The sequence below is a fragment of the Rhineura floridana genome, chromosome 16 (assembly GCF_030035675.1).
Source record: "Rhineura floridana isolate rRhiFlo1 chromosome 16, rRhiFlo1.hap2, whole genome shotgun sequence".
NCBI lineage: Eukaryota > Metazoa > Chordata > Lepidosauria > Squamata > Rhineuridae > Rhineura > Rhineura floridana.
This window is the reverse complement of record NC_084495.1, coordinates 17,123,940-17,268,118: the sequence shown is the minus strand read 5'-3', so window position 1 is coordinate 17,268,118 and position 144,179 is coordinate 17,123,940. Positions and strand designations below refer to the sequence as shown.

General features: G+C 41.3%; 1 protein-coding gene across 3 annotated transcripts; it reads left to right on the top strand.

Annotated features, from left to right (window-relative positions):
* Window positions 1-31,780: 31,780 nt before the first annotated feature.
* RPS6KA6 (ribosomal protein S6 kinase A6) lies at window positions 31,781-120,091 on the top strand. 3 transcript variants are annotated; one of them, XR_009759267.1, is made up of 23 exons: window positions 31,781-32,512; window positions 52,951-53,010; window positions 64,037-64,153; window positions 66,892-66,973; window positions 68,055-68,135; window positions 70,345-70,424; window positions 74,960-75,066; window positions 75,322-75,359; window positions 91,092-91,234; window positions 91,882-91,952; window positions 93,192-93,280; window positions 95,093-95,157; window positions 95,951-96,053; window positions 96,493-96,617; window positions 98,119-98,244; window positions 98,862-98,951; window positions 100,004-100,162; window positions 100,760-100,921; window positions 101,178-101,254; window positions 101,447-101,564; window positions 102,478-102,618; window positions 102,724-103,639; window positions 120,072-120,091. XR_009759267.1 is itself a non-coding variant. In XM_061598222.1 (22 exons), exons 1-22 carry the CDS (start codon window positions 32,333-32,335, stop codon window positions 102,847-102,849), a joined length of 2,340 nt encoding a protein of 779 aa, XP_061454206.1. In that variant the 5' UTR covers window positions 31,781-32,332; the 3' UTR covers window positions 102,850-110,499. The 3 variants fall into 3 exon arrangements, 1 of the variants encoding a protein (XP_061454206.1); XR_009759268.1 differs by lacking the exon at window positions 120,072-120,091 and adding an exon at window positions 111,625-112,877; XM_061598222.1 differs by lacking the exon at window positions 120,072-120,091 and having other exon boundaries at window positions 102,724-110,499.
* Window positions 120,092-144,179: the final 24,088 nt, after the last annotated feature.

Below are 144,179 nucleotides of genomic sequence, written 5' to 3'. Positions count from 1 at the left end.
TTTTAATATTGTTTATGCCTGCAAAAGTTGTGGGGTGCCCATACTGCTTCATTTTAAGTCACAGCATATCCCGAAACTGGTTCATTTTTGCCCTGCTTTTGTTGCACTATATCCCTTCCAGACAGCAATAATGTGGGAGTATTGAGGAAGCATCACAGGACAAACTAAAGCCGAATAAATCCACCACTACTGCACTAATTTTGTGTCAAGAACCTCTTGCAGAATTCATCCACATTAACCCACCAGTTTGGAGTGACAGGGAAAATGCACTAAAAAGTGTGGGATAAATTAGAGCTGATTTGGTGGATGAAGTGGCAGTGACCACACCATACTTGAATTCTTGATTTTAACAGAAGCAAAAGCTGAGAGTAGCCATATGCGCACCCTGGACTTCAGGAAAGCTGATTTTAATAAACTCAGAACAATTGTAAGTACCGTTCCATGGCAAGCGACCCTAATGAGAAACGGAGTCCAAGATGGGTGGGAGTTTCTAAAAAAGGAAATTCTAAAAGTGCAATGGCAAGCAATTCCAACAAGGAAAAAAGGGAGAAAACATCAGAAGAAGTCAATGTGGCTTCACAAAAAGCTTAGAGCTGACCTGAAAACAAAAAAGGACACAGATAGGAAGTGGAAAGAAGGCCAGGCCACAAAGGAAGAGTACAGACAGGTATCACGGAATTGCAGGGATGGTGTCAGGAAGGCTAAAGCTGAGAATGAACTGAGGTTAGCAAGGGATGCTAAAAGCAACAAAAAAGCTTTCTTCAGCTACGTCCATAGTAAAAGACAGAGAAAAGAAATGGAGGCACAGCTACTCAATGAGGATGGCAAAATTATAACAGATGACAAAGAAAAGGCAGAAGTGCTCAATTCCTACTTTGGCTCAGTCTTCTCCCAAAAAAGGGTTCTATGACCCTCCTGGGAAACATGAAGTGGAAGGGGCAGGATTGGAGCTTGAGATTGATAGACAAACTGTCAAGGAATACCTAATCACTTTGGACGAGTTCAAATCGGCAGGGCCCGATAAACTGCATCCTAGATTATTGAAGGAACTGGCTGAAGAACTCTCAGAACCGCTGTCTATTATCTTTGTAAAATCATGGAGGACTGGTGAAGTGCCTGATGACTGGAGGAGAGCTAATGTCCCTATCTTCAAAAAGGGCAAAAAGGAGGAACCAGGGAACTATAGACCAGTCAGCCTAACATCAATCCCTCGAAAAACTCAAGCAGATTATAAAGCAGTCAATGTGTAAGCACCTTGAAAACAATGCAGTGATTACTAGAAGCCAACATGGATTTATGAATAACTAATCCAGCCAAACTAATGTTATCTTGTTTTTTGACCGGGTAACTTCTCTTGTAGACTGTAGGAATGCTGTGGACATAATATATCTCGACTTCAGCAAAGCTTTTGACAAAGTGCCCCATGATATTTTGATTAGCTAGCTAGTTAAATGTGGGCTGGATGGAACAACTATCAGATGAATCCACAGTTGGCTCCAGAATTGTATTCAAAGAGTGCTTATCAATGGTTCCTCTCAAACTGGGCAGATGTAACGAGTGGGGTACCACAGGGTTCGGTCCTGGGCCCAGTGCTCTTCAACATTTTTATTAACAACTTGGATGAGGAGTCACAGAGCACGCTTATCAAATTTGCAGATGATACAAAATTGAGGGGCACTGCTAATACCATGGAAGACAGAAACAAAATTCAAAGGGACCTTGATAGGCTGGAGCATTGGGCTGAAAACAACAGAATGAAATTCAACAGGGATAAATGCAAAGTTCTACACTTAGGAAAAATAAACCAAATGCACTGTTATAAGATGGGGGATACTTGGTTCAGCAATACGACATGTGAGAAGGGTCTTAGAATTGTTGTTGATCACAAGCTGAATATGAGTCAACAGTGTGATGTAGCTGCAAAAAAGGCAAATGCTATTTTAGGCTGCATTAACAGAAGTATAGTTTCCAAATTTCTTGAAGTATTAGTTCCCCTCTATTCAGCACTGGTTAGGCCTCATCTTGAATACTACGTCCAGTTGTGGTCTCCACACTTCAAGAAGGATGCAGACAAACTAGAACAGGTTCAGAGGAGGGCAACAAGGATGATCAGGGGACTGGAAACAAAGCCCTATGAGGAGAGACTGTAAGAACTGGGCGTGTTTAGCTTGGGAAGAGAAGACTGAGGGGAGATATGATAGCACTCTTCAAGTACATGTAGGGTTGTCACACAGAGGAAGGGCAGGATCTCTTCTCAATCGTCCCAAAGTGCAGGACACGGAATAATGGGCTCAAGTTACAGGAAGCCAGATTTCAGCTGAACTTTAGGAAAAACCTCCTGGGGTTGGACTCAATGGTTTCATAGGCCCCTTGCAACTCTACTATTCTATGATTCTATGAAACACAGACATCCTTCAAAATTCACACTTCACTGAACTTTGTGATGCAGTTCTTCAACCAAGCAATGTCTAGAAAAATGCAGTATATTAGGCGAAAGTGCGTAAATTGAATAGATCAGTGGAAATCATACAGAATGCTTTATATTAGGGGAAATTGCTTGCAAAAACATACATTAGTCAGAATGGTTTATTAGGAGGAATTTGCACTAAAATACTGACAAATTTTCTTATTTCTTATTTATATTTATTTATTAGATTTATTAGTTGCCCATCTGGCTGGTTGTCCAGCCACTCTGGGCGACGTACAAAACAGAACATACAAAAACAGGTGTGTTTTTTTTTTTAAAAAAAGAGCCAGTTGCTGCAGCAATGTGAAGAACTGAATTTAAGTCTGGAAAAAATGAGAAACAAAGAGAACTAAAATGGACACATCTGTCTATCCTTACTTGAAATCCTTTTAACTGGGGATGTCTAGAATTGCACCTGTGACCTTTTGCATACAAAGCATTTGGTCTACGAGTGAGCTATGGCTCTGTCCCTAAACGAAGGAGATTGAGTAGCTAGCTGCTGAGTCATTGCTGGGAGCAGTTTGGATCCTGTGCCAGTACTCCCAGTATTGGACATGGGACTTCTGTCTCAAGGCTTTTTGTTTTTGCTTATTCTCACATGGACTCAGCTGTAGCTTGCAGGTCTTGGAGTAGGCATTTTCCAAGCTTCACTGGCTGATGCCCTCTTGCCATTTAGAGTTGCTTTCTAACCTCAGGACAAGTCAGCCAGTAGTCTGAAGAACATTGTTCTATTATTTTCTCTTTTGATTTAGATGTTTTAATTATTGTTAAATGAATTATAAACTATTCACATTATAAAATACTGGACTGGTTTGCAGAAAATCAAAAAGAAGCATAAAAATAAATACAAAATTTTGTTGTTATGTGCCTTCAAGTTGATCACGACCCATGGCGACCCCATGAATCAGCGACCTCCAAGAGCATCTGTCATGAACCACCCTGTTCAGATCTTGCAAGTTCAGGTCTGTGGCTTCCTTTATGGAATCAATCCATCTCTTGTTTGGCCTTCCTCTTTTTCTACTCTCTTCTGTTTTCCCCAGCATTATTGTCTTTTCTAGTGAATCATGTCTTCTCATGATGTTTTAAATAACAGTGCAACATCAGAAGATGGTCAGCCCACAATCAGGTCTTAAGGATGCATCTGAAAGAATAGATATTGGAGCATGCCTTATCTCAAAAGGTAATGAATTCCTCATTACAAGGGCCACCCCACTGAAAGCCCTGCTTCTGGCGGACATAAGGTAAACAGTAGGAGATCCTTGTACTGCCAGGAGGTCCTCTGCCGTGGGATATAATGGCTGGGCAGGAATGTAAGGGGAGAGGCAGTTTCTCAAGGAGCCTACCTGGCCCCAAGTTGTTTAGGGCTCTGTAAACAAGTAACAACACTTGGCCTAGAACAACAATGGCCTAGAAGCATATGGGCAGTCAGTGCAACTGCTTCAACAAAGATGTAATATGTTGATGTTGGTTAGCCTCAGACAGCAACCTTGCAGCAACATTTTACCTTAACGGTAGCTTCTGGGCCAAACCCAAGGGCAGCCCCACGTAGTGTGGGTGTAATGGTTAGGCTGCTGGACTGTAAACTGGGAGATTAGGTTTCAAATCCCCATCAACCATGAAGCTCACTGGATGACCTCAGGCCAGTCACCGTCTTTCAGCCTAACCTACCTCACGAGGTTGTTGTGAGGATAAAATGGGGATGGGAGAACCATCTACATCACCTTGAACCCCTTAGAGGAAAGGAGGGATATAAATGTAACAAATAAATAAATAAGGGTCGTAGCTCAACAGCAGAGTATCTGCTTTGCATGCAGAAGGTCTCAGCTTCAGTCCCCGGCATCTCAAGGTAGAACTGGGGGAGACCTCAGTCTGAAACTCTGAAGAGCCACTGCCAGTCAGTGTGGACAATACTGAGCCAGATGGACTAATGATGAGGTAGCTTCGTGTGTTCCTGTGATCCTATCTGTCCTTTTCCCACTAGCCAGCTGGGGTTGGGTGAAGAAAGGTGGGAGAGAGAATGGATAGCAGAAACAGCAAAGGAGTGACCCCACCCAGGTATAAGGCAGCCTCCTATCTTCCTAGAGGTCATTGCAGTAATCAGATCTTGAGGTTATCCATGCATGGACCACTTTGGCCAGACTATCCCTGTCCAGAAAGAGACTCAGCTGACAGAAGGTGCTCCTTGCAACTGAAGTCACTTGAGCCCCTAAGGACAAAGATGAATCAATGAGTCCCCGCCTCAACTATGAACCTGCACCTTCAAACGGGGTGTAAGTGGAACTCTGTGCACACTTACAAATGGCCTATTGGAATCTTATCAAAACAGCTGTATCCAGGCAGGGCTTGGTCCTTAAGTAAACTATGCATGCACTGCAAAGGTGATTCTCATCAATGTGCTACTGTGTATGCGTGGACATAGAATTATGTATGTCGCCCTGCTTTGCTGAGAACAATATTAGAAAAGTATGTTTATACCTATCTTCTGAACAGATTGTTCTGATGACATCTAGTTATTTTTGATGGTTGTATAAGGTTTCATTAAAAGTACTATTCAGGAAGAGGAAGAAAAGAATGGATCAGAGCTGAGATTAGCTTGTTATCAAAGTATGACTAAGATGTAAAGATTGATAGAAATTGCCAGGCTATTATTCTTGAAATAGAAATCTTGCAAGCCAAAAAAAGAAAAGAAAAGAAAAGCTTGACTAAAATTTTAACAACAGTTACTTGCTCTGGCAACCATTGAGGTGGATGGGAGTTGGTGGGGTCTAGATTGTAACAGCCATACAAGTATATATCAAGGACTTGTATAGTCCAACAATGGATCACCAAAAGTGACTAATACTAAAGATGGAGCGCAAAACAGAACAGGGCATGTTGTACAGTCTGATAACTCTCATTAAGTCTGCAGTTTGTTTAGGACAGTGGTTCTGAAATTACCTGCCACCAGGAAACACTTTCTACACTGACTTCTTCTGAACTACTTAGGTCCAGGATATCTTTATTATTATTATTATTATTATTATTATTATTATTATTATTATTATTATTATTATTATTATTATTATTATTATTAACTTTATTTATACCCCGCCGTTTTTCCAAATTGGAACTCACGGCCGCTTCCAGATAAAAAACAGATACAATTAAAACCTACCAAAGTTAAAAGCATATAATACATAAGTAAATAAATATAGACAGATATAATTAAAAAATGAACTCTAATTTAAAATAGCATTAAACTGTTTCTGATATTAAAAACTATACTCATAAAATCAGAATAATTAAAAAATAAGCAAGAGCAATATGACCTCCTTTTGGGCCTATCCTTAGCCGCCTTCGGAATCAAAGGCTTGCTGAAATAAGAAAGTTTTTACCTGTTGACGAAAGGACTGCAGGGAAGAGGCCATTCTTATCTCCTTAGGGGGGGAATTCCAAAGCCTAGGGGCAGCCACCGAGAAGGCCCTATCTCATATCCTCACCAGTTGTACTTGTGCGGATGAAGGTATTGAAAGAAGGGCCTCTCCTGAAGATCTCAGGGCCTGGGCAGGCACATAGAGGGCGATGCGGTCTGACAAATAGCCTTAAGGACAGCCTGAGCCCTTATATCCCATCCTGATCACTGAGATCCTCTGGAAGAGTGCTGTTAGTCTTCCCCTGTGTTGCAGAGGCTCAGCTGGCCTCAACTAGAGGTCAGGCATTTAGTGTTGCAGGTCCCAAGCTATGGAACACTTTTCTGGCAGAGATCCTGCAGGATCTTTGCTTTTGACTTTCAGGCATCTCTGGAAGACTTTTTTTGTGTGACTACAAGTCTATGCGTTAGTTTAAAATGTTTTTGAGTAGCCAGTCATTTGTAATTATTGTTCTGCATTGTTTTAAAATGTTTAAGTTGATGTGGTGTATAAATAAATAAATATCTGTCATGATACCTCTGCACATTACAGATTATTCTGGGAACATTATTGGGTGGACACCATTCATACAGGCTACTGTCCAAGCCTGCTGGGCCTCAACACCATCTCCAAATGGATGGAAAGTGTGCCTAGGATAGGGTTGCCAAGTCTCTGGTTTTTGCCCAGAGAATTGGGTTTTTGGGGTCCTCTCCAGGTCTCTGGGAGAGTCACCCCAATGTCCAGACTCTTAGCTTTTTTTTTTTTTAAGTAAGTTTCTAGGTGGTCTAGTTCAAGAGATATACACCAACATGTCAGCCCCACCCCACAATTTCTGTTTGAAGTCACCTGCTCTAATTCCCACACTTTCAGGTTTTTAGCCAATCAGTGAAGTCAGGGTTGTGATTGACAAGAAATTTTCTGACCTGCAGGCAATAGCTGGAACCCATTGTAAATCCTGAAAACAGTTTCCTTTTCCTGTTTGTCTGCACTTCAGAAGTTGAGTCAGTGTGTAACTTCCAGCAGCAGCAATATTGCCTTTCTACAATAATATACCAGGAAATCTAGAACTGAAGATTACAGCAGGATCTTGGTAGGCATATACAGTAAACAATTCAAGTTATTATGATTATAATAAAAGTGTACATGCAGGGTATTTTTAATTACTTGAAAAATAGCATATTATACATTTTATCTTTCAAATAATTTTTGAACAGAAATTTGAAGAAGTGTACTTGCTGCAGCTCATGATGCCATTGCAATATGTTATACTTTTCTAATTATAAGGAGTCAAACAAGTTTAAATTTTATTGGGCTGTTGAAGAGGGCAGTTTATTTGTCTAATTCATAGCCTGTTTTGAAAACCTTCCCAATATGAAGCTTTAATCCTATACTCACTTTTTCTGAGAGTAAGATTGCAATGCTAATCGCACATACCAGGGAGTAAATCCCATTGAATTCAGTAGGACTTACTTTTGAGTAGATATGGTTAGGATTGTGCTATAAATCAGTGGGACTTTTAAGTGAACATAGCAAAGGATTGTGTTGTAAATCTTCTCTCCCCCTCCAATCCTTTTTTTTTTCTAGGCAGGGCAGAATTAGAATTGATTACCTGCCCTTCACCCAAAGGTTCCTGCTTTTATTTTGTAGGAAACGAATACTGATTAAAAAAAAATGTTCTGCCATGACCAACTAGTTTTGACAATAAGCTATTATATAGGGCGTATGTCTTTTTACATCTCCAGTGTGTGTATATATGGAATCTTTCCAACAACACTGTGAGGTAGGGTTGGAAACCAAGGCAGCTGACAACAAGAAATAAATCCATTTAAAATCCAATAACCATAAACAAGTATAAAACGGTTGCAAAACAGCTTAAAGTGGCATGATTTTGAATTTTGGGTTAGGTGAGTGACGTTGCTTATCACTTGAGGGTGCAGTCCTGTGCACACTTCCCTGTTTGAGTAAGCCCCACTGAATACATTGGGACTTGCTTCTGAGTAAACATGCATAGGATTGCACTATAAATATCTTTACAGGTTGTGTAAATAATAAACATGTCTCGATATGTATCTGATTTCACACTATGGTTGTACATTATTATTTCCTCTACATCTTAAGTGTGCCTTTCTTGCTTGGGGAGGTCATGGTCCTCCTCTATTGTTTTTACCCTGAGGGGCAGATTAGGCTGAAAGATGGTGAGTAGCCCAGGGTCATCAAGTACACTTTGTAGCTGATCTCCATTTTAAAAAATAATTAAAATTATTTATATGCAGGCAAAGTTTATGAAGTAATGCAGATCCACATAATACATTTAAAGCACATCCAACTTGCATTTAAAGTGTATGACTTCCCCCAAAGAATCCCAGGAACTGTAGTTTCCCCCTCACAGTTATAGTTCCCAACACCCTAACAAACTGCAGTTCCCATGATTCTGTGGTGGGATTCCTGTGCTTCAAATGTATGTTGAATGTGCTTTAAATGCATGGTGTTGATCTGCCCAAGATATGTTGTGCATTCATTACTGAATTGCAAAGAGCAATTTAAAAATAATATTTTTTAAACGGGAAGGGTTGTAGCTCAGTGGTAGGGCACATGTTTTGCATGCAAAGGTCCAAAATCCAATCTCTGGAAAAGACTACATCCTGCACCCACTTTTACCTCTGGTTCTGCCCACCACTGAAGGGGAGGCGGACCTCAGGCTAAAAAATGTTCCCCAGCCCTGGTTTAGATAAACAATGAGCCTGAAGGAGAATCCACTGAGCATCCTTGCTAACAGCCACTGACATTTGAACTGGCGGTGACCGACCAGGAGAGAGACCTCGGGGTTGTGGTGGACAGCACGATGAAAATGTCGACCCAGTGTGCGGCAGCTGTGAAAAAGGCAAATTCCATGCTAGCGATAATTAGGAAAGGTATTGAAAATAAAACAGCCGATATCATAATGCCGTTGTATAAATCTATGGTGCGGCCGCATTTGGAATACTGTGTACAGTTCCGGTCGCCTCATCTCAGAAAGGATATTATAGAGTTGGAAAAGGTTCAGAAGAGGGCAACCAGAATGATCAAGGGGATGGAGCAACTCCCTTACGAGGAAAGGTTGCAGCATTTGGGGCTTTTTAGTTTAGAGAAAAGGCGGGTCAGAGGAGACATGATAGAAGTGTATAAAATTATGCATGGCATTGAGAAAGTGGATAGAGAAAAGTTCTTCTCCCTCTCTCATAATACTAGAACTCGTGGACATTCAAAGAAGCTGAATGTTGGAAGATTCAGGACAGACAAAAGGAAGTACTTCTTTACTCAGCGCATAGTTAAACTATGGAGATGCAGTAATGGCCACCAGCTTGGACGGCTTTAAAAGAAGATTAGACAAATTCATGGAGGACAGGGCTATCAATGGCTACTAGCCGTGATGGCTGTGCTCTGCCCTAGTCAGAGGCAGCATGCTTCTGAAAACCAGTTGCCGGAAGCCTCAGGAGGGGAGAGTGTTCTTGCACTTGGGTCCTGCTTGCGGGCTTCCCCCAGGCACCTGGTTGGCCACTGTGAGAACAGGATGCTGGACTAGATGGGCCACTGGCCTGATCCAGCAGGCTCTTCTTATGTTCTTATGTTCTTATTTCTATCCTCTGTTAACTTGATTATCTGTTACAGCAGGAAAGGGGAGCCTTAGGTCCAGAGACCAAATACAGCCCCCCAGGCCTCTTATTTGGCCCTTGGAATGCCCCCTAGATCACACCTTGCACTGGCCCTGCTACATGCTGTTCTTAAGTGCTTTTGCCTGACTTGAATGAGTCCTTGAACTGTGATAATGCCTATTAATGAACAGGGACAGCCTAACTTCTGTTGTCTATGCTCTGGTAACCTTTAGGTTAGATTACAGTAGGGCCCCGCTTCTCGGCGCCCCACTTTTTGGCATTCCGTTAATACGGTGCCAGCGGGGCGATCAGCTGGAGGGGGGCTGGAGCTCCCCGCACTCCAGCTGATCCCGCCGGAGGAGGGGAAGATTAGCTGTAGTGTGCTACAGCTGATCTTCTCCTCTTCTGGCACGATCAGACTCCCACTCGAGCTGATCATGCCCGAGGAGGGGAAGATCTGATCTTCTCCTCCTCTGGTGTGATCAGCGGGTTAGGTTCCAGACCCTCACGCTACAGCTGATCCGCTTTTCGGCGGTTTTCACTTTCCGTTGGGGGTCTGGAACCAACCTGCCGTATGAGTGGGGCCCTACTGTACTGCAATGTGTTATATGTGGGGCTGCCTTTGAAGAGAGTTTGGAAACTGCAGCTGGTGCAGAACTCAGCAACCAGATTGCTGACAGGGGCAACACAAGCGGAACACATAACACCAATTCTGACACAGCTGCACTGGCTACCAATTAGTTTCTGGGCCAAATTCAAAGTGCTGGTTTTGACCTATAAAGTCTGATGCGGCTCAGGGCCCCAAAACCTCAAGGACCGCCTCTCCCCACATGAACCAACCTGGATCCTGTGTTCATCATCTGAGGCCCTTCTCTGTGTGCCCCCTGCAACACAACAACAAGCCTTCTCAGTGGTGGCTCCCCATTTGTGGAATGCCCTCCCCAGGGAGGCATGCCTGGAGCTATCGCCCTCTGTTTTTAGGTGCCTGGTAAACAAAATTTGCAGTTTAATTTTCTGTTTGTTTTTAGTCAAGTAGGGAGGTGATGGATTTTGTTTTGATGTAGTCTGTGAGGATTTTAGGGCTGTTTTTGTATCTGTTTTTAATGTTGCAAGTTGCTTTGAGTTTCAATTTGAAAAAAGTGAATCATCATCATCATCAATAGCCTGCCTGGATGGAGAGAGGTGTTCAGAAACATCTGACTACTGTACAAATGCAAGAGTCACAGCCCTTGCCTTGCCCACTTTTGCCTATGGCCCTACCTACCACTGGCCAGCAATCCCTCCAGAGATTGACCTCAAGATGGCCTCTGCATGAAAAAGATTCCCCAGCCCTGCTTTGCATCCATAATAAAACTAACAAGTATCTGCTATCAAGGATTTAGTTAAACTTCATTTTTCTTTCTGGTTTTGTTTGCAAGATTTCTATTTAAGGAACAATAGTTTGCTGGTACTTACCACCCTTTTTGTCTTAGTCACACCATGATAACAATAATCTGAATATTTTTTTCCTATTTACTTGCCAGTTCATGCTTCACAATTCATGCAGCTAGTATTTTTGTTAAGGGTTTCCACTATGCATCACTTGAAGAACACCATCTCTTTTAAAGGAGACATATATGTTTGGAAATATGATGATGGACACACATCCAAGCTTCAGCGCCACAAGAAGTGCAGAGCTTCTTATAGGATCAGTGCAACATTCCACCAATCAGGAATTGTCATAAGAGGTTTCTTCTACTGTAGTGGATAGTTAAACTCTTGCCTTGCTACTGAGGCACAAACCTATATTTATTTATGCACTTAAAGTCATTTTTTCATCCTGCTCTTCAGCCAAAAAAGGATCCTAAAGTGGCTTACAAATTACAGTCCCTGCCATTAGGCTTACAATCAAAAATATATGACACAAAAGGAACATGGATTGGAAGGGAGAAGGAAACAAACAAACACAGGTTTAAGTTCTTCAAAGGAAAAATGATCCTCAGGATCACAGCAGCAGAAGAGCAAATTAAATTCTATGATCCTGTTGATTATAAGTTCCTTCAGCTAATGCACTTTCCACTTTAAAAACCTGTGCATTAGACACACAGATGCATTTAATGTCACATGTAGGTTGGCCCTAAAACCTAGAAAAGCCACTGCCAGTCAGTGACAATACGGTGCCAGATGGACCAAATGGTCCGAGGCCTCATTCTCACATTACATAAAACTATAGTTAAAATAAACTATGTTTTAGTGTAAAGGCACAGTGCGCTGGCACTTCACTCCCCCCCCACACACACACTCCTGCACTGCCAGGAAACAAAGCATGGACTGGCTTGTGTTGCATCTGAACCCAGAATCTTTGTTTCTTTGGAGAGAAACAAACCATAAGTCTACATTTGGACTAAGCCAGACCATGGTTTGTTTCTCTGCAGCACGGCAGCAGCAAGAAAGGAACAAAGCACATGTTTATTTAAACTGTGGTTTAGTGTGATGTTCAAATTAGGTCAACAAAAGGCAACTCCCTATGGTTCCAGTTCAGTTTTTCCAGAATGTGGAAAAAGCCCTGTCATTTCCTTCATAGGTCCTCTGGTTGGTTTGTTTTGGTATTATGTGAAAGAAAGGTGCTATATCCAACATATCTGCATATATGATACATTATGATACATCGTCATTTAATATTCTTTCCATTGCACAGAATCTCAGTGGATGACTTTTCAGTGGTGGCACCCTTGTTGTAGAATACCCTCTCCAGGGACATTAGACCTGTGGAAGCCTACTCATCTCCTTGTAAACCATCTTGTAGTCAGTAAATTGCTTTAAGAACGTTTTTGTTATTGTTTAAAAGTGGTATGTACAAATATTCTAAATGCTAGGCGCTCCCACCCTTGCTCACTTTGCTTACCCACCCACCTTGCCAAAATCACCGCTACCAACTCCTTAGAGCACTGTTCTTCAACCTTGGGTCCCCAGATATTGTTGGACTACAACTCCCCTTGGCAATTGTTAAGCTGGATGGGATTGATGGAAGTTGTAGACGAACAATGTCTGGGGACCAAAGGCTGAAGAACAGTGCCTTAGAGCTCATGAAAACCCATGTTGGGGAGGGGGACAAACGAGAAGGGCAGGGAGGATCTCAAAAGGCTTAAACTTTAGCCACTGTCACTGCCCAGGCCATCAGGATGGCAAAACGGTCTGGCAGGAGGAGTATCATGGGAAGAAGGAGAAGCAGCTGGCCTGAGGATCACTGGTGGTGGCTGCAGCAGCACATTACCAGGCCAGCTAGTCTCTGCTTCTGGCCACCTTTCTCCCTTTCTCCTCCTGCCACACTGTCTCTTCATCCTTACTGCCTGGTGAAGAAGTAAAGAATGCCCAAACTGGCTGGGGAGGAGGAAGGAAGCCAGTAGTAGTGCTGGCTGGCCTGGGGATCTGCATCCTTAAAGCAGGGGCCAGAGCTGGCAGGCTGAGGAACCAACAGAGTTGGGGGGTTGCTGCAGTCTGGCCTGGCTGTCCCTCTGTGACTTGCCTGGGCCTCTCATCCACCACTTCTTGTCACACTGCAGTCGCCAAGGAAACGACAGTGTGACAAAATTCTTACATTTTTATGTATTGAGGTTCATCAGGAAGTCCAGTGCCATCACTTGTGGGTTAAACAGAGATAAAGGATTTTTATTCTCCTCCGTGGCGCAGAGTGGTAAGCGGCAGTAACACAGCCCAAAGCTCTGCTCACGGCCGGAGTTCGATTCCAATGGAAGGAGGAAGTCGAATCTCCGGTAAAAGGGGTTGAGGTCCACTCAGCCTTCCATCCATCCGTGGTCGGTAAAATGAGTACGCGGCATATGCTGGGGAGTAAAGAAAGGGCGGGGAAGGAACTGGCAATCTCACCCCATATATACTGTCTGCCTAGTAAACATCGCAAGACGTAACCCTAAGAGTTGGAAACGACTCGCATTACAAGTGCAGGGACACCTTTACCTTTTACAGGTGTTAATTAGTTTACCAATGCAAGGGTATCTGTGCTCCCAATGACAGTTTCTTGTGAATGGTTTCCTGCCCGTTACAGGCAGTAACACAATCATGTTAGCAGTGTAGAGTAACTTATGATTAAAGGTGTACCTATTTAACATACTGTAATTTTTGCATCTCATTGCCATTTTATGTATCTCCTTTATGGACCTACTAACTAAGATTCCATTTCATGTATCTGTCAAAGTCAGCCCGAGTCCATGAAACCTATCCCATTAGTTTTTAAAGGTGCCAATCTTTGTTTCTGCCTGAGAGGGCCATTGTGAGGATTAACAGAGTGACCCTCTGTATGTTGCCAAGATCTCTTTGGAGGAAGGGCCGAAAACTAATATGATGTTATAACCCTGTTATATCTCTCCCCCTTAGAATCTGTTTTATATGCAAGAGAGTCTTGAGAGTTTTCTCACATTAATTTTTAATGATAACTGGAATATAGGAAAACTCCTATGCACATATTTAGCTTTACGTGAATGTTTAAGACTCACTCAGTTTTGTACGAGGCATAACCACAGGCACAAAACCTTTGTAAATGCTTTCTTGGAAAAGAACGCAATTCTGAAATGGAGCATTAATGAGAATTCTGGGTGCTTGGGTCTTATGACAGTAAATCAAAGCTAGAAGCTGGAATGTGAAGGAAATATTAAATGTCCATTAATGGGTGACATCACTGAAAAGCTGATGCACTGAAGAAATGTTGTCCAAGTAAGGAACTGATGAATCAGAAGGCAAGGTGGCTTGAATGTAGCCTTCATTATGAAAAAAAGACAGAAAGAAAGCAACTGAGGTAAATTATGTAAATATATGGAAGCTATATAATAATACCAGCTGGTAAAACCTGTATGTTTACTAGGGAGCTGCAATGAAAGCTTCTGCTGTTTCAGTGGTCCCCAATTTTTTTCCCCATGGACCACTTGAAAATTAGTGAGGGTCTTGGAGGACCACTTAATGTTTTTTTCTACCTGTTGTAGCAATTGTGCTAGAAGCTATATGATTCTTAATTGTATTTTATTGCTCCTTTTATTTCTTATATTGTATTACAATTTGCATTTGTTAGGTCCAAACCCAACACGCAAGTCGCCCTGTCAACCCCAACTCGCTTATTACACCCGGGAAGAGTGCGGAGTTGAGTGCAAATGAACCCACTATCAGAGATCAAGTAACACGAGACAAAAACCTTTGCAAAGGGGACCCAATACTTACAAGCCGAAGCAGGCCAGCATGGGAACCTCGTTTATTGGTGTTCTAGGGTTTATATAGGCTTACCCCGAAGTTTACAATATCGGGCTCACGTCATAAAACACAAAAGAAGCAAATGCTAAACATTATAGCTTTGGGGTATATGCAAGGAGGTGAAGGGGTACAGGGGGAAGGACAAAAGTGGAAACATCAAGACTATCTCTCAGACTCTGTGTCTACATACTTCGCAAGTTCTTGAGATAAGCGCTTTGCATGAACCGACAAAGAGAAGAGTAAAGGGGTGGCCGGCTGCAACCGGGCGCCCCATGAGTAGGAGACAGACATGAAAATTACTACGCTTGCATATCAAAGGGTTTCACAAGTGAAGGTCTGTGGGGCAGCGGAACAACTTATAACACTTCTATGCAAGGCACATTTATAACAATAAACAAGGTCATAGGCATGGATGTGATATAAGAAACACATAATAGTGAAGTTTCCAGCTCAAACCGGCTTTTATTATTCGAGCCACTGGAATGTAGGTAAGGGTCAGGTCACCAGGAAATAAACCTTTCTTGATATCAAAAGTCAGTCAGGGGTCACTTTGAATCTAATCTGGGCACTGTTCACATTTATATGGACAGGGTATAAAGCAAACTATAATGTTTAAGGCAATTCTTAAATTTTAACCCAACACATTCCATAGAATTCAGATTGTAATACAATAAAATACAATATAAGAAATACAAAGAAGCAATGAAAATACAATTAAAATCAATGTGAATTAATGTGGGCATGTCACGGACCAACTGCATGAAGCATGCAGGCCACTGGTGGTCCATGGGCCACAGTATGTAACCCCCTGAGCTAGTTAATTCAGAACACTCTTTCTTTCTTTCTTTCTTGATATGCAAAGTGGGTCTCCTGCTTCTGAAGCTCTCACTGTTTCACATCTCTTTGCCTGCCAATGGGATATTGTCCCTTTTCTGTCTAAGTTCCATGGAGCTTTCTCTCTCTCAGTGTTCCTTTCTTTGGACTAGCCTTTCCATAACACCCATTTTATTTATTTGAAAGATTTGTGAACCGCTTTCCATAACTCCCAGTTTATTTTCCTTCATCCAGCCCAGTGCTACATCCAGGCCCTGCACAGCGTCTCCTGGTTTACTGGTTAGGGAGGAACAGAGCTGAATGTCATCAGCATACCAATGGCTCCTTCCCTCAGATCTCCTAATGACCCCTCCCATTAGCTTAATGGATAGTGTTGGGGATAAAATATTGACCTGTAGCTAGGGGTGGAAAGATCAGTTTTCACATTTCTGCAGTAATTTGCATTTAAAAAAAAAATCCTCCTGGAAATTCTTCAGCATTTTTTTGCATGCATTTTTATTAATGTATACATTTTTGCAAGCAGTTTCTCCTAACATAATGCACTTTTGTTAGTTATTTTCACTAATATATTCATTGTAATGCAAGCTTCCTCCTAATATATGTATTTTTATAAACATTGGTTGGTTGAAGAAGTGCAAATTTCAAAGGATGTCTGTGTTTTGGTTCTTATACTGTTTCAGGATGTGCACATTTGATAGATTCAGCTTTACATGCAAACTGAACTGAATTTCTCCCCCATCCCTACCTGTAGCACTCCCTGCCCCCTCTTCCCATCTTTCATCTAGTCTCTAATTATCCCACGAGCTCATCTTTCCACTTCCTTCTGTCATCCTAGCTACTCAAAGTCTCAGCCTATTCAGCAAATCTTAAGGTTGGTCCTCCCTCTTAGAAGTGCCAATGACCAAAGTTAGACTGCAGTGACTATTAACTCTGGGGTACCTATTATCAATCAGGATTCTTGAATTTTGTTTGTCATCCCACATTGTCTTCTCCAGTGTATCTGTCCATGCCCTCCTGTCAACCACCGGTTAATAGCATGCAATCAGATCTCATTGTTCAGTTACACAAAGAAAAGTCAGTAACAAATCTACTGATTCAAAATAACATTTTGACACTGCAGAGATATCATTTGCTACCATGTTGATGCTTTGAGAGAGAGTGGTTCTAATTTAAATCTCAACAAGCACATTGTTAATAAAAATTGTTAATAAAAAAAGGTTGTTGAGAAGCAGAATAATCAGTCTTTCTAAAAAGCAGATATTTTTTTCCACTTTGGCTGATAGAAAACCAGTTCACAGAATAATAACATTTGGTCTGGGGAATCGTATGTATTTGCTATTATAATTAAGGTTATATAGTACAAGTGCACTTACGATTATTTCATATCGTAATGCGGCATCAAGTTACAAGGCAAATAGCGCTTGTGTTATAGGCTTGTTTTATAATGTGTTGTTGTTGTTGTTTTAACATTCCAAAGCAAACACAAGGACAACTGAGTATTTGTTCATGCACTCCAATCCCTGTCTAAATACAAGCAGGATTTGGAACATGCAAAGGAAAACCAGGATGTATAACCACATTCCAAAGTCCCTCCCTCACACTATTCTGCTTCTCATCTAAGGTAGAGGAACAGCTGCAGCACTAGGGGGACTGGAGAAGACCTGCCCTGGGAGTGAGTACATGAGCATCTGAGTGCTTGCTTGCTCACTCCTCTGGGTTGCTGTCTTTTGAGACAGCTGAAGTCCCTGGTAAGTGCTGCAAGGACTGGGACCCCTTGCCTGAGTCTGACTCCAGAGAAAGGCTGCAGTCAATCTTGCAGCCTCTTGTATCAGCTTCTGGCTGGGTCAGGGGGCATAAAAGCCCGGCTGCCCTTGGGCAGCAGGTCTGCTGCCAGCATCCCTTACCACTGAAGTGACAACACCAAAGGGGAGCACCAATGTAGGGGCAACACCAAAGGGGAGCACCCCTTGCGGATCCTCTTAGGGAGTCCTGAGGGAGAGGGCACCACCCTCTTCTATTTTTTTAAAACCAATCTGGAGGAGATTGGTAGTGGGGAGGGTGAGAGCCTGTGCAGTGAACTGAATGATAGGAGAAAGTTGCCAGATGCCTTCAGAGTGAGAGTCTGGAACTGGCAGAAGGCTGCCCTCCCTGGGTGTGAGTTGGGGAGGGCAGTAGATGTGCCCTGTGTGAAAAATATTGAGTGGGTCTGACTGTTCCCAATTTTCTCAGAGGCCTACTGGGATAACTGGTTCAAATAGGTTTTGTTGGTGGGCTCTTATTGGGTCCATATCAGGTATTTAGGAGGAGTCTTAGTAAGGAGGAACATGGGTGATGCCACCCCAATTTCAATGATCATGGGTAGAGGGAGGTATAACCACAGGGAGGTGGCGAACTACCATAGAAGATGGGGCAAGGCTATCTATGCCTTGTTCCTCACTCACATTGCTTTCATGGACAAGTTCCTCATTGCTCATATGCTGTGCTCGCTAGCCTGTGTGTGCTATTATTTAACGCCAGATTGGTACACAATAAGACCACACTCATCCATGATTTGATCATGGATGAAGGCGCCGATTTTGTGTGCATTACTGAGACCTGGGTGGGTGAGCTGGGAGGAGTTGATCTGACCCACCTTTGCCCACCTGGATACTCGGTGCAACACCAGCACAGGCTGCAGGGATGCGGGGGCGGAGTTGCTGTGTCTACAGAACTTCCATCTCTGTCACCAGGAAACCACTCTGTCTTGGAGCTGGCTGTGGAGGCCTGAACCTGATGTGGAGTCAAGGAGACAGTAAACTAGGGTTGCTGCTAGTGTACCGTCTACCCTGTTGCCCGGCAGCTTCTCTGACTGAGCTGGCTGACACCATCTCAGCTGTGGTATTGGAGGAGCCCGGAACGATAGTCCTGGGTGATTTCAATGTCCATGATGTGGCTGCCTCTAGCGTTCTGGCTCGGGACTTCATGGTCTCCATGATGACCATGGGGCTGTCTCAAGTTGTCACTGGCCCAAAGCATAGGGCAGGGCACACCCTTGACTTGGTTTTGCTCCAGATGGAGGAAGGGGTGGTCTGGAGATGGGGGTGGATGTCACCCCATTTTCATGGTCAGACCACTTCCTGATGAAGTTTAGACTTATGGCTCCGATCCTCCCCTGCAGGAGTGATGGACAGATTAAGATGGTCCACCCCGGAGACTAATGGAATCCATAGGATTCTTGAATGCCCTGGGGAAGTTCCCAGTAGACAGAGCAGATGACCTGTTGAAGCCCTTGTCATGCTGTGGAACAACTCGGTGCTTTGGGCTTTTGACACAGTTGCCCCCAAGCATTGTGGAGCCTGGTTTGCACCTTGGTACACCAGTGAGCTAAGGGCAATGAATGAAATGGACGATGGCTAGTTCCACTGAAAGTAATAAACCTGAGTTAGTTGTGTCTATTAAATTCAGTGGGTCTACTCTGAGTAGTACTGGCACTGAATACCACCCAAAGGTTTGTTTTAAGCTTACTACTTGTGGTTTGTTTTGGAGAAACAAACTATGAATGCTGATTCTGCTTGCTAGATGGTCTTCTGCACAAGTGATACTTGTGCCCCAGAGGCCCACAACCTGCATGTAAGAAAGTTTTGAATTTGAGGATTAGTTTTATTGCTACCTGCCAAAGGTTGCTGCAAATGCTAGCTTGTGTAGAGCTCTTTCTCCAGAATGCTTGTCCAAATTTCTAAGCTTCGGAAGAAGTCACCATATATTTTGCTAAAAAGACAAATCTTGCTATTCATTATATCGCTGCATGCATGCAGATTTCTCAACACCCATAATATGCAATTATCTTTTGGAATCATATAGCTGTGTTACAGTGTATTATGATTAGTTGAATAAAACATGTAGTTCTTCTCAACATTTTCAGATAAACAACGCTGCAACAGCCTGTAGGTTGTATCCAGATTTACAAATGTGATCACTGCCTTTGAACAAGAGAGAGAGAATCTTCTCCTGAACCATGTGGTGCACCAGATTGTTCCATCATTCTTGCCAATGTTACAAAAAGAAAAGGGAGGGGAGAGAATGACAGACCCAAGTCCCTTGTCATTTCTTCACTACTAGCTTTTTCTGCGATGCTCTAAAGTCAAAAGCAATTCCAAATGAAAGCAAAGATAACCCTCAAATGTTGCACTGAAAGAACCAGTCTTAAAGGACTATATTCCCTGAAATTCAGATGTGCACTTGTAAACAGGTGTTGTCAGGAAATCATAATTTCATCATTTTACAAATATACTCTAGTACCTTGACTCATATAGTTTCCATTTTGTTTTGCCTATAAAAGATAGCTAAGCAGAGACTTCACTTCAGAGAGCAAAATCCAAAGGGAGAACATTTCCCACCAAAATATCTTCACTGACATCCACTGACATGGATAAGGTAGTGGTTCACCCCACCCACTATTCAGATGCCCAAGACCTCTAGAACATGCTAATGTCCTATATCCACTGACTTTTAATCTAATCAAAGCCTCATAACACATCTACTGATTGGCTTCCTGGAAATGCAATATCCAAGAATATACCACACTCAACCATAAATCCAAGGAAAGCCATTCTCCTACAAACCCCTCCTCACTTGTTAAAATCAATTATCGTTCTTTTGTTCATGCCTGGGAAGTGCCCTCCCATGATCGTTCACCTTTCCCCCCCCCATGGTTTTAAGTACTCTTCTCCTCAGCTGCTCTCCTTTCCCCATCCAGTCCCTTTCCCCCCTCGGCACCAGTGACACATGGGGAGCAGGTCAGAGGAAGTGATGCCCTCTTGGTGGCAGTGGTAATGAACTCATGGGATGGGAATGGAACACAGCAAAGCAGCGAGGTCGGGGACCTCCAGGTTAGCAGCAGTGACTCTGCAGGTGTGTGGGTGGGCCACTACAATCAACCCGAAGCTCCCCCAACCTCACAGCTGCCGCTTGACCATCACCTTGGAACAGAGTGAGGCAGCAAAATTAGGGACCTCCAGGTTGGCAGCAGTGACCCTGCAGGTGTGTGGGCACCTGTGGGACCAATGCCATCAACCCAACGTTCCCCCGACCTTACAGATGCCATTTGACCACCACCTTGCCCTACAGCATCCTTGTCCTGATGAGAACAGCACCTCCACAGTGACACCACTGCCTCTGCCCCTCCCCCATAAGCCACTGCTGCCTTTCAGCTTCCCCCTTCCCAAGTTTGTGAGCTCCCGGCCATGTACCCTGGGATCATTGCCCCTTCTGCATTTACACTGAGTCTAAGTGGAAGGATAAGTAGCACTCCCCCCTTCTCTTCCTCTTTAACCTTATTTTCCTGCTTTATTCTCAGTCCTACTGCACGGTCCCTCTTCTTTCCCTCTTTTCATCCAGGCTGAAGCCAGACTGCACAGTCACACCACCAATTCACCCCACAAACCTGTAAATATCCCCCCATCTTTCTCCTTTCTGGGAGAGCCTCACAATTATCCAGTTCATTGCTAAAGCTTTATTTTCCGGGAATCTCTGACTTGTGGCTATTGTCCCGAGTACCTTATAAGGGCACTCATCTACCTAGACTAAACATTACCCACAATTGGCTCCTTTGTATTGTGGCTAATAGTACCAGGCTGCACCAGACTGACATTAGACAGTCCTCTGGTAGATTAAGGTCAGGGCTGCATTGTGAAGAATTTCCCCTAGTACTCCATTTGAGCTAGAAACACCAAGAAATTCATGTTCTGAAGGGCTTGTCCCTGGAAGAGAAGTAGTGTGCAGATATGTTGAGAGACATGTGTCCCAAGCAAGCATAGTAATGCAGGTGACCAGAAATCCCGTATGCTTCAAATGTCCTGATTTACCAGGAGCAGTCCCTATTTTCATATACCAGTCCTTGGTAAGATACTATTCCTATTTTACCTTTCACAGGGTTTTGAGGATGAAATTTTCACACATTTGGTTGTGTGCGAACATGTGCACTAGAGTAAACTAGCTTCACTTCCATCTCCCCCATGCCATAACCATTAAGAGTGCAATCCTATGCTTGTGTGTTTAGTAGTAATCCCCACTGAATTCAGCAATGTGCATAGGACTGCAGCCTAAGATACCAACAAAGTAAACATTTTCCAGAGTGTTACCTGCGTTAGTCTGTTGCAGCAAAACCAATAAAATCTTGTTGCACATAAGAAATTTGTTAGTCTTTAAAGGTGCCATAAGACTCTTGGTTGTTTTACTAGACATTTGTAGATTTGTTTTTTTAAAAAGGCAATTGTTGTGGTCTGTTTTCTGATACACCTGCTTCAGAAGCCAGTCTGGAGCTAGCTTCCCAATTGCATGGTAAAATCAATATGCAGATGACAGACAGCTCTATTTATTTTTCTCATCTAATGCCAATGGAACTGTTGAGGTGCCTGGAGGAGATAATGGACTGGATGAGAGCTAAAAAACCTGAAGCTCAATCCAGACACAACAGAAGTGCTCCTAGGCAGGATAGAGACAGACTCTGGAACAGGGATTCAACTTGTTCTGGATGTGATTGTACTCCCCTTGAAAAATTAGTCTTGCAGTTTGGAAGTGCTTCTGAATGCATCAAGACTGGATTACCACAATGTGCTCTACATGGAGCTACCATGGAAGTGCCTTTGGAAGCTATGGCTAGTCCACAGGGCAGCAGCAAGGACATTAGCAGGCACCCAGCCACAGGACAATGTTACACCTATCCTGCAACACCTTTACTGGCTGTCAATTTGCTTCAACACACAATTCAAATTGTTGGTGATTAACTTTAAAGCCCTAAATGAATTGGGCCCAAGATACCTGAGAGATCACTTCCTCCCATATCATACCACTCCCTAAGATCAAAAGGAGAGGCCCTTCTCTGTCTCCCAACAAGGTGCGTTGACGGCAGCAACAGATAGGACCTTTTTGGTGGCTGCACCAATATTGTGGAATACCTTACTTTCCCCCTTGTTAATAGCCCCCTCTCTGGCTGTCTTTTACTGGCAGGTAAATTCATTTTTAATACTGGCTGGCTTTTGTCTGCTAAGAATTATCTGTGAAGGTCATTTTTACCTTGGTATGGTTGCTTCTAAACAGATTTTTTAGTATTGTGTATTTTATATACTTTTATTGTCATATTCTTTGTGTTGAATGTATTTTTATTGTATTTTACTTCAAATTGTCATAAGCTGCCCTGTGTAGGGCATGGGCACTAAAAAGGCAAGATATAAATTTGTATATAAGAATATAAATAAATGCAGCAGGCTGAGAAGAGCCTGATGAAAGATATTTTCACCATTTAATCATATGAGCTTTAGTCAAGAAATTGATTAATCCATCAAATTAAACTTGCATAAGGGGAAAAATATATTTCTGATGCCAAACACATACTTCACACATGTGAGGCATAGCAGGCATAATCTCTGAAGGTGCATTCCTTCCTGTGTGAGAGAAATGGAGGAAGGTGTTGCTTGTCATGTTCAGGTTTTTTTAAGTGTCTATATTAAAATGATATATACTTGTATATTAGACTTATACCTACAATGATAATAATAATAGTTGTTGTTATTCATTATCATAATCCCACTCTTCCTCCCCAAGGAAGCCCAGAGTGGCAAACAACAAGTGATAAAATACTACAAACATCTTTAAAAAATCTTTAAAAACATTTGAATACAGTTGCAGACTGGGATAAAGGTATCTACTTAAAAGGCTTGTTAGAAGAGGAAAGTCCAGTAGGCACCAAAAAGACAAGAGATGGCACTTGTCTAATATTTAAGGGCAGTTAATTCCGAAGGGTAGATGCCACAATGCTAAAGGTCCATTTTCTATGTTGTTCATAACAGACCTCCGGATGTGATGGTATCTGCAGGAGGCCCTCATCTACAGAGCGCAGTGATTGACTGGGTATATAATGGGTGAGATGATCTTTCCAGGTACACAAAGAAACACACACACACCTTATATGTAATGTACATATATATGATGGATTGGAAGACATGATATATACTGTATTAAATTTTGGATTGCTGGTAACCATCTGGAATTTCTATGGTAGTTTATTCCTTTTATTAACTGTGTGTATATAATTTTTAGTTGATTAAAAGTACTTTTTCTCAATTAGCCTAACAAATTAATGTACTAAACACTGCTGCACTAAAATGTGGAGCTTTTGAGGGGAGGGGCAAGTAGGGAAATATGAACTGAGACAGTGATCCTTCGTGTTAGGAAAAGCACAGAAGTCCGTCTCTATTTTCAGCTTGGAAACATTTTGGAGGGTAGAAACAAGTCTTTTGCATCTGTCTCCAGACTGTCACTATTTTGTGGGAGGGATTCAAGAGCACATTGGAAATTTGGGTTTGCATAGTTAAAGTGGATTAAAGCACTCTGTAGTCCTACTGCAACAAATCCATTAAAAAAAAGACTTCTGCAGTTAGAAAAGTGACATGGAAATGCACTGAAAAGTGTGGAAGGAAGGAATGATTAACAAGAAGATGTGTAAGCAAATCAGGATGAATGTTCATTGTTGTATAACCACCCCATGAACAAATCAGAAGCAATGCTTAGTAAAGACAGGATATCACCTAACAACCATGTAAGCAGATCAGGATGAACATCGAATAAACAGGTCTGAAGAAGCTCTGTCTGTGTACTGTATAACATCACAAATATGGCCTTTTAAATGTTGTGCAAACTTGCCCTAAACAGTCTCTGCCCACCGGTCGACATTTCTAACTAGTCACCCGAGCATAACTTTTTAAGTTTATTGGGCACAGATTGTTTCAAAGAAATGGCATGGGAGGGAGGAAGAAATATTGCATCTCCTACACCTTTTAGCTCCTACGAAGAAGCCAAGCCAGATGCCCAAACAAGTGACTGCAGTGCCCGCTTCCTCTGTTACGATAACACAGGAAATGGTGGGAGAGAGAATTAATCATAGGAATGGTGCTAACATTTTGCTGAAGCAAAGCCATGCCTGAATCAAACCTGGGGATTTTCATCTTTGAGTCCTCATCATGTTACTTTGTGAAGTCATGATTGGGTGCACACATCTGTGGGAAACCTAACAAGACCACAATTTCTAGAGAAGGTGGATGCTCAGCAGAAATCTGAAAATCTGCAGAATGCACGTCTGGGAAACATGCACTTCTCTACATGGGTCACATTTTCACACATCCTAAGGCAAATTTGGCCTTGAATACAGTGCATCTTGTCTCAAGAAGAATACTTTCAAAGGATTGAGAAAAGGTTTTAGGAGGGCAATATAAAGGGTCTACAGTAGCAGACTTCAACCTTTTAATTTTTTTTAAAAAAATGTTAATGTTCCTCTCTCTGTGCTTTGTCTCCTTTCTCAAGGCATATGTACACTGCAACCAGACCTTCTCACTAGAAAACCTTGGGAAATGCAGTTTGGAAAAAGGATAGTGACAAAGCCATACTCAGAGCAGATGCATTGTAATCTATGGACTTCACTTAGTTCTGACATGTCCATTGATTTCAATGGGTCTGCTCAGAGTATGACTTAATCCAGCGCTGGGGAACCTTTTTCAGCTGGAGGGCCACATTCCGTTCTTGCAGCCTTCCACAGGCTTCTTGATGACTGCTCCCAGTGGCTTCATGTAGATATTAAATAGCATCAGGGATGAATAGTGCCCCGTTGAACCCTACAGCACAGGTGCCAGGGAGCTGAAGAGCACTTCCCTAATGCTACTCTTTGGATTCATCTGCAGAGCTAGGAAGGGAACCACAGTAACACAGTGCCTTCGATAGTTTCCCTGAACAGTCAGTCCAGGAAGATACCACCGTCAATAATAACAAAAGCTACTAAGATATTAAGAGTATGAGGGTTTATTGAGAGTATCCCTCTCTCAATAAAGATAATCCATTGGGGAAATCAAGGCTGATTCATCCCCAAAAACAAGCTTGAACCCAAATAATCCTGTTTCATCCAGGAACACTTGCAGTTGTTCCACTGAAACACTCTTCCCCAAAAAGCTAAGACACTAGGAGCAAGGGATGAAGGTAATCAGGATGAATGTGATAGCAAAAGGACGAAAAAACACTTTTATGGGGAAGACTGAAGAAAGAAGAGTAACCCAGGGCAGGGAAAGGTTGACAGCCTGCAAACATCTCAAAGGATGTCAGGACTGTTGTCTTCATTTGATAATGGGCTGGATAAGAGCAACAGAACTGAAGCTAAATCCTGACAAGATGGAGGCACTATGGGTCAGCAGTTCTCAGGACTGGAAGCTTGCTGTTCTTTTGGTTCTGGATGGGTTGGCAATCCCTCTGAAAAAGCAGGTGTGCCGTCTGGGGGTGCTCCTTGATCCAGCTATGTCACGTGGCAGAGTATCTTTTACCAGCTTAGGATTTGCTTGACTGTGGCCATTACTGGTTAGGAATAGCTTTGCTATGGTTATCCATGTTCTGGTAACCTTCCAGTTGTACTACCATAATGTATTATATGTGGGGCTGCCCTTGGAGACAAGTCAGAAATTTCAAAGCATTCAGTATTGGACTGCAAGAATTCTGTCCAGCATAGTTGGACCCGTATTATACCAATTCTGAAAAGAATTACTTTGTCTGTGTTTTCAATTTTGGCGACTATCCAAGGTGCTGGCGCTTACCTTTAATGTTCTCAATGGCCTGGAGCTCAAACATCTGATGGAGCACCTCCTCCCATATTGTATAGCTTGTGTATTAAAATATTCAGCTGTGGCCTTCTCTGAGTGCTGTCACTTGCTGACGTGCATTATGCTTGCATGAAGGAGAGGGTCTTTCTGTGGTGGCACCCTGACTTCGGAATACCCTCCCTAGAGACTCTCAACTGGCACTAACATTGCCATCTTTTGAGCACCTTCTCTGAGTGTTGTTATTGTACAGCATCCTGGGATCTGTTTGGATGAATGGTGGTTTAGAATTTTTAAAAGAAAGAAATGGGGCAGAAATGGTCTGCTCTATTCACTGCAGGTAGGAAATGTACGTAACAAAACTCCAGTGCCTCCCTTTTTAATAAGAAGGCAATTTGGGGGAGGATAGTTAAGTGGAGAAGCAGTGAGGGGAGGAAGGGAGGCATAACCTTTTCATAAGAATGTAAGAAGAGCCAGCATGTTGTTTTCACAGTGGCCAACCAGTTGCTCATGGGAAACCTGCAAGCAGGACCTGAGCACAAGAGCACTTTTCCCTCCTGCGGTTTCCAGCAACCAGTATTCAGAAGCATGCTGCCTTAATTATGGAGGCAGAGCATAGCCATCATGGCTAGTGTTAGTTTGGATGTGCATGGGCCCCAATTGGAACTCATTAACAGCTGGCACCCAGATAGTGTTGTCCTCAATGAATTTGTCTAATACTCTTTTAAAGCCATCTAAGTTGGTGGCCATCGCTTCATCTTGCAGGAGTGAATTGTATAGTTTAAACTATGTGCTGTGTGAAGAAGTACTTTCTTTTGTCTGTCCTGAATCTTCCAACATTCAGCTTCACTGGATGTCCACGGGTTCTAGTGTTGAGAGAGGGAGAAAAACTTTTCTATATCCACTGACTTTTTTGTACCCACTCACTTCTTCTCCAAACCACATCACCCTTTGAGCTGCTGCCTTCCCTTCCCATACCACTCTGGGGTTCTATACATGTGCTTGCAATGGTAAACATACAACAATAGACACTGGGGATGGAAATAGTGGGAGAATTTGGAGGATAGCAGTAGTGGGTAGCGGACGGGTTAAGTGTGCTCTCCCCACTTCTTCTCAGCCATAAAATACTTGCTCCCCAAGTGGATTTTAAATGTAATGATTTCATACTTTCTAATAAGGACTGTCTGGGGGTGCTGTATAATCTTTTCTTCAAGATATGCAAGAAAGTGTTAGAGGTACATCTGTTGAACACACTACAGAACAGTATTTTCTGAACGTTAGGTATACGTTCTGTATTAAATCTGCATAGACATCTCACTCTAACCCGCCCCGCCCCCAACATTTTCTCGATCAGGTTTCACAACAGGTAGGCATCATTTCTGCAGCTGTAGGATAGCTCTTAATATTGCTGTCTTTGCCAGTCTGTTAATACGCAAGGATTGGGATCTGTTTTCTGGTCAGTGGTGATACTTCTGTGATTACCCTTTGCATATATCAGTGCACATATGCATTGGGGAATCTAACTGCTACAACTCTCTGCTTTCTTATATGGGTGGAAACTGCATTATGGGTGCATACTGCATTTTCACGTGAATACTGGATTATTTTCTTGTACTTATTTGAGTGGAAGAATGCTGGCTTTTGTACTTTGGTTCCATGTCCATCCACTTTGCTAACGTATTCAGTGTTCTGAAAACCCCCACAAGATTTGTAGTATGTATGTGTTAAAAAGATGTGGCATTTTGGGTAGAGACATTTCCATTTGGAAACTGATTTCCAAAATTCATTAACCAAGTGTCATCTGTGGAAGCAGGGACTCATTCCACTTGCTCTACACTCTAAATCCTAAATAAGGATTTAGTTTTTCTTTTGATACAAAACTAATATACTGATTTATGCCAGGCAAAGACTGAAGGATCAAGTGGGTTATGAACACTACTCTGAACTACATTTCCATAAAGTTTCACAGTTCCATTTGTATAAAGAGAAGTAGTGAGGTTCAAGTCTCTTTGAATGGTACTTTCGCTAACCAGCCTTTCCCAACCTTTGGGTCCCCAGATGTTGCTGGACTACAATTCCCATAATTCCTGACCGTTGGCCATACAGGCTAGGGCTTATGGGAGTTGTAGTTCAGCAACATCTGGGGACCCAAAGGTTGGGAAAAGCTACTCTAACCAATCAGCACTTCCAAACTCCCATAGGTGGGAGTGAATATTCCCCTCCCCCCAAATTAGGAGATCAGCATACAGCCTAATCTGATATAGAAAAATGGAAATGGATTGCCTTCACGTCGATCCCAACTTATGACAACCCTATGAATAGGGTTTTTCTTGGTAAGCGGTATTCAGAGGCGGTTTGCCATTGCCTTCCTCTGAGGCAGAGAGGCAGTGACTGGCCCAAGGTCACCCAGTGAGCTTCATGGTTATGTGGGGATTCCAACCCTGGTCTCCCAGATCATAGTCCAGCACTCTAACCACTATACCACACTGGCTCTCTATCTGATATAGAACCATATTAAAATCCATCTAAGTGTGTAGCCATACCATATCATAGAAATATGAGTTGTCTGCTTGCCGACTCTTTAGCCTACCAACCGCCTACCCCAATGTGGAAATGATAACAGTAATATACACTACAGACATGTTCTAACAATAATAATCAGAATACATGTGGAATGATTTGAGCATTTAGGAAAAGCACTCTATAAATAACCCAACTTTCAAGAAGACTCTCTGCCTGCGCATATCTACAGTGCTGTGTAAAATTTGGCTTTTGATAAGTCACATTTCCTTGCAGGAGATGGTGGAGATATGGCATGAGATGGTGAAAACTTTACTTTGTGCATTGTGACAAGTACAGATCCTTACAGGATACACACCTTGCAGTCAATAGCCAAGTACATGGGCCTTAGAGTTGAAGAAAGGCACTCTGAACATTCTTAGAAGCAGTTCCTTATGTTTTACATGTTCTTAGAAACCTGAAATGGAAAAGAGCCCCCAGTCTGCACATATATTTTCATTCACCACTCCATTTCAGTGGTGTTAAGTCTTTGGTAACAAAATTTCCTAAGAAAAGTGACAGGAAAACTAAAAAGCCTCTAGAATTAATTCACACTGACCTTTGTGGGCCAATGAAAGTGCCATCTCAGGGTGGAAATTTATACATGCGGCGGTAACGCAGCCGAAAGCTCTGCTCACAGCCGGAGTTCGATTCCAACGGAAGGAGGAAGTTGAATCTCCGGTAAAAGGGGTCAAGGTCCACTCAGCCTTGCATACATCCGTGGTCAGTAAAATGAGTACCCGGCATATGCTGGGGGGTAAAGAAAGGCCGGGGAAGGAACTGGCAATCCCACCCCATATATATGGTCTGCCTAGCAAAACGTCGCAAGACGTCACCCTAAGAGTCGGAAACGACTCGCACTACAAGTGCGGGGACACCTTTACCTTTTTTACTCAAGATATACTACAATGTACCTACTAAGAGAGAAAAGTCAAGTACTTCAAAAATTGAATGACAATGTCAGAATTGTGTCCAACAAATTTGGCAGAAAGCCACAGATCATAAGATCTGACAATGGAGGAAAATATGTGTCCAGGAATATGCAAGACTTTCTCCGTGAGGAAGGCATAGAGCACAAGATTACAGTTGTCTGCAACCCAGAACAAAATGGGGTTACGGGACACATGAACTGGACTCTTGGACAGATGATTTGTTCCTTGTTGGAAGATGCACAGCAACCACAGAAGTCCTGGGGAGAAGCAGCAGTTACTGCCACCTACCTGCAGAACTGACTTCCTGCATCAGCAACCAACAAAACACCATTTGAACGATGGCATGATAGGACACCAAGTGTGTTTCACCTTCATGTATTTGGGTGCAAGGCCTTTGTGCACATCCCGAAACAAAAGAGGTCTAAACTTGACAACACTGCTACGGAAGTAATATTCACTGGAGTATACAGAGCTGTCCACTTCGATGAAGAAAAGCACGCACACTGACCAGAAGGGGTGCCACAGTAAACAGATGACAGCAAAATGGAAGAAGAAACAGAGATATTCTTCCACAACAGAAGGTATAACAATAATACACCTGCAGAGGAAGGTGAGGAATCTGAGCCAGAACAGGCAATAGAGCCAGAAGGGGCAGCCGAAACGCCAGTACCCAGATGCTCTGAACACACCAACAGAGGTGTACCACCAGAAAGACTTGCTTATCTCATGAGAAATGAACTTCCAAAGCAGAGATCTCGAAAGAGATTGTAGGCTACAAGAAGAAATTCAAGAAAAAAGCCAGATGCTAAAGGAAACATTGAGAGATATAAGACAAGCCATCAGAAAACGTCTATATATCAGTACTGTTACCAGGCCAGATGTGGTGGTAGCAACACTAAGAAAAAGCTCCAAAAAGAGTTGTGGAATAATGGCACTGACTATTCTGCAGAATAGTTTCCAATGGACATGAGGAGTGTCTCAGTTTGCACAAGATAAAACAGTGGGAGGTAAAATATATATTCTAGCAAAATTCTAGATGTGCTCTATGTTTTTAATTGACCATGCCCACCTTTCCTTAAGTGGAGTAGTTTAAGCATAGCAGGCTGAACACATGAATCTTGGGCAGGCCAAATTTGTTTTTTTCTAACAGCTAGAGTCATTGTTTAAGTAACAACATATTGTAATCAGTCTGATTTTACATCAAACTGCAGTTTCAGATTCAACTGTTAATGCAGCCAAAAGAGAAATAGAGCATGATCTCCAGTTTGAAACACAAAAGGCTGTCTTCACCATCATAGGACATTGACCAATAAAAAGGCTTTGAATAAAAATAAATTTGACACAGATTTTCATAATGAATAATGAGAGAAATATCATTTTCTAAGTTAGAATATCTGTAGAAACAGTAGTAACACAGAAAAGAAGCAAAGTAAGAAGAACACCTACAAAAATGTAATTCTCCATCTTTGGAGATGACGGGTGTTGCCACCACTCACCATATGCTCTGAGGCACGTTACCCAATTCTTCCAAGCTATGCAGAAAGTGGACTGGACTATGAAAGACCAAGCCAAATTGTGTATGCATTTTGACAAATTTGTAGGGCATTACAATATCTCAGAGAGGTCAGGTCTCCTGCTCCCCTGGTGCATTCACTATAGCTGCCCAATTTCCCTGCTTTTTAAAGTTTGATAGAAATATCTGTTGGCTATAGGTACATTCTTCCACCGCAAGGTTTTTTGCCTGTTAGTGAATAAAAGTATAAACCACTGAAAGTTCCGCACTGCAACCGATCGGATCTCCTGTGCGGCTGCGTCTTTGGCCCACTTCAAGACACCTCTCCGCTTTTACTAAGGCCGCAACCCAACCCTTTTCCGTCCGTCACATTTTTAACGGTTAGTTTAGTTCTTTCAAGCGCTTGGCCGCCTTCCCGCGTCCAAAGACTCCGCAGGAGCGTAAAACAACGGCGCGATCGCGGAAGCAAATTTTCGTCTCCCGGCTCTGAGCAGAGTTGTCCTTTTAGAGAAGGGGGAGGGGTGCGGCCTAACGTCATCGCCGCCAACGTCACCTGTCTCCGAGCTCACGCAATCGCTGACGCCACTCCCCCTCTCCCTCCTCCCCGGCGGGATTTTTGCAACTCCCCCTCCTGCGGGGGATTCTCCTACAGCCGGCCTGACATCACTACTCCCTCACACACAACAGTCCCCCCCCCGTCCCCATCACGCGCACACACCACGGCCGTTGTTGAGGGACTGCCCCCTCCTCTCTCCCTTTCCCCTCCCGCCATGTTAGGAGGAGAAGGGGAGGTCGGCGTAATACGGAGCCGCCCCCGCCTGTCGGGTAACAGCAGCAGCAGCAGCACCTCCTCCTCCTCGTCCATGGGCCAGGCGGGCACTGACTGGAAATGCTGGAAGCAATGAGCGAAGCCAGAGGAGCCCCGGAGGCTGCCGCTGACTAGGCGAAGGGCGGGCGAGCGAGGAAGCGCGGCGGCTGGCGGCTTCTCCTCATCTTCTGTCCTTCCCGTCCCCTCAGCGAGAGGGGAGGGGAAGAGCATGAACGGCTGCCCCGTCCCTGCCCGCCGCGGCGCCGCCTGGGCGAGAGCAAGGAGGAGAGAAGGAGGAGCGCGGCGACCGCCACCAGGACGGCGACGACGACGACGACAGCCGCCACAGAGCCATGGTGCCCTTCGCGCCGCCGGAGGGCGCGGAGGAGCTGCAGCCTGAGCCCGAAGCGGAGCCCTCCTCCTGCCCGCCGCCGCCTCCTCCTTTCGCCGCTGCCGCCGGCCTCATGGAGATCTCCGGAGGAGGAGGAGGAGGAAGCAGCGGCGGCGGCAGCAGCAGCAGCACGGGCGGCGAGGTGAGCGAGAGAGCGGACTCCCAGGTTTTTGGGTTTTCCGAGGGAAAGGTGGCGGGGAGAAGGAGGTGGGAAGTGAAGAACTTGAGGTGAAAGAGAATGACGTTTCGGAGGGAGGGAGGGCGAGGAGGCACGCGTGGGTGGGTGGTGGTGATGGGCTTTGAGGAAGATCAGAAAGTACCTCTTTCTTTCTTTCTTTCTTTCTTTCTGTCTCGTGGCTCCGTGGAAACAGGCTCCGGTGCGGTTTGAGAAGAAAGGAGTAGGGAGGGGATCCGTGAGAGGCAGGCGGAGTTCGTGACACTAACCCGCCATTCCCCCCCCCATTTCCACGCGACCTGCCTGCCGTCACCCTTTTTGACTTCGCCTGACCCTTCAACTCGCCATAGGCTTGCTGATTTGCTATCTCCTCCCCGTGAATCTTGTTTAAATACCCCATGAATTTTAATGCCCGGTTCATCTTAACCTAACCCTCCTCGTGATGCTTGCCTGAAAGTCTTCTTCACCCCCCCAAATTGCGCTGTCATTCTCTCCCACCTCCACCCCTCAACTGTTCCTGCCAACTTGACTGGCACATTTTCTCCTCCCCCAAATATACTTACTGCTAATTGCCTTTGCCCCTGAGAGGGAATGAGAATCTTGCCTTGTTTGTTTATCTAAGTCCATTGATAAGCCATCCTTAAGTAACAGAGCAGTGGACATCTTTCTTTCTTTTTTACGGATACCGGCAAATCCTTAAAAAAGGAAAGTAGTACCCTTGCTTCTTCACCCCCATCTTCTCTCTTCTCACTTCCCAAGTTCCAAGCCCCTGTACCTCAGTGGCACAGAATCCAGTGACACCCCAAAGTCCCTTTCCCCAGTTTCTACAATCACTTGATAAAAGGTCTTGGCTTCTCCTTTCATTCCATCCACCTACTACATCCCCAGGCCAGACAGTTTCTCCAATGTACTTTGTCCAGGTGGATTCTCCTCTAAGGCACACCCTGCCCACATCTGTTTATCTCCTGTCCTTACCTTGGCAGATTTGGCTCCATGTCCTAAATATGCCCAGTTCTGAACAGTTGCCATATGCTTACTTGCTTTATTTATTTATTTTATATCCTGTCCTTCCTCCCAGAAGGAGCCTGGGGCAGCAGATGCTTCCAGTCCATACTTAGGCATATCCCCATCCAAATCTTATTAGTATTAACTAATTAACCATACCCTGATAGCTGCCCCCCCCAAGGCACTGACTCTTGAGATCTTACATAACAAAGTCCTGACTCTTAGGATGGAGGCCTTCCCATCTCTTGGAACAGAAGTTTCTATCAAAAAGACATACCATCTGTGTTGCTGTAATGCTTGCCCCAACATAGAGCTTTTTAGTGAGTTCATTCATACCTACCTCCTTGGTCAGCAATAATTTATTCCTGCAATAAAGTGCCTCTTACTTTAGCTTTAAAACATTTTCTGCATGGTGGTACATCACTGAGCTAGTCCTGTTCATTTTTGTGCTTGTGCACCTAAGAAGATTACTCTTTATTTTGGTTTCATTGCTGGAGTAAAAAAAACATGGTTTGCAACTAGTATCCTAAATTCCAAAAAGTTCTGAATACTCTTTTCAGTTCCACAACTTTTGTTTAAACTTGAGTCCTCAAGAGAGCCAGCTGCTCTTTACCCTTGAGATGTCTCCTCTAACTAGCCCTAATGACCTACAAATTCCAGCCGTATTTCCTGTATCAGTTATACCGGAGTGATGCTAACATTCCATTTTAAAAATAAGAGGTGTGGTGGAGTCTGTCAGTTACTTGATTTGGGAACAGTCATAACGGATGTTCTGTAAAGCTTAAAAATAAAAGTAAGGGATTCCTGATTACCATCTCTGGATTCATCTGCTTCAAAATATAAAGTTGGTTTTGGTTTAGCCAATCCTGCTTTGCTACTACCAATAACCTCAAATAACATTTTATTTTGTTTATTTATTGTGCCCATATTAATAGAGCTCAAGATAGCGTACATGGAGGTGCCCAGATGGCCTCCCATTCAGGCACTGGCATCGTTTCAGCAAGGGTGCTGCATCATGCATTCTTAAGACATAGCCTTGAACCCACATGCTTCATTTAAAACATTTTAAAGCCCCCACTCCTTAAGTATCCCTTAAGGCTTCATGTTATGCTTAAAAGCCCTTCTTTCAATTGTTCCATTGTGTGCTCTGTATCTTTATAAGCCACCTTCACTTTGAGCCTTATTTGTCCTTAGAGGATCTGAGAACTTATGTGGTAACTGTTTCTAGGCCAAGGAGAAGCTGGCAAACCTCTTACCCTCTCAAGGGCTCATTTATTATGGAAAACAACTTGTACAAGGTTAGACTCTGCACAGTGGTGTTCAGGTGGATGGAACCTGATGAATTTTTTGTGTGTGTACATGCATGCCATCTATAAATTGGTATGCCCAGTTTCTATATTTTATGTTACCATTGCCAGAATGTTAGCAAATGCTGTTTAGTGTCAGGATCTTCTATATTCAACCTGTTGTTACAGCTTTTGTCAGAATGGCTTTTGCTCTGTTTTAGATGCTTAAATGTAGCACTCTGACTGACTTTTTCCCTGTCCCAGACGCCATCAGAAGTGTCATTAAACGTACTAGCATTAATTAGTGATAGTTTCAACAATGTCAGGATACTGCAAACAAATACTCAAGACGTTTCATGGTAAAAATATAAGCAACAAGTTCAATAGCTTTTCCAGTATTGGTCTGTTTTCTTGGCATCTTCTTAATCCTAAAATGGCTATTGCTGGAAATTGAGTGCATAGTATCAATTCAGAAAACTCACATTGTGCAATAATAATATCCTAGTATAGAGTGCTATAGAATATCAAAGCATTTATGCTGTGATAATATAAACAAGGTCAGTCTTTGTACAAGATCCCATGTTTCTACGGTTGGCAGAGGATTGCACATATGCCTTAAATGCCAATTTACATGCTATGTTAATGAAATATCTTGTCTCAATACTGTTTCGAAAACTAGTCAGACTAGTCTCTGGTTGTACTTCAAGTTTTTTCTCCTCCAGTATATTGGCTTTTAATGGCCCATTTCTATTAGAGAGACTCCTTCACTGTAAGAAATGATTGGAGTTTTTTATGTTGTAAATGCACAAGAGAGTTAAGTTCAAAATTTAGTACTCTGTTAGGTAGGAAGTTATAAACGCAGCCTGATTCTGTGCATGTTTACTTGGACATAAGTACAGTACTACAGAATGCAGTGGGACTTGACTCCAAAGTAACTGTGCATAGGATTGAAATCAGTGAGATTTAAGCAATCGTAACAGTGTGCAGAATTGTACCCTTAGTGCTTTATTCTCCTCTGTTTGTGTGTCCATAGAGTGCTGCTCCTAAGCACTGTAATTACTATGCAGTTCTCCATTATAGCTGTATGTACTTTGAAGTATTTCTGTGATTGAATACTTAATCATGGTCTATATGCCTTAGTAATTTAGGAAAATGCTATAATAAGATTACTTTATGGATTATCTAAATACAAACATTCAGTTACCTCTAGTGTGCTGAAGATTGGTGTTTATACTCAGAATTGTTAAAATATAACACAGCAGCACTGGTTGAAAAGCCAACCAACCAAAATCTTTAGTCTTATTCTAAAGAACCTGCGTGCAAGATAGCATGTTGTTAGTTTTTTGTTCAAATATTGCAGGGTTGCTTAACTCAATGTACATGCCACAGTTCTGGTAGTTGTTACTGTTTTCTAATGCTGCAATCCTATGCACATCTGAGAATAAACCCCACTGAACTCTATGGGACTGAGGACCAAATTACACATTACACTAAATGTGCAGAGGATCAGGTTGCCAAGCAGGCTGTTTGCTAGTTCCTCTGCTTCTAAGCAATGTCAGCAAGGCCTAAAAGCAAAACGGATGAAGCATCTGTGGGCAAAAGTGTTTTGCACTCCTGCCTCTCTGTTTTTTGGATAGTGTGCTGTACCCTGAAAGTAGAAAGAGGAGGTATAGCTGATGGGGGAGCTTTGCCATGGGAAAAGCAAGCTAAGATTGCATAGCTACCCTGAGCCTGCCTCAGTATCTATGCCTCACTAGTGAGATCTGTCTTCCACTTGAGGAACCATTTTTTTCATTGTTACTTTACCCGGAAGTCTTGTTGCATGCTAGTGCTTATACAAATCCTGTTTTCCCGGTGCCTCCTATCCCTCCACTCCAGCTGCAGTATCCTGCTGCTAGAAAGGCACCAACTTCTGAGTGCAAGAGGAACACTTATATTGAGTCGTTTTACATTGAAGCACCAGAAGTGTGGGGCTGCTGTGTATGCATCCTGAATTTTTATACTAAGTGTTAAAAAGTACTAGTCAATCATCTAAAAGAGTATTAGCTGCTTGAGACTCAAGGATTTAAATACAAGTTGAATTATTCTTAGGGATTTTTAGCTTTTGGTATTGAACTACTGTTGTAAATGTTCTGCATACTATCAAAAAAGACTGGGAATGTTTTGAAATTTAAAGTTGGTTTAAAAATAGTCACTGTAGGAAGGGGTTATTGGTCTGATTCCTAGTTTTTATGTTTAGTGGATTCACATATGATATGGAAGCAGATGAAGTCTTTTCTCACATCTATGATAAGACTGTGAACTCTCTGAAGTCACTTACAGTGTATTTGTTAATTTAGTACAAATTATGATTCACCTGTAACATTTTCAGTGCCCATTCTCGGGCACTGTTGGACAAGTAATGGAGTTTTGCAAGTAACATTACTGAAGACATCATCAAGAAGATGTTTATTGCACTAGCTACTGGCCTTGACAACTTTTAAAATAAACTCCAAAAATTCCCAATATAGACATACAATAGAGATAAGTAATACAATGACAAAAATACAGTATGATTATATAAGAACTTTTAACAGACTAGAATAAAACCCAATTTAACCTGAAATTAAACTAAGCACACTTTTAAAGCTCTCAGATGTGGCCTACTACACTAGTGTTTGGAGTTTCCTTGCTGCTAAAGCAGACAGAGCTGTTCTATGTGTTACAAATAAGTACAGATAATTTCTTAGAGTTGATTGAATTTTTCTCTTGGGTTATAATATAAAGGACATTTCAGTACATCAATTAGATTATCCACCTGCTTTAAATTACAGATACAAATATATTGGGAAACTGGTATCTTGCTGTGTCTGCTGTCTAACATGGCAGAAGGCATAATCTGTAACTGGAAAAAATTAGATTGTTGTAAAACTCCAGTTTGATCTTCATATAACTTGTCCCTTTGTTCTTTTTTGTCTAAGTGGGCCAAAATGGCAGATTATACTTCTGTTATAAATTTTGGATAATGCCACTGATTTCTCCTACTAGTTGAGAGAAGACACACATGTTTTACCAACAGTTCTTCCAACATCATGTACACAAGTTTATGAAATTTCAATAGTGCCACCTGTATCCTTACTCCAATTGAGGGCAAATCCATCTCTGCCCAAAGGACAGAGGCAGTGGGCACTGAAGACAATTCTAGTATGATTGTTAACTTAGCACACCTGAAACATTTTCAGTATCTGTTCTCAGACATCAGACGGTGGAGTTTTGCAAGTAGTTGCACATTTGGTATGTGGGTACTGTTACTGGAACTATTCTTCCAGTAATATTCTGGATATATATTTTGTGAGGGTAATGCTTTTTAAATGTAGAACTGATGTTATAGATTTGGTTTTAGAGCTTGTTTTAGTTTTGTAGATTATTAGGCTCAAACATTTCAAAATTTTAGATTCTTCTATTCTTTCTGAAAAATAGAATTATACATGGGAAATCGGTTCCTAACTCTTTGAAGTTTATGAGAAAATCAAATGCCAGATTAACACAGTGGCCTGAAATGAAATTATTCAGACAAAACAAAAGAGATGTTTAGTTAGGACAACGCTGTTGAATTTGGAGATAGCAAATATTGTCATGTATATGAATTGAACCTTGCTTTTTCTGTTGCTTTGCCAGCTCAATGCTTCTTTTTTGAGTGTTCACATTGTTGAATTGGTGAGAAAGAAGAGTACATCCTTAGATTATCAATTTGGTCCCAGAATTCATGGCTGAAATCTTTAAATTGCTTTTTTACCATTGTCTGTGTTTAGATTAATTTTGTAAAACCAGTTTTCATTTATCTAGGTTTCCAATTCACCAAATATAGAAAACAATTATGGCAAACATCTAAAAGCAGTTGTCCTTTCCAAAGAGTACTGTGTGTGCACAAGGGAGGGGGTTGGGAATTCAAACCTCCTATAATCATAGGTAGTGTCACATTCATGTCCAGTAGTAATTACTATATTTTTGGAAATTTACCTAGGTCGTGTAGTTTTAGAGTTCATCTGGCCTGTTTGCTGCTATGACACTTGAGGACTGAATTAAATAATTGTGGATAAATGAGGAAAGGTTCTTAAATGGAAATAAATTCTTGTTCATATTTATTTGCCTTCTCATTTTAAATAGTGACAGTAAGCACACTGATCAGGTATTGTGCATTGTCTACATTTTTTATCGGTTTTGACTGACGTCTCACATGTTGTATGCACATTTACCTGATTATTCAATGAGAAGTTGCGACTGAATGTGTGAAATGACCACTGAAAAGCATTACATTTAAGGTGATCTGAAAGATGTTTGATCTTGGGGTATTCATTCACACAATTGAGCTATCATCAGATGCTGCAAATGATTAAATGACAAGCGTGAATCATCTCAAAGCCTTTGTTTCATGTTGAGTCCAGCCTTCTATGTATTTTATGACTCAGATTTGTAGTACGGTATTTACAGCTGATGTTTATTTTCCAAATTATCATTACATTCACATTTTATTGTAATATTAATGCAAAATATTACTACATTTACAGTGTATTTCAGAGAAACAGTTATATCTAATGAAGGAGAAAAATGACACACTGCCTTGCCTACTTTAAATCCATATATGAAAAACATTAAATTGTCTAACATTTAGGGGTAGGAGTTGCAGAGCTTGGAAAAGTTACTTTTTTGAACTACAACTCCCATCAGCCCAATCCAGTGGCCATGCTGGCTGGGGCTGATGGGAGTTGTAGTTCAAAAAAGTAACTTTTCCAAGCTCTGATGTGGAGAAACTGCATTGGGAAAAAGGAGCAGCAGCGCTATAGCTGAGGGTGAATGCTAGGGTGAGCATTAGTTGCCCCTGTACAAGTAACAAAAGGCAAGCTTCACCCTCTTACTCTTTGTTTTGTTCTAGGTCTTGTCCAATTAAAGACAGCAAAAACATCCCTGAAAATGTTTTGCAGTTGATCCAGTCAAGGAAAGGGTGCGCTGCTTTGGCTGCTTACTTGTGTTGTTTGTTTTCTTCTCCCTTGGGTGTAAAAGACAGATGGACAATATTCAATTTATATATATTTTTTACTCTTCTAATAAAATTCCAGAGTAGTGGGAATTCTGTGGAATTAAGTTGAAAAGGGCAGCCGCCATATTTTACTTAAGTTTTTGAAAAACAAGTTTGATGAAGCCATAGTGGCATTCAGGTTCATACCATCATGGTTTGTACCTTAGTAACTGTTTCCAGGCAGTGTAGTTCTGTTGGATGCTCACTATTTGCTTCGTAATTCTAAGTGTTGGGCCTTGTCTGAATCTGCCTATAGATGGCAAGTTCTTCTGGCAATGTTAACTATTTTCCTTGGCTTGGAGTTGAACAGTTTAAATGGATCCACACCAGGCCTTAACAAAATAGGTTATGTACCTCACTGATTCCCAGTAGCAAAGTAGCGTAGATCTCATTCCGGAGCCGACTGAGAACATGTTCACAATCGGGCCTACCACATGGCAGTGGGGGCAGCAAAGAGATCCTACTTTGCTACCTCCATTGCATCCTCGAGGAGCTGTCTGACTGACTTGTTTTGTGTAGTCCGGAGGTTGGACAATCCTGACCAGGGGCAGACCTCTGGAGCACATGGTGTCCAGCTGTAACTAGCTGGCTAAATACTTCAAGGACAAAGTTGCTCGGCTCCGCAGTGATTTAGATACTGCTATTGTGGCAGTTCCAGCCAGGGTGTCCAGTGCAACATCTAACCAAGTATTGTGGGATTAGTTCCAGTTAATGTGGCCTCATGATGTGAACAAGATGCCTGCAGTGATGTGCCTGACCACCTGCTCATTAGATCCTGGTTTTTAAAGCTAGCCAGAGTGGGGTGACTGAATGGGTCACAGGTGTAGTAAATGCATCTTTGTGTGATGCCCACTACCCTTAAAGAGGTGGTGCTGCGTCCACTTCTTTAAAAGCCCACACTGAACCCAATGGAGTGTAACAACTATAGACCAGTCACTAACACCTTTTTTTTTGGCAAAGTTAGTGGAGAAGGTGGTTTTAGAACAATTACAGGTGTTCCTGGATGAGACATCTAGATCCATCCCAATCTGGATTCAGATCTGATTTCAGAACAGAATCAGCCTTGGTCGCCCTGATGGATGACCTTTATAGTGAGATACAGGGAAAGTGTGATCCTAGTACTTCTGCTTGATGTCTCCATGGCATTTGATACCACTGACCATGGACTTACTCAGTGGGATGGATATTGGAGACACTGTATTACGGTGGTTCCACTCTTACCTTCAGGGTTACACCCAGACAGTAACACTGGGTGAGTGTTCTTCAGCCCCCTGGCACTTGTGCTATGTGGTTCTGCACACTACTGTCCAGTGCTGTTCATCATCTATATGAAGTCATTGGGAGCAATCATTAGGAATTTTGGAGCAAGGTGTCAGCAATATTTATCTATAACATCTGCATAAAGAGAGGCTGTGAATGCTCTGGATCAGTGTCTGAGTGCTATAGTAGTGGACTGGATGAGAGCCAGTGAACTGTGCTTGAATCCTGGGAAGACGGAGGCTGTTTGGGTATGTGGCTCCCATGTCTGGGAGATAGGCAGTTTACCTGTTCTGGATGGTGTTGCACTCACTGTGAAGAACCAGGTCCGTAGCCCAGGGGTACTCCTGGATTCACCTTCCTGACTAAAGGCTGTGGTTGGGAGTGCATTTTGCTGCCTTTGTCTGGTTCGTCAGCTATGGCCGTTCCTGGCAGGAATAGTTTGGCATCTGTAGTCCATGCGTTGGTAACCTCAAGGCTGGATTACTGCAATGCACTCTTTGTGTGGCTGTTCTGGGCCCCGGTTTAGAAACTCTAGCTGGTGCAAAATGCGGTGGCCAGATTGCTGATGGGAGCACATGACTGACAACATGTGACACCACATTTAAAATATCTACACTGGCTGCCCATCCACTACTGAGCCAGGTTCAACATCCTTGGATTAATTTACAAAACCCTGAACAACTTAGGTCCAGGGTATCTTGGGGACTGCCTGAATCCTTATATCCCAGCTCGATCACTGAGATCATCTGCTGGAGCGTCTCTGGTCTTCCCCTGAGTTCACAAGGCTCATTTAACATCAACATGAAATCAAGCCATCAGTATCATCAGCCCAGTTCTCTGGAATATTATGCCAACAGAGATTCAGCAGGCACTTTGTGTTTTAACTTTTATGTACCTGCTGAAAACCTTTCTGTTTCACCAGGCTTATGCAGGCAATTAAGAAGATGCTTTTTTCACAACAATTGACCTTTGTTTTTATTGTATTTTTAACTGTTTTATTCTATATTTTTAAAAAATATGTCTTAAACTGCTTTGATGTTTTTAATGAAATAGCAGTATACAAATATTTTTATAAATAAATAAACAGCAGAATCCCGGCCTGTGCAGGATATGTGGAGGAAAGCATACAGGAAGAATATAATTGTCTCCTTTCAGCTCCTTACACAAAACTTCAAAAACCACTGATCTAAACTGCTGTAACAAAGATCCACAAATAGAAATCAATCTTCATAATGCTATGAATGGACTTGACAAAAGTTTTTAAAGTGATTTCTTTTATATCAATTATCTACCTTCTGAATATTAAACATTGTTTCTGCATAGAACCCTGTTTGACTCAAATCACAAATTATGCATGAAGAAAATTCTGTGCATTGCAATTTAAATTGCTGATTAGCAATTTTAAGAACAAGAAAGAAACATTTAGACTATTTAGAACACAAGTAGACAGAAGTGGGAGGGGCCATAGTGCAGTAATAAGTAATGTTTGTTTGTATACAGTCTGTTTTCATCCCTCATACCCTGTGTCTGAGAACCTGTAAAGCCACTGCTAGTCCAAGGTGGTGTTTGGCTGTTTGTATATCTGTTTAATAAGCTGAGATATGAACAGGCCTTTTGCGCACAGCCTCTTCTGTCCTTCCTTCATAATGTGCCTCAGTGAAATGTGGAAATTTCCAATTAATTACAGTTTTCCAGCACAGATGAATTGGAACTTTGATTGCCAGCTTGGAAACAAGCTACAACTCTGCAACCAGCAACCTATGGTTTCAGATCCTCACTTGTTGGGAAGCTGGTAATCGTAGTTTCCAATTTATCAGTCCTGGGATATTATGGTTAACTGGAGACTTCTGCATTTAATTGAAATGCACCATGAAAGGAAGAGAAGAAGCTATGCATACAGGCATACTTCTTCACATCTCTACTTTTTCAGATAAAATAGGATTGTCCAAACAATGGTCTGATTTGATGCATGGCGGCTTCATAAGCATACTGATGCTTGACAAGGGAGTCAAAAAGTGCTAAAGGAAGATAAGGAAATACCAGAGAAGCTGAATGAATTCTCTGCATCTGTCTTCACAATGGAATATATAGGGAAGATACCTCTTCCAGAAAGAAAGAGTTTGAGGAATTGCAGGAAATGATGACAAGAGTCAAGTTATTTATTATTATATTTATTTATTTATTGCATTTGTATACTGCCCCATAGCCGAAGCTCTCTGGGCGGTTTACAACAATTAAAAACATTAAAAACAAATATACAAATTTAAAAACACATTTTTTAAAAAGCAATTTAAAAACACACACTAAAATGCCTGGGAGAAGAGGAAAGTCTTGACCTGGCGCCGAAAAGATAACAGTGTTGGCACCAGGTGCACCTTGTCAGTAAGATTATTCCACAGTTTCAGGGCCGCCACTGAGAAGGCCCTGTCCCTTGTTGCAATCCTCCGAGCTTCCCTCGAAGTAGGCACCCTGAGGAGGGCCTTTGATATTGAGAGAAGCGTACGGGTGGGTTCGTGTCGGCAGAGGCGTTCCATCAGGTATTGTGGTCCTAAGCTGTGTAAGGCTTTATAGGTTAAAACCAGCGCCTTGAATTGAGCTCAGAAACATCCAGGCAGCCAATGCAAGCGGGGATTGTTCATCAGAATGCTTGGAACTGCCTTTTATGCATAGAGATGGTCCATTGACAGGTAGGGATGGAAGGATCTGTCAATTTCTGTTCTTTCTAACTTTCCCAGTCTTAAATTCAGCTCTCCACATTTCTGCAGCAATGTGCATATGTGAAAAAAAATCCTCATGAAAATTCATCAGCATTTTAGTGTGAATTTCTCCTACTAAATACGTTTTTGTACACAGTTTTGACGTATACGTTTTTGCAAGCCATTCCCCCTAATACGCATTTTTGTATGTTATATCCACACTTTTCCCTAATATATGCATTTTGGTAAACACTATTTGGGTGGAGGACCGCACTGCAAAGTTTGGAGAAGTGCAAATTTCAAAGGATGGCTGTGTTTTGTTTCAGAAAGTGCAAATTAAGCAGGTTCCTTTTAACATGAGAACTGAATTGAAGTTCTAGACATTTCTGACAAAATACAAATTGTCCTGCCCTACCCCATTGGAATCAGACTCAGAATCACTGATACGGTTTTCTCCATTATGTTTAATGTGAAATTTAACACTGGAGCCATTCATAGATCAGCTTACAGGTAGCATGGATCTCTGTGACATTACAAGAGATTACTAGGCATGGCTACTGAAGTGAAGACATTGTCTCAGCAACCTGATGTGCCCCCTGGGACCACTTAAATAGACTAAGAGTGGGCTCACTACTTGCATGGGAACTGTCTTGTCAGATCAGGACTGGACAAGCAACCTTGGGCTAGTGAGTGACTCAAGTCTGTTTGTACCTGTGCAACTGCTGGCATGTCCTTGGTGATGGGGGAGGAGACATATCAGCCAGTTCTTCCTCAGGCCCCTTCTCTGGTGTCACCACCTGTTCTTCCCTCCCTGGAGGTGTGGTGGGAAGAGGCACATCAGCTGGCCCTGTCAATTCAACAGTCTCCAGCAGCTTGGGGTCAGGCTGTCACTAACCAGACTATTAAAGTGTTCTCCTGTTCCAGCCCCCTCCCACTGGAGCTCTCCCCAGAATCCCAATCCTACTCCTCTTGCTCACTTTGCCAGGAATTCTCTATGTGGGCCCCTGACACAAACTGAGAAATTGCTGGGCCTGAATGGAATCTATTGGAGAGTTCTTAAAGAACTCGAATATGAAATTGCTGATCTGACAAAACTCAGTTTATTCCTTCTCTGCTTCTTGTCTCTTAATCAATTACTGATCCACAAGAGGACGTCTCCCCTTACTTTATGACTACTGAGCTTGTTCAAGTGAGATACTTTGTCAAAGGGTTTTTGACAGTGTAGGTAAACTATGCCATCTGGATCACTTCTATCTATACGCTTATGGTACTCTCAAAAAATAGACTAGTGAGCCAGGACTTACTGTTGCAAAAGCCATGCTGGTCGTGCTTCAGCAAGACATCTTCTTCTATGTGCGTGTTTTAAATTTTTTAAATTATGTTTTAAATTGTTTTTAAAAGATGTGTTTTTAAATTTGTATATTTGTTTTTAATGTTTTTAGTTACTGTAAACCGCCCAGAGAGCTTCAGCTATGGGGCAGTATATAAATACAATAAATGAATAAATAAATAAATTCTATATTTAACAATGTTTTCCACCAGTTTTCCCAGAACAGACATTAAGCTAACCAGCCTGTAGTTTCCAGGATCCCTTTCCCCAGATCCCTTTTTAAAAACTGGAGTTACATTGGTCACTTTCGAGTCCTCAGGTATGGCGGCTGCTCTTAGGGGGAAGTTACATATATCTCCTAATGGAGATATGTAGAAAGTGAAATCCTGAAAGGACCAGTATTGGGACCTCTGCTTTTTAACTTGTTCATAAATAATCTAGAGTTAGGAGTGAATAGTGAGGTAGTCAAGTCTGCTGAAGATACCAATTTGTCCATTCTGATTGAAACAAAAAAGGATTGTGAAGAGCTTCAAAAGGATCTCTCCAAACTGGGTAAACGGGCAGTAAAATGGCAAATGCAATGAAAGCCAAGTGCGAAGTAATTATATTAGGGCAAAATAAATAAAAATCTAAATTTCACGTATATGTTCATGGAGTCCGAACTGGCAGAAGATGTTGACAGTGTGTGGCAGCTGCATGCTAGGAATCATTAGGAAAGGGATTTAAAATAAAATTACCAATATCATAATGCCAGTATACAAATCTATGGTGCAACTTAGAATGCTATGTACAGTTCTGGCTGCCTCATCTCAGAAAGAAAACTGTGGAGATGGAAAATGTTCCAAAAAAGGTAACCAAAATGATAAAGGGAATTGAGCAACTCCCCTATGTGGAAAGGGTACAACATTTGGGGCTTTTTAGTTTAGAGAAAAGGCAAGGAAGAGGTGATGCAATATAAAATTATGGATGTTGTGAAAAAATGGATAGGTAGAAGCTTTTTCCCCTCATAATAATAAAAGCTAACGACATTCAGTGAAGCTGAAGTTGAATGTTGGAAGATTCAGGATAGACAAAAGAAAGTATTTCTTCGCACAGTACTTAGTTAAACTATGGAATTCACTACCACAAGAGGCAGTGATGGTCACCAATTTAAATGATATTACAGAGGATTATGGAGGCTATCAGTGGCTACTGGCCCTAATGGCTGTGCTCTGCCTCCACAATTGAAGGCAGTATGCTTTTGAATACCAGTTTCTGGAAATCACAGGAAGGGATATTGTTGTCTTCAGGTCCTGTTTGTGGGCTTACTGTAGGCATCTGGTTGGCCACTATGAGAACAGGGTGATGGACTAGATGGGCCATTGGCCCAGGACACTTCTTACGATTACATATTAGTTCAAGGTATTTATCATAATTTTTATGCTTGTACTTTATATAGCTGTGTACATATAAGTAGTCCCATTCAACTAGCCTTGCAAACAAGTGCACAAAAGTAATTTTTCCATACATCTGTCTCCAGTTTGCAGCTCTCTTGGGTATTGCAAATACACTAACTTTTCTCTATGGTTGTTAGCTAGCCAATCATAAGTGGTAGTAAACATGAAAACAACTGTTTGAAATTGTGGGTTACTGAATAAACTTAAGATGTATGAGCTTTATAGAACTGTACAACTGGTTTCATGAACCTAAAAAGGCTTTGGACTTGTGTTTCTCAAACAGCACCCTTTCCCCTACCCTCAACACATACACCATATGACAACCACTTTCAAAACTGATGAGACTTTCAAAAACAATTTGTGATATGCCATTGTAGTCTCCAGTTAAAAAAAGAGAAAGATTTGTTTAAAACCCCACTAGGCATGCCCAAGCTCTTGGTTTGTTGGATCCTGACCTATACATGTTATATGAATGTATATGTCAGTCCTATAAGTAGTCACTTGATTGATTATTTATAGTTAAATGGTCAGGAAAGGAAGTTTATCAAAAGTGGTGGTTTGTTAAGGGTACATGAAATAACTTACAATACAACCCTTTACATGTTTTGTTCAGAAGTCCTACTGTGTTTAACGAAGCTTAATCCCAAATAAATGTGCATAGGATTTCAGTTTAATGTGTATTTTTACATGTTTCCAGTTGCAATTTCAGTGTACCTAACAAGTTATCAGGGTGTTCTCCAAATTAATCTGGGGTACTTGGTCTATACGGAATGTAGTATAGTAGTGGTGCTATGTGCTTAGATGGAAAATTTCCCTCTTCATTTCATGGATAGATAACATAAACATAGCATTGGTATGCTGGATTATAGCTGTTTGTCCAAAATAAGTTTTTTAAAACTTGTTTGACCACAGGCAAAATAATTTTTTATAATTATTTGGTTCATATCTGTGTGTAAATCTACATTGGTAGTTCTATTGGGGAAAATGTTTTCAATTAATGTTGCAGAGCTCTGTCTTCCATGTTACTATTGGTTTTCACTAGCCCCTTGTCTTCCCATTGACAAGGATTTGCCTTAACTTTCCAGTTTGCTGGAACAGTATCTTTATTAAGAGCTAACGTATTAATGTTTTAGGGTCTCAGAACTAGCAACTGCAGATTATTTGTTGTGCCAGAACAAATTCAATGTATATAGGATAGATTGTTTTAAAAATTTTAAGAAGAATTTGGATAAGCTGCTACTACTATATATGGTGTGGATTGGGCTGTGTGCTGCAGAAAGTTATTTTATTTTAGGTAAATGATTGCTTTATGTGTGCACATAAATACAAAGACTTTTGAGATTTGCTGTTTTATTGATAGCAACCACTTAATTTGTTCTTTACTGCAATTGAATAGTGTTTCAAAAGCAAGCTTATGTTGGAAAGAAAAATCAAATGGTGGACTTGGTTTACAAGAGAACTGTGCTTTGTGTGTGTTGATTAGAATTTTTAAGTAATCTGAGAATGTAAGGTCACATTAAAGCAACCAGGCATTATAATATTAAAATGCAGTGAATACATGAAATTAGAAGTAGGAATTACTTTCTGATACCTTTGTAGGCATTCAAATCCGTTGGTGGTGATGTAGAGATAAAAGCATGCAACTTGCGGAGACCTGAGATTTAGGGTCAGCTAGATGTTGCAAGAAAAATGCATGGTTCTCAACACAGTCTTTTCTTTGTAATGCTGGGACACTTTTGCAAGGGAGAGTTCACAGGTGCAGGAGAGGCTAAGTGGTCCTCTCACTCACCAATCTTCCTTGGTAAGTCCACACCATCCCTGCATTCTCTGCTACCTCAGTAAAAGTGGTGGTATGGCCATACGTTTTCTGAGTTTGACCTTGGGCACCGTTTCACCAGATTGAAAATTAACAATGCTTCATACAAGACAATGCTTACTGTGTGACCTGAACAAAGTTATCTTTGTTATAGTACAAAACATTTTATGACATACTAAACTAAAAAAGGGAGAAGGGTCCAATGGACTATGCTGAAATCAGAATAATTATTAATAATAATTGAATTTATATCCCACCCCTCCTCCCGAAGGAGCCCAGGGCAGCAAACATAAACAAAACAATTTCACAAGAAAAAGAAAATCATACTAAAACAGTTAAAAACATTCAAAAGCACAATTAAAATATTTTAAAACACATTTAAAACATTGTAAAATCCAGTTAAAAATATTCTAAAACACAGCTTAAAAACATTAATTTTTCAGTGATCTTTTGGTTGCCAGGAACAGTCCCCTTCATCCATCAAATGCCTGGAATGTTTTCAAATTCAGATGTAGCTCACTGCGGAGGACATTCCGCAAATGGGGAGCCACTACTGAGAAGACCATGTCATGGGTCAGTGTCAGCTAGGCAGTGCTCTGTGGTGACACCACCAAAAAGGCTTCACCTGCCGATTGTAGGGTTTGAGATGGTTGATATTGGAGAAGGTGCTCTTTTAAGCAGATGCCAAACCATTTAGGACTTTATATTCTAGGACTAACACATTGAATTGAGCCTGGTAGCTCACTGGCAGCCATTGCCATGTTTTCAAGACCAAAGACACATGGCCCCATTAGGCTGAGCCCTCCTCCTTCTCCTCCCCCCACAGGGGTCTCCAGAGCCCTCCCCCTTTTGTAAGGATGACACTTAACAAAAATATGTATATGGGAAGAAAATAGGGGAGAATCATGTTTGCCATCTTCATTTCTTAGTATAATTTGTGGGGTGGTTGTAGTGGTGGGAGGGTAGAAAGGTTATGACCATGACTTGTTACTAAATTGGTTGGTAGTTAAGATAGCAAAATTGTCCTTACCAGGTTTTTCCAGTTTTTAATTAATACTATTCTACATGTTGGGGCAAGACCATATCCTTGATGGTAAAGTTCAGCTGTTAAATCAAACTTAGCAACTTGGTAGCAAGAGACAAAAGACTGGATATATACTGTAACCTAGCAGTGGCTCTTATTGTATGGAAGCAATTGTAATGAGTTAGATTGAATGGGTAACGGCTGTAGCTTGGTGGTAGAGCATCTGCTTTGCATACAGAAGGTCCCTGGTTCAATCCCTGGCATTTCCAGCTCAAGTTGGGAGATACCCTACCTGAAGCCCTGGAGCTCCTCTGCTAGTCAGTGTTGACAAATGAAAACCAATGATCTCACTCAGTATAAGGCAGTTTCCTATGTCCCAATGTGGTTTGGTGATGAGCCATCTAGCTGATTATCCAACCTTCAAGTAGGTGGTTCTATAACAAAATATGCATACATGACTGCTCCTTAACAGCGATGCTGTCATCACAGCAGGAAGCAGACTAAATGGACCATTGGCCTGATCCAGCAGGCTGTTCTTGTGTTCTCAACTATTTATTGCCTTGCTGAACTTCTAAAAGTTTTGCTAAGGCTAATTTTCCTTCCTGTAGTTTGAACCATAGAAGACATATGGACAGATAGTCTTTTATCTTTTTCTTTATGACCTTTGAAAACTATCAGTAGGGTGATCTGACTTTTCATCTTAAGGCAATTAGTCATTGATAAAAAAAATGACTTTCAAATCAGTTTCCAACTTTTATATTTCCTGAAGAGGAATCCGTATTAATTGGTGCTTTAATAAATAAACATACCAGTTTAACACTGAATAAAACATTTATACTACACAGGAGCATAGTCTAAAAAGGGGTTGTCACCCTTTTTGGACCAGGGGGCACATTTCAAATTTTTAGAGAGTGCTGAGGGTGCTGGCCAGAAAATGGCTGCCATGGGAACATGGCTTCACACAATATTAGAGAGATTAAGTCATTGCTGTTTCTTCCACCCCCTGGACAACTTCATGTTTACCATGGGAAGTCAGCTATGTCCTGCTGGTTTTGATTGTGGGGATGCAGCTATTAAAGGCAAAAGAGCTCTGTTTGCCTCAATCCCAATCCTTAACCAAAGCCAGGCTACAATCCTTTATCCACTGACCTGGGACTAAGCCCCATTAAACACAAAAAGACTTGCTTCTGAAGTAGACATTATACCATTGTACTGCAAGTTAACAATACAGTGAATTCTTAATGAGTGCTTGGATATCAGCTCCTACACAAGAGGAGACATGCCTAAGCCTATTTGCAAAGTTTTCATATTTTGCACTTGCCATCTGGGGAGGGGATTTTTAAAAACATTTATCTACACTTACTGTGTAATAGTATTTGCAGAAAACAACTTCTAGGGCAGTGGTTCTCAACCTTTTTTGCTCCATTCCCCCCTTTCACCATTGTTCAGAATATAATTCCCCCCTTCCCAAGATAGTCTCTCATAGCGTGTTGACGTTTTGCAAGTGACGGTGGTGTTTCTCATGAGAGAAAAATTTCTTAGTTTATATTATAACAGAATTTATATAATAACAATAAACTTTATTGAATGTCACAGATTAAATTAAAAACAAACGACAATTTTACAGATTGTACATAATCTACAGGACATCACACTTTGCTGAATAGTGGTCCCAATTCCCCCCCTGGAACCCTAAAATTCCCCCCCAGGGGGGAATTCCCCCCTTGTTGAGAACCCATGTTCTAGGGAGTACCTGATCTCAGATGAACCCACCACAGGAAAGATGCATCCTGGTTGCTAGGTAAAAAAGAAGAGCGAGCTACAGAGATTCCAAGGACCACATAAGCAGGAAAAGTGCACTAAAGGAAAGGGAGAAACAGCAATTTAGGACCTTAAGGATTCCTGTTGCCTGATGTCCAGACAATTCACTTATCAATCGCAGCACTGACTTTGCTCATTGGCTAAAAACACTGACGGGTGGGAACAGCCAGTCTGGCTTATTTCACAGAAACCACTTAGTAGTATACCTGTGCATTTTGCTTTGTAACATTCTTTTTAGGAATGCTAGTAAATGGAAAGTAAATTTCAAAGTAAATGGAAGTTCAGAGTCTGGGTTCCCTTCCTGGGGAATACCATTGAAGGCAGGTTCCTGGTTGATGATCCCTGCTCAAAGCAGATGTTAGCTTTCACCCTAACCCCACTGTTAGCGGAGACAGCCAGACATCAACTCCATCAGCATAAACTTAACTGATAAATATGAAATTGTGAAGGCAAGTATATATTAGGCCTAATACTTATCCCAAAGCTTGTTCCTCACATTGAATACTAAAAAATTGCAGCTGATTGAAATTTATTGTGATCAACAAGGCCAAATGTCTACATAATATATTATGAAAGTAATGGCTTGAGACTTGGTTACTCTCAGGACTACCTCCTTCTCTCCCATGAAGCTAACTAGATATTTTGATCGTCCTCAGAGGCCCTTCTCTAAGTTAAGTTTCACCACCATCTGAGGAGAGGCAAGTAATGATCAGAAACGGTTTTTTTTTTTACAGCAGTACACTGTTCCTGGGACTTTCTCTCCAGGGAGGTTTGCCTAGAATTTCTGGTTATTCAGCTTTGTGCCATTTGCACTGCGGAATCTACAGTGTGCATCTTTTTAGGGGAGCACTAGGCAGTTGTTTACTGTTTATGTTAATGAGGAAGGCTAGGCTTTCTGCCCTTCTGAGCACTTTTCTAGAAAGAGTATTGGAAAAAAACTGCTTAATATTAAATTTAGCATGGTAGTTGTAGCCTACCATATGGAGTAATTCCCTTTTGTTGGATACCTAAAATATACAGCTGTCAAAGCCTTCTATGGAATCCATAAGCCAGGGGTGGCCAATGTGTTGCCCTTCAGATGTTTTGGACTACAATTTCCAACATTCCTTGCCATTGCCTATGCTGGCTGATGTAGTCCAACAATATCTGGACGGCACCACATTGGCTACCCCTGCCAAACTGAGGAAATGGATGCAGTTGGATCTAAATCAATCAGGAGGGAATAATTATGGCAGTTGGGTTCTTGCTTTAAATATGCTAATACCTTACAATATTGAATAACACCACTATATAGGTTGACATTCCTTAGTTTCTTTCTTTAAGGTAAAATAAAAAGCCTGGTTTGTCCAATATATCCTGGGCGAGCATTTGTATGGTAGTGGTGTAGTTCAGCTACCTGTCTCCTCTCTTCCACGACATTTATAGTATAACCTATGTCCAGGGTACTGCACACAAACAGCTAGTCATGTGAGGGCCATTTCACTCAGTCTACCCCCCACCCCCATTTTTGTTTGTGTGTTGTTTTCGACAGAGAAAGATTGAAGGAGTTGGGCGTCAGCTTTCCAAATTCCTGTTTAATAAGGGATTATTGGATGGCCAATAAACTTATATTGGAAATATGCTGTGATTCTATTAATGTATTCTCATTAATCTCATTATTCGTTTTTTTCTGCAGCTGAATGGTATTAAAGCTGTGGATGAACCTATGGAGGAGGGAGAACCATATCCCTATAATGTAAGTATGTGTGTAAGTTCATAAAGATGGGAACTGCCATCAAAATAGTTTTAGATAGTTCTATATTTTCGTTGGCAGGCTTGATTTAGCAACCAAACTAGCAGTGAGAGGTAAAAGAAAAGCTATAGAAATCTACCCTACTTCTTCAGCAGGAAGCTTGAGATATTTTTCCTATTTGCCGAAGCTTATTCAGATAGGTGAAGAGTAAGCTGGCTTGAAATCGTTTGTATTTTCAAGATTTGCAGTACTGATAATGCAAATCAAGTAGCATTGTTATGAATTTCTATTCTGTGTGTGTTGGATTCATATCTGATGCTTGTTTAGGGTGGGGGGAAGCAGTATATTGGCAGTATTTGGCATGAATGTCATTTTGTTTCAGTCTCAGGATGTAACCACTGAGTATTATTGTTTTAAAATCTGTTATTGTTACTGAAAGCAGCCTTGGAAATAAATTCTCAAAATTTAGTAGTTCACAGAACTATATTTTGCCTGCCTGCCCGCCCACACAAGCCTGTTAGTCATTTGTGGCCTTAACGGGTGGGGAGGACTTGTTCTGCAAAGCTTCCCTGCCTGATCACTTGGAATAGAACCATTCTTACTTGCCACAAGCAATCCAGATGGTGGCTAGTTACAAGCCTGGTTGAAAGGAAAAAATGTTCTCTTAAAGCTCTTAAGCTCTTTTATCATAAAACACTGAACATTTCCTCATGTAGGCACAAATAGGTTAGAAAAGCTTTAGAATGCTACAACATTTTCTGATAGATTACTTTTGAGGAATACCAGGATAAAATAGTTCAAGTATGTTTTCATCAAATATTTTTGATTTTATAGAAATCTTGTCCAACAAAGAGATATGGCTGATGTTTTGGATTATATTTAATTTCCCCAAAGATGTTGTATGGTGTTGCTTTATTCTGATTTTTATTTAGCCCATAACCATATAATCCAGTTCTAATGACTTAAAAACTTCCAAACTTTTTTCTAATATAATTCAATACAGGCATTTTATTTTTGACACCACTTGTTGATTTCTAATATTTGATCTGAAAGCAAAGCTTCCTTGGTCCTTTGTGTTGCATTGTCCCTAACACCAGGACTGGCACCTTAGGCTGCAATCCAATACATGTCTACTCAGAAATAAGCTCCATTGGGTTCAATAGGATTTACTCTCACATAAGTGTGTATTGGATTGCAGCCTTAGTGATGTACTGTTGGGTCTCAACTTTGGATTTGTTGGCTTCAGAGTAAATACAAGCTCTTTGGGGCAGGGACCTTTCTTCTTTGGTTTATATTAGTGCTATATACAGTGCCTTGCAAAAGTAATCAGACCCCTGACCAATGCTCTTATATTACTGAATTACAAATGGTACATTGTAATTTTGTTCTGTATGATATTTTATTTTGAAACACTGAAACAAAATCAATTATTGTAAGGTGATGGTGGTTTTAAAATAAGATTATCATACAGAACGAAATTATAATGTACCATTTGTAATTCAGTAATATGAGAGCATTTCAAGGGTCTGATTACTTTTGCAAGGCACTGTATAGTGACTATATAAGCAATAGTCCATGGAATGTTTAGCCTGGGAGATACAGTGCTATCTTGGATGTTAGGCAAGCATGATTCTAAATATTGCAGTTTGAATGTATGTGCTTTTGTGATGTCAAAATATAAATGCTCCGTTTCCTAGAATAAAAGGTAGGTGACGACCTATCTATCTGTTAAGATCAGCCATTCTTAAAAAATCCTAATACGTGTATGTATTTTGTCAGACCTGGATTATATCTGGTCCTCAGCATCAAGTGTATATTTAACCTTCCCCAGCCTGGTATCCTTCCATCAACTCCAGCCAGTATGGTCAATGGTCGGGGAAGATGGTAATGATAGTTCAACAACATCTGAAGGTCACTAGTTGGGGAAAGCTGATTTAGAGGATGTTGAACTTTCACAGTTCCTCTAACATCTTCCAGTGCATCTTGTATTGTGGCACTTGTGGCGATGAAGCTCAGCTGATGTGATGGCATTAAATATTGTTTACAAACATTACAATTACTGAGGCAACACAGAATGCTTGCAGGACATACTTTGTGAAGGAAGGGAAAGTTGTTAGTTTGGCAGTCACTGAAACTTAGACAAAAGACAGATAAAGCTGTCTGTATCAGACTGAATATTGGAAAGAAATCCCATGAGATAGGGAATCTGTGAGACATGTCCTCAGTCCAGCTCTCAACATTAATAAAATGCAATGAATACATTAAAAGCCATAGTCTTAACATCATAACACCACTGGTACAGCTGGAATAGGAGCAGGCATGTTTTCTTTGCCTTCCTTCCTCTCTGTGTCTCTGGGATCATTCTCACAGGGGTACTTGGTGGGTGAGGAGGCAGTCTAGTGTTGTCTTTGCCTGCCTGTGGGAAGGATTGTGTATCAGAAACTGTGAAGTACTTTATAAATAAGCACTAGCATTTTGTTGCTTTGGGAAGCACATCCCTTATCCCAGCATGTGTTATCCATTAGGTTGGCCAGGAGAGTTTCTGTGCCAAGACCAGGCCTAAAATCACACTGAAATGAATCTAGACGATCTGTTTCATCCATTTGCTCAGGTACCTTGCTTAAGAAGGAGGTATCTGTGGATATTTCTTTTAGGAGCTGAAGGTTGATTAGAATCTTCAGAGTCCAAGGAGAGTTTCTTCATTAGTGATCTTGTAACAGTTTCCTTCAAATATGCTGATGACATCCAGCTCATATAGTTACTAAGCTTCCAAATACTGCTATCTTGGCCGTAAAGCAGTGCCCAGAAGCTATGCCTAGGTGGACAATGGCTAACAGATTGAAGCTGAATCCAGAGAAGTCAAAAGTGATGCTAGGCATTCCTATGATGTGTTTATGTCTTTTATGTATCACTTAATCTATCATTAGAGGAAGGCAGTGGTAAAAATGGAAATAGACTGCCTTCAAGTCGATCCTGACTTATGGCGACCCTATGAATAGGGATTTCATGGTAAGCGGTATTCAGAGGGGGTTTACCATTGTCTCCTTCGGAGGCTAGTCCTCCCCAGCTGGCTAGGGCCTGCTCAGCTTGCCACAGCTGCACAAGTCAGCCCCCTCCTTGTCCGCAACTGCCAGCTGGGGGGCAACTGGGCTCCTTGGGACTATGCAGCTTGCCCACGGCTGCACAGGTGGCAGGGGACGTAACCCCTGAGCCACTCACTGGGGGGGATCTTTAGCTGGCCCTTGACACCCAAGAGACACGAGAGGGGATTTGAACTCACAGACTCTGGACTCTCAGCCAGGCTCTCCTCCCCACTGTGCTATACCAACCACCTCTGAATACCTCTTACCATGAAAACCCTATGAATATATCCAAAAAGATTCATAGGGTCGCCATAAGTCATAATCAACTTGAAAGCACATAAACAATAATTACTAGCATTTCAAAGCGATGTACATAAAAATAAGCCATACAGAAAATAAAACAATAAAAAATTACAATGAAACTGAACACGACTTTAAAATGCCTGCTGGAACAAGAAAGTCATGTGCCTGAAGTTTATGGGGTTGTAATTTCCCCAATAGAACAGGTTTGGAGCCTGGAAGTTGTTTTTGATCCAGCTCTCGCTTTTGATAAGCACCTTGATGCTGCAGCTAAGAGTCTTTTGTAACAAAGTGCAGAAGAGATAGGAAAACTGAGGTGAAACCACATCATAGCATTGAAGAATGGCTCTATGATGGGGATGGGGAGGAGCAGGAGCCAAGTGACAGGGTAGTTAAAGGAAGTGGAACAGACCAGGCAGTGGGCTATAAATCAGGAACTTCTAACTTTTAGTGCCAGCACCCTGATGAAGCCAAGCAGGGTCATGTCTAATCAGTGCCTGGATGGGAGACCGCCTGGGAACCATATGTAAGCCTCCTTGGGTTCCTATCATGAAAAGAAAGGCGGGGTATAAATGTAATAAATAAATATTTTTAAATGGAAGTAGTATTATCTTCCTTGTCTAAACTAAGCTCTACAAATTCCTGAGATTTTATTTAACAAACAACAAAATACCACATGCAGTTACAGATTACATAACAATGATTACTTAAAGCAAGAGTGAGGTTGGTGTTTATGGATCAGAGGGCAGATAGATCAAGTTCTCCAAATAAGGAGGTGAAAAAGCTGGAGGACTTGTTCATAGTTTTGTTGCTCAACTGTGGCAGCTATGGTAGTTTGTGTCATCTGGTTTCTTGGCTTTAAAGTCAGGGTGGGGGTAGAAGAAGAAGCTAATAGTACTGTGGGACCGGCTTGACTACCTGCAGCTGAATTGCTGCAACATTCTGGACTGCACCCATCTGATCTTCATTTGTTCTGTAAGCATTCCAGATTGTGACATCGTAACTAAAGGGCTGCAGTAGAAAAACTGAAGGATTTTGACATCAGCAGATCAAATGTGTAGGTGGATGAAATGCAACTTGTGATACCAGAAAGGAAGCAAAAAGTTAATAGAAGTTTGAAGATCTGTAGCTCAAAGAGTGAAGGGTGCAGAAGACTACATCTGAAGCAAAAGTAAAGTGATTGAGAGCACTAATACAGTTGCTCAACACCTTTTTCCTCTCCCTGAGAATTATGTTGTTCTTCTGTCACTGCTGCCCACACTAAACAGCAGTTGATGTCCAAGTTCTTTTCAGTACCCTTATTGCTACTCAATATTTAGGATTCACTAGATCTAGTTTTTCGTATTAATGAATATACAGGGAAATATGATTAACAGCACATGGGGTCAGCCAGGACCCAGCGTGTTTGTATTTATTTTCGTTGTTGTTATGTGCCTTCAAGTAGATTTCGAATTATGGTGGCCCTATGAATCAGCGACCTCAAACAGCATCTATCATGAACCACCCTGTTCAGATCTTGTAAGTTCAGGTCTGTGGCTTCCTTTATGGAATCAATCCATCTCTTGTTTGATCTTCCCGTTTTTCTACTCCCTTCTGTTTTTCCCAGCATTATTGTCTTTTCTAGTGAATCATGTCTTCTCATGATGTGTCCAAAGTATGATAACCTCAGTTTCATCATTTTAGCTTCAAAATGTATATTGAATGCTTCCAGTCTGGGCCATTGTTTAGTTTTCAATATTTGTTGACAAATTTTTGTTAAAATTTGCACAGATTCAGTCTCAGTAGCTTGTGGCAACTCTATTGATATGCCATCTGTTCCTGGTGATTTGTTTCTTCCAAGTATTTTAAGAGCAGCTTTCAACTTACATTCTAAAATTTTGGTTCTTCATCATATGGTTCCTCTATGAATGAATCTGTCATCTTGCATCTCTTTTATATAGTTCTTCAGTGTATTCCATCCATCTTCCTTTTATTTTATCTCTGTCAGTCAGTGTGTTCTCCTGTTGATTATTCAACATGCTTTCCCTTTAATTTCTCTAATCTTTTGGAATCTTTTTGGCCTCTTGTTCTACCCTTTTTGTTGTCCTATTTCTATACAATAACTACTATAGTAGTTCTCTTTGTCCCTACATACTAGCTGTTGTATTATTGCATTTATGGTTCTGACCATGTTTCTTTCTCCTTTTGCTTTTGCTTTCCTTTTATCTTTAACCATTTTAAGAGTTTCATCAATCATCCATTGAGGTCTTTCTCTCTTTTTAACTAGAGGTCTTTTTGTATTGTTTCCTGATAATGTCTCTGACTTCACTCTATAGTTTTTCTGGTTCTCTATCAACTAAGTTTAAAGCGTCAAATCTGTTCCTTATTTGATCTTTGTATTCTTCTGGGATATTATTTAAATTATGATTGCTTTGCCGTTGTTCCTTAGCTTTACTCTGATTTTTGATATTACCAGTTCATGATCTGTACTGCAGTCTGCTCCTTGTCTTGTTTTCGCAGAAAGTATGGAACTTCTCCATCTGCTACCAATATAGCCAATTTGATTTCTATATTGTCCATTTGGTGATGTCCATCTTTTCGGTTGCTCAAAAAATGTGTTTGCAAGAAACAAATTATTGCCTTCACAAAATTCAATGTCTTTCTCCTGCTTCATTTCTATCTCCTAAGCCCCATATTCCCACAATTTCTAGTTCTTCTCTGTTCCCTGCTTTTGCATTCCAGTCCTCCATGATTATCAGAACATTCTGTTTTGGTGTGTAATCAATTTCTTCCTGTACTTCTGAGTAAAATCTCTCCAATTCCTCTTTTTCTGTGTTTGCTGTTGGAGCGTAGACTTGGATGATGGTTATGTTAATAGGTTTCCTGTTAAATCTCATTGGTATCACTCGCTCAGATCTTGCTTTGTAGCTCCTAATTGCTTTTGCTACATCACTTCTCACTATTAAAGCAACCCCATTTCTTTTTAATTTCTCATTTCCTATATAAAATACTTTGTAGTTGCCTGATTGAAAATGTCCCATTCCCGTCCATTTTAATTCACTCCCGCCAAGTATTGTAATGTTGATACGTTCCATTTCTTGCTTGACAATTTCTAACTTTCCCTGGTTCATGCTTCTTTCATTCCATGTTCCTATTGTGTACATCACAACTACGAACTCACCTTTTGCATCTGTGCACATCAGCCTCTGGGCTTCCTTTCAGCTTTGACCCAGTGGCCGTCATTAGTCACAATGCTACTCGTGCTTGTCCATTGTTCTTCTCCAGTAGCTCGCTGAGTGCCATCTGACCTGGGGGTCTCATCTTTCAGCACTGTCTCAAGTTGCATTTTGGATACTCTGTTCATAGGGTTTTCATGGTGAGAGGTATTCAGAGGTGGTTTACCATTGTCTTCCTCTGAGCCTGGATGCATCTTAGTCTGGTGTCTCAGCTTTGACCATTCCACCTCGGGTGCCCCTGCTAGGAGTCTGCCTAGACTCCTGACGGCATCGCTCTCAGCTTTTTTGACACATTCAGACCCCCTTACCACGTTAAGGTGTACATCCTAGAGGAGGCATTTATAATATAGCAGAATATTATATCATTTCTGCTGACCAACGTGTATGAAAAAAGTTTTTCTGTTAAATTCTTATTTAATGATCTTTGTCAAGTTCCACAGAAACCAATTGTGATGTCAGAGGATAGTGACAAGGTGGGAAATGGACATAAAAGCAAATGAATGACTAAAATATTTTTTCATGCATATGTTCAGATTTATTAAAATTTGAAAGCATTGTTGAATGTCGTGTGTGTGGCATCAGTAGCTATTAACGACTTCCTTAGGGCTGATTGGTATGACTTCTGTTTTTTCTGTCACTAGGCAACATGAAAGCTAGCATTTTTAACTGCTTTTTTCTTAAGAGAAGGATGCATTTTTAATATTCATGAGAACAGTACTTAGATGCCTTCTAATCTTATGCAAGAGAAAGAATGAGGTTCTGGTGTCAGCTTTTTTATACACTGTGAGTTTTGAGCTAGTGGTGTTTATATCTTTAATGCATGGTTGGAGGCAGCTGAGTACTTCAAAAACAAAGCAGATTTGCTGTTCCATATCTTAAATGCATCACAATGTGAAAATATAAGACATCTTGCGTTTATATTTCTCATCATGAGGAACCAGAGCATTCAGTACTTGCTAATGTGTCTAAAATGTTTTATGCATATTGCAGCGTTAACTTGCTTTCTGAGTTAATAATTGTCTATTGAAAGGCGGTCAACAAGTGTCTGGAAGTTTTATATATATTCATTCTTTATATGTTGCACTGGATATGTAGCTTCCACAGTTTCTTAATTTTATTTGGAGGCATGGCTAAACAAAATGGGGTTGTTGGTTGTTGTTTTTACTTTAATCTTTGTATTAACAAATTTTATTAAATAAAGACATACAAGAATAAACAAAACAATGGTAACATTTTAAAACCTTATTGGACATTTGTTTGTAACTTACTGACATTACAAAAGTTAATAAGGGATGTTCCATCCTTGTCTCTCTTATTCTGATATAACTTGTTTTAGCCATTACAGTATATTCCCATATTTTTACTTGCCATTCCTTCATTGTGGGTATGCTGACTAGCTTCCAGTATCTTGCACAAATTACTCTGGCTATTGTTGCCATATATATACAGATCTGTCTAACCTGAGGGGTATCTTGTCAGCACTGTATATTAGAAGACCTTTGTTAAGGATCTATTGTGAAGTATATTCCAAGTCTTTTCTACTTTTTAAAAATTCATTATTTTTGACTTGCATCTTTCCAACATTCCTCTTTTTTGCATAGTGACATTCCAGCTTTTAGGACTTTTATTTAGTTTGCTAATTGTCAGAGGGGTGATAAGCCATCCTGACACCAATTTAATACAACAGTTTTTAATGTTAATGAGAAGATATGGCTGTTTCCCCACACCCACGACATGTCTTTAACCCACCATAACATATAGGGTTCTATTTAACCAACTTTTACTCAGAGTAGACCATGACTAACTTAGATCCATTAATTTCAATGGGCCTACTCTGAGTAAAAGTTAGTTAATTACAACCAATAATCTTTAAACTTTTCTAACTTAACATTCATATTGTAGTAAGATTTTATAAAACTTGTGGAAGATTTTTTAATGTGTTTTGAAAAGGAGATTGCTCTCAAATGTAAATTTAGTCTCCAAGTGTCTAAATATACTCTGATTTGAAAACAGTCAAAAGATAGAGGATTAATACAACATAATTTATTCTTAATTTCATTATAAGGCAAAACTTTCTCATGTCAATTAACAAACAAATTCTAAGATGATGTTGTCTGTTATTAGTATGCTGCCAAAACTTCCTGTAGCTGCATGGGAGTGTTGCTGTTGTATTGCTTTGTTTTTATAGTATAATATATACATATATATAAATATTTTAACATTGTAAGTTGCCTGGAGACCTTCGTGTAACAAGTGACTAATAAATGTAAACAGTAATAATAATACTGTTGGGAACCTGTGCTGGATTGGAACTACAGTTACTATCCTCTTTCTCAATGAAATTTAGTACATCCATATTGTGTAGAGTTTGTGGGCCTTGCTATGAAATACACACCGTACAATTAGCTTAATCTGCACATGCTGTGAATATACAAACTTATCTGTTCTTGTTATTCTATATACCTGTGGATAAAGTATTTGGTGAGACCTGTTGATGGCATGAGCTGTAGCCAGCACCATGGGAGGGAAGGGAAGCAAGCAAACCTGCCAAACCAACCCCTCCTTTTTGTGAACTTCTCATCATTGCCACCAAATGGATATATTTGTTTTTCTCTAGCTCCTCTACTAAACAGCCCTTTAACCTTCTGAGCTTAACTTGGACCAACCTACTCATAAAACTTAGTAGAGTGGAATGGCACTTGGACATGGGTTGATTAACAAAAGCTCCAACCATTTTTTTAAAGCAAAAGGTTTTAGTAAGGCAACAGGTTAAATAGTATGATTTTTTTTAAAAAAAAAAACAACTTGTTACAGTTCAAGTAGTTACCATAAAAGTAAATAAGTAAATTAAAAAAAAAAAAGTCCAAGAGTTGCAGGAAAAGTCCTTTATAACAGAACTGTAGAAGACGGAATGGGGAGTGCCTTATGTTATAGGTTAATCCCAAGATACTTCTAAAAGGGTGGTTTTATATAGATCCTTTTATGAAAAAATGAAGTGCCTTCAAGTCGATCCTGACTTATGGTGATCCTATGAATAGGGTTTATATGGTAAGCAGTATTCAGAGGGGGTTTACCATTGCCTTCCTTGGAGGCTGAGAGGCAGTGACTGGCCCGAGGTCACCCAGTGCGCTTCATGGCTGTGTGGGGATTCGAACCCTGGTCTCCCAGGTTGTAGTCCAACACTCTAACCGCTATGCCACACTGGCTCTCTCAGCATCACCTAGTTATTTGTAAGTTAGCATTGACAAAATGGTTGTTATGCCTTATCCTAAGCAGTCACTTGCTGTTTGTAAACACAGAATGTATAATATTCTGAAAGTCTGATAATTTTCTAAAATGTTACATCAACAACTGTTTTTGTAGGTATCATATGAGCCAACAGTATAGCAGGGCAAATAGAAGTGAATGGCTGAATGTGCTAATATCCACTATGGCTCTCTAGGGGAAGGGCAGGAGAGAGATTGCCTTACCTTTCAGAACATATTAGGAGTTGGAGTTATCCTTTTTTCTCCCAAACTCTAAAAACTGTTTGACTGAGGATTGTACATGCATGCATTTCGTCATACTGCTTTGGAATATCCCTGGCAGCAGAACACATTGTGCAGATGCTTGAATCTTCCATAGGAGGAATAATAGTGTTGGCAAAAGGGACTTAAGTGTAGTGTGCTTCCCCACAGCCAGTATAAGGATTTGTTGGGCGGGATGACTTCAGGGAATCTATGACTATGTCTGTGAGAGATCTTGGGCAAGGGTACTATCATATGCAGGATTCCCTAAAAACAGGATCCTTTCAGCAGAAAGAGGAACAGTCTGCCACCAAAAGGATCATAGGGAACTGAATTATCCTCCCCCTCATGAATTTTCCCATTTTTCTTCACTTTTTTTGATCATTTGTGGTAACTCCACTTCTAATGTATTATTATGATGTGGGAGAGATAGCTCAATAGTAGAGCATATGCTTTTCATGGAGAAGGTTCCAGGTTCAATCTCTCACTTCTTTAAGTAGGTTTGGGAAATACTCATGGCTAAAATCCTGGAGAGCTTCTGCTAGTCGGAGTAGAAAGTACTGAGCCAGATAGACCAATCGTCTGACCCTGTATAGGACAGGTTCTTAGGTTTGTTTGTGTATACCCCGTGCTTCTAATTGTGTGTGTAGTGGAAAGGTTTATGGTATACAACTTGGCCTCAAGATTTCAAGAGGAGTGTGGGGTGTCCTGCCCCTGCCCAGCACATCAGTGCATTTTTATTACAAATGGTGGTTGTGTGTAGTTTTTAGACGTATATGCACCTGTATTTTTAACGCACTAACTGTAGGTTTGTTATACATAATAAATTATAAATAATTTGCCCGTTACAAATAGCAATGTATACAACGAGAACAGTGACGATTTTTATTTCAGTGGCTGTTACTATTCATTCTGTTTTGAACAGGATGAAGGAAGCGTGAAAGAGATACCTATTACCCACCACGTGAAAGAAGGATGTGAAAAAGCAGATCCTGCACAATTTGAATTACTTAAAGTCCTTGGTCAAGGATCATTTGGAAAGGTATGACAAAAATAGAGCTTTCTTCCCCTAAACATTGTATTGCATGTCCTAATTGATTTCTAGCTCGTTCATACATCTGAAGGCATACTTGATTTGTGTTGTGCTTGATGCGAGTGTAGTGATCTCTCTATGTCGGGCAGTTCCCAAACACTTAATACATTCTCCATCTCTTTCACAAGACATTTTACTTCTTTGAAACTGTTTTAGCCATTTTGATGAAAAACAGTACATTGTGCTTTTGGTGAAAGATGGAAAATACATATTTGATTTGTTGAGAGTAAATGATTAGCTAGCATAATTGAAAAACTATGAAAGTGTGCTTTAAACACATGTATGTTCATCTGCTGTACTACTATTCAAACGTTGAAATATGTGTTTTTGGAGGGAGTTTGTAGATTCTTCAACCCAGCTTAAAGATTGTTAATGCGTGTTTTATTTTTCATTAGCAGCTTCATATATTTTTCAATTCTACTCTTACACTGTATTACATGGAAAAGTAAAATGTGGATGGGGTAGAAATACGTTCATACGATATGAACATTTTATACTGATTTCTAAATTGGTGGACACCAGCAGAGACTGGTGGCTCTGATGTCAGTGGTGCAGTGAATCCGCCCCAGGTTTTAGTCTGAAATTTCAAGGAGTTATCCAAGGTGCTCAGCAGCTTGGACAGTTCCTTGGAAGTCTGGACAAACCTAGAGCAGATTCACTGTCCATTGACATCGGAGCCACCAGCCTCCACTGGTGGACACAGTAACTGTAACATTAGTTGCATAATATTGATAGGCCCGATGCAGAAGTTAACTTCTAACCATTGATAAAGTTCAGAAGTTTCCCTAATGCTCCTCTTTCCTTCTATCTCATCTTCTTATATGCCTTCCTTCCCACTCAGCTTTGAGTGTTAACCATGGTATAAAGTCACACACCAGTAGTTTCATTAATCACTGTAGATTCCAAATGGCAGCTTGCAGTTGTTAAAAGCTGGTTTATTTATTTGACTTGTTAGTCTCTTGTTACCCAAATATCTCCATACATATTAAAAACAAATATAAATGCATAATATTATAAAACCATACAACAGAACAAATAATCCTTATAACAACCACAGGAAGCTTGGGAACACACTAATACCAGAAAGCAATATTCTTTCGACGAGGTGCGCCTGGCGCCAACAGTTATCTTTTCGGCGCCAGGTCAAGGCTTTCCTCCCAGGCATTTTAGCATGTGTTTTTAAATTGTTGGGTTTTTTTAATTTTTAATTTTTTTTAAATTGTGTTTTTAAATTGTTTTTTGTGTTTTATTTGTATATTTGTTTTTATTGTTTTTAATTGCTGCAAACCGCCCAGAGAGCTTTGGCTATGGGGCAGTATATAAATGTAATAAATAAATAAAATAAATCATTTCAGTCTATATCAAATGCTTGGGAAAAAGCTAAGTCTTTACCTGACACTGAAAAGATGTCAATAAAGGTGCCAGGTGGATGTCACTAATTGGTTTTAGCTGAAATACCTGGACAGGGATAATGCTATATGCTATATCATGGTTAGCTTAAAAAATGAAAGGGAAGGGGTTGGGGAAAGAGCATATGAGCCTGAGGAATGTACCTAATCCCCAAAGCATAGCATGATTTGACATTATTAGCCTCTACATCAGTCAGAGTAAATAACTTAACAGTCATTTCTAATCTTGGGAAACTTTTGTATTTCTAAATTCCTGGAAAGAAGCCAAACTAACACATTTTACAGGCCTGCAAATTATTCAAGGAATAAGTAATACTTGAAAGCAAGTATTTTGTGTGGTTCTTTGTCAGTCCCCTTCTTCTTCTCTCAGAAAGGTAGTGATAGCTCACCCTTTATCTATCTATAATATTTTTGTAAGCCATTATGCTGTCACACAGCGTGTACGGCAGCATTGCATGTGGGCACGATGGAGGGATGTGGTGGGTGTGAGGCAAATGAGGTGAGGGTTTGAGGGAAGCAAGGATGACAGGTGAGCAAGGTAGATGGGGGTGGCATGAGGTGGGTGGGGTGGCGCAAATAAACAAGTTGGGTGAGCAAGCTGGTTGAAGCCTGGGTGAGTGGGTGCAGGGAGTGGGAGGCTGCTGTGCAGCCTAGGGGTATAGCCTAGGCATATGGCCTTGGCAGTGGGTGGGACACCAATGGGTGGCTTAGGTGTGCTGCATAGCGGCAATGTTTGTCCAGGGTGGCACAGGGCAGTGGCAGCACAGGATGATGGTGGTGGTGGAGGAACAAGCAACGCAAGGGGGTTGGTGAAGGGAGTGGGGTTGCCTTAGGGGGTGAGAATTCACAAGGGGAGTGGGGTTGACGGGTTGGGGGTTAGTGGGGGGCTGAGCGGGGGAGGGTTGGTGAGCGGAGCGAGCAGAGGGCCTGAGCCCCTCTAGTGTTTTGATATTTATGGGACACACAAAAGAGATATTGTAGCCCTTATCTTGTATAACTACACAGTCTTAATCGGTTCACACCATGGATGGATTATGGTTTTATTCCTATGGAATTCAGTTTGTGGCATTGGGACTAGAAAAAAGCCAGATCAACTAGAAATCAGAACGATTATTATTACATAGTATGTTATCCATCAAGTTGGTTAATTAGTGGTCCTGGGATTCTCCTTATCTACAGTGTTATTGTTCACTTGAAAACAAGTTTGGGTTTTGACTTCAGTGTTGTGGTATATTTAGTAATCACTTGTAAAATATTTAATCTCTCTTCTTTGGTTAGGTTTTCCTCGTGAGGAAAATTATTGGTCCTGATGCCGGACAGTTGTACGCAATGAAAGTTCTGAAGAAAGCTTCTTTGAAAGGTATGCTTCCTTTAAAAAAACAGTATATTGGCTAGATATACTTGCTTAATTGCTAAATTTAAGCATTTATAATTTAATAATTATCCCTATCCTAAAGATAATTAGATCTTCCATTGAAGGTAATGGTACTTAAATCCTAAATAAATGTTTTAGGACTGAAGTATCTTACTGCAGTCCCTCAAGGACATATATTCTTAAAGAATATCTTGAGTTTGGCTTATTGATTGCTGGAAAGTACGTGGCTTAATGATGGTGGACTTCTGTTTAACCCAGCTGCTTCCTTCATTTAAACCAGTGCTTGACTTCCAGAATGAAAAGTGCTTGAGTTTAATCCTGCCTGGCAATTGTTCCTTCTGATACAAAAACCTCTTTGCCTAGTTCACAAGTGTATAGGTACTGGCTGCATTTCCGTGTTGTGAAAAGGATTCTGCACATGCCAAGGGGCATTTATTCCAGGACTTATCCTTACCACTGAAAACAAGGTTGAAGACTACACACTGTTCACACTAAACCATGTCTTTAATTCTGTGGCTTTAAATAACCTATTTTTAAGAGCTTGTCCCAAAATTGGTTTAATAAAATATGGGCAATGAAGCTCCATTTAACTTATGGACTTGCAAATCTGGCTTCTCTAGATGTAATTTATTATACTTGCAAATCATACTACTGTAGTGAATTTCTTTTGAAATTTTGGTTGGGCTGTGCATGAGTGAATCTACGTGTTGAATACTTTTGTAGCCATAGCAGTTTTGTAGTTTTCCTAATAATGCTAATATTTGTGCAAACTGCTTTAGCTTCTCTATAGAATGTGAAAGTTTAACATTACTCCTCAAAAAGAAACCTGTGTTTCAAACAAGTTGATTTGTAATGAAGCCTATTAGTAGGCACTTCTTCTGAGTACGAGTTTCTCCTTTTTGTGTACTTTCTAGTTTCTTTGCCTCCTTCCTGTTTTTTTTTTTTAGTGATTATATAAACTTGGATATAACTAAACTGGGATTGTTGATGGTAAAAGTTTTCCTTCTGAGGCTGTTTTAAGTCAAATAGCTTGCTTAATATAAATAACTACTCTTTCTGTTTGCAGTTCGAGATAGAGTTCGTACAAAGATGGAGAGAGATATATTAGTAGAAGTAAATCATCCATTTATTGTCAAACTGCACTATGGTAAGTATTTTGGTTCTGTTGCCTACATGCTTGGTGCAGGTCTATCCAACAGAACACACTTCAGGAATCCCACTTCTAGAATTTGAACTGCATCTAATAAAACTGATAGAAAAATTAGACTTTAGATTACTCTGATTTTCACTTTATTATGATCCATAGCCCATTCAGTCAGACAGATGTAGTTGATTTCAGTGGATTTGTATTAACTTAAAAGTAGGAATTTTTCCTTAACTCATTATTTCTCAGAGTTCTAGTAGCTAAGGCTGGTGTTCCCACCCATCAAATTCAAATTAAAGAAACAGAAGTCTCCTGAAAGGCTTATCTTTTTGAACTCAAGAATTACCTATCCTCAAGAGGATCCAGCCCATGCTTCACATATGTTATTGATCAAAACGTTCTTCAAGATTGAAGTTAGGCTAGACCTGGATAGCGACTCATATGTAGCAATACAGTGGGCAGCCAACTCTGCAGATGGGTACTTTGGTCTCATGGGAGTCTTAATTTGATCTATATCTCACAATTCAAGCAGCCTGTGCATGTGTGTGTGTATTTCTTAAATAATATTTTGCTGGAATTAAGCTTTTATTCTGCTTTATATTACCAAGAAATGGTAACATAAAGAAAAATATACAGAGAGCCCCTTTGAAGCACTTTTGTTGTTGCTATGTGCCTTCAAGTCGATTACGACTTATGGCGACCTTATGAATCGGCAATCTCCAATAGCATCGTCATGAACCACCCTGTTCAGATTTTGTAAGTTCAGATCTGTGGCTTCCTTTATGGAATCAATCCATCTCTTGTTTGGCATTCCTCTTTTTCTACTCCCTTCTGTTTTTCCCAGCATTATTGTCTTTTCTAGTGAATCATGTCTTCGCATGATGTGTCCAAAGTATGTTAACCTCAGTTTCATCATTTTAGCTTCTAGTGATAGTTCTGGTTTAATTTGTTCTAACACCTAATTATTTGTGTTTTTCGCAGTCCATGGTATGTGCAAAGCTCTCCTCCAACACCACATTTCAAATGAGTTGATTTTTCTCTTATCCACTTGTTTCACTGTCCAACTTTCACATCCATACATAGAGATCGGGAATACCATGGTCTGAATGATCCTGACTTTAGTGTTCAGTGATACATCTTTGCATTTGAGGACCTTTTCTAGTTCTCTCATAGCTGCCTTCCCCAGTCCTAGCCTTCTAATTTCTTGACTATTGTTTCCATATTGGTTAATGACTGTGCCAAGGTATCACTAAGATAGAATATTGAACTAGCGATGGAGGAGAATTTTGTTCAGTCACATTTTTAGGTAAACTGATCTAATTTGTGCCTGCTGCAGTAATACACATCAGAACATAATTATCCTTCAGATTTCACACTTATTTGAATTTTGTGATATGGTACTGGCTTAGAGAATATGCCAAAATTCTTTAAAATGCATATTGTAGGATAAAGAACATTTAAAAATGTGTACATTGTGAGAAATATGTATTTAAATGCAAATTTAAATAAGCATTGTCGTATGGATTTTTGGGGGTGAATATGCAGACTGATATGAAAGCAGAATAGAATGGGCTTATGAATGAGTAAAACTGATGACGAATACATATGAAACAGACAGTGATCCATTGAGATCTTTGATGCACTATTCAGTTGTCTTAAAGTGGTGCTTGGAACTGGATCTGGAAATAACCATAGTTTTATAAGCAGCTACATTTAAAAGGACATTTTGCACCACTGATAATGTGTGACATGTTGGTAGCCTGTCACCACGGTCTTCTGCATCTGAGATCTTTGCTTCAACATGATCAAATTGTAGTGTTAATTGTGATCCTTCATGAAGCATATTTGTTACCTGTATTTGCCGAACTCAAACCAAGGTTTCTGCTTATGCAAATAAAAATACAAGCCTGTGATGAATTTCTTTAAAAGCTTAATTGTAAAATTAGATACCCAAATAAAGAAATCTTGAGTAGTTTTAGTTTGTAAATAGTTGTAAAGCAATAGCAGTTCTAGCTAAGCATGTGGTATGAATTTAGTGTTTTGACAAAGTAGTCTTCATAACATTTAAGATTATTCGTTTCTTTTGCTTGAATAGTTTTAATTTTGGAAATATACACATGCACTTGAATTAAAAAGTAATACTTAAATACCATGCATATATAAATTATCCATTGTCATATGAAAACTGATTAGTTTTTATCATTCAAATCAGCCTTTCAGACTGAAGGGAAGCTATATTTAATACTGGATTTTCTCAGGGGAGGAGATGTGTTCACAAGATTATCCAAAGAGGTATGTATTTACATAAATTTTAAAACAAAATAATCATTTAAATTGGGCAAAATGGATTACCTTGTTATACTATAATTTTACATTTTTATCCTATTCTTCCTCCAAGAAATACACTTTCGTCTTTCCTTTTATCCTTGCAATTACCATGTGAGGTAAATTAGGCTGAGAGATGGTGACTTGCTTATAGTCAACCAGTGAACTTTATAGCTGGAACAGGAACTTGAAATTGAGTCTCCATGATTCAGATCCCCACTCAGCCACAAAGCTCAATGGATGACCTTATACTATCTCTCAGCATAATGTACCTGGCAGATTTGATATGAGGATAATATAGAGTCAGCTAGTGTAATGGTTCGGGTGTTTGACTGTGTTCTGGGAGACAAGGATTCTAATCTTTCCTCAGCCATGAAGTTCACTGGGTGATCTTGGGCCAGTCACTGGCTCTCAGCCTAACCTACCTCACAGAGTTGTTGTGGGAATAAAATGGGGAGGATAAAGCCATGTATATCATGTATCCTCCAAGCTCCTTGGAGGAAAGGTGGAATATAAATAGTATTTGTATACCACCAGGAGCTCCTTGGAGAAAAGAAAGGCAGGATATATGTGTAGTAAATAAATACATGCCTGCTACACCGTACCGGATTCATGTAAAGAACTGTGTTACATTGTCTGTCTTTAGCGCTAAGGATGAATTGTATTCCAAATGCCAGTCTTCTAAATAAAGCATACTGTTAGGTCCAATATGCTAGTAAGTAAATTATACACTTCTCAATATGCTGGGAAGCATGGTTTTTTTTCCACTTTCAAGAAGCCTTTTATTTTGCTTCTTCTAACCTGGAGCTGAGTGCTTTGATAACTCCATTCAGCAGAGGTTGATAAAGAGAAATGTAGCTAGAGGAAATCATCAGCATCTCAAAGTACAGAAGCGAAAATATAAACAAGTGCCCACTTGTTTTTGTCTGTATTTTTAAAACTCATTTGAAAAGTGGGGCAGGTTCCTGATTAGGTCTGATGTGTGATGATATTGTGAGTGCTGAACAAACAAATGTTGGATTTAATGTGTTATGCAAAATGCCCAGCCTCATGTTCAGAAAATTCAAACGCTCTCATTAGTACCACACACAACACTCACTCTGCGGAGGTGTAGTTTTGTTTATTCATTTCATATTCCACTGTTCCTTTGAGAGCTCAAGGAGGTGTACATGGTCCTTGCCCCCAACCCACTTTATCCTCACAAGAACCCTGCAAGGTAGGTTAATCTGAGACTTGGTGAATACTGATGGTCAACTAGTGAGCTTCATGGCCAAGTGGGTATTTGAATACAGGTCTCACTAGTCCTAGGTCAGCCCACTAACTAATCATTGATGGCTAGTGCTAGATGGCTAGTGTAGGAGTTTGGAGTGATGAGATCATGTTGCTGCAGATGGATGCAGAGTCCTTTCCTTGTGCCCCCCAAGAAAAAATCTTGCTAAAAATGTGTTCTCTCAATGCCCTTATATCCTTCTTTGGAATCAGTTGCTCAAACCTCTTTCATTCACACTCTTTGTTACCTTGACCACGTGCTGTCAGTGTGGTCAGAGAGACATTAGCCCTGTAACACCAATGATTGCATATGTGCTGATCTTTGGGTGTTCTTCTCTACACTTGGGCCACAATCAGGCCATACATTTATTCCACTATTGTTCCACTTTAAACTGTTATGGATTCCCCCAAAGAATCATGGGAAGTGTAATTTGTGAAGGGTGCTGAGAGGACACTCCTATTCCCCTTACAGAGCTACAGAGGAGCTGACTGTTAAACAACCCAGGGAATTGTAACTCTGTGAGGAGAATAGGCAACCTTTACCACATTCCTTCAAAAACTACATTCCCAGGATTCTTTGGGGAAAGCCATGACTGTTTAAAGTGGAATAAATGTAGGGTGTGAATGTGGCCGTAGAAGGGCCTGACTGATTTCATTTCTTGTAGTTCTGATGAGATTAGGCACCTCAAGTTTTGACATGTATCTTCAACCAATTCTGTTTTGCAGTGTTGGAATATCAAGATTTGTAATAAAACTAACAATGATTGTTGCTTCTTTCCTGGTAGCAGAGCGTTCTTTTATGATTTTAAACATTTATATCTCACTCACCATACACAGCTGATTCATATTATACTGAGAGCATTAAAGGCTGGTACATTCTAAGAAAATAAACATAAGGGCAGTTTATAAAGAAAAGATACAAAGTTTATCCTTAGAAGCATTAAAGGCCTCTGATAAAAGAATATATATGAATACATGTCTGCACAGCATTACTTGATGTATAATGAATTTAGTACATGTATCATAAAGACATTCCTAACTTATTAAAAGTGTAAGTGACGGGACCTATTTAATGAGCAGATCAGAATCTCATGTAATGGGCGTGTTTTGCTTCAGGCTCCAAAATCCAATTTGTCAATACATTTATGGGGATCAACCAAAATGTCATGGAAGTGTGGTAAGCTTTTGAGTTCTCCAGAACTCTTCATCAGGTAAGATGTTACACAAAGCAAGGAGTGAGGGGGATGGCTAAAAATTTTAAAAGTACAAAAATGGGGCTGGTGCAGTAATCATGAGGTCAGCTTTTAGATTCAGTTCAAAGATTGTGAGTTCTGGAGAACTCAGAACCTTGCTACACTTCTGTGACATTTTGATTTGTCCCAATAAAGGTATTGTCCAACTATGGATTTTGAAGGGGTTTTTTCTTATGAACCAACACAGCTAATTTTGCTTTTTATATGCTGAAGCAGGGTTGATTTGATTTAAATCGCTTCTCTGAAGGACTCAATTTTAATTATTTAAATCACAGTTTAAATCACTAGTGAGGAAGATTCTATTTAATCATACTTCAATGTTGAAGTACATTATTGTTTACTATAACCTTAATTCGTATTCAGAGATATAGGTTTCATGAGAAGGTAGGTAGACTCTAAGTAATGATTATGAATTTTTCAGATTAATTTTCATCAAAAAATAGGATAATAATTTGGTCATTTTAGTACTAAAGCAGAATGAACTTGTGAAGTCATTCAAGAGATGAACCAGCTCCAACTGATATTTTTGTCATGATGTGCCAGAATCATCACCACCAAACAGGCTTTTAAATTGTACGAATAACAATTGTTTATTTCTTCTGGTTAGTTTTCTTCTTCAACAAACAACAACATTAACAAAACACGTACATGAATATTTGAATGGTTAACTATTTCAGTTTTTAGATAAATTTAAAGTTCTTTAAAAATACAATTTAGGCAATTTCAATCAAGTCAGCATGAGAAACTTAAAATATTGGATGCTATGATAATCATCTATGTCTTGTTCATTGTCTGGAAAAGAAATACAAGCTTTCCTGCTTTTTCAGTTACTAACTCATTTCTCAATTTAGAGTGAATTAATCCAAACGAAGAAAAAATTCTCTCTACTACTCTTAAGAGCTGGATTACCATTTCAGTGGTCTCCTCCTTGTTCAGATTTACTCCATCTCCCCAAATTCTCTATTCATTGACCTTCTATGTCTTTGCACTTAGAGAGAGGCAAAGCCGAGAGAAAGTGCACTTCGTGTACACCACCTGCAAAATAGGACTGACAAGGTTATCTCCCATCTCCATAAATGCTGTTAACAAATTTATAGAATATAATTAGAAGTTGTATAATTAGTATTCCTGATTATATCTTTGACCTAGGCTCTTTTTTCACTAATTGTTTTAAGAAAATTTTGAAATCTGATTTAAATTAAAAAATCCAATTTAAATTTAAAAAATTCTGATTTAAATAAAAAAAATCATTTTTTAAAAAAAATTGATTTTTATCAACCCTAAGCTGAAGGCTGTAATTCCAGTAGGACATTTTTGGGACGTATGCATAGCATTGTCCTGTAATTTGTTTCGTATATCAACTGAGAAATATACTTCCCATTTATAACTTTTCATTCATAAAATGGAAATGTATGTTCAAGTATTTGCTTTTCCTCAACAGAAGAGAAAATTAACATCCTGATTCTGCTTTGGATCTCACCCACCCCCCTCTATAAAGCTTTCTGTACTTCACATGTACTGTTTTGACACTTTCATTGTATCCCCTACTTAATTCCTAGTTGCAAAACATTTATGGTAAAATGGCTGTTTTTGAATGAAATATTTATTGGCTTTATACTAAGGAGTGTCTTCCTTTCACATAAAGGAAGTGGGTGTGCAGCTAGAGCACATGATCTGTTGGGGAGTTTAGTACAATTCTTCTCACCTTCTATCTATCTTAGTCATCTTTTGTCGGGTGAGGGGAAGCAAGCAGCAGGAGTGATTTGAATATCTGTTTCATTGGGAGCTTGATGGTAGCCTTCTCTAGAGTCTGCCTTTTCTGATGTTCTGTGTGGAGCCTGAGCTCCCAGCATCCTGTATTATGGGGAATGCACACACAATCTGCATCACAGATTTTTAAATTTTATGGGAGTTTATAGTAATCTTAGATATGCAGAAATTTAACAAGATCAGAATGTAAATCTATATAGTTCTTATTAGGTTATGTTTACAGAGGAAGATGTGAAATTCTACCTCGCAGAACTGGCCCTTGCTTTGGATCATCTGCACAGCTTGGGAATTGTATACAGGGACCTGAAGCCAGAAAAGTAAAGTAAAATGTATTTTATCCATTACTACAGTATTCTTGTTTAAAGATTGATTTGCCTTTTTCATAATAAAAATATAGGATCACATGAAAGTTTTAGCTTTTCTGTTTTATTGTTCTAATATATATTAAAATTGAGTATTGCATATTTGTTAAAAGAACATATAAATAGTTAATTATTATTTCAGTTACTTAATTAAATGTGTTATAAATTCTCCTGTTACGTGTATTGGTGAATGTGAATTTTAATTTTCAGCATTTTGCTTGATGAAGCAGGACATATCAAGTTAACAGGTAGGTGGAACTTACCAGTATAACTATTTTTAATATTTATATAAATATCCTAAATGTTATAGTATCAGATACCAATATGAGTTTTCTTTTGGTGTTTTTATGTGCAGTTCTAGTTTTGGGATTCATTCATTCTTAGACTTTTAGACTGACAAGTATTAGAGATTATTGTCCACCAGGAAGTTGTGCTCACTACCAGAAATGACTTCCTTCTAGCCAGTCTGTAATGTGTCGTGGCTTCCTCCAGTGTCCCAGCCAACCAGCCAGCCTGTTCTCATACATCATAGTGGTGAATATTAAGCATTTCAGGGAGACTTCTAATTACAGCAGAATACAATTCTGCACCAAGATATTTTAAGGAACCCACATTGGCTTCAATGTTAGCTTCTGTTCTGTGAATAGAACAGTTTTTCTGCCACCAAACTCTTGCCTCCCAAAAACCTTCTGATGATTGTTGGGAGACCCTCTGGATCAGAATGGCATAGGTATGTGTGTGGTTATAGCAAGAAAGGAATCTCTGAAAATGGGGACCTTCATGTATAAAAAGAAATAATTCAATGCATGTTTGCCCCAGAAGTAGGACTCTGCTTAGCGGAGCTTATTCCGAAGTATGTGTGCATAGGATTGCAGCCTCAAAAGTTATACATGCCTTAGTTTTGTATCAAGATATATGTGTCACAGTTGTTTGAGGGTAGAGATGAAAAAGGCCTCCCTTGTAGTTGGCCATGTCAGAAAGATAGCAAATACACAATACTGGCTTCTAGTATCTCCCAACTGGATCAAAGGTTACCAGACAAAGCCTATCAGCAGTTTATAAGAAGCAAGAAGGTTCAGTACACTCCTCTTATGAAGCATCTCCTATGTGCAGAAATGCACCTTGGATTTAAGTGTTGTATATGTCTAAAGTATTTAGAGGCACTATTCTCTAGGGCTGTAGATTGTCTAACATAAACATCTTCATACTATACATTTTGTGCGAGTAAAATTTTGTCTTTAAAAGCATTCCACTCATTCCAAAAGAGAAATGTTTCATAAGAGGTTTTCCATATGAGTCTGGTCCTCACAGCGGGTATTAGCTCCACCTATTGTGCGAAGGCAAGAATGTCTTTGAAGTCAAGACTAGGGGCGTCAGGCCCCTCCCACTCTCCAGTTCATTCTTGCCTTCGTACGAGCAAGTCAGATATTCTATAGCGTAGCTTAGCTAAGTTTCTGTGTTTTTTGTTGCTGTATTTGTCTGACAGAGTGTGAAAGGTCTTTGTTACTTGTGTGTTTACCGAGTGTTTCCCTTCCCTCTGTCTTGTATCTAACGTTGTCTTTAATTCCTGGGGAGGTTCTCCCTCACCCGGGCCGTTGATTACCAGCCTTTTGCCCAACGGCCGTCAGAGGCCTTTCGCCCAACGGCCGTCAGAGAGACCACGGCTGCATTCTCTCTATCCCCAGCGGGAGCTTGCGGCTGCAGCTCCCGGCGTTACTTTCCCGTACCTGGCCGTTTGAGTCGTTCCTGTCCCGGGCTCTCCCGCGGCTTCTCTCCTCACGGCAGTAATTTCTTTTGGAATATTCCCTGAGACCCTGCGGCTGCGGCTGTATTTCTGTGGTTTTTCCCCTGTTGGACTGTTTTGCGCCTCACTGCCTGGCAGTCTCGCACCGCAACGTTCCCTGCAGACGGCGGCTCCGGCTGCTCCCCCCTGCTTCTTCAGAGGCTGCGGTTTTTTCCCTTCTTTTCCTAGCCGTCCCCGTATTGTTTTCTGTGCCGCGTTCTAGCTTATCGGCCCTGCGGCTGCAGCACGAGCGGCCCTACCTCTGTCCGCCATTGCCTAAGCGCCATTTTTGAATTTATTTTCCCGCGCCTGCTCCGGGCGCCATTTTGTTTTTCCCTTTTCCCTCTCCTGTACTAACAATACAGGGCTGCCAGGGTTTGTTTTGTAGGTGTGGGGCAGTTAGGACCCTGTCAAATATACAAGGGTTCTGTTACCACGAGACCATTGCTGCTGCTACTATTTGACCTCTATAGTTCTGTGGCTGTATCTCAAGACTGTAACTGTGATCTGCGCTCCCTCTGCTTCCGTGGCTGTCTCTTCAGGCTGTGGCTGTGTTCTATACTGCTCCTGTGGCTGTGTACTGAGAACATTGATATTGTGCACAAATTGTGCTGAGTCTGTGAAAATCTGCACAAGCTGTTGAATCGTACATTCTGCCCCCTCTGTGGCCGTGTACCAAGCCTGAAGTCCATACTGTACATTCTGCCCCCTCTGTGGCCGTGTACCAAGCCTGAAGTCTATACTGTACATTCTGCCCCCTCTGTGGCCGTGTACCAAGCCTGAAATCCAGCCTACAATACTAACGCTGATACCATAGTGCATCCTGCCCCCTCTGTGGCCGTGCACTTAGCCATCTGCCAGTGTATCCTGTACCAAGCCTGAAATCCAGCCTACAATACTAACGCTGATACCATAGTGCATCCTGCCCCCTCTGTGGCCGTGCACTTAGCCATCTGCCAGTGTATCCTACCCCCTCTGTGGTCGTACACTGTGCCTGTTCGGGTCCCTACATCCTGCCCCCGCTGTGGCCGTGTACTGCACCCAAAGTCAATATAAGATGGCAGAACAGACAGGCATATCTCAGGCAGCCATGCCGCAACCTTCCAAGGCAACCAAGACTAAGCATGCTAAAGCGCTGGCTAAGACCAAACATCTCTCCAGCCATAGCAAACCAAAGCGTCCACGCTATGCTTCTGTGCCAACCCCCACCACAGCAGCTCAGGAACACATAAGAGATATATTTCATTCACCTGCTGCTTCCTCTGATGAGGAGGACTTTGCTGGCTTTCCTACCCAGCCTTCGCTTAACCAGCCACCCTCAATGTTGCCGCCCAGGGCTTATCCGGCTCAACCCATGGAGCCAGCTCCTCAGGCACAAACATCTGCTCCAACAGCTACTCAGCCTCAAACATCTGCTCCAACGGGGCTGCAGCTGTCCCATGATTTCCTTTCCCAACTTCAAGGCATGCTATCATTTTTCACCCAAATGCAGTCACCACCACAGGTCCCTGCCATACCTCAATGCACTATGGACCAACATGCATGTTATGAAGCACACCCCTCCTGTTCCCCAAATCCCTTTGATGTAGCCAGAGGCAGATGCATTGACGAAGCTTCGTATGGGGAGGGGTCACCCTTCACTGACCACGTTGAAGGAGATGACTGGAGCGATTATTCAGATCATGAGGAGGATACATCGTATCGCCTGTTTAATGCCTCAGACTTTCAGCCCCTGGCACGCAGGGTAGTTAACACCCTTGGTCTCCAAGCTGCGCCTTCAACATCTACCACCCCAGCTATCAAAGGGGCCAGGGTCCTCAAATCCCCTGCACCTACTGAGCACTACATCCCGGTGCCGGACCCCATTGCCAAACTGGCCTCTGAAGAATGGTCTCATCCATTCCAGACTCGCCGTTTCAAGAACGTGGCTGACAAGTTTTACTCCCTAGCTCCGGACTTTGCCACCAAGCTAGCCATCCCGGGCATAGACAAACCGATCGCTAGCCTAGTTTCACGATCTCTTTTGCCCAGGGAAGGAGAATCCCAACTAAAGGACGCTACTGAACGTCGACTAGACTTCGCCCTCCGCAAAAATCATGAGGCCACTGCTTTCTCCATGCGTGCCTCCGCATCAGCCTCCGTCTTCTCCAGAGCAGCTATGATGTGGCTAGATGATCTTCTAGAGGACACTAACCCGGATCCTGTCTCTCTCAGAAGGTCATTGATAAAGTTGCGTAAGACAGCGGCGTTTGTGGCTGATGCCACTTTGGATGCCACTCAACTGGGGGCACGAGCCATGACGGCTCAGATAGTTGCTAGACGGACCCTCTGGCTTCGCCACTGGCAAGCTGACTCCGCGGCCAGAATGAATCTGTCTAGGGCTCCTTACTCCGGATCTCTACTCTTCGGCGAGGAAGCTCTAAAGGCAGTGCTGGTTGATCCCAAAGACGCCCACAAACCGGTTTTGGCCACTGTCAAGAACATTGAACACAGGCCTTTCAGGCAATTTTCTCCCTTCCGCACTAACCAGCCCTTTCGAGGAACACGGCCAGGAGGACGAGGCCGCAACTTCAGATCATATGACCCCAATGCCTTCAGGGGATCCTGGAACCGGCGTTTCCAGGGCAGAGGTCAGTACCAAGGGCGCAGGGGTACCTCATCGTCCTCATATAGGGGAGGGCCTCGCCAACGCAAACAGTATTAACGCACCCCCGTTGGTGGCAGATTACTTAATTTTGGAGACCAGTGGCTGCGCCTCACTACGGTCTCTTGGATCAGGGAGCTTTTCCATTATGGCTATGCAATAGAGTTTTGGGTGACCCCACCAGACAGATTCCATCCGTCCCCTTGTCCAAGGGCACCAGCCAAGCACAGCATCATGCAGACAGCTATACACCACCTCTTGGACATAGCGGCAATAGAGCCAGTACCCACAACTGAGAGGTCGGAAGGGGTGTACTCCCTCCTATTTGCTGTGCCTAAACGAGATTTATCATGGAGGGCGGTATTGGACCTCAAGTTCGTCAACCGTTTTGTAACATATCACAGGTTCAAAATGGAATCACTCCACTCCATTACAGAGAGTCTGCATGAAGGAGACTTCCTGGCTTCTATCGATCTTAAGGAAGCGTATCTCCATTTGCCCATTTGCATAGCCCACAGAAAGTTTATTCGGTTTGCCTTTGGCCACCAGCACTTTCAATATAGAGCGATGCCGTTCGGCCTCTCCTCTGCCCCAAGAGTATTTACCAAAGTGCTACTCATCCTAGTGGCTTACCTCCGGATTCAAGGGGTTCATCTTTACCCATATTTGGATGATCTGTTAATACGGGCAAAATCTGAAGAGCTGGCTCATCATCATTTAACGATTACCCTCAATGTCTTGCAGGCCCACGGCTGGCTTGTCAACTTCGACAAAAGCCATCTCCAACCAACCCAATGCCTGCTACAACTAGGGGCGATGTTGGACACCCTGCAGGCAATGGTATTCCTGGCTCCAGATCGCATCACTGCCATCACAAACATTGCAAGGTCCCTGATGCAACAAACATCCGCAGACATCATGCTTCTAGCCAGGGCGCTCGGAATGTTCATATCTACCATCCATATTGTGCCATGGGCTCGAGCCCACACTCATCACCTTCAGTGGACTTTGCTGCCCTTTCAACAGGACATCGCCAGCTCCAACCATCGCAAAGTTCACTTGAGCCCCGTACTGCGCCTCTCCTTCCGCTGGTGGACGAGGGCCCAACACCTCTCCAAGGGCACGCCGTTCAGAGAACCCCGCAGAACTGTTGTAACCACAGATGCCAGCCTCATCGGCTGGGGAGCCCACTGCAACTCCCAGTACGTTCAGGGGGTTTGGTCCACCGCAGAGCAGACTCAAAGCATCAACTGGCTGGAGCTAAAGGCTGTACACTTAGCTCTACTTCATTTTCAGTCTCTGTTCCCTTTGGACCATGTTCTCATTCGAACAGACAACACGTGTGTAAAATCACATTTGAACAGACAGGGGGGCACCAGGTCTCGTCCTCTGCAGGACTTAGCCTCCCTCATCTTTGTCTGGGCAGAACAACATCTACAATCCTTGAAAGCAGAACATCTCAGAGGGATCTGGAATGTGACAGCAGACTGGCTCAGCAGACAACAGGTTTTTCCGGGAGAATGGAAACTTCATCCAGCCATTTTCCATCGCCTTCAGTGTCGGTTCGGCGCATTCTCCATCGACCTGTTTGCTTCCAGTCGCAATTGCCAGCTTCCCAGGTACTTTGCCTGATACCTGGACACAACAGCGGAAGCAGTGGATGCGCTATCAACTCCGTGGCCAGAAGGTCTTTTGTATGCCTTCCCTCCAATACCAATGTTAGCCAAAACCTTGAGGAAGGCGCGAAGCGAGAGGGCCCAGCTGGTCCTGATAGCACCATTTTGGCCACGCCGACCGTGGTTCTCGGACCTTCTTGCAATGTCAGTAATGGATCCTTGGACAATCCCAGTCAGGCCAGACATTCTATCAGTGTCCAGTATGGCACCAGGACCCCACTTGGCTCAACTTAACAGCGTGGCGTTTGAACGGGGACATTTGAGGTCAGCTGGCCTGTCTGATGCTGTTATTGATATTATCTTGGCCTCGAGAAGACCATCTACCACTCGGATTTATCAACATACTTGGATGGCTTTCTCCAAGTGGTGCCAGTCCCACCACCACAATCCATCCCAGGCCACCATGCAACAGGTACTACAATATCTCCATAATGGCTTCATGATGGGACTTAGACCCAACACCTTACGTCAACATGCCTCGACTCTGTCGTCGATTCTATCAGTTTCTTCTTCTAGTGCGACTATTTCCTCACATCCGTTCATCAAACGCTTTCTGAGGGGAGTCGCCCTACGATCTCCGGCTGTGGTCCATCGGTTTCCCTCATGGAGTTTGCCGAAGGTTTTGCAGGCTTTGCAACGCCCGCCGTTTGAACCCATCAGGACTGTGCCTCTACGTATGCTGTCCTTCAAGGTCTTGTTCCTGATCGCAGTCACATCTGCCAGACGCGTTTTGGAGTTGGGCGCATTGTCTTCTGCTCGTCATCTCTGCGTCTTCCATAAGGACTCTGTTGTACTGAAGACTGATCCTTCCTTCCGTCCCAAGGTTGATTCAGTTTTCCATTGCAACCAGGACATTGTTTTGCCTTCCTTTTGCCCGAATCCTAACCATCCTCTCGAGAAGGCTTGGCATTCGGAACTTCCGGGAAGGGTGACTTAGCCTGTGCCTGCTTTTGAGACGGGCTCCTGCCTCAAAAGAAGCTTATTCAGATATATCAGTCAGTTTTTTCTTTTTTTTTTGACTGATTAAACTTCTCCCGGGTAGGGAGAAACGAAGAGATTAACCTCAAAGCCTATTTTTGTTGGGACGACCAGATCTCATTAATTTATGGGACGAGGTCCAGCCGACGAAGGTGGGACGGATTTTTAACAGCAAGCTCTATCTGATAAAGCGAACGTTCACCTTATCTTCTAAGAGAGAACGCACTAACAGGCAAGCACCCTTCTTTCTATATTTTTCTTTTACTTGACTTAAATTGTTGCTGTTTAAAAGAGATTTGCCAGATTGATCAGTTTTTGACATCTCACTGGGGAGCCATAACTTCTCTCTGCTACGCACTAATTAATAGCTTATCTCTGTTTTTGTTGCAAAAAGCTGTCCTGGATTTGCATTCTAAAGATATACACAGAAGAGGGATTTCTATTCCAGATTTTTATTTTGAAAAATATTATACTGTTTTGAGACTACTCTCTTTTTGGTCTATTTTATTTTGACGAATCTGTTTCTTGACGATTGCCATTAATTGTTTCGATCCTGGGAACTGCATTTTGTTTACTTAACTATTGGAGAGATAAGGCTGTCTGCTCTGTTTATACTGTGATGTCACCAAGTTTGGAGTATTAACCCAATTGTTGCTGAAATAAGAAGTGGTTTTCCTATATTTTTCTTTTAAAATGGCAATTAAGAAAGTGGCTGAAAATCTGGAAATAACTATGTTTCAGAAAATAATGGATGAGATTGAGATAATGAAAATTGAATTGAGTAAAATGAAGCAGGAGATTAAAGATATAAGGGTCCCTGTGAGAGAGGTGACCCTGGAAGGGGTCCCTGTGAGAGAGGAGACCCCGGAGATTGGAACAGGGGTCCCTGTGAGAGAGGTGACCCCGGAGACTGGAATAGGGGTCCCTGTGAGAGAGGAGATCCCGGAGATTGGAACCAACGTGGAACAGGAACAAGATTTGGAGTCTATGGACTTTAGAAATAAAATCTATTGTTTGGAACTCAATGTTATCTCTGAAGAAATGAATGAAGATTCTAGAGATAAAGTTATCAATGGCATGGATAATCTTCTGGACTGGAATGATGTGATGGAGCCCAATATAGAGAAAATCTATGGAATTAACTGCAGCCATGTGACAATGGAAAAACTTTTAAGAGATGACCCAGTGTATTTTGAAAAAAAGAACAGAGATATGATTTTACAGCAGTATTTCAGCAACCTATTCAGAATGGATGGCAAGAAAATATTTGGGATAGAGGTAATCCCCATCAGACTCTTACTATATGACTATGGCTTTGACAGCAAGATTATTATGGAATACTGATAATGGAAGATTGGATATTGAAATTACTGGACTTAACAAGACTACTGAAGATGGAAGATGGAAAATGGAACTAATAGAGATAATAGAACAATGGCTACTGAAATTATTGAACCTAACAGATTCTGATGTGATGGATTAATTGAAATGTTTATTTTGACTATGGTTATGACAATAAGATTATCATAATTAGTAATGAGATGGATTAATCGATATGCTTATCTGGAAAAAAAAATTGATAGATATATTTCTTAAAGAATTGAAACCTCTCTTTGACTTTTTGTGGAAAGAATAAAGTAATGTTTATGAGATTTGATGATTAAGTAAGATAACTACTGGAGGAAAGTGATTTTATAATATGACTTAAGAGACAGGATTGTTATATATTATAGACTTATAACTGATTTGATCTTTGACAAATGGGAAGTCAATATTTTACTCTTTATTTTTTATTTTTGTTTTTTTTTTCTTTTTTTCTTTTTGTTTAACTATTTTTGATTTTGTTTTTTGTCTTTGAATGTTTTATGATTTTGTTTTGTATGTTTTATGAAAATCTGAATAAAAATTATTGAAAAAAAAAAAAAAAGAGAAGGCTTGGCATTCGTTGGATGTCCGGAGGGCTCTCAAGACCTACCTGTCCAGGACTCAGGATATCAGAAGAACTGAGTCTTTGTTTGTATCCTTTAATCCAAGGTCTATGGGGCAAAAAGTAGCTAACTCCACTTTATCCCGTTGGTTGCGGGCTTGAATTGCTTTAGCTTATGAATCCCTTAAGCTTCCTGTTCCAGCTAGTATAACCGCTCGTTCAACTAGGTCAGCGGCTACTACGGCTGCTTTTGCTACCAACGCTCCTGTTGCTGATATTTGTAGGTCTGCAGTCTGGTCTACCCCACACTTGTTTATAAGGCATTATAAAATTGATCGCTATGCCTCTGCTGACGTCTCTTTTGGCAGACGAGTGTTGCAACAGGTTCTTAATGAGGATTAACATGTGGGTGGTCCCTCCCTATATGGGCTGCTTTGGTACATCCCGCTGTGAGGACCGGACTCATATGGAAAATGGACCATTGGTCTCACCTGAAGGGTGATTTTCATATGAGTACAGTCCTCACGACCCTCCCAGTTGGAGGATGTATAGATATTTTACTAAGCTGTTATATATTACTGTTATGCTATTGTATTTAAAGTTACTAGTGAAGTCAAGACTTCTAGTTCTGTTATATCGCTATGTTAGAGTCATGTTATTACGCATGCTATTTTCCTGCTGGCAGGCCTGTTGGCCCTGTCCTTGTATTTTTAGATTTTTCTCTATAGACTCGCTACGAATGATCTGGAGAGTGGGAGGGGCCTGATGCCCCTAGTCTTGACTTCAAAGACATTCTTGCCTTCGCACGATAGGTGGAGCTAATACCCGCTGTGAGGACCGTACTCATATGAAAATCACCCTTCAGGTGAGACCAATGGTCCATTTTCCCCCAGTGTTCTTCAAAACTTTCATTTTTTTCTGTTGAAAAAAAGTAACAAATAGTCTGCAGCAGGGAGTAGGCTTCCCCCAAGTTTTGGATGAGTGGGGAGTCAGCGACTGTTACAGTCCCTGTTTGGTTGCCCTGTAAATAGTTTCCATTTACTTTATAACTCTTTTTAGACAACAATTTCTTATTTTTTGATCGGGTAACCTCCCTGGTAGACTGTGGGAATGCTGTGGATGTAATATATCTCGACTTCAGCAAAGCTTTTGACAAAGTGCCCCGTGATATTCTGATTAGCAAGCTAGCTCAATGTGGGCTGGATGGAACAACTATCAGGTGGATCCACAGTTGGTTCCAGAATCTTACTCAAACAGTGCTTATCAATGGTTCCTTCTCACAATGGGCGAAAGTAACGAGTGGGGTACCACAAGGCTCAGTCCTGGGCCCAGTGCTCTTCAACATTTTTATTAACAACTTGGATGAGGGAGGTACAGAGCATGCTTATCAAATTTGCAGATGATACAAAATTGGGGGACACAGCTGATACCATGGAAGACAGAAACAAAATTCAAAGGGACTTTGATAGGCTGGGGCATTGGGCTGAAAACAACAGACTGAAACTCAACAGGGATAAATGCAAAGTTCTACACTTAGGAAAAAGAAACCAAATGCAGAGTTATAAGATGGGGGATACTTGGCTTAGCAATACGACATGTGAGAAGGATCTTGGAATTGTTGTTGATCACAAGCTGAATATGAGCCAACAGTGTGATGTGGCTGCAAAAAAGGCAAATGCTATTTTAGGCTGCATTAACAGAAGTATAGTTTCCAAATTGCATGAAGTATTAGTTCCCCTCTATTCAGCACTGGTTAGGCCTCATCTTGAGTACTGTGTCCATTTCTGGTCTCCACACTTCAAGAAGGATACAGACAAATTGGAACAGGTTTAGAGGAGGGCAACAAGGATGATCGGGGGACTGGAAACAAAGTCCTATGAGGAGAGACTGAAAGAACTGGGCATGTTTAGCCTGGAGAAGAGAAGACTGAGGGGAGATATGATAGCACTCTTCAAGTACATGAAAGGTTGTCAGACAGAGAAGGGCGGGGATCTCAATCGTCCCAAAGTGCAGGAAATGGAATAATGGGCTCAAGTTGCAGGAAGCCAGATTTCAACTGAACACCAGGAAATACTTCCTAAGTGTTAGAGCCATACGACAATGGAACCAATTACCTTGAGAGGTAGTGGGCACTCCAACACTGGAGGCATTCAAGAGGCAGCTAGACAACCATCTGTGCGGAATGCTTTGATTTGGATTCCTGCATTGAGCAGGGGGTTGGCCTTGATGACCTTTTGGCCCTTTCCAACTCTACTATTCTATGATTCTATGAACAATTGTCTCCCAAAGGGGCTCACAACATTGAAAAAAGAGACGGTTCCTGGAAAAAGAGGAGTGGAGAGATCAGTTCTTCAAGGCCAGAACAGAGTACTGGCCTATAAGCATTTATTTTCATCCAGTTTGGGCCAGGTTGATCTTCACTTGCTGGTTTTCTTGCATGAATAGCAGTTGTTGGGCCTTGTTCTTTGGATGATCCAGAACTTCCTTTTCCCTTGCTTCTGCAGTCCTAAGGAACTGGCATTTGGAGTCAAGATTTCTTTCTGGCAGGTAAAGGGAATAATGCATTATTCTGCACACTACAGTTGTAATACAAAGAAATAAGCTAACAAAATTTGAAAATGGCATGTTAGCAAGGAGCCTTTAAATTCTCCTCTTCAGCTGTTTTATAAGGGGATAAAAACAACAAAGTAGGCACTTATGGGTGAGTTTTGTCAGCTTTTCACATAGCCACTGCAAACGAAATGAGAGACCAGGTCATTTTGTCAAGCTTGCTCAGCTTTCAGTGTAGCATTGTTAGCAAGATCAGTGAATCTTTGTAGAAGACAGCATTAAGGTGTGAAGTGTATTGTTCTAAAATGACACGAGCCAAAAAGGGTTCTTGTAGTACATTTTTAAAGGTTTAATTGAAGGGTTGAACATATGTTCACTTAATGTTCTCTCTCATCCACCCAAGTTGGGGTAAGATGTTTACTGAGAGATTTGGGGCAGTCTATCATAAATAACATCTCAATATAAATTATAAAGAACATTCCAGCTATGTCCTCCTAGGCACAAATTCATTGGATGAATAAGTAATTTATCAAGTGGGAAATTTGATATATGGTTCACAGACAGGAGTGCCTGGAACTATTATTTGACTCCCTCTGCACTAAAGACTTCAAGGTCATCACAAGCAGTTCTGAAGTGTATAAAGTGACTTCCAAGTCCAAAGAGGTGTTCCTACAGTTGAACTATTGCAGCCTTTCCCAACCTTTGAGTCCCCAGATGTTGCTGGACTACAGTTCCCATAATTCCTGACCTTTGGCTATGCTGACTGGGGCTGATGTGAGTTGTAGTCCAGCAACGTCTGGGAAAGGCTGAACTGTTAGACAAGATTTAGGGTTTGGCTCAATCAAAACCTCTGGAAATTCTTCAAAATAAATTCCTTACAGCTTTATTGTGGTTGCCAGTATTGGGACAGAAGTTGGGGAAATGCCTGTACAATTTCACATATTGTTTGGCTGTTTTCTGACCATTACCGTATATTCCGGCGTATAAGACGACTGGGCGTATAAGACGACCCCCCAACTTTTGACCCTGATCCCCGTTTAAAAAGCCAGCCTCCCTCTCCCCTTTCTTCCCTGTGTGGCCAGCACCCCCTCGCCCCATATCCCGCACCGACCTGTGGGTGGGGATGCGCTGCGCCCCGGCGCGGCCTTTGCCCACCAAGAAGTGGACGTCGCTGAGCACCTCGTTGTTGAAGAGGAAGGCGAAGCGCTCCTGCACCGTCGGCTTCGTCGCCTGCCAGTTGTAGGCCGGCTCCCGCGGCGCCAGCGGGCCGGAGGCAGAGGCGGCGGCGGAGGAGGCTGCAGGGGCAGCTGTCGGCAGCGGGTTCCCGCCTCTGCCGCCTCCCGCTGCTGCTGCTGCTGCTGCCGCCCGGTGGTTGTGCGTTAGCGGAGGTGCCGGCGCGGCCTGCAGCGGCGAGAGCAGCGAAAGCGGCCCGCCGTTGGCCGCCCGAGGAGGAGCAGCCGCCGCCACCGTGGCCCTGTCGCTTGCCTGAGCAGCCGCAGGCGGAGGAGCAGCAGCAGCGGCGGGAGGCGGCGCAGGCGAGGCCGCCACGGAGGAGAAGGACGCGGGGAGGCTGCTGCTGCTGCTGCTGCTGCTCCCCACCCCGGCCGCCATTTTGCGACGGAGGAGGAGGCGGAGGAGGCTGCGCAGGGTGCCGCCTTCGCCACAGTGGAGGAGGCGGAGATGGCGGGACGGAGGAGCAATGGGGATTCCCCTCAGGGGAGGGGACGCCGGGCCAGGCTGCGAGCAGGAGAAATACCGTATATTCCGGTGTATAAGACGACTGAGCGTATAAGACGACCCCCAACTTTTGAGAAGATTTTCCTGGGTTAAAAAGTCGTCTTATACGCCGGAATATACGGTATATATTAAGGAGGACAGAATTCCTAAGAAATATTTTTTGGGAACAGCTGAAATCTCAGAATTGAAAAAATCAGTATTTAACGGCAAACATTAGATACTTCAAGTCCTTAGATACTCTTAATCAGGCTTGGAAACATCTTCATCATCATAATATATTGTGGCAATTCATAACTCACCATTCTTATTTCCATCTTCTAAATATTCCTGTGGTTTTGAGAATTATGAGTTGACAGTTCTTTTTGTAAGGCATTTTTCTCACTGAAATTATTAAACCATGCTCCCTCAATATTTGGAGGGGTTTTATCATAAAATTCCTATAGAATAGCACCTTTGTATTTGTGATACCCTCATAGTAAAGGTAAAGGTGTCCCCACACTTATAGTGCGAGTCGTTTCCGACTCTTAGTGTGACGTCTTGCGATGTTTACAAGGCAGACCGTATATACTGGGTGGGATTGCCAGTTCCTTCCCCAGCCTTTCTTTACCCCCCAGCATATGCTGGGTACTCTTTTTACTGACCACAGATGGATGGAAGGCTGAGTGGACCTCGACCCCTTTTACCGGAGATTCGACTTCCTCCTTCCGTTGGAATCGAACTCCGGCTGTGAGCAGAGCTTTGGGCTGCGTTACCGCCGCTTACCACTCTGCACCACGGAAGATCATTACCCTCATAGTAGAAAACTTATTATTTACTGTATTGTTCATTATACTCTGAACCAAGGAAGAATTTTCAGCCTAATAAAAGCTACAATCAAATGTGTATAGCACAAGAAAAAATTGTGTCAGAGTATCCAGATTTGTAGTTGCTGCAAAACAACAACCATAGAAAAGTGTGTTGAAATTATCCCGATGAGCTGTAAATATGTTATATGAAGCATGACTCACTTCTTTATTTATAAACTTGAGGGGAAAGTATATTGAGTCTAATTTTCTGAATTTTGGAGATGCTATCCATAGCACTTCTAATCATTCTTGATAGTGTGGTGTTACTGTTTTTTTGATAACTAGAACTTGATGATATTATTTAGTAACTGGAACAATAAATGGTACATAATGCTTAACATTCTAAATGGCACATTCAGGAGCAACTGGGTGGATTTCCTTGCCAATTTCTCAGATGCCACATAATAGTTTACCTGCGCACCTTGATGAAATCTGTGTAGAACAGGTTTTGTGAAAGGATTACACAGGCTTTCTATTCCATGTGAATGCAAGCCTCAAATCTGTTTATGTGGTGACTAAGGAGCAGGTTGTGGCTTACATGAACAAGTTCTATAAGGATCTGTCATAGGGTAGTGTTTTTATTTTCATCATGTCAGTCTGGTGCTGAAGTACTTCTGTTCATTGTTCTCATCATCATTGGAAGATCAGGATGTCTGTGCTGACTTGCATACTACTTTCCTGTTCTTCCTTCTATCATATGCAAGTTCTTCCCCCCACCTCTGTTTAGTATTCACAGCCTAATCATAGTTCGTTCAAATCAAAATTGAAAACCTAACCAAAGCTGCAAATGTAAATTTGAAGCTAACCAATTTGGAGCACACATGCTCCAAATTCTATCCTCTCTCGGCTGGATTTTTTTTTATACCCTTGTATAAACCTGCAGACTGTGCTCCTGGACACTGGTGGAAACCATGTAAAGATCAAAACCATGATCTGAAAAAACTTTACAGATAACTGGATAGGACCCATGCCTGTAACCTATTCTTCCCTTGAAATTTTCATCACAGCAGTTGGTGGCAAGGTGTTTTTTAAACTAAACAGCAGCTAGTTTCTTTTGTCAATATGAGCTGCTGTAGGCATGTTTCTGCATAGCTTTTTTATATCATAGCTTTAATTCCTTTGGCTAAATTAAAACAGACTTTTCAGTTTGAGTCATGGTTAGCTTTGCCACCAATGAACATACTTTTGTCATTTCATTGTATTGCAAGAACTTGACAAGAGATTCCCTGTATGTAAAATGCCTTGGTATGAGAGCTGCTTATTTAATTACTAAACTATGCTTACCTTATATTCATTGTGTGCACTTATTTTGAGCAGCTTTTAAAATAAACATAAAAATAAATGTTCTGTTGTATGTACATATTACATTCAAGCTGCCAACATGGTGCTCTTTTAAAGTCCATCTTAAAAACAGTGTTGTATGTTATATGATATATAATAGGCCAAGGAGGAGATTATTAATTTTTACAGGGGTCCTTAAAGCTTAAGTACATATTTTTGTGGAACAGTATGGCAACTACTATGTATCTGTCATTTGGCCTTTAGGCCAATAATATAATATTAATTAATGTTGAGTACATAAAACCATTATAGTACAGGAGATTGTACAGTAAACCAATACAATGCTATCATGCAGTTTGCAAATATTTCAGTGAGGCTTGCACAGGAGAGTGTTATTTTCCTCTTTAATTTGAGAGTTCATGGATTAGCTGTAATGGATCCCATGGGCTACAGGATACTAGATGTACTTCTAAAGAACTTGCAATTCACGTTTTTAATGTTTTGTAACCACTATTGCACAATCCTTTTTTATGCGATTTATTTTGTAATATTGTTTTAGACTTTGGCCTCAGCAAAGAATCTGTGGATCAAGAGAAGAAAGCCTATTCTTTCTGTGGTACTGTAGAGTACATGGCGCCTGAAGTTGTAAACAGGCGAGGACACAACCAGAGTGCGGATTGGTGGTCATTTGGTGTTCTTATGGTACTGTATATTTCATTGTCTAATTTTACATGACATTCAGATGTGGTGCCAAAGAAATATGAATGCTGTGCACACGTTTTTGCGCATTATAATGCTCAGGGTAAAATCTCAGAAAGCTTTTTTTTAAAAAAAATCTTAAGTTTTGTGTGAATTCTGTAGTTATTATCTGCGTTCAGCTAAAAAACAAACGTTTAAAATACGTTGCAGCTGAAAACATAGCAACCGTGTTTTAACAATGAAAATTGTAATCCATTTTAGCTTAACAAGATGATTGAATAAAGAATATTACATCCCTTTGTGCTTTTTATTGTGGTAAAGAACTACTAAAACAAACTCACAGACTGATTTCAACCAAGGGGATTTCTTTGAATATACATTAAGTATCTCTGTATGTGTTGAAGATGAATAAACTATCAGTAGCAAACTAGTAGCCCTTCAAACGTATCAAAACTGATTAATATAAATTCCTTCTCTAGCTATTTTATTTATTATTTACTTGCTGCTTTTCTGCCATAATATGAATTCAGTTCTGCTTGACAATATATCATAATGAAGGCTCAAGAAATTCCCCCACCGCCCCCATTCGAAATTCTCACCATTTATAACTTGATTTTCTAAAGTTTGGTATTGGTTTGTTTATTTCCCAGTTTGAAATGCTTACTGGTACACTACCATTTCAAGGTAAAGACCGAAATGAAACTATGAATATGATACTCAAGTAAGTATTTTTTCTGTTCTCTATATTGAATTACTTTCTATGCTTCTGATTATTTTCAAGGTAGAAAATATAGCATGAATTATATGTCACTGATATCCTATAACCATCTGGTCAGTATTATGCCTGAGACTGTACCGGCTTACCACAGCCTTTCTGCATCCTGATTGAAAAGTGGGAAATATAAAGAGGAAAAAAAATGTTTTTTTACAGCCTAAATGATTAGAAAATGCATTGTATGTATGTACAAATTACAGTGAGAGTGTTTTCGTGTTGAAGATGCAGAGTGGATGGCATTTTCTTTAAATTTTAATGATTTCCAAGTCTCTGACTACTTATCTGTTTTTTAATAGAAAATCAGACTTAGAGGCAAATGGTTTTTATCAGGTGTGGTGAACATTTAGCCTCCAGATGTTGCTGAACTCAATTCCCATTAGCCTTAGCAAGCATGTCCAATGGCCAGAGATGATGAGTTTTGAAGGCCAGAAAAAAACACCAGAAAAATTCGGAGGGAGGGGGTGGATGTTTTTTCCCCAGGTTTTTTTTTTCAATCTTTCAAAAAACTATTTCCAGTTTTTTTCTGGGCCTTTGCATCTCTAGATGGGAGTTGTAGTTAAGCAATATTTGGAGGGCCAAAGATTTCTCATACCAGGTTTATAATCTTAAGAATTGAGTTGGTACTGCACTTGCCAGTAGCAGAGGTGCAGTATTTTATTGCAAACCATAGCGTTAAGCCAACGCTGCAGGAAACTTGCTCTGGGGTTGCTGGCAGGATTTTGTGCAAATGTTAAGATCACTGTGTTTGTTTCTTTTTTTAAAAAAAAAGTTTCTCGATAAAGTCAGATATGTTTCTTAGAAAAGTGATGGACACTTTTACTTGCAAGATTGTATTATTGGATTTTTGCCTCTGTCCAGCTGTGGTGAGTGCTTTCAGGACTTGGTTCTGAGAAGGGAGCGGGCATCTGTTATTGTGACTTGCTCAGTAACTCTACTTAAAAAGCCATCTCATGAAAGCATCATGAAGTGTAGTATTTCCAACAACTTTGGTTTGGAATATATTATGCAGGAAAATGTAATGCTCTCTAAGTTGCAATATAGACAATTGATGTCTTGAATATATGAAGCCCTTTTACATGCTGGTTTAATGTGCTCTTTTAGGCTAGTTGGCTTAAACCACACACTTTCTTGTTAAATTGAAGTGTATTGCAGAACTCACTGCCTGTTTGCTTTCTCCCTTTCTAGAGCAAAACTTGGCATGCCACAGTTCCTTAGTCCTGACGCTCAAAGTCTTCTGCGAATGTTGTTTAAAAGGAATCCTTCAAATAGGTTAGGTAAGTTTGTAATGCCTAGATCATAAGCAACTAAGATCTGCTTGCTTCAGAATTAATTTTAAATAAACAACTATTGGTCACCTTAGAGCTAAATCACAAAGGCAGATGTCTTAAAGATGCTTTCGAACCACATATTTCCATGAGTGTTAAATATTAAGTTCCCATTCAACAGCCTCACCTGCTGTTTCAGATTTATGGTCTGCCCTGGTCTATCCAAGGCTGATGCTATTTCCTCTGGAAAATGGATTGGGAGAGAAGGGGAAACAAGCAAACTCGTCTTCAAGTTCTTCGTTACAATCTGTCCTAATAATCAGCTAGATTTGAGAAGAGAAGAGCACCAGCTCCACCAGTGGAACGGCTCCTGCATTCCTCCTTTTCCTTTCTCTGCTACAGCTTGATGTAATGGCTGCTGTTAGATGATAGTTGACGGAGAGTGGAGCCTGGCTTCTTAGCACAGCAGATGGTGGCCTTGCATCCCTTCTCTTACCTCTTCTGATACAACCAAAATATAATGGCTGCTTGTGTTCAAGTTATAATGAATCGTACTTTATTTCATCAAAACAAGCCATCATTCATTAATGTAGCTCAGAAGTGGGAAACCTGTGGCCCTCCAGATGTTGTTGAACTACAACTCCCAGCATGCTGACTCGGGCTGAAGGGAGTTAAGAGTCTAACAACATATGGAGGGGCACAAGTTTCCCATCTTGATATAGTTCACATAGCTCTCGTTGTGGCTATAGTTGAAAGTCATGGTTTCTCACCAAAAAAAGCCTTTTGAGCCTGTATTGTTGCATGAAGTGCTAATAAAGTACTATGGTGACAAAGATAAAATTATGGTAGTCTGTTAAGTGTGACTGAGGTTGGTTTGTTCATGGTAGTGTTGTATGAGTGAGTACAATATCTGCTCTAAACATTCTCGATACTTTTTTTAAATTGTCATTTAAACTTGCCCTCTAAAATACGCTTGGTACATCTCAAGGTGAAAAAACCCATCAATTTTAGAATTGTGCTTCATTGCCTCAGACTTGCTCTTAAACCTGTAGACTCTGTGTATAGGCTAGGATCCAAAGAGTGCCCAAGTTTTGCGGCATCCCCACTAAGGGCACAATCCAATTACCTTTCCACTGGACTGGGGTGAGTTGGATGCTGCGTAGCGCTGGCTGTGCTGGCAGCAGCCCTCCACCATGGCGGAGATGTGGCTCCGCTAGGTACCTGCCAGGAGTCCGCTGGGGACAGACAGCCCGGTGGACAGAGGCCCATCGGAAGCTGGCAGAAGGCCTGAAAACGGGGCATTCCGGAGGCGTGGGGGGGGGCAAGAGCTGCAGGGGGGATTTAACACAAGATCCTCTCCCAGGTCCCAATCCACTATCAAACTCTGCTGGCCAAAAGGCTGGCAGAGTAAAATAATTTTTAAAATGCCCCATTGTGGCCTATGGGGAGCGCTTACACCCCAGGAGACCTGTTCACTGGAGCAGGCACTTCCCGATGGAGCCCGCGTTCAGCCAGGCCAGCAGCTCCTGAGCAGGAGGTGGATCCTGTGGAGCTTTCCGCCAGCCCCCCTTCTGCCAGCTCCCAGCAGTTGGATTACTCTGTAAATTGTGTTAGTTTTGAGCAGCAGACCACTATGTCACAAACTGCTTTTGAAAACCCTTCATTTTAAAACTGGTGTCCTATATATTGTGGATAAGATAAGGGATAAAGAGCTGCTGTTTGAGAAACTCAAACCCAAAACCTCTTTGAGTGCCCAAAATACTTTTCTTTATACTGTTTGATTTACAGTAATTTAGTACCTTTCATTTCCTATAATGACAGGAGCTGGTCCTGATGGGGTTGAAGAAATCAAGAGACATCCTTTCTTTTCAACCATTGATTGGAATGTGAGTACGCAAAAGAAGGCTGTATTGGAATATGGTTTGTCTAATGCCAGGAACGTAACACCTCACTTTTATAATGGTTACTTAAAAAAAAAAAAAAAGAATATCAGATAGTTAAAGCAATCAGCCTACATGTACTTCTGTTATCTGTTTACCTACATTTTCTATATATATATAAAAAAAAAATTAAGGGAGACAGAAGTTGAGATCTCACGTAATGCTAAACTTTCATTTAGATGCTACATGCACAAGCTGCAGTGCACTTGAGCAAAGCATCCCCTTCCTCCACCTGTGTGGCCATTAGTTATGAAGCTTGCTTGTTTTAGTAACCGAGTTTATTGTAAGACACGGTATTTGTTTGTATGACACAAACCAACATTCTTTGAAAACAAAATTATTCTCTGATTAAGTCATTCTCCCAGCTGTGCAGGAAGAGAAGAGGGAGTGACAAAGTGAGCAAGCCCAATGCTTCACTTGGGTTCACTACAACTTATGCATGTACTGCTATATTATGGCTTAGCATTAACGTGCAAATGCAGCCATTATGTGCAAGAAATGAGTTGGGTGATAGATAATCCTATTTTTCTTGTCCCTTTTTCCCTTAAGTGTGCCTGATAGGAAGGGGGAAAACATTGTTTTTGTAGCATTTTGGAAGTTTCTCAAATTCATAGTAGAAAATCAGGGGAAACCAATTTAAAGAGAAGCATCTACATGTTAATCCTTTAATGCACCTTTTGATGCTGGTTGTGTGTGTTTGTGTTCATGTAAAAATAATATTTTGCAATTTCGATTTCAGAAACTATACAGGAGAGAGATTCTGCCCCCATTTAAACCTGCTTCTGGGAGACCAGAAGACACATTTTGTTTTGATCCAGAATTCACAGCAAAAACACCAAAAGGTAAGGTGTAAAAACCCCAAAACATAACAGTGTAAAACTCTTCTCTCCCACACCCATTTATAGTATGAGTTCCAATTAAAAACAGGCAGTGGTGGAACGGATCTAATCTGCTGAAAAACAATAATCTGTTAATATATTTGGTACATTGGTCACACAGCAAACTATTTCTATCAATAATTCCCTTAAGATATTAACTTGTTCCCTTTTTTAGATGCTTTCTGATTTGCCCTTTCGAGATTAACTCTCCAAGTTAATTGTTTGAAAAACAAATCTCAAAAAGACCTAGTAGTTCTTTCTTCCTTCCTTGTACCTTTGTCATAGTTATTTTTTTCATAGTTTTCCCCCCAAAAGAGAAAATCTATATATCTGTAGTGAATAAAGTGTATTATTTTGTAGATGTATTATGGGCTGTCTAACGTAATGTAAATTTAACCATTAGATTCTCCAGGCGTTCCACCTAGTGCGAATGCACATCAGCTCTTCAAAGGTTTTAGCTTTGTCGCAACTACTGCCATTGAAGACCACAAAATCTCCCCTCTCAACAACATATTGCCAATAGTACAGGTAAACGATTATGGTTTTCTCCCACCCTGGGTCTTGCATGCACATTTAATTATTGAAACAACTAATTCCAAATGGTATAGTGATAAGAGTTGCAATAATTGCTTATTAAGAAAATGTTGCTTATATAAGATGCACCTTTCCTGTTTGCTGTGTTAAAGCATCAAATTCAGAAGTAGAGAGTCTCTATTCTGCAGGCCTAATTAATGCAGTCAGGCTTCAAAGAAGTTGCCTGATTGGCACTGAGAGTGAGCTCCTTTGAAATGATTGATTGATTGATTACATTTATATCCCACCTTTCCTACAAGGAGCTCAAGGTGGTGCATATGGTTCTCCTCCCTCTCCATTTTATACTCACAACAACCCTGTGAGGTAGGTTAGGCTGAGAGGCTGTGACTGGCCCAAGGTCACCCAGCAAGCTTCATGGTGGAGTGGGGATTTGAACCCTAGTCTCCCAGGTCCTAGTCCAGCACTCTGACCGCTACTTGCCACCCTGGGTTCCTGCTGGGAAGAAGGGTGGGATATAAATAAAATAATAATAATAAATAAATAAATAGATAAATATACCGTGCTGGCTCTTGCCACCTGACATCATGTGACTCACAGGTCAAAGTGAGATAGGGGATGGTAGGAAGGTGAGGTTCTGACCTGCTAGCTGGATCAAGTTCCCCACCCTGCCCTAGCAGGTTCAGGAGTAAACATTGTGGTTGAAACTTGTCAGTCTCAAAATTCTAGCTATTTTACACACTTTCCCTGCTGACCATTGTTGTTCCTGGAAGTGTAGGGTGGGAGCACATCTTATGTAGGATGTCTTCTCCCATCATACAGGAACATAGGAAGCTGCCTTGTACTGAGTCAGATCATTGGTCCATCTACAGTAGCTCAGTATTGTCTACACTTACTGGCAGCAGCTCTCCAAGGTTTCAGGCAGGATTCTTTCCCAGCCCTACCTGGGGATGCCAAGGATTGAACCTGGGACCTTCTCCATGCAAGGCAGTTGCTCTAACACTGAGCTAAGGCCTTTCCTAGATGCAGGTGCAGGTAATCAGGGTTTCAGTGCAGTGTTTATTTCACACTGTCTCACATATACAATCTGAAGTAGCATGTGTTCTCCCACTCCCTCCACCTCATTTCAGCAATGGCTGAAGTCTTTGGCTGAGTAACTGTATGAACTGACTGCAGAGAACCAGAGCTTGGGCTGACTTGTAGTTTTCTCTTGGCTGCCATGCGGGAGTTCCTACTTTGACTGGTCAAAACTTTCAGTAATGAAGTTGGACCAATAAAATGGTGGCCTTGTTTGGCCCAGCTCTGTGCCTGGGTGGTTCTCATTGCTCTCCTGTACGCCCACTCTGAACATGCTGCTGAAGCATCTAATTAACAGTTCAAAGTATATTTGGCATACTATGTTTAGGAACTGTTGAATCTTTTACTGGAGATTATAAAACTATTTTTAAGAACTGTGTATATTCATAATACAAAACTTTAAATGATTGTTTGCTTTTAGCAACTTCATGGGAACAGTGCACTATTCACAGATGCTTATGAACTTAAGGAGGACATTGGTGTTGGCTCGTACTCGGTGTGTAAGCGTTGCATCCACATAGCTTCAAATATGGAGTTTGCTGTGAAGGTATGTATGAAATTCCTTTCTTCCATAGATGCTACTAGTAAATATCTATGCACGTATTGGCACCTCCGGTAGAAGTTTCCAGCAGTGGAAAAGTTTTGGAACATAGTCACTAAAGAAATAAATATTATTACCAAACATAAGCTTGAGAGGAATCCTAGGCTGTGTCTTCTCTCTATGTTTGTAGGGGATGATTCTGAAATCCTCTTGAAAGAAGAACTGGTATTGTTTTATGCTGGTTGCTGCAAGGCTTATGTTATCTTAAGAACTGGAAAGATGTGACTGGTCTTAGTATAGACATTTGGTATAAACAAATCTTTTATTGTGATACCTGAAAAGCTGATATACCCTCAGTCAGCTGAGGGTAGTGCAGGGAATATTAAGGCCAGATCCGTCCCCCCCCCCCCAGTGTGGCAAGAATTCTTTTTTTTTCTTGTGAACAGACCAAATCTTACTCCATCTCAATATAACCTTATTTGGAAAAACATACTATGTACATGGACTTAACTGGACTACAAGTGCTGAAATGAAGTCTCTTAGAGACAATGCCCTTTCATTAATAGCTGAAATGTATTCCTGCAGACAGAAAGATAACTATGTTAATATTTGATTTTTTTCAGATAATTGACAAAAGTAAAAGAGATCCCTCTGAAGAAATTGAGATTCTGATGCGCTATGGACAGCACCCTAATATTATTACTTTAAAAGATGTAAGCATTCTAACTGGTTTCTGAAATAGCGTACTGTCTGTAAACATTGATGTAGTAAAACATGGTCTCCTGGTTCTCCACTAGAATACAGAAAACGCAACCCCTTTAATAACTGTCAGGAAAATATTAACTTTTTCAATGTGCCTCATTAAAAGGCCATCACCATAACCCAATATGATACTATGCTATGTATTCAACTAAACACATGGCCCTGCTGTGGCAGAAGCTATGCCCTTTTGCTAAACCCCACAATCATCCACAGATCCACACACAGAAATCTGTACACTTTCATGCATAAGGAACAGTGTAATCTCACCTGTGGTACTTGATAGTATGTTAATGGTGCCTGGAATTCATTTGTGCATGGTTTCAATCAGTTGTATGAACTTGCACATGTAGTGAAATGAAACAATGTGGCCTAAGTAAATGTCCATTTGAATCCTCGGGGATCACCATTTGGGATGTGATGGTAAGCTTGGGAAATAGTAAGCACAACTGATGTGCATTTCCTGTGTTCTCTTGCTTATTGTCCTGTCTGAAATTACCTAAAGAAAACACTGCAAAGGTGAACTCCAGGTAGGCAGCCTGACTTAAAGGTGTATTAAGGGGAAGGCAAGTCAATTACAGCCCTTCATCCCTCTCATGAATCCCCCATCTCTTGGTTTCATGTGACCTTTGTAACTTTAGTTAAAATAAACCTAGGAATGCTGCTAAATTCATTTTGAGAATTTCAAGCTCCTCCTACATGTTCCTGCCTCTGTTTGGCATACATGTAGATTGACTATGGATTCTGTTTATATATTTTAAAAAAACAGTAAACAGTATTAGGATATATAAAGTCATCAGGATAAAGTCAGATGGTGGTATGGCTCCAGAGGTAGGGAATGACATAGTCCAGTTTGAGCAGGCTCTGAGATGGTTTCACTGGCATCCCCCTCTTTACCAAAATCTGACTCTGTAACCCATATTTTATGAATTCTCTGATTCTGTGATTAATGTTTTTCTCTAGTGTTAGAATATTTATGTTACTCAAATGTATTAAATTTCTACAGGTGTACGATGATGGTAAATATATCTACCTGGTCACAGAATTGATGAAGGGAGGTGAGCTGCTGGATCGTATACTCAGACAAAAGTATTTCTCAGAACGGGAAGCAAGTGCTGTATTGTTTACTATCACTAAAACAGTTGACTACCTTCATTGTCAAGGAGTAAGTTGTGTGCAGTTTGGTGACTGTGTAATAATTACATTCATATGTATATAGCATTCTAGCTTGTTGTTAATTTTGGGAAGGAACTTTAAACCAGGTACTTCTCTACATATTAACCAAGGCTTGGCAGGATGTTGCATTCTGGTGTTTGGTTCGGTTACTGATAGGGTCAAAGTTATATACAATAGCCAACTTGCTGTGAAATCTGAGGTACTCCTTTCTTTGCTGGTAACCAAAATCTGAATCTACTGTTAAGATGGAATAGAGAGTATCAGTTCTAAAGAACAGGTCTTTACTGTAGCTAAATGAATTAATAGCGTGTTTACTCAAAAGTAAGTTCCATCAATCTCAATAGGGTTTACTCCCTAGTAAGTGTGTTTAAGATTACAGTCTAAATCGGGAGCATGTTCATAATACTTAAGTTGCATTTATGTTGTAAACTGCCTCAAACATTAAATTACCCATATGCATGCTTGTACTGATACTATGTCTGAAATATTTGTCTGTCTAAAAACAATTTTTGAAAAGCCATGAATTAGCCATTTCTGCTGCCTCCCAAATTTTCAGTTTAAACATTTGTGTATGTGTATTTTTAAGGTGGTGCATCGAGACCTTAAACCCAGTAATATTTTATATATGGATGACTCTAATAATGCTGACTCCATCAGGATCTGTGATTTTGGTTTTGCAAAACAACTTCGGGGGGAGAATGGGCTTCTGTTAACCCCCTGCTACACTGCCAACTTTGTAGCACCAGAGGTATGCTGAATTTCCTGTATATTTTTTGCACATACTCTTCTGACATCCCAAGAAAGTAGTTACATTGTAAGATCTATTTGCCTTGTGTCTTCTAAAGGTGAATTATTCTGTTACTTTTTTTCTTGTTACCTTTTCTTCTTAAGGCAGTTAACAAAGCTTTACAAAATAAAACTTTTAAAGAACAAAATATGCTGTTTCCAGTGATAACTTTTTTACAACAGAAAAGTGGAACTGTTTGTTCTAAACTATTTTGTAGGTTCTCATGAGGCAAGGATATGATGCTGCTTGTGATATCTGGAGCTTGGGTGTCCTCCTCTATACAATGTTGGCTGGGTAAGAAGTGTTTCTCATTTGATCATTGCCCTGAATATTGCTTATATAGTGATAGCTATTGCTTTATATCCTAGCATTAGTGAAGCATTTGCCATCTTGTATGAATCTTGACACCTCTTAGTCTTAATAAATAGGCTCCAATTATGTTAAAATTATTTAATTCTAATTTTTTTCTTTTGTATTGAAACCCAGGTATACTCCTTTTGCCAATGGTCCCAATGATACCCCTGAGGAAATCCTGTTACGAATAGGCAGTGGAAAATTTTCTTTAAGCGGAGGCAACTGGGACACTGTTTCAGATGCAGCAAAGGTGTAAATGTATTTTATCTCATACTTTATCAGATACAGGCAACTGTGTAAAGCATCAGAATAACATTTTTGCTAAGACCAATAATTCAAAGTGTGAAATCAAAAGCAAACTTATTTTAAGGCCTTTTTGTGTAAGCATATGAAAGTTAATTTTATTTTGAAACAACTAAAAGCATCATTTTGGCTCCTGTAACTTTAGTCTTCAAGGTATTTACCAGATGTAATAAACACCACCGGTTTTGCTGTTTACAGAATTCAGGCCAAAGCTGCTTTTGTAGAACCCCTTTTGCAGAAACCTCATTTTATACAAATGTCCTTGAATTTCTATGTTTATAGCTAGATAATATGTGAATTGTGACCCCATTTATTTTGGCATTTAATTATCCAGTTTTCCAATGGCACTTGATATCTGAGACCTAATGCCACATTTCTGAAATCAGAAGTTCATATTTAGATAAGAATTTTATGTATGCTCTGTTGGTTTTCTGAAAATTATGTTTAGCTCTCTCATGAAAATAGAGCCTCATGTGGAATCTGATTCACTCATGGTGAGCCTTCACAATTGGACTTCTCTGTTTGCATCAGTGAAGGGAGGCAGCTTTGGGCACGCCTCCCTTCACAGGCATATATGTGTCTCTCTGAAGTCAATGGTGGACCTCTGCAAATGGGAGCTCGTTATTATGTAAACAGAAGCTCCTCCCATAAGGGACAAGCTGGTTAGAGTGGAAACATTTGATCTTCTCTATTGTTTACTATAACATTTTGGAATACCAATTATGTTAATAGCTTCAGCAGAAAGATAATTTTAATGTCATGGTATGATTGATGAGACTAAAAGGGTCCAAACGTTTGCCCCTCTCTCCTCCTCAGATTTGGTTGTAACAGTTGTATCTTTTTAATTTGCTTTAATCCAGGACTTGCTATCTCATATGCTACATGTAGATCCACATCAGCGATATACTGCAGAGCAAGTTCTTAAGCATTCATGGATAGCCTGTAGGGACCAGTTGCCACATTACCAGCTAAACAGGCAAGATGCACCTCATCTAGTAAAGGTAAAACTGGCACCAATCAGTCTGTCGGTACCTGTGGAAGATCAGATTGTTGTTGTTATTGATGATGATAATAGCATGATTTCATTTAACTTAATTATCTTCTAGGGTGCCATGGCTGCCACATATTCTGCACTGAATAACAAGACATTTCAGCCTGTGTTGGAGCCTGTTGCAGCTTCAAGCTTAGCTCAGCGACGGAGCATGAAAAAGCTAACATCAACAGACTTATAGTTCCATTGGAGCACTTAAATAAAGTGGAGCAAGGGGAAAAATCCAATCAGTGGCTCCATATCTGCTTGGCCTGTGATTTAAAAGGCATATACAAGTTCCTCCTACATTACTTGAATTCTGTTGAAGAAAGAGAAAGTGTCCACAGGTTCAGTGGGATTCATTACGCATTTTGCAGGAAGTGTCAGTGATTCATTGAAACGAAGCATCAGGGTACAGCATAATGATCATGAGGAGTTTCCTGTGCACGGTCCTTTTCAAAGATCTGTTGCGTTATGTTAATACTTTTAAATACTGTATAGTTTTTGCCCAGTTTATAAATAAATGGTTTAGGGGACCATCAACACTGCTCAAGTTGTAAATTTAAAATTGAAAGAAAAAAGTCAGTGTTTAGTATTTTTTTTATCTGGCCCTATTGTAAAAAAAAAAATTAAACTTATGTGCTCTAGTTTTGTAAATTGGTCACTTTCCCAATGGACTCCACTTACTTTTACTCATTGGTACAGCAAGATAATGACAACTGAAAAGGATGTGCCAATGCAAAATGCATTTGTGCTAAAATGAAAGCCCTAGAGCTGCCTGGTGTATGGCAATTGAATAAAGTGTACAAAGAGAATCAGCCATGAACCTGCACTTCAGTTGTAGTGACAGCCATCCCTAGAACTATAGGATTGTTTAGCCCTGGAGTGCCTTTGTGTAAGGCTGCTGTGGGGTGTTGGTGGTTAGGATGATAATCTATTATATTTTTAACATAGGTATGGCATCTCCATCTTTGGAGGTTTTCACGAAAAGGGTGAGTAGGCATCTTGCGTGTGCTTTAGACATAGAATAAGACATTTAGGTATAGAATATCTAGGACTGTGACTCGATCTAGACGAGCCCCCCATCAATATTATTGTTCTATGATAAGGGATTAGGTGTGTTCCATTGTCAATATACAGTTCCATAATATTGGCTGTGCTCTTTCATTTACCATAGAAGGGCTGATAATTGTATCTATGCTGAGGGTTTGAATACAAACCCTCTAGAGCAAGAACCTATAGAATTACAGGTATTATTACCCTTTGACAGACTATTGAAGCTACCTTGGCAGTTCACTGTGTTCTGTTTTTGTGTTCCTCCCTTTCCTCCATGAGATGGTAACCATTTTGGCAGAGGTAGCCGTTAATTCACCACAAATTGTAAGATACTTTTTTTACCCTATCACATATTTCACAACATTTTTTAATTTATTCATACTTCCTAGGAAAAGTTACTACACTATTTTTTTCAGACTCTGAAGATGAATGCTAATCTTGTCTTACCAACACACCTCTAAGTGCTAGACCAGATCTAAGCTTTGAAATGTGTTCTAAATATTTTCTGATCCATTCTGGAGAACTTGTCTCAGTGGGGGGAAAAGAGAAAAACCTGTTGCCATTTCTATGGTTCTAATGGAAGGATATGGTCAGTCTAGGAAAAAATTAGAGCAGCAGGTCAAGTTAGCTCATACTGGATTTATTTATTATTTTATTTCTTACATTTATGCCCCACTTTTCTTTCATCATAAAAACCAAGACAGCATATATGTGGTTCCCAAGCAGTCTCCTGTCCAGGCCCTGATGTGTCATAGCCTGGATTTGCATACTACTGTATGTAATCAGGTGTGAATTTTTTAAAAAGCACACTGCAGTGAGCCTTAGCCTAGACTTGCATAATGATCCCACAATATTTTGTTGCAGAATATGCTGCTGAGACATTGCAAGGTGAGATCAGATAGAGCCTGCCCCTAATAAAAACCCTCATGTTGATAATATATAATCACATGTTTATTGCAAGCTCTTGGAATAACCACTAATGGTGCAGGCAGGAAAAAGAAATGTCAGTACATGTGACTAAATATGAAGAACTTAATTGGTTTTAGAGTATTATTAAATATGCTGGGAGATATATATTATTTTTGTTGATGCTTCAGTTGGGAGTAACAAAGTAGCTAGAGCTGAAAGACCTAAAGTGAATGCATTTTCTAAATTTAATAAACCATCCAAAAATATATGATATCCTAGCTCCTGAGCATAAAATTATGAGTAATGAAGATAATAGATTCCCCCTTTCATTTAATCAGTGAATATGTGAATTACACTTTATAGTTTTAAATCCCAGAGCTTAGAACAGTATATGTGTGTGATGTGTCCTCCCGCCCCCACATAACTGCTTTATAGCTGGCCAGACAAATTAACCCAGTATTGTCTGCTCTGACTGGCAGCAGCTGTCCAGGATGTCCAGTAGGGGCCTTTTACAACATCTGCTACCTGATGTTCTTAACTGCAGTTGAAACATAGCAACCATCCAAGGTAGATTAGGCTGAGAAATAATGACCGGTCCACAGTCTGTGGCGAAATGGAGATTTGAGCTCAAGCCAACCTTGTTCTTCTTTAGCTGCTATGAATGAACATGAAATTTGTTGATAATACCAAATTAGCAAAGCCTGTGGGAGATTGTAAGGTAACCCTATAACACTGGAAGAACGGGGCAGCAGAAGGAATTGCTAGGCCAGCACAAAATGTTTCAAATTTGTAATTATGCTTACATAGCATCGAACACAGAATTGGCAGTGAAGAACAGGAAAAAAGATCTTGAACATTGCATATGGTGCCATGAAAATGAACGCTTAAGCTAACTGGTTCTTATGGCTGATTATTTCATTGTAGAGAGCCAGTGTAGTGTAGTGGTTAAGGTGTTGGACTATGACCTGGGAGACCAGGGTTCAAATCCTCACATAGCTATGAAGCTCACTGGGTGACCTTGGGCCAGTCACTGCCTCTCAGCCACATGAAAACCCTACTCATAGGGTCGCCATAAGTCGGAATCGGCTTGAATGCACTACAACATGCCATGAGACAAATGCTGGTGTTGGTTCCAGAGAATAAGAGTACAAAATTAGAAGTGTGTGTTTTTAACCAATTCCTACTGGTGTTATAAGCATGTTGTATGCAAAGAAAGTCATATTTCTGTTAGTGTTTTTGTTTTTTAAAGTATGCTGCTATTAAGAAGTACTACTTTTCAGTTAGTGATCATAAATTGGTGGTGCATCTTCCAATTTGAGTGCTCTTAACACAATTATGAGAATTATAGTGGGTCAAGAGTGCCTTTCATTCAAGGGAAAGCTAGATATTGAACGTTTGACTCTTAAACCTGCTCCCCCATCTAAAAAAAATAGAGCAGATTTGAAAAATAATGTTTCATCTGATGATATTGACTGTGGTCCATGCAAGTTGCCACAATTCATTTGTACTTAGGGCATCACCAGACTTGTGTTTGTCTTTGGTACCTTTCTAGGATGGGGAGAATTCTCTCTAGAGAGGACATTAATAGAAGTTAGGAATATCATTGTCAATTAGGATTGGTGGTTGGGTGATCCATCCAAATTTGGTGTTGCCCTTCATCCTCACTGGTCACAAGGTAGGAGAAGGGATACCAGAGAATGAAGCATGTGAGTTACTGTGCATTTCTTTACACATCCAGGACAGGATGCAGTGCTGAATGGACCACTGCTCTGTTTGGAATAAAGCTGTTCTGTTTTCTTTTTTTGTTCTTATGCCTAAAGGGTGAAGTGCCTTATTCAAACTCAACAGGCAGATTTTAAAAAATATTTAGCAATTTCCTTTGTGGTAGCCATCAGCACAGGTAGAAGATCCATAATGAGAGCCCTATACTGAATGGCCATACCATAAATTCCTATATTCTCCATTGTTTAAAGTGGATTAAGAATCCCACCTTTACCTTTCACAGTGCATTTTACTACACTAAGGACTGGTTCACACTAGATAGTGGCACTTATACAATACCTCAGCAGATGCTCATGTTTGAATGAACTGCCACCTCCATGTGGGAGGCTGAAAATGTGAATGTCATGACATCCATATTTGTGGCATGCCCTTTCTGGAGCCACTGTTGTTGTGGAAATTGCAACACAGCTCCTGTGTGGAGTAGTCAGTCCATACAAACAGCATCTCCTGACCAAAAGCTCAGATGTGGCCCTATGTACATGAGCATGGCACTCATGAGGACCACTGGCTAGCGTGGACTGGTTCTTGCTGGAGATAAATAGTTAATTTGTATGAGTCAACTAATCCCAGTTTGATGATCCTGATTATGTGCACTAAGATTCCATTGTGCCTGTGTGATTAGATTTTTTTTCCTCAGTAGAGTTTTGTATCACCAGCTGTGTCCTGGATGTTATCTTAAAAGTGTTGCTTCTCTTCGAAATACGTCTTCTTGAGTATCTACATATGGAATTATGACCAATATTTAATTGAAGCTCCCAGTGTGAGGGCTGGCACATTCAAAGCACCACTGCTGAGTAATTAACACACTTGGCTTGCAGCATCAGATTTGATTACATAGGTGGAACCTTGAAATACTATTGCACATTGCTAGAATGCAAAAAAAAAAAGAACTCCTATGGGCTCCATGTATATATGCTGCTTTTAATCAGTCACGTGAAGAAATCCATAGATGTGTGACAAAATTATTTATTATGATATCACAGCCCATACTTGAGATCTGTGAGGCTCTCCTTGCCCAAATACCTATCAGGAAACATTGTATTGTTTAAAAGCATTTGTCTTTCTCTCTCTCCCAAGCTGTATCTTGCCCCCTGCCTTGCTAAACTGCATGAAAAAATGGCAGCTTCCACATTTTAATGGCAAAGCCCAGGAGGTTCTCCTTTTCAGCTCTGATAACAGACTTCAAGATTGGGTAGTGTGGAAGCAACCTCTAGCACATGGCATCTTTGGTCTATTACAAAAAGTTTTAGCCTTCCTTTTTGGCAGGGAGGAATCCCTGAAAATGTAGCTAGCCCTACGAATGATGCAACAGAAACTGTTTGTTTGCAAGTATGCATAATGCAGCATAAAAACAGTTTAGGCACAGCTCTGCATGAGGCCACCAATAGTATGTTTGGGTTGGCTGGCTGATTTATTTTTTAATCTCCCAAATGTAAGTGATTTGATAGGGTGGCACACATACTCTCACTCAGATGCATCATATGAAAAGAAATCACCTTGGACTGAGTGACTTTCAAGATGGCTCCAATAAACTTTTTTTTAAAAGCCCAGCTTTTATATTTTAGCACCTATTGAATGTGTCATACTCAAAATGGGCACTCTGTGTGCTTTTTGTTGTCCTTGTTTTTAAAAAGCAGGCAGTTAAATGAAAATACTTTGTAAATAAGACCTTCTAATTTTAGTGTTAGATCCAGGGATTACTTTTATTATATGATCAATGGGAGATAAATATTAAACCAATTTTACCTGTATTTAGAATAGTCCTGTTGGTGGAAAGTGGTGGTTGTGCCTGTACAGATTTATATTTAGTCTGCACTTGGCGGTATGATCCCAAACTGTGTTAGATACTAAGGGAAGGATCTTTGGACTACAAGCTGGCTGTGGTTATGATTCACTAGGAAAGTCTACTGTACACATCCTTTGAAATGCAATGCAATTGTGTGGATGAATTTGACTCCTTGCAGAGTTGTCTTTATTTCAGTACATCTTAAACAGGAAACGTTCTCAGTGGTTTTGGCTCCTCTCCTATGACGATTGAGGCATATTTGCTCCCACACTGCAGTATTGAAAATAATGGACATGCTAAACTTGGGTCCATTAATCTCAGTGGGTCTACTCTGAGTAAAACATAGTTGGATACAACCCTATATCTGAAAAGTAAAATTGAATTTACTTACACCCCCCCGAAAGGATGGTTTTTAACTTGAATGTATGAGCTTGAAATTCACCTATTAGTTGCAGCTATGCAGTGTCTCTACTTCCACCTTAAGTCTATTGACACAAATAGCTAGTTTTATAATTATCCTCTAGCAATACTGCAGTGTGGGAGCAAATATGCCTCAATCGTCATAGGAGAGGAGCCAAAAATTGTGGTACAAAGAGAAATGGAGGAGAGAAAGCGCAGCAAGCACAAGGCAATTGAAGATTACTTGGGTTAATTTTAACCATGGTTTCCCATTGCGTCCAAAGTGAGGAAACTATACATGCCAAGATTGGAACATGGTTTGAGGTTGTCTTCAGATCCTGCTTTGTTCTCATACTTGTAACTATAATTTCCCCCCTTTTAGATGTACTGGAAAACTATGGTTAATTAGCCCAAGTAGTGTTCAGTGTTATGTCTGAACCAGACCATTGACTAGTTTACATTTTTAAATCTGTTGTGGCATTTGCCTGGCTCAGAATCTCAAAGCCTTGGAAGAACATTGCACATTTGGGTTTCATGCAATGTTTAAATACATGTCTTTGGGGGTACAACGCTTTCTCAAAAGATTTAAAATAATAAAAAACAGCCCTACCCACTCCAGCCCTCTTGTCAATATTATAACCATCATTTCTCAAAACATTGTGGATTTGTATCATATTGTATTTATTTCATTCAGGTTTTCTTTTTTGAAAAAAAAAAGGTTTTCTTTTAAGGCTCTGTATATATTGACATTAAAGTTTGCATTGTACTACATTCTTCTTAAGGGTGTATCCAGTATTGTATTACATAGTATGTTGCTCTTTGCATCCATGCTGCTAAAGATAGTGTGTGTTTTCTCTCTCTGAATCATGACATATGCCAAAGACAACATAGAAATATGTATCTTTTTTCATTTTTGTTGAAAATTTGTGAGGAGCATCTTTAAATTAAAGGGTCCATTGGTTACTAGAATAAAAAAAATGTAAATGTAAAATAACCGAGAAGGCTTGCCAAGTGACAAAATTTTGATTGTTTGAAGGGTTCCAAAGCAGAGTTGGCTTTTCTGAAAGATGCCACGTTAGGTTTCCTAGAATGTTCTTACATGTTGATTAAAGTGCCTACTACTGTTACTTCTTGAACTTAAACTCCTCTCAACTGTAAGAGACCACACTAAAATTTTGCATATGCTGTGCCATATAAAATATATGCACACAAGTTCAGAGGAAAGTGGAAGGATAAATGTTGTACCAGAGCCCATGTTGCTGACATTTAAATCTTCTCCGCAGCTCTCTTACTGCGTTATCACACAGGAATAGCCCCCATAATCTGGAACCATGTTGCCAAGCACCAGTGCTACCCAAAAGGCTTCTATCCAATGCTGTACAACATAGTTTCCCCTTCCACTCCCTGTGCCCCCCCCCAAACTCTGCTCCAGGGGCTCTTTGGAGCAGATTCTGAGGGTGTGCAGAGGGTACAGTGGAGAAGTGGGGGATGTTCCATTGTACAAGTGGAGTAATGATGTTGCACACAACCCGTAATATCTTTAAGTGTCCGAGGAGGTCAGAGGGTGGTATCAATGGCTCAGTTCCCTGCATCTCTGCTTAGGCCTTTCCCAGCTTTGCTACCATGGAAGTACACCTTGTACAGCCACTACCAATCAGAGCAAGTAGGCTCTATAAGGCAGCTTTATATGTGTGTAACAGCCCAGTCCCAGAGGCTGCCTCCTGAACCCAGCTGCTATGTGCAGTTTCCCACATCTGTAAGAACATTTCCTGTAATCTTTACATGATATGTGTGTCCCTTTTTAATGGTAGTAGTTCAGTCTCCCATCTACTTTTCATAGAGGAGAGAATGTTGTGATGTGAGGTACTGCAAACACCTTGTGAAAGGGAGTGGAAATGTAACAAACAGTGAAGTTAATTTATGAAGAGAAAGTTGTGTTCAGCTAAGGCCTACTCAGAGTGGACCCACTGAAATTAATGAACCTAAATTAGTTGTGCTCATTAATGTCAATGGGTCTACTCTGAGTAGGACCAGCATTGCATACCACCCAGTGTTTGCAAATATATAATATTGATGGCACTGGTTGAGTCTTCATCACAGACCAGGAATAGGTCTATTCTTCAAAACATTATATTAATCATAAATGTTTCAGAATAGGTTTTTAGTTTGGGTGGGTTACAGTTATGAGAGCCACTTAAAAGAGGTGCCCATATTGTAGCTTGGGGTCACCACCATGGCACCCACCAGTACTCCTGTGGTACCTGTGAAAGGTCTCGGTATATATCACTTCAAGATCCACAATGAACAAGAGACTGGCTACTCTTCCTGCTTGGTTTCTGTTTGCACTTTCTCAGCCTCTCCTACGCTGAACATACCCTCTTAAATATGCCCATATTTCATTGGATGCCAGGATTGGATAGTCACACTCTCTTCTGTTCTGAACAGAGGAGAGGTGTAAAGAGCTCTGAGTGAGTGAAGTGGTGGCTGATGTAGGTCTGCCCCTTTCCATTGTTGGGGGACATGCCCATATATTTTTGTGGACCTTTTCTACTCTTTTAGATGTCTCTGATATCTTGGGTTATGCCATACCCCCATACTAGCCATTTTGTGAGTGGTGCCCACAATGCTTTCTCAAAATTCCAAATGTGCTCACTGGCCCAAAAATGTTTGCAACCCCTGCCCTAACTTATTATTTTTAGATGGCTTAATTATAGCACATACCCATATTGGTCCTTCCTTGGGGTCATAAGCCTTTTTCTAAGAGGCCCTGGTTCACCATCTATATGCCAGCTTCTAAAATTTTGTCTTCATATGTGCTCCTGAGAGCAGAAGAGAAAGAATACAAGTTTTGTAACTTTTTCAAAGTAGGCGAGTGCTCCCGTGTTGTAATTCTACAGTTTCCAAAGGAGTAAACAACTAAAAAAGCAGAGCCTTATGCCTATACGATAGTAGTGCCGCCTCACTGAATTTCAGAAGTTTTTGGTAGTTCCTGTGACACTTGAACATCTACATATTTATCACAAAGTTTATATCTTACCTTTCTAGGTGCATGCCAACTCAAGATGGTGACAAAGGAGGATAAGAAATACATTTAAAAAAAATAAAATGAAAGCAACAGAAGAGCAGATCAATCAGTCAAGGCCCTAACAAATATATGTGGTGCTGGTACTCGTATCTTGATAAACGTCCCATGGGTGCCAGCACAACATGGCTGCCAACAACGGGGGAAAAAAGGGTAGTCAGTATTAGTGAGTACCATTACAAAAAAAAACATTGCATATATGCATGTGTGCGCGCGCACACGCATATATGAATGAGTGATGATCTGTTTAAGAGGTTTGTTATGTTTTTGAGGGAAACCTCTGGGAGGTTTATGCAGGAGGATGGAGCCTCAGCCAGAGGCAGACTGCAGGTGGGAGTTGCATGTGAGGCAGCTAGCACAGAACAGGACCATGATATGTAAATTCATAAACTACCCTCCGATGGTTAAATGAATGAAAAACATTGAAATCTGATGCCTGTCTTGACTGGTTCATCTAGGAGGGCATCACATGATACCACAACTGGGGTCTCTCCAGAAGAAAGAAATGTGCTTAAACATGTGGAAAAAAGGGGCCCACACATAGCTCTCTGGGAAATCATCCCATTGTGTGAACACATGGGGAAAGGTCTGTTTTCTTGTCTCCACCATCCAAATGTCACCATTGCAGCAACAAGAAGGCCTTAGAGCCTGAACAAAGTTGTGAAGCAGGCTGCTCCTTTCTCCACCTCAGATCATATCAATGAATGTCCCCATCTGCACACAGTTGGCTTCCCCCAGATACAGAACACTGTGGAGTTTTGAGTGCTATAAAAATGGGTTAACTCTACAACAGAAGTGCAACTTTAGGGTAAGAGGTGTGGATGTTTGACAACAAAATGAGAAACAAGGACAGGCTTGATTCTCTTCAGAATAGTGCCACATTCATGCTCCCAACACGTAGGGGGTGTTACAATAAGTACCCCCTCCCCTGCTTTCTGTGTGTACACTGCAAACATCTGCAAGGACAGGGTTTTCATGCATTCAGCTATTTGCACAAAGATTTCCCCTGATCTAGCACCTCAGACACCCAAGGTCATATGGAAGCTTTCTTGCATATATTTGCATGTGTAAAGGCCTCCTCCCTGTTCACATTGCATGTGTGGGTGGCAGGAAGATGGACTACTTGGTGTGGCCCTAATCCTGTGTTAAGAGAATGCATGTGAGTGCAGTAAATACGGAGTTAGTGATAGATGTGCATATTTGAATGCGTCTGTAAGATGTGAGTGTATTTTAACATCTGCATATGTACATTGGCTTAAGGCAGCCTTTCCCAACCAGTGTGCCTCCAGATGTTGTTGGACCACAACTCCCATCTTTCCTGACCATTGGCAATGCTGGCTGAGGCTGATGGGAGTTGTGGTCCAACAACATCTGGAGGCACACTGGTTGGGAAAGGCTGGCTTAAGGACTCCTGTCTGATTTTCAGTAAGGATGTTAAATTATTTTTTTGTTAGTTGTTACATTTGTTTTCAGTATTAAATGCCCCCCCCAATAACTTTGGAACTATTTCATTTGTTTTCATATGTTCATCACTGTTTTCAAAGAGAAAGCCAGCCAGTTTTCTGTTCCTTCATCCCACTGTTCCTTCAAGGCATCAGGTATGCCAAATGTCAGATAAATTAGGGAAAGGTTTCCTGCTTTAAAGAGAATTTTAATAAAAGATTTGCATCCTATAAGTTTCCCATTGCTTTGCATGGGAGACCCAGCTGCTCTTCTCCTGCTTGTAACTTCTGTGTTTTCCATCCTATTGGATGGCATGATTGTTATGCATTTTAATACCATATCCCACGTCTTCAGATTTCAAATAAATATTAGATAAACTGATCAAGGGATCACCATTTTATAGGTCATTTTAGAAAGACTCTTGTGTTCTTGCTCTCTTCAATCCTCGTGTAACCATTCTGTGACCTGTATGGCCTGTTCTGGCAGGCCTCCATCCAGTTGAAACAAATGAGAAATGAAATAAAGTTTCCATTCAGAACTCATTCATTTGAATGCCCACTTATTTCTATAAAAATTAAACAGAGCTCATTTGTTTGTTTTTTCACTTAGTTTCTTTCCCCAAACGGAATGCACACCCCTTAATTCTACTCCCTGCTCCACAGGTGTCGGGAATCATATGGAGGTCAATACAACTCGTAGGAGGGACAGCCCTACCATTAGGAACAGTGAGGCAGCTGCTGCAGGTGGTGGATGTTGAGAGGCATAGAGCAGCTGCAAGGTCTTGGAAGCACGTGTGTCCACAGGATTTTTTCCAGGGGGACGAGGGGCAAAGTGATACACTGCAACGGAGGAACAGGCTAATTTCTTGCTAAAAAGCAAAAACAAAAGAATAGTACTTACACATTTTGTCTCATCTCAGGTTCTACAAATGCTAGAAACTTACTCCATTTTTTAATAGCTGGGTTGTATCCATTGAAGGGCTAAGTAACTCATTCTGTTAGTGTAAAGATTTACACTTGCATAGTGAAACTTCCCCCTTCCTCCTCTCTACCTGCCCCTACATCTGTTGTTCCTCCAACCCTCTGGTGTAGATTTGCTCTGGGAATGGGGCACCTACGGGGAGAGAGAAAGTTCTGTTGTGCAAACGTAAATCCTTGTGCTGATGGAACAAGTGCATTGGGTACCACCCACAGAATCAGGATTATAGTTTGGGGAGTCGCCTCCCCCCTGTGGACATCCATAGTTGGAAGATAAGAGTTTATCAAGTTTACACTTTCTGAAACGAGAGAACCTAAAAACAGCTATTTTAAATTCGCACTGATCCAAATTTTGCAATCCAGTACGTCAACCAACCAAAATGTACAAAAATGGATACATTGAGAAAGTGCATAAAAATGAATATATTAGGGGAAATAACTTACAAAAAGGCATTGTATTAGGGGATATTGCTTGCAAAATGTTATATGTTAAGTCAAAACTGCATGCATTGATGTGCTCACAAAGAGAAATTTGTACTAAAATGAAGAACGTTCATGTGGATTAAAAACAAGAATTGCAAATTGCTGCAGAAATGTGAAGTGAATTTCAGACTGGAAAATTAGAAACTGAGAGAACCGAAATTGACAGATCTTTCCATCCCTACATGTGACCTGGCTTTCCCACCCTAATCTAGCCTGCTGCCTTTAGATGTGATAGAGGAAACTGTCCCATTGCCAGTGTGAGTAAGATTTAATTGCTGGTCCAATCAACTTCTATACATGGAATGTTTTTTGGGGGGCGGGGGGGGGTCGGAGAGAGAGAGAGAGAGAAGAGAACTGTACCAGTTTGTCCTTAACAAAACGTCTTGAGCCAGACCTGACTTACATGTTGGATTCTCTTTAGCAATCCACTGTGTGTGTGTGTGTGTGTGTGTGTGTTTTAAAGTCTTGCAATAGTTTGCAAAAAGCCAATGCACAGCATTGGGATAAATCTCACCATCTGCATCAAGCTGGAGCAGTTATTTCCTCTCGCATGAGAATCAGGTTAGAATATCCTTGATTCTGGCAATTCTGAGGCCTATTAATAGTTCCTTTGACATACATAGAAGGGGGGAGAGGAAGCAACACCTGAATAAGAAACTGGGAAGCAAAGATACGTTGGCAGCAAGTGGTATTTTTAAGCTGACATGTGAACCACTGCCCCAAGTGAAAGCTATGCAATGTGCTTGATTAGTTTATTGTTCAAGAGGAATGCTGGTAACAATTATGCTCCAGTGCAAATAATAAGTCAAAATAATATTGTAAAACCATTACTATAAAAATGGAAAATTAACATCACAATCTCCAGTTGTCATTTCAACAACTCACAACAGACTCTAGTTCTTTGTCTAAAAATGTATAGAACTTCTGTGAACCAAGCAGCTTTTTAGTTTGCATAGTGACTGCCATTCATTTTTGTTCCTTTTTTAAAAAAAGAAATTTTAGTTTGCATATCCCATTATAGGAGGGAGGGGTGGGAACCTCAGGCCTGGGGACCAAATGTGGCCCTCCTAATGTGGTCCTTGGAACTCTGTCCAGGCAATGCCCTTCACTGGCCCTCACACTCCCAAGTGTTTTTGCGTGGCTGGAGGATGTCCATGAACTCGGATAAGGCCCCTTGCATGTCTTGGATGGAGAACAGAGGGAGGGTGTGAGTATATGTAGAAACTAGCCTTGTGTACAGAGGTGAAATTTACATTCATTGCTCCACCCACTTTTGCCTCTGGCCCCTCCCACCACTGGCATGTGACCCTTGAGCTGAAAAGTTCCCCAATCCCTGCAATATAGGATTGGAGGTAATAGTGATTCTGAGGGGTTTTTTGCACGGCTATGTTAAATGTTTCCTTTAGATGAAGACACGGTAGTAAACCTGTGTGGTGAAGCCACGGTCCATAGACCACATCACCATCTGCCCTGTACTTCTAAAGCAGGATCAGACCACTTTGTGGCTTCCTACAAACAGAATGCTGGGAACTGTAGTTTGTTAAGGCTGCTAAGAAAATTGTTAGGAGGGGCTATTCCCCTCACACAGCTACAGAGTAGTAATCATTCTCGAGCTGTTTTTCCTCCCGAGTAAACCTATAGGCTTCAGTGCTACCAGACACTTGCAAGGTAATTGAGAATGGAAGCGATTCATTGAAATGAATGGAGATGACTAAAGCCCTTCTGAACTTTTTGTTAAGGGTCAAAAAGAATATGAAGTTTTACAAGTCCAGCAAGAGACTGACAGATGGATTATTAGGATTAGCCCCATCTGTACTGTACATTTAAAGCAATGTTATTTTACTTTAAATGATCATGGCTTCCCCCAAAGAATCTTGGAAACTGTAGTTTGTTAGGAGACCCCTTCTTCCCCTCAGAGGGATTGAACAGCCCGTCCCTCTTCCCCGGGGAACTCTGAGAATTGTAGCTCTGTAAGTTGAAGAGGGGGTCTCCTAACAACTCCCAGCACTCTTAACAAACCACAGTTCCCAGGATTCTTGGTGGGAGAGAACCAAAACCGACAGATCTTTCCATTCTTAACAGTAGGCACGGAGAAGGGATTTAATCCTCTCTTCTGCTGCTGTGATCCTGAGGAAAATATTTTTGAAAACTTTGCTAAAAAAATGTAAATTGCTGCAGACATGGAGAACTGAATTTAAGACTGGAAAAATGCAAAACAGAGAGCCGAAACGGAGAGATCTTTCCATCCCTAGCTCTAGCCCCTCCCATTTTTGTATCCAGCCCCACCCACCACTTGCATCCTGCCCCCAGGAGGTTCAGTACAAGGTAATGCAACCCTGGGACTTACAAAGATTCTCCAACCCTGCTCTAAAGTACTCTTATTAGGTTTTAAAAAAGTAGATCAGTAAACTACCTTTTTAGATCCATTGGTCACAGAGGGGTGGGAATATTTTTTTTATTAAAATAGACATAGCAGTGATGTGTGGGATTTCCCCCCTCTATTTTTACTTGCAGTTTTGAGGAACAGCAAGCTGTGTCAACAGTCTTGTGATAAAGTCCTATTTTACAGATGGGGAACACAGTTTCTGAGAGACAACTTGCCAATCAGCTCAGGTGAAACAGAAATGTTTGATAATCAACTGCACTCAGAAATCTACCAGCAGATTCAGTTCTACCTTCTGTCTGCCCCAGTAATGTAGTAGCAAATACAGAAGTGCAGGGTTGAGAATGAGATCTTTGTTGATATCTTCTCCCACAACAGATGGCCCTAGGAACCTGTCAGCATGAAAGGGGAGAATGTTAGTTACTGGAAAGAGTCTTCTCAGTGGTTGTTTCCCCCCCTTTCACTCTGATTGGCTCCAATCAGCAAAGGAAGCATGTTAGAAAACTCTTCTCAGTGGCTAACAGACTCCACTTTTATGCTGATTGGCTTGCAGGATGATGGACCGTGCTCCCAAAAAAGTAAGGGATCTAAGACACACACACCCGAGACTCCGGATGACTACATCCCTAGTCTGCCCTTACCTTACATTACCCCAGTTCAGATTCTTGACAGTTTCCAGTTTCCCAACACTATACAACTTTCCCAAAGGAATAGGACTTTTTTCTCGGTAATCTTAGGCTGCAATGCAATCCTAAAGACATTTACAAAGGAGTAAGGTCCATTGAACTAATGAGACTTACTCCCAAATAAGCACAAATAGGTTTGTTTTGTTAACAGTACAAAGTAAGGAAGGCCAGCCCACCTCAGTCTAGGTGGATCTCTAAATTGGATTAACCATTCTGGAGAGGCATTTGAATACTGCTCCGCTATATTTTTGTTCATGCTGTAATTTCTTTTTATTTTTCTTCTTTTGTCAGAAGATGGAGCCATTGCCCAGTCTATGCAATCCTTGCTCTATTTATAATTTATTTATTTATTTATTTAAACATTTTATTTCCCACCCTAGTTCTTAGAATTCAGAGTGGCGAACAAATAAGACAATGTCTAATACAAAACAATATACAATTAAAAAGATAAAATTAAGAAAATCAATAATACAATAGTTATAACAATTTAAATGTTAACATTAAAAGCTTGAAGAAACAAAAATGTTTTTAACTGACGGCGAAAGACCGTGAGTGAGGAGGAACATCGGATCTCTGGTGGCAGGTTATTCCATAAGATGGGAGCTATGCACGAAAAAGCTTTGTTCCTAGTATTGGAGCGGCGGATTATAAAGGTAGATGGAATGATAAGAGAATGTTTGAAGGGTACTCCTGTCGGTCGTTGAGATTTAAATTCCAGAATACGATTTGATAGATATATTGGTGCTAATCCATGTAGGGCCTTGAAAGCTAATACCAAAATTTTAAACTGGTGTCGAAATAAAATCGGTAGCCAATGAAGTTGATAAAGAAGAGGTGTAGTATGCATTTGTGGACCAGCTCCGGTCAGCATTCTGGCCGCCGCTGTCTGAACCACCTTAAGCAGACGAAGCGATCTAGCAGATAGTCCTATATAAAGAGCGTTACAATAGTCCAATCTTGAGGTCACAAGAGCCTGTGTCACTTGCCTCAAGTCCGACGTTCCTAAAAGCGGACGAAGTTGGCGGATTAGCTTTAATTGGGCGAAAGCACTTCTGGATACTGTTGCAATTTGGGGTTCAAGGGTCAAAGCAGAATCTAAAAGAATACCCAAACTCCGAACTTGGGACTTCAGAGGGAGTGGGACCCCATCTAATATAAGTATATAATAGAGCAGGATTAGTCCCCAGGGCACCATAAAAGTGGTATCAGATTATTCACACTTGTTTTCAGTCTGAAACTGGGCCAGTCAACTTCTCTCCGAAAGCAAGCAGATCCTTAATTTTAAAAAAGCAATCATCGATGATTATTTAAGTAAAGGTTTCCAAAATAGAAAACTTACAAGACTTTGAAGTTCATTACTTTTTGGCTTCATTGCAATGCTGATTTATAAAACCTACTCCCCCCCAGGGGGGTTATTATTTTTGCCTTTCATTTTTAAACGTACATAGTTATGTGAATGAAATAACTACTTTAAAATGTTTATGTACGAGAAAATACTGTTATCCCTGGGGAATAACCATATTCTCTCTTTTTCCCAAAATGTAATAAAATTCCATTTTTTAAAAAAGTGACTTCTTCCTGTCCATTTGAAAAAGTTGACATGTTTTGTGCAGTCCTACGCAAGTTTACCAAGAAGTAAGTTCCACTGTGTTCAGTGGGTTTACTTCCAGGTAAGTATGCTTAGGATTACACCTCCATCACGTGAGCTGCGTAACAAGATTAATTACAGAACCTTCATCTGCCAGAGTCCTGATCAGCATGCACTGGCCTTTGTCATCAACTAGGGCACTGAGGGCCATTGGGAGGCTGCACCCACTTCCTCCTAGGAAAAAACAACACAGAAACAAAACATCATTGCAAAGGGGAGACCCATCTGTCCCCACCCATTGGCCAGAGAAGGAGCAGCTTCTCTTAAGGGAGGGCAGGAGCTCAGTGGCAGAGCATCCGCTTTGCAAGCAGAAGGTCCCAGGTTCAATTCAGGGCAACTCCTGACAGGGCTCAGAATGTCCCCTGCCTGAGACCCTGGAAGGCCACTGCCAGTCAGTGTAGACAATACTGAGCTAGATGAACCAGCCAGGCAGCTTCCTCTGTTCCTATGCAGGGAGCTTGCTTCCTTACCCCTTCCCTGTCAGAAAGAAGGCCAGGATCCAACGGACTATTGTCCTGGGACTGCAGAGCTGAAGGGCAGCATGCTCTGGCTTCAGCCAAAGGACCAAGGGCCACTGGGAGGCTGCTCTCCCTGCCTCCTAGGAAGAAAACAATGACAAGGGAGAAGACCCATCTATTAGCCAAAGAAGGAGCCTCTGCAGGGACCTTGCTTCCCGCCTCCCTACCAGAAAGAACACTTATAAGAACTTTGTAAGCAACAAACTAGCGCCCGAGTTTGCTTTTTTCTTCCTCCCTCTAAATTCCTTTTCCTTTTGTGTTGTGCCTTTTAGATTGTATGCCTGAGGCAGGAACTTCTTCATTACTGATTGTAATAAGCTTCTCTGGATGAAGAGCTGGGTAAATCTACATCTATATGATAAATGCATACTGTAGTTTTAAAATTTGAGACTATTCCTCCCAGCCCCACTCTTGGGTTACTGTACTTTTTAAAACAGTGGTTTTCCATATGAAGTAGCACCCTGGGGAGAAGGTAGAAAGACACCTACCCCCCCCAAAAAAAGGATGGGGGAAGATCTGGATACATTTTCCTGTTGCCAAATGAGGCTCATTGCAGCTACTGAAGCTGCTTTACCGCTAACTGGAAGCTGCAAAGAGGCAGAAGCCGTGAAGGAGTGTCTGGTCACAGCTCTGCTCCTGCCTCTGTAGCTGGCTTGGCTACTTTGAGGAGGGAGATTGGCCCTCTACACAGCAAAATGGACAGCTCCATTTTGATTCAGTTTCTCATTATTTTTTTCTAGTTCAAGAATCAGCTCTCCACATTTCTGGAGCAATTTGTGTATTGGTTTTTTTAAAAAACAAATCCTCATGAAAATACTTCAGCATTTTTTAATATATCTTTCAATTTACCATCAATTTAGTATACAGGAAAAAAAGAGGACAGAAGAAAGCAAATACAATAATGAACAGACCAATAACTGAGCCTAAAAACAAGCATTTTAGTGCAACATTCTCCTTATAAACACATTTTAACTAATGTACACATTTTTGCAAGCGATGTGTCCAAATATAATGTATTTTTGTATGTTATGTTCACTCATGTACTCATTTATATGCACACTTTCCTCTGATATATGCCTTTTTGCAAATACTGGATAGGATTCAATGCTCAGCCCTCTCAGAGTAAACACATTGAAGTCAATAGTCGTAACTAACTTGGGTTCCTTGATTTCAAAGGGTCTACCCATCGTTTACCTGGAGAACTGCATTGCAAAATTTAAATGTGCAAATTTTAAAGTATGGCTATGTTTCGGTTCTCATATTGTTTTGGAAAGTACAAAGTTGATGGATTCAGCTTTAAATGCAAACTGAACCAAATTTCTCCCCATCCTATGTGTTACACATGTCAAAGTGATTCACGCCTTGCCAGCGGCAGCCCTGCTATAAGGCAGAGTGAGGCAAAGGTAATATGCTGTGCCTGACAACAACTCACTGTCCAACTTTTTAAAGTGTTTATGTGGTGTGAGAAATAGCAGAAGGTTCAGCTACAATGAATATCCAGCATTTTTTCTCAAAATTACCATATGCCAATATTAGGAATAAACTGTAGTGATTGTGTTAAACTGTTGTGATTCCCCAGGAAATTACCAAATTTCTGTTTGGACATAGCAATTTTTGAAAATGCATGAGGAGAACAAAGAATCCTGATAAGTTAAATGAATGCAGTTATATAGCCTCAAAGTAGCATTTAGCTAGCAGGAAGTTCCTAGCAAACACCCAACCAATAGCGATGCAAGGTGCCTCTCAGATTAATTAATGCAAATCAATGTGTTAAGTGCTAGAGGCCAAATTAATATTTCAGAATTCATTGCCATTTATTACTTTGCGTCACTTCCACAAACACATTCTGAGCCTGAGGCAGCTGGGTATTTAATCCTTTTAAGGTAGCTCAATGAATTATAGAGAGGGTTTCAGCAGAAACAGAATCCTCCTAAAAATCCAGAAAGTCTGTTACATAAAAAAGCATTTTAATGTTTGAATGGCCTTTATTGCACTTCTTTCACAAAATATTTCTTTTATTTTAAAAAAATTGCTCATGCACTTTAATTTAAACGATCAGTGCGCCAAATCAAGCGTTATTTATAAGAGCCCTGCTGGATCAGACCGAAGGTCTGTCTAGTTCGGTATTGTTGCATGCCTCACCTATCTCCGAGTGGTAAGATTCCAGGGGTCCCTGCACTCACCCTGGGCTTGGCTCCTTGGGAAGGTGGTCAGTGGAGACTGTGGTGTCTTTATGAAATATGGTTTGTTTGTTTACACACATTCCAACCTGAGTTTAGGACGGAGGGGTTCAAGGCATCAGCAGTCCAACATCCAGCTTTTCCATCAGGGTTTCAGGAGGCATCCTAAAGCCATGGTGCAGAGAGACAGCCTCTCTGCCTGCCTCCAGTTCATTCTCAGACAACTCTAAACACACTCAAAGCACAAACCTCTGCTAGCCGCCAAGGGGGGGGGGAGGCTCTCCTGAAGAGTTTCAATGACAAAAGGATCTTCCTGGCCCATTCACCAGTTGCTGGGCACCTGAAAGACCCATTAGCAAACTGGTCACTCTATTAGCTTAACAAAAGAAACTCATCTGGCCAGCAGACCCAGCCCCTCACCCCAAGGCACAGGATTCCAAATCAGAGGCTGGAAGGGGACTCACGGGGACCATCATTCATTTCAACCCCCAAACTCACAACAGTATCCTTTTCTCACAGTGGCCAACTGGATGCCTGTGGGAAGCCTGCAAGCAAGATCTGAGTGCAGCAGCACTCTCTATCCATTTGTGATTCCCAGCAACTGGTATTCAGAGGCACACTGCCTCCGACAGGGGAGGTAGAGCATAGTCATTAATACTGGTAGCCATTGGTTTGATATCCTTGGTTTGATAGCAGTGAATTTGTCTAAAAGTAGCCATTGATAGCCTTATTGTATATATATTTGTCTACCCCCCTTTTAAAACTGTCACGGCTACTGGCCATGACTACCTGTTGTGGGAGCAAATTCCATTGTTTAACTACATGCTAAGTTAAAAAGTACTCCCTTTTGTCTGTCCAGAATCTTCCAACGCTCAGCTTCATTGGATGTCCACAAGTTCTAGTGTTAGGAGAGAGAGAGAAAAACTTCCCTCTGTCCACTTTCTCCATGTCATGCATCATTTTGTACACGTCTTTCCTCCCCCTTAAATGAAAAAGCTCCCAATATTGTAACCTTTCCTCATAGGGGAGTTGCTCCAACCTTTTGATCTTTCTGGTTGCCCTCCCCTTTTTTGGACCTTTTTACTACAGTAGGGCCCCACTCATATGGCGGGTTACGCTCCAGACTCCTGCCTAAAAGCGAAACCTGGTGAAAAGTGGAACTCCTTCAATAAAATGGTGCCCGACCCCCGAAAAATGCTGGAAAAGCAGAACAAGCGCCGTATGAATGGGGCCTTCCTCTAATTTTAGCCGCTGTATTAGCGGGATGCTAAAAAGTGGGCCTCCAAAAAGCGGGGCCCTACTGTACGACATTGGAGCCATCACGACTAGTGGCCATTGCCAGCCTTATTCTCCATGAATTTGTCTAACCCCCGTTTAAAGCTGTCCAAGTTGGTGGCCGTTCACTATGTCTACTGTGGAGCCAATTAAATGGGTCCACTGTACCTACTTTCTCCACACCATTCATAATCTCATATATCCCTTGCCTTCTTTCTAAACTAGTGGAGGCTGGTTTGTTAGGGCTAATGGGGTACTGCCCCACCAGTCTCAGTCTATCCTCAGCCAGCTCCCACTCGCCTGCCTTCCTACTTATAACCAATCAAGGGATGAGTCTGCCGGTCATTGGCTTTTATTTCACTTACTGTTTGTTTCCCTGCCTTCCGCCTCCCAGTCCCAATGGGCACCAGCCACAGAACTGTTTCAGGCCCCATTTAGATGGACTTGTTAACTTGCATCCAGGCCTGTACTCCGTGCCTTGAAATTGACCATCCTGTGCAGCTAGAATAACTGAGCCACACATGTTTTATGAATGTCTAGATTAGCTCCTAGCCTGCAGTGTTTTGTTCCTGCAGGGCTAATTTTGAACCAGTTCTATGCAGCAGTGTTTGTTTCTTAAAATGACAGTATCCTTTCCAAACACCTCCTTGGGAAATCCCGGGTTGGATTCATAAAGAGTCACTGGAATTGTTTAAAAGCACCAGCACCCAAGAATAAAAATGTGAACAGTCCCAATAAATGCTGTAGCAGTACTGTCACATTTGTCCCAAAGCCAGAATGGACACACTGCATTTATTTCCTGTATGCCTTTCTTGACACAGCATTTCTGTAATCTGTTCTCTTTGTAAACCTCGGCCAAATTTGAGTGCTGCTCCAGTGTACCTTGTAATGAGCGGTTGTTGCTAAAAAGCTAGATTTTGCAAAGAAATGTGTTGGAAGTTGGCAGGCTGCATTAGAGTTAGACAAATATAGTGTTAGGAGTGCCCCTGATGTGATAGTATTCCTGTGCCAAGGTAGTTCACACAAGCTTTTCTGCATATGGCACATTGATTTGAAGGATCCACTTTGGGAACATTGGTGCAAGAAGTGACTCGCATCATTGCACCTACAGAGACATTCCTTACACGGAGAATGGTGAAGAACTGGCTGATTTTGGAGGAAACCTCAAAGGCTAAGTCCCAAGATCTGAAGCTGGCTGCCATCACTGCCAGCCTGCCTTGCCCCATCTTGGTCCTGGTAAGCAGCAACAGTGCCACAGCTGGGAAGGAGGCACAGAGGTGGTACTCCACCACTTCATGCTGTGAGTGTTGAGATCATTTGAAAAAAGCAAGATGCAATGTGATGAACATTTCCTTGGGGTATTTATCCCAATGGTGTTTCACAGCAGCATCTCTCTGGTGGCCCACCTTGTCTTCCCATTGTTGCAAGAACGAACATACAGTAGCAGGCTGCCTTGATTTGACCATCTACCCTGGTACTCTCCGCTCTGAATAGCAGCAGCTTCCCGAGGTCTCAGGCAGAGTTCTCTCCCATCATCAGCTCCCTGACCCTTTTAACTGGAGATGAGAAGGGACTGAAAATGTAATCCTTCATCAACTTGGTACCCTCCAGCTGTTTTGGACTACAGTTCCCATCAGCCCCAGCCAGAACACCCGTGGCTGGGGCTGATGGGAGTTGTCATCCAAAACACTTGGAGGGCAGCAGGTTGATTCAAATTTAAAAAAATACAAATAAGTCTTCTACCATTGTCGCCACCCCAGACTCAAGCAGCAATCAAGACTCTTAAGTCAGAGGCTGCAGAAGCTCTAGCAAAGAAGTCAGACCAGGTGCTTGGTTCTGAGCCTGCTCCTCAAGTTTGGGAAACCACTGAGCCATAGAATGATGGACATGAACCCCCAGAAGAAGTTCCCATACTTGTAGGGTCACAGCCCGGTCCCCACCAGGTGCCTCTGCTGAGACTGAGGAGCCAAATGCCCTTTCTCACAAGACTTCACTGGTCCAGTGGGGCAGGGAGCACACCAAGTGGGAAGCCATGAACTGGAGGAGGAGTACCCGTCTTCAGGTCAGAGGGCTGATCCTTTGAGAATCTAAACTTAGCCACAAGTCTAGGAAAGGTTGTCGAGAGCCAGAGGCAGCATGCTTCCAAATTCTAGGTGCTGGAACCTAGTTGTACTCAGGTCCTGCTTGTGGGCTTCCCACATGCATCTGGTAGACCACTGTGTGTTGGGCCACTGTCCTGATCCAGGAGGGCTCTTCTTATGTCCTTATGGAGCCAGAGGGTTAAAAAGGCTGAGTCTGCTCTCTTTCTTTGTCAGAGCAAGTTGCTCACTGAGCTGTTTGTGGTCCTGAAATTTTGGGGCTGCCTCTCTCTGTGGGGTCTGGCATCAGACCTGAACAAGACAATCAGCAGGCCATGCTTATAAAATCACCACTCACAGGTTGTTACTGGAGGTGTTTTATTTTGTTAGCTTTTAATAAAAGGAAGAGCTGTTCATTGATACCAGCTGCTGCGTGAAGAATCCCCAGAGAAGTGATGTGGTGGAACTGAAGAATCATTCTTCCTTTCTTTTTAATAAATGAGTTTTTGAACCCATTTTACTCCAGGCTGGAGAGCGGAAGATAGAAGGCATGAAGATGGAATGAATAATAACAACAATAATTTTAAATTATTCTGCAGAAAGAAAATTAAAGTCTTGGTACCTTAGAAATGTCCAAGGCTGCAATCCTATACATACTTAATTGGGAGTGATGATTCCCACTGAACTCAATGAAACTTACTTCTGGGTAGACTTGTATAGGATTGCACCATATACAATTCATTAAATGTGAATATAAAAGTTTATTTAGCATTGAATATGCACTGTGTGTGTTTGTGATGTTCCTTGAAGTGTGACAAATTAAAAACAAAACATGTAAGGTGCAATCTTGTGCCCACTTGGGATTCATTCCCATTGAATCCCTAGCAGGACCTCCTTCCAGGTAAATATAGATTGGGTCAGACAGTAAACGTTTCTTGTAAACATGTTTCAGTTCATACAGTTCATAAGGGGGGAAAGGGGAGGGGTCAAACAGCAATGAACTGCAAAAAGTAAAGTCTGTGATGATTCTAGGGAAAGCTTAAGTTAACCAGAGTGGCCATTCAAAACAGCAGTGAACACAACCATCCCAGCTTTCTTATGTTCAACTGAGACCTGTAGCGGAATAGGAAACCATTGTCTCTATTCAACCACTAAATTGGGGTAGGGAACATTTTTCAGCCCAAGGGCCACTTTTCCTTCTAGGCAATCTTCTGAGGGCCACCTTCTGCTGGTGGGCAGGGCAAGAATCAAAAGTGGGCAATTTTACCCTTGTATGATAGGCTGTTTTCTATACATGCTCACACACCCTTCTCTATGCTCCATCCAGGCAAGCAAGAAGCATTCTAGCCAGGCAAAAATGCTCGAGAGGAGTGCACAGCAGGGCTGATGAGGGGTGTGACCGAAGGACACGGGGTGTGGCCTAGGGAAAGTCCTGAGGGCCAGACAGAGAGGCCTGGAGAGCCACATTAAAATGTTTGCATAATTCAGCTGTTTCACAAAACATGTGTCAGAAATGGCGCCATAAAAATACCAGTGACAGAACCGTTCAATCTTCCAAAAGGCTCCATTGCCAGCCTGAAAGTTGCCATTCTCTGACAAAGGCATGTCAGAGGGAGACTCCAGCATGAGACAGCAGTATTAAAACTAACCAAGGAATTGGGTTCTATTCATTTGGGCTTGAATCAGGACTACAGATTAACATAGCAAAGCTGGGATGAGGAAACCATAGTTTTGATTCAAACCTAAAAGAGGAGAATCGAACTTCCATTAGCTCTCGTTCAGCTATTTCATTCTGGAATCTCCTTTTGAAATACTATTAATTAACAAATTAATTACTGAACATGAGAAGAAATAGAGCACAGCCTTCATCAATCTCATTTTAACAGGTCCCATCAGCCAATAGGAATCGAGATTGCCTCAGCCAATAGGAAGTGAGAATGGCCCCTAGTCCTGCCTCCTGGCCCCAGCCTTTTTTAACAGCCCACCCCATTTGATATCAATGTAATATTAATATAGAATAATAGGTCAAACCCTTTTGATACAAAAGTATAGGCCATGCCCTTTTAATATAACATTATAGGCTCCATCCTTTTTACATCAAATGATAGGCCCCACCCTTTTAATATAAAATTATAAGCCACACCCTATTATTTAATATAAAATTATAGGCCCTGTCCTTTATATAAAATTATAGGCCACACCCTTTTGATATAAAATTGTAGGCCATGCCCTTTTGATATTAATTTGTAGGCCCTTTCCCATTTTATTGTTGATTCTCTTCCCCCTCGCCCTGGTACATCTCTATGTGAGGTATTCAACAAGAGCCTGAGATGGTGTTCAGGCTGTTCTGAGCTCCCTCTTAAATAAGGAGGGGAGGAGCGTGTACTTTAAGCACCCACCAACCCACCCCAGAGCCTGCCCTGATATAGGAGGGCCGGACTCAGAGACAGAGGCAACGATGAAAAGTCCTACAGAGAGCCCTGTGCTCCCAACAGGCAAACCTGTGAGAAGACATTGTATCAGCACTTCAGAGGAGGAAATTTCTTCTGCTGCTATTGTATGCAACCTCTGCCTGTGCTAAGACAAAACTCTACCAGAAGGCACTGTGCCAGTACGGATGCTGATGAACTGAGTGGCGTGAAAAAACGGCTCTTTGAACAGTGTTATCTGCTAAAAGAGGTCTGTGCGTGCATATGAAGGGAGGTAGGCTAACAGGCCTTTTTGTGTGTGCACATAGGAGAAATTTTCAGCCCATGGCAGATGCTTATGCCCTGAATTCCCATCTTTAGAATTGCTGCCACATATCCAGCTGAATGAATATCTGGACCTGCAGATTCAAAAAGAAGATCTTAGCCAGCCTTGGGAGATAAGATTTGTGATGGCTAGCCTCTCAAGATGCATGCTAATAAGTGTAATAAGATTTGTTCACAGAGAAGTTTTATTTCAAAAGTGTGAAGGATGTGTGATTGATGCGGAGCGCCAGAAGTTGTATGTATGCCTAACTTGGGATGAAGCCTTTGAAAATTCAGTGTTAAAAATGGTAGAGTCAAAAATTGGTGTGGAGGCGGTCTTGCACATGCCGTGCATCTTGGGCAGCATGCTCAAGGGGTTACATCTGAAAACTACTCACATGTTGCATCTAACAAAAATGAAAAAATCTATTGCAACATCTGAAGAACCAGCAAAAGCAATGAATAATATTCTTAGACCTGAGGATGAATTTTATGTGCTTTGCAAAGAAGATGATTATGAATAGGCAGTTCAAAGTTTATATTACTTATTATGAAGTGTGCAGCTCCATGCTCATGTAAAAATAAAATAAAAAAGCAAGTTGCACTGAAATTATTGGATTAGAAAATTATTTTGTACAACAGCAATTAATGCATTAATACCGTATATTAGTTTGTCCTATCAGCACGCATGCAGTGTCTCTGGATTTAAATGAAGATCATTCAAAAGGCATCATTAGTTGCAACAAAACTAATGATCTGGGTAGTCTTGTGAGGCTTTATTCTACTGAACTAGAGCACTTGGATTATAAGACAGAACTGATGCTGATTGAAAAGGATAATAAAAGGGGGGGAATTAAATGGATATCCACTGGAAAAATTCTTTTTCTGTAATTCTCACTAGCCCTAGCAACTGTGGAAAAAGCTACTTTATTGGACAATGCTGCATGGATACTATCAGGTTCGATAATAACATGTGGGCATACAATTGTTGGCAAGTCCTCTCTGATGAATTACTCTCAAAATAATCCTTTTATTCATTTTATAGAAGGCCTGCTTCTACTTTTAAGGATGGTGTTTTATTCCCACCCATTAAAAAGTCTCTGGTGATTATTGATGATCTCATGAATCGGGGAAGTCAGAGCAATGCCATACGGGTTGTGTTCACTAAATTGGTGCACCATAGGAATTTAAGCATCATGTACATTGTTCAGAATGTATTTTATCACAGGAAGCAGAGCTGAACCATCAGCCTGAACACTAAATATATGGTGCTCTTCAAAATTCCCAGAGATAAATTACAGATAGCAACTCTGGCATCCCAAATGTATCCCGAAGATACAACTTTTTTCCTAGAAGTGTTTCACAATGCAATGCAAAAACCATTTGGTTATTTTTTAATGGATTTAAACCCATGCAGCCCTGAACGTTATAGGCTATGCTTGGGGCTGTTCCCCCATGATCTCCCCATGGTGTACACTTTTTAAAAATCTCTCTCCTATAAAATAAGCTCATCTACAATGCCTTGTAATTTTAATGTCTGCTGGGGGGCAGCAAGCATGTTTAGCAGCATCAAGAGAAACCTGCCCCTCTTTAAAATACTAGTTAATGCCAAGTCCCAGCAACAGAAAGCTATTTTGTACACTGCTTCCAATGACCTTATGGCTCCTATTGCTGAGATAGCACGATGCCCTAAAGGGCAACATCCCTCTGAAACCCACACAAGTGGATCTGTTAAAGAAAAGGAAAGTTGCCATCCAACAGTTAAGTGACAAAAAACTCTCACGGGGGAAAAAATACAGCCTTGCTCAGCTCAGCTGTTCCTCTATTGGCCAATCTATTTGCTTAGTTAAAAAGAAGAGATGGAATACACTGAAAAAATGTATCTGGTTCCAAGCCATCAGATGGAAGACTTGCGGGGTGGGCAAGAAAATATCAGAACGGTCACCAGCAGCCGTCTGGACTCTGAGATGAGAAAGATTCTTGACAGAATGGATCTGCCAGAGTATGACAAGGCCAAGCTGAACAGCAGTGCTCTTCAGAGATTTCTAACATTAACCAGGCAGGGGGAATCTGAAAGTTTTTTAAAAAACAAAAGACCCACAGAAGAAAAATCCTCCTGGTACCACCTCCACTCCACTCCCCAGAAACTGATGCTACTGTTCCAGAGGTTTTGGACAGTCTCTTTCCCCCCTCCCTGGTTTTAGGGGAAATGCTGAGTTTCTGTTGAATAAATTAAAACAGCAAAAAGATATTTCATCTTGGGATTAAAAGGGCATGTTCCTGTATAGGGGGAGGCCTTATCGGGCTCTAACATTCTAGATCTGGTCAAAGGGATCACCAAGAGTGGGATTCGTACTGTTAAGTGAAAATCTAAAGATTGGGATGGGATTTTGAAAGCCTAGGCGGAGCTGAACATCCCCACCTCTCTTGCTGGGGATGCAATTGCCAGAGAAGAATTGGAAAATTTGAAAATGAAGACAGATGTTAAAAAGATCGCACAGCCCGAAAAACAGTTTTTGAAGCCCGAATGGCAGCATTGGGTCCCCTCTACCACCTAATTGGCTCACATTGTATCTGAATAAATAAACACAACCCTTTTCTGAGATACATGTTGGTAAATTTTATTTTTCACTGTTGCATTTTACACAGGGGAGGCATGCTTGGATATGTTGAAACAGTTTTGCAGGCTTGAGGGGCTAGGCTGTTTTTTCCGGGCTTGACATATCCTATGACCAGAAGGTCATTTTTTGAAGTATCTTCAGAGTACAGCTGTCAAATCTGTTCCTATGTTTCTGTAAAGAGAACACGAAAATGGAAACCTCAGATCATGGCTAGAGGATGCTGTAGCTGTTTCTGTTAGAATACCTCCTCTGGAGTCTGCTGCAATGTAAAGTCCAAGGCAGAGTTAGGAAACAGAGGGTGATCAGGTGACAGTCCATAGGAATAAAAAAAAATATCTGAAGCCCTCAGGAGGCAGGTACACAGCTATCCAGTGTTCTCCAGGTAAGCTGTGGGGCTGGGTTTCATGACTAGCCCTAGAGATCTATCAATGACCACCTTTGACAGCAGATCACCGGGGTAGATGCTTAGAAATGCCTTGTACCTAGATAACAGACACAATAACTGTATGGTGTTCATCTCCACATGTAATCAAAGAGCATGTTTCTGCTGTGGTTGATCTCGATCACATTGTCAAACACTCCATACAAAACCATTTAATAGTAGTAGCTGGCAGGGGTTGTGCAAAGAGGATCTCGGCTCTGAGATTTCCTGTCTTGATGAGTGAATAGTGGTCCACAGATCCCGATCAGGAGTCAGCTCAAATGCATTCAGGGTACAGCCGTGACTGAATTCATTTCTGCTGATTAAAAGGGGCCAGTCTTTCCTTTTTTTCCCCTTCATCTTGCATGCACTCCCTCATGAAATGCCCCCTGGTGTAATCGGACTGAAGGGGTGTAGTGAGGATCTGACATACGAGACTATACAATTTGTGTCATAGTGTTTGAAACTGAAGGAGTAGTCACCACTGAACGCATCATTGTCGACAAACCCTATTACAAGCTATTTGGGAAGCTGGCCCCCAAACAGATTTTCCTGATTATAAACGAGGCTTCCTGTGGGTATGCTGTCCATCCCCACATGATCAACTGGGAATTTGGCATTGCCTGTCAACAAAGCCGCAGCATGTCCTAACCGTACGCCCGGTGTTACTTCTACCCTTTTCACAAAGAACGAAGCGCTTATGATGTCCACTATGTAATGCTCATTGGCATTACTGCTCATCAGGCAGGATGTGTCTTTGCTGGGGGTGAGCTTGATTTTCACATCTACCCCATTCAGCAGCATTTTCTCTCAAAAAACCAGCTCGCTGTGCAGAAGCCCCATCAAGTCCCATTTTTGGCTCTTTGCACAGTGTCCTGCCCTAGCCTTAAAACCCAGGTCTCCACCATCTGTTAGAATAGTTTGTTCCAGATGCCTCGCTGTATCTTTATGGAAGCCTCCTGATGAAAAGTGTATGCCCAGGGTGTTGCTGCTGTAGTTAAGAATCAGCTCTATCATGGCCCTGGAGGGGTAACAGTTGTTGCTTTGGCTGATAAGCTTCTCTCCCAGAGTGACGTCCAGCTGGCTAAAAAAAGAGGGCACAAGGTAGGTGATTAAAGCGACTCCCTCACCCTCTGCTAGGTCCATGCCATCTGCTTTCCAGATCTTGAAGCACACATATAGCAGTGTCTTGTTCAGATCGATGTAATCTTTGCAGTATCCAAGGATAAAAAAAATCAAGAGGGGCATTGTGGGATAAAGTGAACAATGGAGATACTTCCATGTACATGCTGTTTGTGATGTTTGCCTGGGTGGGGAATAATTGAAAGACGTCCAGTTCAGATTTAGCACATTCCTCAGAGGCCCCATGAATGAATGCCATTTTTTAAAAAAATATGTCTTCGTTGCAACTCTTTTTCTTTTTCTTCACCGTGCTCTGCTTATGAGGCTCAGGGGACTGCACTTTCAGCCTTTAAAATGGTATAGGATGCCCTTTCCCAACCTTTGGGTTCCCAGATGTTGCTGGACTACAATTCCCATAATTCCTGACTATTGGCCATGCTAGCTGGGGCTGATGGGAGTTGTAGTCCAACAACATCTGGGGACCCAAAGGCTGGTTTAGGACGTCCCGGGTGCTGGTGTGAGGCCTTCCGTTTCACTCCTGATCCTCTTTTCAGACACATTTTTATTTAGTTATTTATTTATACCCCGCCCTTCCTCTTAGTAAGAGCCCAGGGTGGCATCATGGCTAAGCCCTCCTGAGGGTTCATTTTTTTTATAACATGCCCCACTATATCCCCTGCGATATTTTGCATTGCAGTTTTGACATTGGCTTAAGAAATCCCAAGCCTCTCCATAAAAGAGGCGTGGTCCTTCAAAAAAAGCCTCAGAATATGCCTCTTAACCCCAATCCATACATCACAGGTGCCCTGTAGGAGCCTGGGAGCCCATGACCTGCCTGGGCCTTACAGTAAGCTTTGAAAGCATCAAGGTCTCCGTAGTCTTTTAAAGCACCTGTTTCCTTTCAGAAATTTACCATTTTTCTAGGATGAACGTGTAACCTCACCACTACCTTTCCTGCTCGGAATGGGACACATTGGTTCTGATCTGTCTTTATTTCAATGGTGATTGTGTCAAGATGGTGTCTATTCAGGAGTACGTAATGAGGTTTGTCATAAGAAATGGTTAAACACTCACGAATTTTCTGCTTGCACAGGTATGCAACGCAGTAAGGGCATGAAGAAATCTCCCACTATCTGATATTCTACAATATCTGCATACAGGAACAGCGAGTTAAAAACCCCAGTAACATCAACAGTATACTGTATTCTTTTAATATGCTGGTTCAGGGAGAGTCCCAATATGCGGGCTAACTTAGCATCAGCTGAAAAAGTATAAATCTCAGGGTCTCTAAATCTCTGCATACCAACCTGTGGATCAGAAAACTGTAATTTCAGGAACTTTGGCTGATAGTATAGTGTCGTTCATGTGTATTAATAGATCCACAATGTCTGTGTAATAGCTCCTTCTCACTTCAAATTTCCATTTCTTTAAACCCTTGGCAAATTCAAACTGTACAGTGAGGGTATACCAGCTGTGGGGATACTGTATCTCAGCTAACTCTACTTTCCAATCCCCTGCAAATCCAAAAGCCTGGCTAGTTGTACTATAAAGACATTATTTGTTTCTTCAAAACACAGCATTGCTAGGAAGCACGATGTAAAAACCCCAGTCATCCATAGTGCTCAGGTTCACCAATGTCCACTGCAGACACCCAACTATTAAATTTTTCAGGCCACCCTAGCTACTTTACAAGAGGGTGTTTTTTCTTTCTCTGGGTTCAAATGGCTATAATTTTTTCAGTGTGATACACTCTATCCTCATTAGCGTCCACCTTTTGCAGTTCCTCAGGTTAGACGTTCCCTAGCACTACTTCCCCATCATAATCTTTTAGTCAGTAGGCAGGTCCTCTTGCCTCTTCTGAGGACCTTGCCGACTATGAAAAGTTAACTTGAAAATATCCCTTCATATGTTTTTTCCAAAAATGTCTTTCCTTTTTGACACCTTGACATGATCCCCCTTTTTGAAGGCTTCTCCACCACCTTTGCTTGAAAATAGGGGCCGTACATTCTTCTCCAGATCTGCAGAGCATTGGAAGGATTCACATCCATAGGCTGGGTCTCTATGGTTCTTTGAAAACTGTGGTTGTAACTTTCAATCAGTTCAGGCAACACATTGATATACCTGTAAGTATTGATGGCTGTGGAATATCTCCACGTCTGTGTCTTTAAAGTCCTGTTAAATATTTCCATGACCACAGCCTTGACTTCATTATGGGTCACAAAATGTTGAATTCTATAGTGTTTTAATAATTGGCTCACTTTTTTATCTAAAAATTATTTCCCCTGATCCGTTTGCAGTTTCGGAGATGCTTGATCCCCTTCAAAAATAGGCTTAAAGGCCTTGAACACCATTGCTCCTTGATTTATCCTTCAGAGCTACAGCCCAGACATACTTTGAAAGAACAACCAGGACCGTGAGGACAAATGTGTGGTTGTCACTATATTGGGCTGTGAACTTCATATCTACCAATCTGCCTCCCATTGCAAATCAATAGCTGAAACAACAATTTTATTTCTTTTAAAATGGACCCTTGATGCTCTATGTAAGTGTAAGCGTCTTGGTCTACAAACCACTCTTTAACATACTTTCTGGTTAGAGTTTTGAGGAGGTGTGAAGCTTCCCTAAAGAGGGGTTCAACTCCTCAAAAACTCCTTGAAGATCCTGGGTTATAATTAGGGTTGCCAGGTCCATGGCCTGAGACTGATCCTGTATCTTTAGGAGAAGAGAAGGTCAGCCAAATGCAGGTGTTGGTGGAATTCTCCCTTCCCCCTGCACAACTTTTAAAGATACAGAAGAAGTCTTGGTTGCCAGGCCCAGCCTCCAAGAGGTCTTCTATATCTTTAAAAGTTGTGGATGGGGGAGGAAGTATTCCACCTTGCGGTTTTTCCCATTACAGAGTTGCAAGACCACCTGCACTTGGCTGACCTTCTCTTCTCCTAAAGATACAGGATCAGTCTCAGGCCATGGACCTGGCAACCCTAGTTATAATATACTCATTTCAATAAGGCCTCATGAGAAGGCATCCTGCTAAATAAAGACACTATTCAGCAGCAGGGAGGAGGGATAAACTGTAAGGCTAAAAGCATGCGCTGCTCCCAGAGGGAGCTCAGAACACAGTCTCATGCTCTTGTTGAACACATCACATGCAGACGCACCAGGGTGAGGGGAAAAGGAATCAACAATAAAAAGGGGAGATGCCTATAAATCAATATTAAGCTGATATAAAAGGGATGGGGCCTATAATTTTATATTAAATTATAGGATGGGTCCTATAATTATATATCAAAAAGGCGTGGTCTATAATTTTATATCAAAAGGGCTTGGCCTATTATTTTATATTAAATTAATATTACATTGATATCAAAGGGGGCAGGCTATTAAAAAGGGCCAGGAGACAGGACTAGGGGCCGTTTTCACTTCCTATTGGCAGAGGAGTTCTCGCTTCCTATTGGCTGACAGGACCTGTCAAAAATGAGATTGATGAATACTATACTTCTTCTAACATGCTAATTAAATCTGCAGGTCAATAGGACAATAAGAGCAGATTCCTCCACTTAAGAAAATGGAGTGCAGATTAAACACTCCTGGTCCAGAATTCCCATCTTCACTGACCAGGGTTCCTTTCGTTCCTTTTTTATCATTTTAAACATTGAAACTTAATATTCTTTGTCCAGTGTTGATGGGGCTCAATCCACATATGAGGCCTAGGAGACTTGCCCCTATATGCCCCTCCTCAAGGATGTGCCAAGCCCATTCCCTGAATGTTCAGCTTTGTAAAAGTTTCTAGTCCTTTCTCATTGTGAAGCCTATAAGGAAAAGGCTTCAGGCAAGATTCTCCCTATTTGCTCCTGCCTTCCAGGGTTTTGGCCAATTACACACATACCTTACAAGCAGTGGGAATTTATTTTTAAATGTTGTAACTTTAGACATTAGACTATTATTAAGAATCAATCTTATATGGTCAATGGCCAAAATAAATAACATAATGAAAATTACATTAAATATATTCTCCAAATATATAAAATATATCAAATAGAGTAAAGCAGAGCGAGCTAACACAAAAATAGATAAGACATAATTATTTGAACAACAATATTACAAAGTTATAAGCATAATCCTATTGCAAACTCCAAACAAGGGGAGTATGAAATTACAAGATAGCTAGAGTTAATTCCTGATGCATTTCTCATGCTGCTGCACAAAATTTAGCTACACTAAGAGTGGTGGCTGCATTTTGATCAGAGAATAATTTATGCTTATTTAAGAGAGCATAAAATGCAACTGATCATCCTAGTAGTTTTAACAGAAGCAGTTCAATGAAAGTTTTTCATACATCACAGTAGAAGAAACAATACAGAAGAACACGAGTCATCAATTCAACCTCTCCAGAGTCACAGAGTACTCACATCCACAATGTTGTGTTATAAAGGTTGATTCTTAATTCTTAATAAACATTATAAGACTATCTGTATTGAAGTTCTGATTGTACCCTTATACTCTTAGGCCTCCCCATCCCCAAAATATCTGACTATGGGCCTGTTTCCATGAGATATGAACCGAAAAACAAGCAACTTACTAATGGTGCAGTTTTTGCCCTCTTCAAAGATGCTGCTATAGGTACAGTTGGAAAGGATTTGCGCCCTGCTGTGGATTTCTCAAAATCTTTGGGAGAGGCAGTGGGCAAAGAATCTGGTTCTGCGTGGAATTGACCTGGGGGCGATCTAAGTGATGCTTTCTCAGACGATGGCTGAGAGGAGTGGGTGTCACTTGTCACTGACATTTCCTCACTTCTGAAATGAGTCGTGGAAGGCTCAGGCGGAGGTGCATCCAGAGGTGCAACAAGCGGATGCTTGCCCTCTTCTTTTTCTTTTCTGGGATCTCTCTTTGTTACACTCCGGGATGGTGCACTAGCTCTGGCGAACAGATGTGCACGCCTCTGAGATCGGAGAGAGGTAATGGGGACAGAAGCCTCCTCTGTTTGGAACTGATTGTCTGGGGATGCAGACACCCTTCCAGGTGCTGATGGGAATGTGCTGTCGATAGGCACAGGTGAAATGTCCTGACTTCTAAAATGAGTTGTTGAAGGCTTTGGAGGAAGCTTGATATTCTCTGCTTCTGGTGGCAAAAGGATGGACACATATTTGCCTGGTTGCATTTTTTCCTCTGAGAATTTCAAAATCCCTTTGGGTAATTTTGATGGCTCCTCTTCACTCACCTCGAGTGGCTCTCTTGGAGATGGCTCAGCAGCATCAAATATTGAATATATTGACATTGGAATGGATATGTCTGATGGAGACTTCAACAAGGTATCTTTCTTATCGCGTCTTTTTTTCCTAGGTTTAATTTCTGAAGGAGAAAAGGGTGATGATGGAGGTGGAGGTACCATAGTGACACAGGGTGACTCAGTGACATTGTGTGAAGTTCCTTCTTTGTCAGATGTAACCGTTGCAGGATCAAATGAAGGTTCACTAGTATGATCAGATGAAGGTTCACTAGCTTGATCCAATGAAGGTTCACTAGCTTGATCCAATGAAGGTTCACTAGCATCATCTAATGAAGGTTCTGTAGTATCTGATTTGGGGGCCTTCTTTTTCTTCCAAAATGGACATTTACCCTCAATTTTGTTCCAAAATGGACACTTCTGCCAGAATTTTTTTTTGCCTTTTGACTCACTTGGATCTGACTCCTCAGACTCCTCTAAGGTAGGTTCCTGGGTTGATTCTGGAGATGGTGCCTCAAGTATCTTCTTGCCAGGTAGATCAGATCTGACTGGAGCAATTGGTTTAGATGGTTCAGCGGGTGGACTTCCAAAGGTTACTTGTGCATGTGAAGGAGGCACTGGTGGTTTAGCAGCTAGCTGCAAAGCAACAATCAAATTGCATGTCAGTAATTATGACATAGGGAGAATGGGAAGGAGATAAGAAGCATAGATTCCGGGGGGGGGTAGGAGGTATCCAGTATGAGAATCCATGGATGACTGCAGATCTTCCAGAGCTCTCATAGGAAGCATCACTTGCCCTAGCGCTAGCCTCAGCCCCCCATTATTCATTTCAGAAAACTCTGTACCATTCATTAAATGCTGCATTAATGTTCTCAGCAGTGGCCCATCCTGGTGTTTCTAAAGAACAAGATGTTTGTTCTTTTTGATAAACATATACTAAAAAACAAAACAGCTGCCCTATAATCTGTTACCAAAATGAGTTTCATCAGCATGAGTAGTGGCAGACAGTGCAGGACATGGTGCAAGTTCATGGGTGTGCATTAGAAATGATGCATCCACCATCATCATCTCCCCAATTCGGAGATTTAATTTCAATAGATAAGGGCACAGAGGAACTGAAAAGCCATCACTATTATTTAGCAATTCACGTTAGCAGTATTTTAACAAAGCATCTCTCAAAGGCAAAAATAATAGAGATGGTAGTTTTTCAGGCACAGGGTGGAAAAAAAATAGAGTAAGGGCTGTCCCTAAAAAATTTGCACAGTTGGCATGCATGCGATCAGTGTCCACCTGGAAGCTACGGCAGCAGGTTTGGTCTTCTTATCAGACTAGGATGATCAGCACGTGAAGCCTTGTTGGTGATGGTTCCACTGGAGCTGCCCAGTTGGCATTGATCCATGACAAGGCCTTTTCAATGGTGGTTCCCTGTTTGTGGAATGCACTTTCCAAGTAAGGTATGTCATTAGTCCCCATGACAGATTTTTCAGAGGATTTTTTAAAATCCTGTGTACCCAGGCATCTGTTGGCTGAAAAACACTGTTCCTGGCAAGTCTGGGATCACTGGTTTTTAGAATGTTTTTTTACTGTTTCTAGAATGCTTTTTAAAGCGTTGTTTTTACCGTTGACGTGTTTGCTGCCCTGGGCTCTTTTGGGAGGAAGAACAAGATATAGAATGAATAAATAAATTAGGACCCAGAGACTTATTATAGGCCAGAGCAGACAAGGCAAGAGCCCACAATAGTGAGTGGTTGTATGTATCCTGTGGTGCACTTAGGGAATTTTAGAATCTGGACTTTTCTATGGTAAAATGTGTTGCTTCACTTACTGTGGCAAGCTGGCTTCCTAGTGCCCACTACACCAGCTTGGATCTTTGCTGAGATTCTCTGACATGGAAAGTTGTTAGGAACAGAGCAGGTGCACACAGCCTTTCTGGGCTTGTATAAGATTAGTGTAGTTCTAACTGTGGGCCTTCTTAGGCAGATACTGTAGACTACTGTACCCATAACACAGCATGTTCTAATGAATAAAAGCATCTGTGACAACATCCAGGGTCTACAGATCACAATATATATAGGCTGAAATCCAATAGGCCAGGTGGATTTTTTTGTTGAACTACATGGCCCTATAAGCAGATTCCACCATGGTATCCCATTGGCATTTTTGTCCCTTTCAGGTTTTTTTTGTACCTCACTCTTCTGGTGCCAGAGACACATCAGTCACGTCAGAGATATGCTATAGCACATGGCCAGGGAATTTGTGGCCCTTCAGTTATTGTTGGGATCCTCCTCCTATCAGCCCAGCCAGCAAAGGAAATGATCATGGATGATGGGAGTTGTAGTCCCACAACATCTAGAGGGCCAAAGGTTCCCTCAATTGTGCTGTAGCAGATATGAAACATCACATATATTAAAACGAACCTGCAAAGCATTTGAATTATTTAATACTGTGATCTTAAACCAAAATAGTGTTTTGCCTTTATTGATTCCAACTTACTTCCTAGTATTGCACTGTTTTTCTATATTTTTAAACACCTGGGGGAATTCTGCTTGCCTTTAAAATGGAAGGCCTTGATCTCTTTTTGGTACCAGGTCGTACTGGCTTTGGGAAGTCCAGAGGAAAATGTAGGCTGTCCCGTGGCTTTTGTATGGCGTTATAGCATTCAATATCTGCAATACAGGTAGAAGGAAGAGAGAACTTTGAGGGGGTAACCCAACACCTTCTAGCAAAGAGCAGGACCTAATGAATTCACTGGAGTTCAGCTTTTAAAGAGAACATTACAGACACTTAAAAGGAGAACATAAAAGAGCATGCTGGATTAGGCCAGGGGCCCATCTAGTCCAGCATCCTGTTCTCACAGTGGCCAACCAGATGCCCATGGGAAGGCCACAATTGGGACTTGAGCACAACAGCACTGTCTCCACTTGTGATTCCTAGAAACTGGCATTCACACTGCCTCTGACAATGGAGGTAAAACATGTCCCCCGTAGCTAGCAGAGCCATTGATAGCCTTATCTCCTTCATGAATTTATCTAATTCTATAAGAACACAAGAAAAGCTGCTGGATCAGGCCAATAATATTGAAAATACTATTTTGCAATATTAAAATCTTGCCAAACCTACATTCATTTGCTTACTGCATTTTAGGCCACCTGACAACAAGGCAGTTCTCACTGTAGCATTGCATCATGCTGTGAATCATTGCAAAAGCACTTTCTAGAGGGCTAGACATGTTAGTCTGTTGCGGCAAAAGCAAAGCAAACCAAAGGTTCTGTGGCACCTTCAAGATGGACAACAAATTATAATGGCCAAAGCTTTCATGGAAGCCCACCCAGATATATAATTTAGTTATCTATATTTGTTTTTCAATTTTCCCCCTTTTATCTGTGGTTTGACAATGATGGGTTTAATGCATATTTGTTTGTTTTTTAAAAATTGGTTTGTGGATATTAGTTTTATTTAAAATTTTATTTGTAGACTGCTTGGAGAGCTCTTTGATCAAGTGGCTTGTAAATCTTTTGAATAAAGAAATGATGAAACCCGCTGTACTCCATGAAAGCTTAAGCCAAACTAAGTCTGCAAGTCTTTAAGGCACCACAAGACTCCTTCTTGTAAATGCATGAAGGCTTTTAAACCAGGGGTGGAGAACCTCATGCCCAGGGGCCAAATGTGTTCCTCCAAGCCCTTCTGTCTGGTCCTTGAGACTGTCTCTAGCAGATGTCTCTCACTACACTAGCCCAGCTACATGCATCTTTGGAATGTATCCTTGAACTCAAATAATACCTCTGGCTTGCCTCAATGAAAGATGGAGAGATGTGTGTACATAAACCTCTAATTTTTATGTGGCTATACAAAGGTAATAGTCACATTTGTGGCACCACACACTTTTTTTGCCTCTGGCCTCTGGCCTACCCATTCTGACATGTGGCCCCAGGAAAGTTGTCCATGAAGAAATGTGTCCTTCAGGCTAAAAAAGTTTCCCCACCAGTGGTGGCTGGCAATTCCATGCCAGGGGGGCTGTGGAATCCACTCTGGGTTTTAGTCTGAACTTTCAAGGAGCTGTCCAAAGTAAGCACCTTGGGCAGCTCCTTGGAAGTTCAGACTAAAACCCAGAGCGGATTGCACTGCCACACTGACATGGAGCCCTAGCCATGGCTGTACCGCACCCCTGCACCCCTGAGTTAAATGTGCATGAAATATATACTGAGTGTTGTGAGGAAATGCCAGCATCTTTTAGATTCGGTCCCTAAACTACCATAGGGAAACAACACACAGCTTGTTTGCATACATCTTCACCAAGTTCTTGAGAATAAATACAGAAATGTTGATCTGCAGCTAAGGCTATAGATAAGGTGGGCTGTGCGTCTAAGTCAGTCTTCCCTAACCTGGTGGTCTCCAGATGTTATTGAGTACAGCTACCATCAACCCAAGTCAGCATGGCTAATTGTGAGGAAGTTGGAAGATGAAGTTCAAAACTTCTGGGAGGCACCAGAGTGAAGAAGGCTGGTGTAAAATAGCCAGAAATTTCACCCCCCTTCTACCCCCCTCCAAGATGGCAAAATAAGATTATTTGTCGTGTGCCCTTCCCTACCAAGACAATCTCCCTGATCTGGTGTTCACCTTCATACCTGGGATGTATTTTTCATATAGTGGAAATCTTCTGTATTTACTATAAAAGAAAGAAAAAAGACAGAGAGACACTGTCATATGGACTGTTTTGCCATTTCTGAAGATACTTTCTTACAGTTTGGTAAACTAAAGTAGGTCTGCTTTTTCAGGTAGAATCAAATATGTTTGCTGAATGGCTGTGATTTTCTTTTAAAAAAAGCTTGTGCAAGTTTCAAGCTAAGCAAATGACAATACTCTCTCTCACACACAGCAAAATCCAACTTTTTCATCGTTTGCTTGTCTGCATCATACACAGTTACAACGCTTAGTTTGCTCCCCAAAATGTACATTTGACAGGGAGGTTTAGTGAATCCTGGCTGCCTTCTGTGCTGTAGGGCACATATGCTTCCAGACACTTAGGATGGCATCCAATGAAACAGTTCTGTTGGGTTAAGGAATAGAAGGATCTGTCAATTTCTCTTTTCTCTGTTTCTCAGTCTTGAATTCAGTTATCCACATTTCTGCAGCAATTTGCGAATTTTTTAAAAAAGAAATCCTCATGAAAATTATCCAGCATTTTAGTGTGCATTTCTCCTAATAAACACATTTTTGTATGCATCTTTGACCAATATAAGATTTGCACTGGTTGCTCATGTGCTGTTGCGCCCAATTCAAGGTGCTGTTGTGAGCCTATAAATCCCTAAATGACTTGGATCTCAAATATTTGAATGAGTGACACTTCCTATATCAGCCTGACTGAGCCTTACGATCTTCAGGGGAGGCCCTACTCATCCCCCCACTAATATGTGCGATAGCCTTCTTTGTAGTGGCACCACATTTATGGAACTCCTTCCTCCTGGAGTTGCATGTGTTGTCTTCATTATTGGGGTTTTGGAGCCATCTGAAGGCACAGCTTTTCACTCAGGCCTCTGCGGGGGAAAAAAGGCACAGGCTTGGATAAGACCAGCTGAAAGTAAAGGCCATCCATTGCTGGAGAAATGTGGGTCATCTTGTTTGTATAGCTGCATTAATGATTTGAAGGATTGTTTTATGGTTGGTTTTAATGTGAAAGTGTAAACCGTCCTAGGATCCTGCCCACCAAAGGGCAGTGTGGAAATGCAGCAAATAAATAAATACATAAATTATAAATACATAAAGTAAATTCATAAATAAATAAAGTTCTTTCACATCATGGACAATATGTGAATGTAAAGTTGGTATTGGTATTGAATTTGACATTTTTGTGGCAAAATATATATATGAGGTGCCTATACTCATTCCTTGTGTAGCCAAGCAAGCAAGCAAGAAAAAGTAGTTTTCTGTATTGGTGAGTACTGTGATTTAATATGCAATTGTTTTCTATATGGTTTTATGGTTTTATTGTATTGAAAATCTCTTCAGGATGCTTCATAGGAAGCAATTCATAAATGAAAGAACTAACTAATTATTACTACTACTACTAAAAAAAATCAACAACAATTGGCAGTTCTACTTGAAAAGACAGAGCTGTTATGTGTTAGGAGCTCTCATGCTCAGGAGGTGGAAAGACGGCCTGCTCTGAATGGGGTTGCTCTTTCCTTGAAGGAGCAGGTCCACAGCCTGGGGGTATTCCTTGATCCAACACTGTCACTGGAGGTACAGGTGGCCTCAGTGGCTAGGAGTGCCTTTTTTTCCAGCTTTGGCCACTTTGGCCAGAAATGACTTGGCCACAGTGCTCCATGTTCTAGTAACTTCCAGACTGGATAATTGCAATGTGCTCTACGTGGGGCTGCCATAGAAGATGAGCTGGAAAATTCAACTGGTCCCAAATGCAGCAGCCAGATAACTGGAGGGGATTCCTTTTAGAACTCATATAATCTCTGTTTTAAAACAGCTGTATTGGTTGCCAGTTCATTTCTGGGCCCAGTTCAAGGTGCTCACAGTAGTGTTTAAAGCCCTTAGGGACTGTCTCACATATCTGAAAGACCACCTCCTTCTCTGCAGACCCTCTCAGGTTTTGAGATTAGCAGAGGAGTCCCTTTTGGTAGTTCCATCACCCTTAGAAGTTCAGGGGGGTAGCTCAGGAGAGGGCCTTCTCTGTGGCAGCCCCTAAACTGTGGAACTCCTTCTCTACCAAGGTGCATCT

Bases quoted from the DNA above. Each gene is read 5' to 3' on its own strand.
- RPS6KA6 (XM_061598222.1), top strand. From the start codon at position 32,333: ATGGTGCCCTTCGCGCCGCCGGAGGGCGCGGAGGAGCTGCAGCCTGAG. The intron at 70,425-74,959 runs GTATGTATTTAC...AGTTCTTATTAG, and splicing joins TCACAAGATTATCCAAAGAG to GTTATGTTTACAGAGGAAGA. The intron at 98,245-98,861 runs GTATGTATGAAA...GATTTTTTTCAG, and splicing joins ATATGGAGTTTGCTGTGAAG to ATAATTGACAAAAGTAAAAG.